The following is a 142,817-nucleotide window of genomic DNA, read 5'->3' on the forward strand; positions in this document are numbered from 1 at the left end:
GAATGAGCTTAGATAATCAGTATTCTACTAAACATACAATTACTAATTACAGATCTCTTTGTTTTTGTCATCAAATATTTTAACATGATAGATATGACTATACCTGTTATATTTAGATATAAAAGGTAATGTTATGTACATCTAAATGATAGGTATAATATAGTAGTATCTATATTATAATACAGCTATATCACATATTGTAATTATATATTATATAATACATTCAACTATTAGATATTTTAAATAGATACTATTATCTATTAACATTATATAATGTTAATAGATAATGCTATATCTATATTATATTTAGATGTGAATATTGAATTATATTATATTTAAATTGGTTTCAGAAGGTTAATATAACAAAGGCACAAGCACTAGCACTTGAACATAAATAAAATGAAAGAAATTAGTTTGACGTTCAATCGTTCCAAAAAGGAATTTGAATTCGCTGTAGTTCATAATGGTGAATATGCAATAGCCTACTTTTATGCCAAATATATTAAATATATATATATTTTTAATACTCACTTAAGTCGCAGTTTTAACTCAAGCTATGCACGTTAGTAAAATTTATACATGACCATAAGTAGACGAAATAAAGACACAGCTCGGTAAATGTATTCCATAATGTGTTCAAAAATAGTTGTAAATATTTGTCTGTAGTTCCCAGTGACGGCCGATGGGGGCAGCAGAGTCAGTGTTTACAGAATTAGGAGAGTTTGCTGCACGAGCTGGCTGCTGGTAGCGTGGAGGTGAAATTAGACACTGAGAGGAGGTCGCTGTAGTAGGGTTTTTTTCTTCTCTCTAAAGTTATTAAAAGTCCCAAAGAACCAAACAAGGGCTTGTCGCGTTTATGGAAACTAACTACACACTCGGAAGAAACTGTTAAATGATATGAAACTGTTAAATATCGCGGGAAAAAGCTTCTGACTCGGGCTCGCTGGCTTCTGCATGGTCGCAGGCTAGCTAACAGTTAGCTGCAGCAGCTTCTTGGCTAGCGGGCTAGCGAGGTCCAGCCCAAATTTTGTTTGCCTCGAGTGGATGTGGTCACCTCCCGAGCTGTTCACGACTTTTCTCTTTGCAAGGAAAACAAGAACCAAGACTCCACACTGGCTTTGACACCGTGCGTTGTCAGGAAACCAGCAGGATGTCTACCGAGGTCGAGTGTAGCCAGGTTGACTCGGGTTTGACAGCGAGCAGCTCCAGCGGGGTGCAGGACAAAAACCAAAACAAGTCAGAGGGGGCTCACCTGCACAAAGAACAAGAAGAGCCGGGGCAGAGGGGCACGGAGAAGCAGCAAGCGGACGACCACAAGCAAGAGTCGACCAAGAGCCAAGCAGACACGCATAAGAAAAGCAAAGAAAACGATAAAGAAAACGAACAGAGCAGTAACGCTGACTCGGCTGTCGAGGCGGTGAAGAAGAAAGTTGTAGAAGCCCCTCCGCCGAAAGTCAACCCGTGGACTAAAAGAACAACGGGCAGAGTGCCGGTTAACAACATCAACTCCGGCTCCCAGGAGACAGGTAAGCTGCTCCCATGTTTTATACACGATGGGGGGGAAGTGAATAATGCGGTCCGCAGCAAATGTGTCACGTTGTCGAGGCATTTCTGAACGCTTCACTCCGGAGAAACCCACCGCGAGATGAACTGTCAGCTCATCTCACGGTGGCTCTAGTCAAATGTAATTAAACAATTAGGATGTCAGCTAAGTGTTAGCAACACATTTGCCCCATCCCCCCCTGTGCTCGGGTTGCTCATGAGCACCACGTGTTGATTGCTGACAACTGCTACTTCTTTTAGCTACCACCAGCTAGCTGTTGTGTTGCTCCGATATCTCCACAGGGATATCGGTGGCAGTGGGATGGGAGTATTTTGTTGTTTTTTTGGGGGGAGATAGTAGCTCAAAAGCTGCTTGATTTGAGCTAAAATCGACCCTTCAGCTTCGAGCAGCTAGCTCGTCTGGCTGGCTGAGGCTAAAGCCAACAGGCTAGCAGCCTCTGCTGCTGTAAAGGCACGTTTCGCATGTCCAATGGCCTGGCAGCCTGCCGTTCCTCCCACCGGGTCGCTGTCACTAGTGAGAGTAACACGTATGTGAACAAGGTGCTTTAACAGATGGATCTGCTGGAAGTCGAATATATTAAATACACGAATATTTAAAAAAAAATATTGATATTTGTTGAATATCTACTTTTAATTTTGTGGAATCGGAGAAAATGATTTAGACTTAAAATAGATGAATAGGTAGAAAGACAAATTAGAACTTAAGGTTGAATAATACTTTTTGTTGCGTTTCGATCATTTTAATAGATATTCTATGAGAGGATCTCCATTTTGTTGTTGTTGTTTATTTTTTTTGGGGGGGAGGGGTTTAAACACTTTTTCACAAAAAATATCTAAAACAATCAGCTGCACTTAAAACATATGTTAAAAATGCCCAACAGCTGGTAAAACAGATTCAGGTTTCCACATTACTGCATACACAGTTTATCTTTAATTTCCACAAAACGACTTTTGGATAACCTAGAAAATAAATTGCGGCTTTTGGTATTGTTAATAAATGTGACTTTTGTAATGTTTAACAAAAATAAACTTTGTAAGATAATTGTGAACAAGGAGCTTGTTGAGATGTTAAGATGAAATAGGGCTTTTAAATAAACATCAATCTGACTGTATACTGATCGAATCTGCACAGTAGAAGTTGATTTTGGTCTCAGTAGGTTTTAGTTTCATCCTAGCTAATCTGGGTTTAACTTGCATCCAGCAAATATTCACGTTGCATCACTTTTTCCACATTTAAAAATGGAATAAATTAATAAAAAAAAAACTACAATTTCTTCAAACCTTTGTTTTTTTGCAAATATATTAACGACAAACTGTGAAATCACATGTACGTAAGTATTCCCAGCCTTTTCTCATTATTTTAATGCATCTTTGCCAGAAACTTCCTGCATATGCTGCTGCTCGTGTTCTCACTAAAACCAGGAAGATAGAGCACATAACACCAGTTTTAAAGTCCCTCCACTGGCTCCCTGTAGCTCAAAGAATAGACTTTAAAATACTGTTGTTAGTTTATAAATCACTGAATGGTTTAGCACCACAATACATTAAAGATCTGCTGCTGTTGTATCAACCTTCCAGAACTCTCAGGTCTTCTGGTTCTGGTCTGCTCTGCATCCCCAGAACCAGACCCAAATGAGGAGAAGCGGCATTTAGCATCTATGCACCAAAAATCTGGAACAAACTTCCAGAAAACTGTAAAACAGCTGAAACACTGACTTCCTTTAAATCTCAACTAAAAACCCACTTGTTTAGAGTTGTATTCAAAACGTAATCAATTGCAAATTTATTGACGGAATCTGACTATGTTGTGTTTTTATTGTTGATTCTATGTTGCATTGTATTTTTGTGTTTGATTTGATGTGAAGCACTTTGAAATGCCTTGCTGCTGAAATGTGCTATACAAATAAAGTTTGATTTGATTTGATATGGCATGACCAGCTGACAGAGCTTTTCTTGGTCAGTTTCCTGTTTGCCAAACGTCTCCAGCTCCATCACAGACGTCTGTCAACCATTTTCTGATCTCTCCTGAGATGTACAGTCAAACCCCAGCCTGGACTCTGGCCTGGCCGACGCAGGGCCTGCACAGAGAGGTTCTGGACCTACTGCTTTCACCCAGCTTGATGCTGCCACTGCCGTGCTTCCCCATGGGGATGAGCCATGCCTGGTTTTCCTCCTAACAGGTTATCTGGTCTTCAAGCCAGAGAGTCCAGTCTTTGTCTCACCAGACCAGAGAGTCTTGTTCCTCACAGTCTTGAGACTTTCAGGGCCCTTCCAGCCAGCTCCAGACGGGCCGCCATGTTGCTTTTCTAAAGAGTGGACTCTCTTTAGAGCTGAAGGTCCTTCTGGAAGGTTCTCCGCTCTCCACAGAGGAACGATGGAGTTCAGATAGAAGGACTTTCAGGTTCTGACTGAGATTCTGAATCCTGCTGGTTCATGCTCACTGTGACGTTGAGAGCAGCAGATACAGGATCCACCTGAGTTCACGTTAAAACTTCATAGCAAAGACTGAATACACAAGTAAACATGAGTCCTTTAGTTTGTTTAAGCCTGTCGCAATAAGAAATTAATCAGTTATCACAATAATTACTAGGACTATTTACCCTACAGCAATTTTCTGTTTAATAAAATTGTAAAAAAAAAAAAAGTATGGTATTGACATAAAAATATAATCAATTTAGGAATAAAGTTGTAACATAAAATGTGGAACTAGTGAAGCTCTGAATTCTTTCTGGATGTAGAGTTTGCTAAATAAAGAGAATGTTTAATATTAAAAATGGAAAAAGATTGAGTTTCCAGACTTGGATGGGTCTTCTGAAAGGTAAAAAACATTGTCATATTTTTTTTTACATGGATTTATTTTTAGATGAAGGCTTTAGTTAGTTTCTCACAACATTTAATTTTGTTCATATCCATTATTTAAATTCTTTTACTATGGTAGTTTAAAAATCAAAAGTCATTTGACTGCTTTTATTTCTCCTCTAGATTCTTTAAATTTTACAATGAGGGACAGTAATATTTTTCCAAGTGTGATAATACTAATCCCACCCCCCAGCCCTCCTAAAAATAGTGAATTATTTCTGACACCTTTTGTTTGTCACACACAGAAACACATCTATCAGCCGTCACAGTGAGCTCCGCCACCCATTTGTTGAGACCAGGATGATATGAAGTAAATTTTACGGTTCGTCCGTAAAGCTACACTTACGTTAATTATGTAATGCGCAGCTGCCCGCAGTGTTCAGTCTATCGGCTCCGCTGTATAAATACACCTGCAGCGCTCTGAACACCGTCCACCAGGCAGCAGCTCCGGGAGGAGAAAAGCTGCCGTACTCCAGGCATCGCGCCAGTCATTTTAAGGATGCTTATTGGTCCCCCGAAAAATGACAAAGACCTGGACTTGAAAACTGGACGTTTTGCTGCTAACAGTTGGCTTTCTCAACAACTCAGGCGGAAGGGAGAGCTCCGCGCAACGCAAGTAACCCGGCCAGAACACGGTGCATTAAATAATAAAATATAACTTAACGGAGCTTCGAGGCAGATCAGTTTTCCTCGAGGAATTTTAATAATTGAGGTACTTGAATCACTCGAGGAATCGTTTCAGCCCTAACTGGAATGGTTTGTTACTGTATATTTTATACATTTATCAACATTTTGCATGACTGGTAGTCAATTTTTATTGATGTGTATGCTAAAGCTGTCATGTATTTGACTGATTACTATTACATGATGTGTATTTTTAATGATGGACATAAATAAGCTATAGCATTGTAGAAACTGGGTACACAAATGTTCACAGTCTCACAAGAACAAGAAAAAAGTCGACAAAAAGTTAAAAGTAGACATTTTGCAGGGACTTGACCTTTCACCAGTGTTGCCTAAAGTGCTGTAGCCTTCACCAGGTCAGAGATGATTCAAGAAGGTAAAAGTGCTACATAAACAACCTTTTTGCACATAGGACTACAAGAGTTCAACATATAATTAACAGACACATTGTCTTCAGGAAGCGTCTCTGAACAATGGTTCTGTTTGTGTCCAAGATTTTCTTAAGACTGGATCCAGACGTTTTTACTTGCATGTGGTTAATAGAGTGGATGGTGCACACCTGCAGAAAACACCATGGTGGAAGAGTATCTTAAAGCTGCAGAATGTAACTTTTATAAAAAAAATAAAATCATGTTGGTTTTTTATGGTATCTTTTATTATTTTATTTAATATTTTTATATTAATATATATACCATATATTACACCGTCACCATTTTGTGAGTGTAAAATGAGACAGATAATCAGTGATAACATCCATCTCCTCTCTGAGCTGCTCTGACAAAATGCACGGCACCCAATCAAAACCAATCATTCAGAGCCTGCAGAAGGGGTTTAGAGCTGTCAATTATTCTTGTGAACACGCTGCTAAATGTACTAATGATGGAGAAACAACGTCAACGTCATCAGTGGCCACGCTAACTAGCCATAGCATTCTCTAAGTTACAGTGTAGCAGTTGTCAAAGGGAATGGATGGGGTGATTGACGGCGCTAAGACGCGCTTCCTGGCTGTGATTGGTTGTTCCTAGTTAGCACTGGGAGAAGGCATGGGAGCTTGTTTTTTTTTTTGTTTGTTTGTTTTTTTTCCCCACACATTATCTGTCCCATACTGCTATGCCATAGTGACAGTTTCAACAAATATGTCAAAAAGATATATTTCATAAAAGTTACACACTGCAGCTTTAAAGAGCCAGTCTGAGAAAGTCAGTATCCAGATTTTCAATCTCCCAAACTAAAAATGTATCAAATTTGAAGCCGAGTTTCTTGGAATTTCAACTTTGAATTGGCTACTTTCTCCTGTTTGCTTCAACAACGAGCTCAACAATACTTTTCATTCTGATAGTTAACATTTGCCTTTGCAAATGTGTACGTTTTTTCTGCTACGCATTCTCCTGGTGAAAGCGGTGGTCTCGAACCCCACTCAGCTAAAATTGTGAATGTGTGTCAGAGCAGAGCGGAGAGCAACCGGGGGGGGAGCTAAATTTGAAGCAGCCTTCTCTGGCCTAGGCATCAATTTACAGGGTTACTGTACATCTAGCTCTGTGGGAGGACACACACACACACACACACAGACTCAGTCAGGCATACACCCATTCACATGAAAGCCTGTGTGTGTGTGTGTGCCCAGTGTGTCTTATCAATCCACCCATCCTCTGCAGAGAGATATGAGCCACTCCCAGCCTGCAGAGATGCAGCCGCACGGCGAGCCACCGCTGTCTGCACTCTAATCACCCCCAACTTTGACTCCTTCTCTCCCTGCAGGGGTTAAATACTTAGTTCTTCCTAGCTCCCCAAACAGCACAGAAAGGCTGTGCAAGAGTCAATGACTTGACTTTTTAACCGCGGTGTTGAGTAACTGGTTTCTACACTCATTTCTCGTGGAGCTGTAGCTTCTGTCTGCTTTGGTCTGCTCCTCCCTGCCACATTTAATGATGTCTATTTCTATTATCCATCATCTGTGCACAGATCAACAAAACACTCTGAAAGTGGTCCGAGCCAGCAAGCCCAGAGTGAGAAAACCCAGCAAGGTAACGCTCTGTTTTTAATTTTGTTTTTAAGTTTTCACATTTTCTGCAATACTCTTCCAAATACTTTCACATAGGATCAACTTGACCATGTTTTCTAGATAAATATTGTTCCAGAAATATTCAGTAATTATCACATCATACCTCTTTTTTTTTTTTACGTTACTTTTAGATGAATAGCTGTTTTAACTTGCAAATAAATTAACATTTTGATTCTTCCAAGTCCTTATATCTACATTTCCATAATTCTGACTTCAGGTGCTAAAACACACAGAGAGTGAGAAATTACCATCTGCTGCCAAACGTTAACTGGTTCGAGCTGCTATCCTCTGGTTTTGTTTGCTTTTCCAACCTGCTTTTTCACTACAGAGCTCTAAGGATAATTACCAAAGCATAATGCCTAAATGTGGAGATTAAGTAGCTCTCAAATTGTCTGAATATATTTTACTAACCCTTTAGGGTAATTTTGGAGTCAATGTTGGACCTTTAATTTAATCTTTTGTTTAAATAGGCATGTTAGAAACCTTTAAGCATGGTTATAGGGGTTGCTGAATAAAACTGTTGACAAGGAATGCAACACGTGTTGTCAACCAGTGAAATGTTTATATTTTGTTATTTTTAAGTCTTCAGCCCTCAGTATCAACTACTACATAGAAGAGGGTTAGTATTGCGGCCTGGATGTTTTGTTTCCTACGACTACGCGCAGCCGATTTCTCGTTGGATGACTGATTCAGACCGTTTTATTAATTAAAATTAAACATGCTAAAAAGTATAATTGTGTTTTTCAGTTGAAAGCACAAATAATCGCCTTGCAATGATCATCAGTGCGTTTTAGTCACATAACTGGACTCTGTTGATCTCTAAAGCAACGTGAGCCCAACAAGATGGCGGCTTTAAAAGGACACCAGCTTTAGTCAACTGCAGCATCCAAATGGAAATGTGTTGGATTTTTCCACAGCAACAAAACTAAAATGACATGTTATTTATTTTTAAGTATTTTACATGTGTATGTTATACCTTTTGTTTTTATTGCTTAGCTTTGTATTTTATTTGTTTTTAACTTTTATTTTGGTTTTTATCTCCTTGTAATTGTTCAGCACTTTGTTTGAAAACACTTTATAAATATTATTATTATTATTGTTGTTGTTGTTATTATAATTAGGGCTGCAAGTAACAACTATTTTAGTGATCGATTATTGTATAAATTATTCTGAGGATTAATTGATTAATCAGATTAAAAGCAATTGTGTCTTCTGCAGAATTTTCATGTAACCACATAAACTTATTTCATGCATTAGGAACAATTTTTTCCAATAACAAAATACATATTTTATTGCCTAAAATGCAATAATTAAAACATTATTTTAGTGTTTACTTGATCATTTGTAGCATCTGCAGAACATTATCACAGAGAAGTCGGGGGTTTTTTAAAATCAAAATGCAAAATGTGTTTAATTTTGTACAAGTTTGCCTTAATTATTACTGCTGAGTCAGTTGTACTTTCAGTAAATGTCCTTTGTTTTATGGCCTGCATACCCCGGTAAACAATTTATAAATGACTAATTTGTTGATGTTTATTTTTAATAACTGATTAATCACGATTAATTTGTTATACACTGCAGTTGAAATTGTTTCAAACTCAGATATCACTAAAATCTCTGTTCTGCGAATGCTTTGGATTCGGCCTGGAATATTGAGCTGCATCAGTAACTATTGGTTGAAAGTCACAGAAACCTTGAGGAAATCTTTTCTTCATCTTCCTTTCCTCTCTATCCAGATCCACTGTACACGCCGACTGTCTTTTCAGATGCCGTGAGACTGAAGGATTTTTTTTTCTTCCTCTTTCCACATACAGTAAAGTCCAGCTGCACTCTGTGTTCGTTTAACCTTGATCTACTATCAGCTTGCCCAAATTGACAGGACCCACAGTGACTGGATGAGCTTCTGTCTGTTTGTCGTTGTCTCTACCTGGCCCAACACGCAGTGTTACATGTTAGAATAAATACCTCATCTAAACACTCATATTGTTTTTGTTTTCACAGTCCAGTGACTTCAGTGATATCACAAACTGGCCCACACCTGGAGAACTCGCTAAAGAGGTATGGCATATTGTGCGTGAAAGTGTGTTTTTAGGGTTCCTACACATTCTTCAAAAGTAGCAACTTCGGTTTAGTTGCTTCTCCAGGTTTGGATAAGTGTTAAAAAAACTCGGGATGTTCCAGGCTTTACTTCTTGTCCAGTTACTAAAAAAAGTGGAAGTGTTTTACATTAATTTATATTTAATTAGTTTAATCGTTTTAGTTTTTGAGATACAGAGACAGGTGCAAATCTTTGGCCCCATTAGCCTCTTGAATCATCATTGGGTTCCTCATTTGACATTTACAGAGTTTTCAGTAAGGAGTCAAAGATCCAAGCTTTATGGTCAGTAACTAATGAAAATATTATCCAATTTTTCTTTCTCTTTTAAGAAATATAAGAAAATGTAGAAAACCATTCAGATTGTTTTTTCTGGCTGTCCTCAAATGACTGGTCATGAATATTTAGATTAGGGGGCAAATGTGACGTCATACCATCTGTTTGGGGGAACAGCTGCTCTAATTCAAGGTTTTAATAAGTCAAAACGTGGCACAGTTATCACTTTAGTCAGTCATTAGCGATTAACACAATTAACGATGGTGTTAATTGCTAATTGTGTTATTTCAAACCACAGTTGTTGTTGTGTTCCCCAGAAAATGTTGCGTAACGTAGCATAGCATAACTTTAGCATAGCATAACTTTAGATTTCCAAAGATTTAAAACGCTGACATATTCCATGACTGAGCTTGAGAGCTTAAAAGGATAAGACATAACCCTGCTTATAACCTGCCTGTTATCTGCTGAAAGTTTAGCTCTCTCTCGCCTTTTCGCAAGATTAAAAAAAACTGCCAACATGTTTTGAAATGGTTTCATTTTAAATAGTTTCCTACAGTAAAATAATCCTACTGTGATTATTATCCCTAATTAGTGGTTGGAAGGGAGAACCTCATTTTTTAAAATCTGATTATTGTATCAAAAGTGAGTGAGAACAGACAATATGTAAAAGCGTAAATAAACGCATGTATGTCTGATTCAGCAGCAGCAAACTGTCCTCGGCAACAACGGGAAGAAGCCTTCTTCCCGCAGAGAAAGGGACAAGAGAAGAGAGCGACCGGACAGAAAATCAGAGAGCAGCCATGATGGAGGGGAGAGCAAGGAGAACCAGGAGAACCAGGAGGCTCATGTGGATCCAATGGAGGAACCGTCTGAAGAAGGAGAACCAAAACCAGGACAGGACTCAAAGAGCTCCAGCCTGAAGAAGAGAGGAGGTGAGGGTGAGTTTTTCTTTCTTTCTTTATCTTTGTGACGCATGCAAATGCTGCTGAAACATTGAGCTAAATAAGGCTGCTGACGGCTGTAAATGTATAAGTTTTACATTAAACGTATGAATTTGTTTAAATCGATATTCTGTTTATTATATTGTAGATGCTGTCAAGAGCCTTTAAGATTTAAAGATGCACGTTTGGTTTTATTTCTGACCATGGGGTTTTTTCCTGTATGAAAAGGCATGTTAATAACCGTAATGATCTCTGTTTGTAATTACTGATGGGTGCAGATTGGTGCATGCTCTGCTTTAATAATCATACCTTTTGGATTTCTTTTTACTCGTCTCTCATCTTTAGACGTCAAAGCAGAATTAATTAAAGGCGCTCGTCTTCTGACTGTAATGCCACCTACTTTTAATGTATCTAAAACGAGAACAGAACATGATCTATGTTGATGGAAGTGCATTAGATTTGTGAATATCCAAACAACTAGGAAGACACTTAAGGATCTTTTACTATGAAAGATTATTATGTTTACAAAATTGTGTAGTTAATTTAAAGAAATTTCTGGCATCCAAATAGTCAGATTTCTACAACAACATATTATGATCATTGTAGATAAAATTCTCAAACTTTGAGATTAATCTAAGAAAATTTCTATAAAAAAACCTTAATATTTTCTGAGCTGCCAATTTTTGGAGCAAAGAAATTTTCTTTTTGCTTTTTTTTTTTTTTTTTTTTTTTTTTACAAAAAATATCAGAGCTTTTTGGCTGAACTCCTTTTTTTTGTATCTAAATGGCCCCAATATAAATCCATTTCAATAATTTAAAAAAGTAAATTGAGAGTATTTACATTTATTTTGCATTTGATGAAGTCTCCAGTCATTTTGAGTTATTAACCAATTAATTGGATAAAAAATTAGCACATACTGCAGATTTTTCATTTAGCCACTTTACAATATTAGAAATACATGTGAGCGACTGTGGCTCTGTGGTAGAGTAGTCGTCTTCCAATCAGAAGGTTGGAGATTCGATTCCAGCTTCCTCCTGCCACATGTCGATGTGCCTCTGGGCAAGGCACTTAACCCCAAATTGCCTACCGATCTGCGTATCGGTGTATGAATGGGTGAATGTGACTCTAGTGTAAAGCACTTTGAGTGGTCAAAATGACTGGAAAAGTGCTATATAGGTTCAGTCCATTTACCATTTACATAAAAAGATGAAAGAATCGACTAATTTCATTCATTGTCTAAAATTCAATAACGACACTTCTTTTGTGAAAGTTAGTCTACAATTATTTCATTAATCGATTCATTACAATTAATTGTTTTAGCCCTAATAGTACCGCAATAAACGCACAATCAAATCCCCCATTATGAATAACTTTGTCACTTTCATATTATGCAAGTAGATCTGTCTAGAAAACCCAGTGTGTTTACACAGCGTAATGTTGAACTGAAGGGGCGTGGCTTAGAGACGGGCAGCGTTGTGGAGGATGTCTGCAGTAGAGGATCTGTGACTCCTGCTTCTGTCTTTGCTTTGTATCATACAACTGTAACCCAAGACTCATTAAATATATCAGGATATCATTCTCTGTGAGGCTGCGCTGCTGTTGCGGGGCTCAAAATAATGTCATGTAGATTCATATTTCACCGTGGAGGAACAAACATTTTTTTTAAATACATTTATTAGGGAAGCTGCTTGAACAGGTTTTTTCCCCGTGACCCATAAAATCTGCAGTATGTAACTTTTACATATTTTACATATTTGTTCAAATTATCATTATGTCATGACGATATTATATAAGACGGATAATCTGTGAAAAAAATGTAGTTCCTCTACCTTCTCCTCGTTGGTAGCATAGCAGCTATGCTACAGCTACTTCACCACAACATAGCCTCGCATAAATGCTAAAGCTAGTTAGCATGTCTACCCTTGACAATTTTCCGGGAACGGTGAGTTGTTTTTCCACGTTTGGAATATTTAGTAGCATATACTAGGTTGATTCGCAGCACCAAGACCCTCCTCCAGGCTTTGATTTGTTGTTTTTGACTGGAAGAGGTTCATTTCTTCAGACTGCAATAGTAGGTCAGGGAGAAGATAGATTTTCTTTTTTTTGACACAGATTTTCGGTCTTATATTAAACTGTCACAACATGGTGACAGTTTTAACAAATATAAAAAAAATAAAAGTTAAAAAGTTACTCACTGCAGCTTTAATTTCCCTAATTTCATGAATGTTTATATTCCACCCTTTCTATAGAGAAAGTGCAGACATCTGGTACTTTGTCTTAGAACTCAGTAGAATTGTTTTTTTCTTTCTATCCCGTTCGGCCACAACTCTTGAAGCTCTTGTTTCCGGTATGCAATCACGGCTAGGTAACAAACGTAAGTGGGTTTCTCTGCCGCTGGAGGAAGTTTCCCAGGACGATGCCGACAAGACATCCGGCGGGTTCCCAGCCCAGTCGGACACTTCGCCCATCAGCGACTCGTCCAACCCCACGTCGCCCAATCAAAGGGTTCATGATAACAGAGCGCATTATGACAGCCGGAGTAAGTGGCCAGGAACTCATTTCTCCTTTTTTTTTTCGTTTCCCCTGCCTCTGTTTGCTTCTTCACTGTGCAGCTTTCTGCTCTTTACCCTCTGACACAGACTGTGTGTTTACTCCCCCCCCCTTTTTCCCAACCGCTGCTTGTTTTTACACCGATCTCTTTTCCATAACGCATGGCTGAATGAAAGCATGACCGCCGAGTTATTTCATTTTTGCATGTGTTTTTATTTTTTCATTCAATAAAGTAAAAATGTAAGTTGTGAGAATTGAAAGTTTTGTAGAATGGAGTTTTTTTTGTGCAAGTTTTAAATTAAATAGGCAATTGGTTGTGAACAAAGGATTTTACCATGAGAAGATACATCTTTGACAAGCTGCAGTAGTTTAACAGTGCCTCAAGAAAGTATTCACACCCCTTGTTTTTTTTTATTTTATATTTTATTATGTTAAGACGGCAGATTACAGTGCGTTTAATTAGGGTTTTATGTGTCAGACCAACACAAAGTACAGTATAACTAAATCATTGATAACTACTGGAGGCAATAGTTCTGCACTCTACAAATGCAGCTTTATTTAACTGTTTCTTTCTTGGAGCAATTTTATTTTGTATTTTTCTTTTTCCAACACGACACATTTCAACAACAAATGACCTCCAAAAATCCAAAGTAAATAAAAACATGGCAAGTAACTAAATAAAACAAACTAAACTTGTGTAAATAAATATAATGATTTTCTCCTTTTCAAGCTTGTAAGAAACAGATCTAACATCTGGATGAAGGTGATCTGGTCAGATAGTTTTTTAACTTTCTGGCCCATTTTACAAAATTCTGTGGTGGATAAACACCACACACTGAACAGACCATCTTCACAGTGGCCCAGTCAAAGTCCAGACCTAAATTCTTTGGTGAATCTTGGCAGGATTTCAAAACTGATGTTTGTAGACACTCTCCATCTTATCTGACAGACTTTGAACTGAAGAAGAATGGGCAAAAGTTTCCGTCTATAGATGTCCAAAGCTGTTAGGCTGCGTTCACAATCCAAAGCCGATTTTTATTACATTTTTTTGTTCATATTCGTTCTCTTCACAGCAGTCTGAACGGCCCAATTCTAATCTTTTCACCCCTTAAAACTCCAATTTGTGCCTCTTTCACATGTGGCACTAACTCGCATGCGCAGCCGATAGTTTTCTAAGTGTTTGCAGTCGGAACGATCGTGAAGAAATTTTTGCATCTCAGTTTTTTTTTCCTGTCAAGATGAGTTGCTGAGTTCATGAGAAATAATATGAACTTTTTTTAATTTTAGTAAATGGCTGCAATAAAACAAAGAGTGAAAAGTTTGAAACGGTCTGAATACTTTCCACCCCCACTGTATCCTCAAAGCCCAGCAGCTACAAATGCACGCCATACTTTTCACATTATTCGTAAACAATTTTGAAAACCGTACATCATTTGGGCCTGTTTATGTATGAATGGTCCTAATTACATGAATCTTTTCACCGTTAGAAGTACACTCCGGTTTGTGTTGGTCTGACCCATAAAATCCCAGTCACTGACATTTCTAGCGGCAATAATTGTAGGAGTATGAAGACTTTCACAAAATGTTTATTTCTGACTTTTTATTAGGGCTGCACAATATATCACAACACTACTATGTTAATACTGCCAACGTCTTCAGCAGATGCTGGTGTCCAGGGAGTGTTGGAAGCAGTAAATGAGGCAGTATGTGGATTTATGCCAATTAAAACCGCCACCATTTCAAGATGTCCTAATATTTGCAGCCCTGAGTTTTTACCTTGGTGTTGATCTATGAAGTTTATTCGGTTGGCTGAGGAACCTGTATGAAACAAAGTCAGGAGAACGTGCGTCGTCTTAAACAGGTTGGAGAGCCGAGCCGCGGGACCACGGAGACGACACCGGCAGCATTCGGAGCGACGGCGGGACTGGGCGCGGAGGAATACGAGGCAGGGGGAAAGGTCGCGGGCGTGGCAGAGGTCGCGGACGAGGTGGGCATTACTCTTCACGCTGTTTGTGCACTGATTACAGTTTTCTGGCCGATCACCGGTCTTTAAAAAACTGATCTGTCTAAGAGCCTGTCGAATTTTTTTTTTCTTTCTGTCTGACAAGTTGATAAGCTGACGATAGTGTCGCGACCATTGTTAACTGTGCAAGTCCAGACGTTGATCAAGATTTCCAGTCTCCCGAAATTGAGGCTGATTCCACCAGGCCTGTCATGATAACAAATTTTGCTGGACGATAAATTGTCCCAGAACATATTGCTACAAATGAAAATATTGTAATTTCGAGACCATTATCCAGCAATATAATGTTAAAGGCATAATAATACAAAGAAGCACTCAAAGATCAATAAACTTTAAATTCTAATAAAAATTTAACACTGGAACTGGAAAACACTTTAAATATCCTGTTCTGGGTAGAAAGAGAGAAAGAAAAGAGAAAAACAAAAAATGACACAAATGGAAATTATTGAGCTCGTTTTAATTTGTCATGCGATTAATTGATTCATTGCTAATTGCATCAGGCCTACTAACAGGCTGATTTATCGGTCCACCTCTCCTTCATACCTAAGAATCCTGGTTTAGTTGACCTCATTATTTTCAGTCTGAAATGTAGGAAATCACTTGCTGAAGTTTCTCTTTTCAAACGTCTCGTCTTTCCTTTGTGAACGCGGTTCTGAGTGGCTTATTTGCACTTTCCTTGCTTCCTCAGGTCGGTACGAATACTCTCTGAACTACAGAGACGCTCGCTCATCTGACGGCTCCGGTCAGGTGCCCACAGAGTTCGGTACCAACATGGTTTACTACTACGACGACGGCAGCAAGGTCCAAATGTATACAGTGGATGAAAAGCTCCTCAAAGAATACATCAAGCGGCAAATGTAAGTGTTTTACAGCTTTTCCGAGACCTGAAAATTTAGGATGTACAATAATGAATAACACAAAGTTATGCATTATTGTAAAGTAGAAGGAAAAAGGCACCAACATAAATCCTGCAGATATGCAGCAGAATCTTTTGAGAGGACCAGTGTTAGTCATATGCAGGACAAAGATGACCTTTATGGAAGAGTGGGGGGGGAAAGAAAGACATTCTTAATAGAAAGCTCTAAGAGAACCATGGAGGGAACACCACAGACATGTGGATGTGGAAGGTCGTCTGGTCACATGAGAACAAAAGTTGTCAACGCTTTGTGCGGAAGAAAGCCAAGAAAGTGTGGCAGTAATGGAGTCAGCTAAAACACAGAAGACAGTGATTCCTGAAGACTTGGCTGGTTGAGACCAGCTCATATCCATGTGTTAAAACGTCCCAGTTCAAGTCCAGACCTAAAGTCAATTGTGAAACAGTGCCAAGGCTTAAAATTGGAGGTTCAAAGAAGTTCTGATCTGTCAGAGTTTGAGCTGTTTTAGGAAAAAAAAGGGATCAACAATGCTTGGTAGAACTTGTAGACATCAAAGGACTTGCAGCTGGAATTTCAATAGAAAGGAGCTTCAGCAGTTTATACGTACAAACCCACAGCAAATGTGTCAGAGTTTTAATTTAAAAAAGGAAATAATCCTTTTTTTTTCATTTACGTCCTTTGTGTTGCTGTAGGATATAAATAAAATAAATCCTCAAAGGTTGTTTTGTTGAAAGATGTCATAACTTGATTTTTTTTGTGTCATTCAATAAATTAGAATATTACTGTGGGATTTATTTATTTCAGTAATGCAGTTCTGAATTCAAGTGAATCACAGAACATAGAATAATACATGCAGGCTGTTTTACAGCCTTCATTTTGTTAATTATAATGGTTTTGTTGATGATTTTGTTATTAAATGTTGTGAAAGCACAACATTTAATAGAATATTACATCAGACCAATAAAAAATATTTTTAATACAAAAATTATGTTGAAAGGTCATTTAATCTGACAAACGAGCCTCACCGTAACGCATCTAATCATTTATTGCATATGACTTTATATTATATTGCTCATATTGTTAAAGGGCCTTCAGACATGCAAGAGTTCAACTTGCAGTCATTAGATTTGTTGCCAGGCTCTGTAGAACTGAAACTGAATAACTATGAAATGCCTCTGAGAACGAGATGATCTGCTCTTATTTGAGTTTGTCCTGCAGGGGGCACTGTGCTCCTGGTGTCTGCTTGACAGCCCTGGCCTCTTTAAAGACCAGACTCTGGCCAGTGGAGGTTGAGGGTGAGCCGAGCTCCTAAAAATAGACAGAGTGCTTCTAAAGGGACAGGCGAGGAATTACATGCAGGCCTGAGAGCTGAACTGTAAGGAGGAGGAGGAGGGAGAGAAAGCCAGGGAGGGAGGGGGAGACAATAGTGAGAGGGGACGTTCCTGTCCGCTCTCCTCATCTCCCTGCAGTTCAGCCGTTTTTCTTCATGCTTCCTTACTGCCTCAGGCTGAGCTCCACAAAAATAATATCTGTGTGTCAGAAGGTGTGACATGAAGTGGTGTGACAAGCAAGAGAGAGAGAGAGGTCTACATTTGGTGCTGAAGTCACAATATTCATCACTACAAAATCATTTTAAAGTCCTAGAAATGTTTCTTCTTGTCTTTTGAATCTTATGTTGTGTCATCTTTAACCGGTTCTTTGTTAATCCCAAAAATAAAACACTTCAATGAAAGTATTACAAATTAGAAACAATATTATTTTTCTTCTTCTGACGCAAGACTTTCATATTCAGACTTTAAAAGAACACTAACCCATAGTTATATCAATCTTAATTTATAATGGACACTAGTTCTTAAGTTGGAAGTAAAGGATAGTTTTTTACATTATTAATCTGAAAAGTGTGTCATGCGTTTGTATTCAGCCCCCTTTCCTCTGGTACGCCTAAATAAAATCCAGATTAACCAGTGGGATGGGCGATATAATAATTATTATTATACATTTTATTTGCATAGTGCTTTTGGAAACACTCAAAAATACTTTACAGGAATCTTTTTCTATTTTAAGAAAGTACGAACTGCTTATTTCTGTAATACTCAAACCATAATGTGATCTCTGTAATTAACTTTCATTTAAAAAGTAAAACAATCTGGTGATCTCTGTTTGGGCGTTGACATTTTGAAACATCATGACACATTTCAACAGTTTGAATTCTCCTATTATTTGGAACAAAGAGTCGGACCTGAAGAAGATACAGTTGAGATGATCTAATCAAAGGGAAATGTCAAAAACAAATGGTGGTCATTCGTCGTCCTCCACTTCCTCCTCCAGTGAATACTACTTCAGCAGCCACAACCTGGAGCGGGATTTCTTCCTGAGGAGAAAAATGGACGCGCAGGGCTTCCTCCCCATTTCACTCATTGCAAGCTTCCACAGAGTGCAGGCTCTTACCACTGACGTCAACCTCATCATGGAGGTAATGCACCACAGGTCAAACCCGAGATATTTCAGAAATCGTTTCAACTCCTGGATTTTCTGAAACCTCCGCATGCGTTTCCCTCCCCCTCTCTCCCCCCTGCAGGCTCTAAAAAGCAGCACTGAAGTGGAGCTGGTGGATGAGAGGATACGCTGTAAAACGGAGCCGGAGCGCTGGCCCATCCCCACACCACCCGTCGTGGGTTCCCCCCACACCGACTTCTCCCAGCTCATCAACTGCCCTGAGTTTGTTCCTCGACAGAACCTGAACACCGTCAGTGCTGGTCAGTATTCAGTTACCTTTTTACGTCCAAATGAATGTTCAGAGAGGCACCCGTCTGACATTTTCTTAAAGAAAGTTAGCAAAAGTATGAACGTCTAACACTAATTTCTAGCCATTTGTTAAAACTGAACCACCACATATTAAAATAAAACTGATTCAGAAAAAAGACCCCAAGTTACTGAGCTGTTTGTCAGCAAATTTAGAAGTAGAGTAAAATCCTCAACTAAAAAGAAATGCTGCATATCTCCTGTGTGCAGGATATATGCATTTTAAGAAGACAGGTACTTCTTAAAATATGAGAGGATTGTTGCATCATTTCTTCTGTATAAACCATCTTGAAGCAGCAAAACGGACACCTCAGTTTATTCTGACTTTCTCTGCCATATGCTGCTGCCCTGAATATCCACTGGAGCAGAAAATGTGGATTAATTGAAGCTGGGAATCGTCGCCATCTGATGAACTTTTTACAGCAGCCACATCTGAGCTTTCCTCAAATAAAAACAGAATTTAAAGAACAAAACAGACACTCGTAAGATTATTAAAGAAGCTCTTTACACATATAAGGCACATTTAAATACATTTCTCGAACTGTTCATCAGGTTCCCCACTAAACAAACCCCAGAATTAACTCATCTGGTCCTCATGTCATTACAATTTGTAAAGCAGTGAATATTTCCTGTAGTGCTCTCTGTTGGCATCTCTCTGGATTTCAAGTTTTTGTTAGGGGAGAGTTGATCAGTTATGTTTTCTTATTTTGATCCATAATTTAATATTAATGTGTTTCACGTTTTGAACTAAAAACATTTCCAGTGTTTTCAGTGTATAAATGGATGTTATAAAGCCGATTGTTGGGTGAATTTCAGCTACGCTGCCCTTGAAGGAGCCTCTGATTGGCCTGGCTGATCCCAGCTCGTCCAATCAGGACTCTCTCCCGGCCGCAGACGACTCCAAAGACGGTCCTGCATCCGAGGCCAAGCCCGACCCCAACCCGGACGCCTGGATCCAGGTGGAGAAACGCCACCGTCAGACCTCCGGAAAATCAAAGGCAGGTGACGGCAGAGACAAAGTCAGAAAAATCCAGCTGTAGGTCAATAAACCAACAGAGACGGGAGAAAATGAGACCAGTCTTTTTCTGGTTAATAGTATTTTATTTTTTAACCTAAGTGAGAGAAAAATACATCAATTAATCGCAGGATGAATTATAATGTGCTCAATCATTTCCATTCTGATTGATATTTTTTAAAGGGACATTTTGTTTAGAGATTTAATAATCCATATTACTTATGGTTTCAGTTGTGAATAGTTTTTATTTCCATTTTATTTATTTTTCTATTTATTTAAAATATCTTCCCGTTTCAGGGTGGAGTGTTCAAAAATGTAACTTTAATTGTTTTTTGGTAGAACAAAGCTGCATTATTATGCCATTATCAGTATAATTCTTGGCAATGGTCTCAAAACAACAATATTATCATCATTAATTTATGGGACAATTTATCATCTTGCAAAATTGATCACGGCAGGCCAATGTTTCAGTTTCTTGGTTTTGCTGGATGAACAGGATCAAATAATCCAATTTTTCAGTTCTTGACCAAGACTAACATCCATCTCCAACATTCATCTCTCTTCCCTTTTCTGCCTCTCATCTCGTTTTTCCATGTTTTTCTTTCTCTCTCTCCTGTGATCACATGCATTCTCCTTTTTATTCTTTTTTTTGTTTGTTTTGGGCCGGCAGCATGACAGCGATGATGTGTGTGCTGCTGGCCCATCTCCTCCCTTAGAGCCCGAACCCGACCTCCTCTCCTCTGCAGTTGAGTTCCTCCTTCCTCCAGACTTTCACTCATCCCAGTTTGTCCTCTTTCCTTTAACATCTCATTCACTGCATGTCTTGTTTTCATTCACTCAAACATTCTTCCACTGCTTCATTTATTTTTGCCTGAATGTAATTTTTAGATCTAAAAACCAGAAAAAGCTTGAAAAGTATTCATACAGTTTTTGATATTTTCTGTATCGGATTAGAAAAAGCAAGTGCATGCTACATTTTCCAGAATTTATTTGTGGAAAAGTTTGAAAAATCCCAATAGTTTATCATTGGAACTAGATAAAATGTAAAGTTTGAAGAGTATGAACAGGGCCGAATCTACAAGGATTTGGGCCCCTGAGCTGGAAATCATTTTGGTGCCCTATCCACTAAATAAAAATTCTGTACATTAATCTGTAGTTTTATACACAGTTAGATATGAACCAATGATGGCCGGTTTATCAAGCTCCTTGGCCAGTAACTCCATGTTGCCTCCTGCTCCCCTCCTCAAAAAGTTACTATAACTTCATAGTTTTCAAAAACGTTTATATTCATAAAAATTCCAAAATATTATTACAACTCATCTGATATGAACATATGATTCTTATATTAAGTACAATGTCTACAAGACATAAATTCATTAAAAAATCAAAAATCTGTGGGGCTCCCAAAAATTTGGCGCCCTGGGCTACTGCCCCAGTACACCCTTCCTAAAGTCTGGCTCAGAACATGGATACTTTGGCAGGATACTCTACTCAGGTTTTGGTCTTCCCACCTTAACCGGATATTTTCTCAAACCTTCTCCTGCCCTCCAGGGGGATCCCAAGACCCCTCCTGCTCCAAGCAGCCAGCCGCCTTCCCGGGCCGAACTGGACCAGGAGGAGCTGGACTTCATGTTCGACGAGGAGATGGAGCAGATGGCACCCAGGAAGAACAAATTCACCGACTGGTCGGATGAGGATGAATCGGACTACGAGCTTGACGACCAAGACGTCAACAAGATCCTCATCGTCACCCAGACCCCGCCGTACCTCCGCAAACACCCCGGCGGCGATCGCACAGGAAACCACGAGTCCCGGGCCAAGATCACTGCCGACCTGGCCAAGGCCATCAACGACGGGCTGTACTACTACGAACAGGACCTTTGGAAGGGAGAGGAGCAGATCGACTGCAGCAAGGTGAGACAGCGGTAGCCTAACCGCTTTATTTAAATCTTGTGTTAAATTTTTTTTTAAATACTTCTCATATGCAGAAAATGCATCGTCACATAAATGTAGAGACAGGAAAGTTGGACATGTACACTTGGAGGCGGTACTCCGTGTAAAAACATCTCTATGTTTGAGCCAGTCATCATCTTTCACTTACAGCTCCCTCCACTCTTATTAGTGCTAGGCCTGTCGCAATGAATCAGTTAATGGCATAATAAATTAAAACAAGCTGAATTATTTCCATTTGCATGATTTTATTGTTTTTCTTTTTCTACCAAAATCTGGATGAGAAAAGTCTGCGTTCATAAAGAAAAAAAAAGTATTTGACGCCCCAAAACTTGGCACCCTGGGCTACTGCTCATGTAAGCCCTTTCTAAAGTCTGACCCAGATTATCAGCAGGAAGTCTTGCTTTCTCGCAGCCATCAGAAACTTAACTGTGGTAGAAAATAATTTAATTTGTAATTTAAATCTATAACTCCTAAGAATTATTTTTGAGAGCTGAAAATTGTGCAAATAAATTTATTGATAGTTGCGCTTATGTTTGGAATCCTGCAAAAACATTTAGGTACAGTCATTATTTTTTGGTTGTGATTGATAGCTATTGGTAAAGTCTTTTCCATCCTCCTACAAGCATTTCTTTGTTTCTGAGTGTGTCACACAGCATCTTAAGCATCCATCTTTCCCCTCTCTTCCCAATAAGTTAAACTCAATAAACAATGCAACAACTTTGTAGAAATAAATAACAGCATTCATACAGTTGTAAGCAGAACCCAGTTTCTCTGCCACCCTGAGCACGGTGACATACTGTAAAGTTTTTCTTTGGCAGTGCGGTTGCTTCATGATGTGCGCAGAGGGACTAAAATAACCTTTCCTTCTGCACAAGCCTTTCACGTATCAGACAGCTGCTTCCAGAGCCGAGTGACCGGCTTTTAGGAAAGCTGCTGCGTCTGCAGAAAGCGTGCACTTGAGATCATTAGATCTACGTTACACAGCGTGATGCAACGTAATTTATGGGCAGGAGCAGTAAATTTATGGGATAAAACCAGCATGCAATCGTTCACAACACTTGTAGTAAAGTATTATCTATTGAAAAACTATAATTACTTGAAAGATTATTACTTAAACTATGTTAGCACCATAAAACCTTCTGATTTCAAGCATTTGAATAAAGCAATTAATTTTTTTAAAGGGGGGGATCTGATTGGACAAGTTCCACTACTTTGCTCTTGTGCAGCCAGTATAACATATAGTAATATCATTACCTTGCTGAAATGGATCAGCTGTAGCCCCACCACACACACACACACACACACACACACACACATCCCCCCACATCCTGCTATCTATTTAGCTGAAAATACTTTGCAGATCTTCTGCAGCTCTTCCAGAAGCATGATGAGTTGCATGAGGAGGGGAAGTGTTGAGGAAGAGATAAGCAGAAGAGAAATAAAAGCGAGAGCCATTGGCTGATCTGTGATAGGCACCAGTTACTGCATAAATTGATAGATCTGGAACTCCTATCAAAATTTGAAAAAGCAGTTGCAAGTTTAAAACATTGGATAGTAAGTTCTTAAAGCTACAAATGCACTATTTTCTTGTAGGTCCGACCTGCTGGCTCAAATTGTAATCGCAAGATTACCCAGATGGATAATCATAAAACTGTTCCCAGCCCTTTTCTGATCAGACTTCGGACTGTTTCATCACTTGAATTTTTAGTTGTTTGTATGTTGGAGTCGTTATTTTTCTTTGTTCTGCAGATTTTAACTACAAGAAACAAAACGCTCATCTCTGTAATAATAAACCGCAGTAAATAAAACGTGTCGTGTTTGTAGAAACACAACATGTCTTCTAAAGTAGGTTTGAAATCGTCCTACTCATGCGTATCGGGAGTTTTTTTTGGGGGGTTTTTTTAGCAACATCGGCTCGTTTTGGGCTCAAAGGTTGTCAATAAAGTGGGAAATCCTCCACCTGAACACACACACCAAGGCCAGCTGCAGTTTTTGTTTTTCCACTATCGTACATCTGATGCAGGCGTGTAAAGGTCGTAGTCCACGCCACATCTGTTGTGTGTCACACCAGCCCACATGGCTGCAGCCGCTGGCATTATCAGCTGCTTGTTGTTCTGTTGTCAGCCCAAACTGAGAGCTCAATTACAACTAAAGGAAGGAGTAAACTAGAGTGGCTGTAGTTTTTCTTAAGAAATCTACTTTCTTACTCTTACGGTCTAATTTTTTTACTCTAATTTTCAAAGGGTAGTGTGATGTAAAGTCGACTCTTAAGCTTGTCATCATGTTATAATGTTACTCCCTCATCAAAAACAAACCTGGAGTGTTGCCTTGATCCTTTCATTCATGTTTGAGAAATCCTTTAATCTCCATGGCAACCATTCAGCTTTGCAAAAACGCCTGGGTGGACCTAGCGCCGCCCTCAAGGACGCAGCTCCTCCTTACAGCTACAGTTTCTTAAAGAGACAGAGACCCAATTTCAAGGCGTTAAATTACAAAGTCAAATTTTTATTTATATATATATATATATATATATATATATAAAATATTGCATTTTTTTAACAACTGAAAGTCTGATTGTTACTTGATTACGGTATAAAATGGTGCTATGTGCCTGAATAACACAATACGGCCCCTTCAAACCAGTGTCACCAACTTTAATACAGGCATATGGATCCTGCATGCATGCTACCTAAATAATTAGGTGACCTTTAGTACAGTATTTTTGACATATTTTGCATTTAAAGATGCGAGTTGAACTCGATTTGTCCTCTCCAGCAGGACGTGGAGAACTTCAAGAAGTTAAACGTCATCAGTAAAGACGAGTTTGACACCCTCACTCCCAAAGTTCCCATCGACCCGAACCAGGAAGTCCCTCCTCCTCCCATGACAGGTGAGTTTGTGGCGCTGCACTGTAAATCATTATTGCACTAATCTATTATCATGTCGATTATTCTGACAATCTATCAGGTGAAAGGTTTTTCCCTTCTGTAGTAACTTCTTAATCTAGTGAAAGAAATATACAAAAGAGAAAATGCCCTTCCTTTAATAAGAAAACATTTTATTGCTCAAAATAAGATTCAAATAGCACTTTCAGTTTCAAGTGTGTACGTGCAGAAACGGATGACAAATAGAACATTTCACAATAACTTAAAAATTAAAAAGCACACAATACACTTTACTTTCAGTCTCAAGTTTGAAGTATGAAAAGTTTTTTTATAAATTTTTATTTTCTAACGCATTTTTTAATAAGTTTGCCATTTATCACACTTTTTGATGAGCAAATGCAATAAGCAAGAAAACGGAGCTGGAAGATGCTAAAAAACAGAAGCTAAAAATTTGGAAAGTTACACTATCATGCCTATAAATAGTAAAACATAATTCAACAAAGCCTGGAGGCAGAAAATTTGCCTCTATGATTTTTAATAATCAAGGTCCTCAAGTCATTTGATGAATCGTTAGAGCCGTACTGTATATTGTTTCATAACTGTAAGCATTGCAGTCTGCATTATAGCACAAGGATTTAGCCACAAAGATGGAAAGTTACTCAAATATATTAAGTTATATTCAATAATTCTCTCTGTGTACCAGAATATCAGTGTTGATCTTAACCCACCAAGGCACAGCATGTAATTCTGGGACAAGAATTACATGCTATGCGTATGAAACTGTAACATTTTACACGCTATGTGTATGAAACTGTAACATTTTATACACTATGCGTATGAAACTGTAACATTTTACACGCTATGCGTATGAAACTGTAACATTTTACACCCTACCCTAACACGCACACTTGTCCGTGTGTGCTGTGTTAACAGTGGAGAGCGGATCGGATCTGGCTCGCTCTCTCCCTACTACTGTCCCAGAATCCCCCAGCACTTCTCAACCCCGGACCCCCAGAACGCCTCGCACGCCTGGACGCCAGGACCACAACAAAACCCCACGATTCTACCCCGTTATGAAGGAGAGCGGTGCCGTTGATGGACAGGTCAGCAGCATTCACTGATTCTGATTCCTAAGCTTTACAGAGTCTCCTTAATATCACTTAACTTGTTTTTAGAGAATCAAGTTTGTTTAGGTAAAAGTTTCCAGAAAAAGAAGAGATACTGGTTATAGGAAGAAAGCATGACCAAATAACAGCCACACACACACACACACACACACACACACACACGCAATGAATGACCTTTTACTGCAGCTACAGTTGCAAATATGTTGCGCATTCTCTTCCTTTTCCCCCTAAATACAGTTTAAATCAGATACCCACGTACACTGAATAAAAAGACACAAACACTTTTTTTTCCTCATTGTCTGAAGTTAAATCTGACCAAACTTCTTTTATCTTAGGTCAATTAGAATTATTATTTCTATTTCATAAATACCAGAAAATATTTTTTTGTGACTTTTCTAGAATTCAAAGTATTGCACAGATTTGGTCAGTGTCAGGGATAACTGCATTTTGACATGTAAGGGTTTGGTCTGATTCAATGTCAGACAAAGAAAAAATGTGTTTGTCTTTATGTTCAGTGTATGTAGATATCTAGTTTCAGGTGTAGGTCAAAGTAAATCTCATTGTTCAAACTATCTCAAGATCAATATCCAAGTTTTGCTACAGATTCTGTCGGATTTCTGTCTGGACTTTACTGAAACATTCTGCTTTCATCTAAAACAGGGGGTCTGCTACCTTTGCAATACAAAGAGCCATTTTGCCCTCAGTCCAGCCAAATAAAGCTTTAGAGATGCAAATGTCACATCACCTGTTAAGAAAATGAAAACCAATCTTTAAAAATAAAAACTACAGGGAATGTGTTTATCTTCAAAAAAGTGCTAAAAAAAATCCAAAAACACTGATAAATGTGAATGTCTGGTTTCTGTTCCAGATGCCAAGAAAGAAGAAGACCCGCCACAGCTCAAACCCTCCACAGGAGGCCCACATTGGTTGGGTGATGGACTCCCGTGAGCACCGGCCGCGCTCTGCATCCATCAGGTCAGACCGCGCTGCTTCACTAGCTGTAATAATGATGAGAACGACGCCTTTAAGGGGCTTGTTATCAGCTCCAGCCAATAGAAGAAAAAAACAAGGAACATTTCTTCCCTTCACAAAACCAGATTTCACATTCATTAACCCTTTGTTCTTGTATTTTTTTGCCTTGTATAATATTCTTAAAACTGGAGTGATTTCTGTACCGTCTGATAACATGAGTTGTACTCAGATCAGAGAACACTTAACACTGACGTTTCACTAGGGCTGGACGATATGGCTGAAAAACGTATCACGATATAAGCATTTCATAACAATTAATAATAATTATTGATTAGTTTTTTGTTTTAAATATGTGAAATTCTACCCAACTAGTGGCGTGACCTTTACAGGTTGTCCACAGTTTCCACTAAGTCATTGTTTTTTATTTTTAAGCAGTTATGAGGCACGGTGATGAAACTTGAAACTGCTGCTGCGCAAGTTACTCAGCAGGTTGTTGCTAGGTAACCAAAGAATTAGGGGGTTAATTGAGGCCACCAACTTTTCTTGGTTAGCCTGACAGGCTGAGCAACGAAACTCTTCCCTCTGCCTACATCCACCAGAAGGCTGTGCGGTTCTGGATGGGAGTTCAGTTAATATCCTACATATTGAATATCCTAACAGACATATTATCTATTGATATTGATATTGATCACATGTCTATCATAATATATATGATTTCTTTATTCTCCAGCCCTATGTTTCAACAAGTTTCTGTTGTATTTTCAAAAAGAGATTGAAAACAAAAAAAAAATCTTACATTTTATGTCATTATTAATTCAAGATTTTTTTAGGTTCTTTTTAAAATTTGCACAATCAGCAATTACTACAATCACAGAAAGCAACATGTTCCAATAAAAAATAGCTCTATACAAATATTTTTGAGGCAACCGTAATATAAAAGTAGCATTAAAGGCACGTTGTCTACGGTTACATGAATGTTTTCTGCTGGCGGGCCCACAGCAGCTCCAACGCTTCTCCATCAGAAGGCGCTCCGCTGTCGGGAAGCTACGGCTGCACTCCCCAGTCTCTGCCCAAGTTCTGGCATCCATCCCACGAGCTGCTGAGAGACAACGGCTTCACCCAGCAGGGATACCACAAGTACCGCCGAAGGTGCCTTAACGGTAAAGAGACACGCGCGTTTTGTTTCACGCAGCAGCTCTGCTTTTAGCATCACACGCTAACCACCGCCTGCTGTTGTGTTTTTGTTTTTCTTCTCCAAAGAGAGGAAACGGTTGGGGGTCGGCCAGTCTCAGGAGATGAACACTCTGTTCAGGTTTTGGTCCTTCTTTCTCAGGGACAACTTCAACAGAAAGATGTACGAGGAGTTCAAACAGTTTGCACTTGAAGATGCCAAAGAAAATTACAGGTGAGACGGACATGAAACGGTTAAATCCTCAACTCCATACCGATGGCCGTGTTTTGTTTCTCACAACACATTCTGAGGTGGAAATGAGACCAAGCAGACAGAATAAACAGAAATGCAAAAATTTCCAGAAAGAGTATCAAAATTCAGATCTTTTTCCAATCAGCTAACGCACCATAGCAGAGTGCTATCAGGTTCCTCTCAAAACGCTGAATATTACTGAAGCTGTTTTCAGTATTAGAGCTGCATTCAAAACTGAGGTCAGAGGAAGCACAGAGATGTGAGAAGTCATTGTATTTCGAGGTGTTTCCTGTTTATTCGGGACATTCAGCAGGTAAAAGAGAAGCAACACGGGTCTGTTTTATCAGTTTGAGCTTTCAGCCACTACCATAAAACGTTTGGGAACCTCTGCAGCTTTTTGGAAACCCCAGTTGATACTGCATTCCATTTGTAGTCGAAACTCTGAAATTCTGACTTCTCAGTCAGAAAAAAAAAAAAGTCAAATGAAATGCTTGAAAGGTCTGACTTTTCCAGTTCTGACTTTGCGTTTCAATATGGCCGCTCCTTGCATCAACAGTAGAAAGCTGTGGTGGAAATATGCTTATTGTACATGATGCACTTTTAGGAGTGCGTCTGAAATCAGTGTTGCATGATTCAGCCTGCATCTCTACACTGAACAAATGAAAAACGGTTCTTGCTTATGGAAAGTGCAACTCAGAAAAGATGTTTGTAAGAGATGCTGCGAACAACGTCTACGGGCGTCGCCGTGTTGAAAAAAACTGTTGACTGGATCTCTATTGGTTGAGCTTGTGTCGTCGCGTGACCTCCAACCTTTCGACAGCACAGGGTTAAGCTGCTTTCTGCTGGATCTGCCAGAGGCGCCTCCTCACACTTGCCAAACTCACATTCTTGGCTGAATGAGTGACTGGCTCAGCTCCGCGCAGTCTGAGGGAAGAGCAAACCCATCTAGTAGTAGAGACGGCTCGCATCTCCTTCATCACACAGAAATCAGCGGATTCATTCGTCTGCTTCTCCTGGCTGTTCGTTTTAAGGCTCATCACCAGAAAGTACACAGGATTCACTACATCCAATTCAAAGTGCTCCCTTTAAAGTTTCCAAACATTGTTTTAAAAGAATCTTTATTTGGTGTAGAAATACTCCATATAGGTCTGATCCGCCTTTAGCATTTTAGATTTTGAAATAAAGCATGATAAAATGCAACCCAGAGTCCCTGAACTGTTTAGCTCTAAAGTAGAATTAGACTTGGAATTGCTTTATTATTACACAAAGACACAAGAGTGAATTTGATAACAAAATGCTTGGCGACCGGAACATAAATACTGAACTTTTGGTCATTTTCAGTCTTTTCAGGTTTATCCAGAACCCCCAGTATCAACTTTCATGCCATTCAAGGCAAAACGATTCAAAATGCCTTCAAGGATTTTCTTGCATTTCCTTCGACTATGACATAATGCGGTTTTAATGATGCGTTATGACATTTTAAAACACGATTTTTATCACATAATGCAACGTTACACTGCCACTTGATTTCTGTGTAGAACATATTCACAGACAAACTTTTTTAAAATTTAAATCTTAAATACAAAACGGAGATATTTTTGTACAGTTTTGGTTTCATTACTACTCAGAAAATTGCCTTTTTTTTGTCCTAATACTCCAGTTAACAATTAATCGATTACTAAATTAGTTGACGATTATTTTAATAATCGGATGAATCCTTTCAGCTTCGCTAACATCGGTTCTCCTCCTCCAGGTATGGATTGGAATGCCTCTTCAGATACTACAGCTACGGTTTGGAGAAGAGATTCAGGTTAGATCTCTTCAAAGACTTCCAAGAGGAGACCTTGAAAGACTTTGAGAAAGGTAACTAGCTAAAAAACGCTAGCTGAGTTTCGCCAGAATCTGATTGGTTGCACAAATCTGTTGGATGCACTCAACCACATAGTAACACTAAAAAAAAAGAAGTGTTTTGCATAAACCTTTAACTGCTTTAAAGCCAAAGAGTGCTGTTGGGATTTATTAGACGCTGTGGTTTTACCCAACACTAAACGCTTTGTTTTTGCAACTTCAAATACTGGGAAAAAGAAGAAGAATTCTTTGGATTTTTCCGCTGGCATACGCCCTTCACTGCAGGATAAGTCATGAACGTTTTCATTTGTTTTCCAGGAAATGAAAGGCTCTGCTCATATGCTGTTAGAGCCCTAAAGGGGACTGATAGAGAGTGAGGGGGAGGCTTCAGCCTGGTTTGGTACACAGAAGCAGTAGAGAAGTTAATGTGGAATCTGTTTAGAAAAGAGCATCTTCCCCTCCCTGTGTAAATGTGGCTGTTTAAAAGAACAGCCTGGTTTTAGACGTTCCCTCTGAACCTGTTTCAGCTGAGTGAAACTGAACAGGAAAGGCTTTAACTGTTTATTTCCTGTTCACCATGGTTTATTGTTCTCTTTGTAAGTTTCCCTGTAGAGTTTCTGCCTCAGTTTTTTTTATTTTATTTTGAAAAGGAACTATACTGCATTCCTTACTGAAGATGAGAATGTTTTCCATGGGGTGTGTATGAATCTATCAGTCGGATGCTTCTTGAAAATGTACAGTCATCTGCCATTAAATATCCAACAGTGCTGTGTGACAAAGCTGATAAAAATGCTGTTGACAGTCTTCCCTCTGCATGTAAGTACTTGTAGCTGCATATTATAAAGGCTTTATGGAGTCAGATCAGTGATCTCCAAAAAATTCATCCTAGTTTTTTTTTTTTTTTTTTTTCACTAGTCTGTTACAATTAATTGCAGTATCTTAACCAAATAGTTTACGTATTTGAATGAAATTGATATTTTAAGCTCACTTTCAGTTAAGTGAGGTGAAATATGCTTATCCCAGTTTATCTGCTGCTTTGTTTCTTGTTCTCATAGTGGTTATTTAGCTGATTAGACATTTAATCTGTTACCAGTGGGTCCTGTGGGTCGTCCTTTCATCAGACAGCTGACCTCTCCAAGATGTCTGCTTCACATGTGAAGGAAAGCATCAATACATTGACTCCAAACATATTCCTTCTACTAAAGCTTACCCACATTTTTATTCCATTACAAGCAAAGACTTTGATGTGATGCAGAAAAACAGCTGAATTTACTTAAAACATTTTTTTAAACATAAATGTACTGAATTACAAATGGATCTGCTAATTCTGCACCAGAACAGCTCACTGAAATACACCAAGAGCTCCACTAGCTTGGTCAAACATGTATAAACAACTTTCATTTCTCCAGTCAATAAGGAGTAGAACAGCTAATGGAAAATGAATAATAAACTGATAAAAACAGTAGGTTGACTACTTTGGTCAAATATGTAAATACTAAACTGTAACAAACCTTCTTTCAAATGGTTCATAAAGTGCAATTAGGAATTCTAAATGTAATGTAAAATGAATAAAGGATTATGTCAAGCAGAGCACAAAGCATAGAATTAGACTGAATAGATCTGCCCTTATAGACCGGGATCATTGTCACCGATACCCGATCTAGAATCTTTTTCAATATCAGGACCGATCCTTATGCTAATATGAGATCACTGCATCTCTGATAAAAACTACATCTTGTTGCTGAGGTTGTGCATCAGAACTGTCCAAATCTTTTAAAGGGGCAGTATTGTGTAAAATCAACTTTATTGAGCTTTACATTGTGTTATGTTGTTATTCCCTCATCAAAAACATGCCTGGAGTGTTGCTTTGATTATTTCATGCATGTTTGAGAAATCCTTTAATCTCCATGGCAACCATTCAGCTGTGCAAAACGCCTGCTTAGACCCATCACCGCCTTAAAGCTTCCGAGCTCCCGCCTCACAGAGCAGCTTTTTCCACTCAGCTCCTTCAGACTAGCCAACGGCAATTAGCAAACACCTGGTGGGCCTGCCTGTCTGCTGAGCTCAATATAGGAGCTTCTTCTCAATGCAACACTGGTAAAAACATTGTTAAAGGGTTAATAGAGGAGCCATGTTGTGATCCCTTCCTGAAGGCACAGTTTCAGAAAGCAAGAGCTTCTTAACCTTCCTGTTATCCTCGGGTCAAAATGACCCGCCACTGTGTTAAAACTTCCCAAAGACCCACTAACATTTAGTGGATCTTTGGGAAGTTTCACTAAAAGATCCACTAAATGTTATTTTAGGACAACAGGAGGGTTAAAGAGACAGAGGCCCAATTTAAAGGCATTAAATTAAGGAGTCAAATCTCTAAGTCATACTTATTGCATTTTTATAACAACTCAGGTTAACATAGTCACTTGATTGTGCTTCAAAATGGCACCATGTCCCTGAAAATGCATAATACTGGCCCTTTAAAGCTAAATGTTCTTTTCCCTGTAGGTCAGCTGTATGGACTGGAAAAGTTCTGGGCCTTCCTGAAGTATTCCAGGATAAAGAACCAGCCCATTGACCCGAAGCTGCAGGAGCACCTCTCAAAGTTCCGGAACCTGGAGGACTTCCGGGTGGTGGTGAGTGTTTGAGACCTCTTCCTTCTGATTGGAGTTTCATTTCCTGTCAGTAATAGATAGCCGTCGCAGATTTTAAGCTGTGATCCTCACCCGCAGCCTCCGATGGGAGAAGAGGGCGGCAGGAGGAGATATCCGTCATCCTCGGCCGGGGATGAAGGAAGGCGTCGAAGACACCCTTCCAACTCTACCTCAAAACCCGCGCAGGCCTCCAAATCCTCCAACGTGCCCCCCCAGCCAACCGCCGCCTCGTCCTCCGCCTCCACACAGAGCTCAGCCAAAGACAGCACCCAGAAATCGACAGCGCCGTCCAACCACGGCAAAAGGCCCGACAGCAGAGTGGCGAAGAAAGACGGAGTTTCCCCCAACAAATGAAGCTCCTGGCCAGCGGAGAGAAGCAGCAGCCGCTCTCGGGTCACAGCGAACCGCATGGACGTGAAGCGGCCGAGCGAGCTCGATTTTAATTTAATTGTTTTTATCGGCGCATTTCAATTTTAAAAGGAAGCAAACGTAGGCAGTTAGCTTGAATTTGTTTGCCCTGCAACAGCTCATAACGTTTACAAAACAAACAAAAAAAATGCATTCCCCGCATTTTGCCTTTTTTCTCTTTCTCTTTCTCTCAGATGCCAAACTCCTTCGAGTACATTGATCGCTGTAAACCGCTCTGATCTTTTGAAGAGCTGTTCAACTGTGATTGTAGGTTGCCAAGATAAGAGATACCGCGGATAGTCTTGTGTGCCTTAAATCTGATCCATCATGATGTCAAGAGTGTATTAGATTCTCTTTTTATTTTTAAAGGTCTTCCTTATTGGTCGGGGTTGGAAGGACTCTAAAAGCAACTCTACTTTACAAGTTCACCAGTCCCGACATCTACAGTTTCCATGGTGACAATCAGTCATGAATTTGAGAATTACTGACCCCGAGGCTTACAGATGTTTCTCAGCCTGACTGCTACATATCACAACTAATCTAAACTGTGTTTTTTGTTGGGGTTTTTTTATTATTAAAAAGCTGCAGAAATCATCCGATTATTTTTCTGGGAACATTTAAGTCCCATTTTACACCCAGAGGTAGCTTAATTTATTGTTTTATTTTTGTTTTTGTTTTTTTTCCCATTGACTTGATTGAATTAATAGTCTTAGGCGATCATTGCAGTTTTTACTTGCTTGTGCATTGAATATAATACAAAACATAAAAAAATGTTTCTGCTGGAATTATGGGTGTGAGCTAGTGTCATAAAACTACAGTATATTTTTAGCTTAAAGTTTACTTCATATTATGTTTGAGGCTTGGTGCTTTAGAGCACTTTAAATGTTAACTTTCTTTTACTTCATTGGACATAAAAGGTTTGAGTTGAATTTAAAAAAAAAAATGTAAATACTATAAAAAATCATTTACTATTCCATTATTCATTTGATTCAAAGAAGTGATTTGTTACCAGTAGTGTGTTTTGAGTGTTTCAGAATAAAGTGTTGCATGTTCTTGACTTGTAAAATGCAAAAAAAATATTAAATAAGTCTGATTGTACGAACTCGTTCCGTGTGGTCTGTCCTGCGTTGCTTTTTTCGAGGTTGTTGAGCCTGATAGACAACTTTTTCTTCCCAGCAACACCTCAGTGACGTCGGTTGAGTCTGATTGTCTGGACTCACTGTTTGTTCTTTAAATGAACACATGAACCAAGGTGAGATGTTATACCATGTAAGTGGATGATAGGCAAACATTAAAAAAAAGACTACTGAAACTTTTAGACATTTAAATGTATAGAGAAATCTCTGTTGGAATGAAAGAAAAATTCACATTTCCTTCCTTTGCATACATGAAAACGCCAAAATATTTTCATTTGGATTAGTTTTGGGGGTTTTTTTTACTGAGAAACGGAAAAAAAATTCTAGCTTTCTAATTCTCGGTTTATAAAACTGTCCTTTTACATGTTGTCATTCAAACTATTACGTTTGAACATGTGCCAAATAACTAAATGGAGAAATAATTGCAAACAAAATGACTAAATGAGATGTTACATGTAATTGCGTCAGTGAATATGTGATCTCCAGATAGCGGTCTACTACGTGTCAGTTAATACATGATTGTATTTTGGCTATTTATTTATTTATTTTTAAACATACTAGTAAGCTAACTTAGCATGATTGTGCTGTCTTTAGGTATTTGTTTTTGTATATGAGGACAAAACGCAGCAGCTCATTTTTAGCAAGCTAACTGGTAGACTGTATTCCCGACTATGGTGGGTAGCATCAAATGGCAAAACAGTAACAATTTAACCCTCTCACGTCATAGGAAGCGACACAAGGTGCGCGGCAGATATCACGGTGGATAGCTTGCAGACAACACATACTCAAAACAAGCAGAATCATTAAAACAAGTTTTTATCTACTCAATTCTTTCTGAAGGGGAATTTATCCATTTGAGGGAGCCTAAATTGCATATTTTTTTTCCATTAACCATTCAGTTAGAAATTGAAGTATCTTATTGCTAAAAGACTCAAACTATTAGTGACCACGCCACACCAATATAAGTAACAGTGGTAAAATGCAACAACTTAAACAATTTTGTACTAGAAAATTTCTGAGATCAATTTAAAAGTTTCTGATTTTTTTCTGTTCCAAGCAAATTTTTGACTTCAGGAGTTCAGAAATTTACTTGGTTTATCCAGAAAAGTTCTGAGATTTTTGACAGAAATGTACTCCTTTTGTTTATATACCTTCTTTTACAATTACAAGAGGCCATGTGGAATTTATTTATTTCCATATCAACATTTGTGTTGTCTTCAAGCAGACAGAGTGATGGGCAGACTGTACAGATAAGTCTTCATCCAAAATTCATGGGCAGAGCCAGAGTGGATCGATAGTCATCAGATCTCCCTCTAGTCTTGTGTGCCTTCTTTCTCTGTTTGCCTCTAATCTCCTCTTCATCACTTTTCCCTTATTGACTGAGGATCTCAACCCACACAAACAAGTCAGAGAAGAAATTTGAAATACTTAGATATATGTTATCATGGCCAAGCCAGAAAATTGTTGTTTTTGTAACAGAGATATCGCAAAATGTTTTCAAAAATTGATCAACACATCTCTGCTGTCAGTACACTTATATCAAACGCACATTTGGTGGATGCAGAAGAGGATTTAGTTCAATCAAATATCATCAGAGGGCATTTTTCACCAGTCTTGGTCAGAATAACGTTGTGTTTACATCTGCGGGTGAATAAATATGTTTAAGGTCAGTTTTTGTGCATTTCACAAACCCTCCACACAACACATTTTGACTTGGTAATGTTCACTAACTTTACCCTGTAAATGTCCTCAATTGTTTAGTTTTTCTGTCAAATTTGCATAAAAGCTCGGACTCACTTTAATGCTGAAAGTGAGACCAAAATCATTTTCAGGATTCACACCTCATGGTCTTGGTTTAAAACTCACTGGTCTTAAACCAGTGAGTTTTATGTAGAACCGTAGTTCCAACTGAAAAAACCCCCACATCCTCACATGATGATACTGCCACCGCCATGTTTCACTGTAGATAAGGTCTTCTTTCGGTCATTTGTTTATGCCACTACTGACAAGCTATAAGCATGTTTTCACTTGTATTTTCCAGAATAATTTATGACGATCTTCAAGTCTTTTGAGATTGAAAAGCCTCTATCAGAATCTAATCTCGACCCTAGCTGGGACACTCCAAAACAGTAATGTTACTTTCAGTTAGAAAAAAACATGCAGGTAAAAATTGATTCAACTGTAAAATTGGGCTACTTTTAAATAAGGACGATCAATTAGAAAAAAAAAAGTCTCACACTATCTTAGGCAAATTCGTCACTAATTCACTGTTCTCATTATTATGGTCACTTGTATGGAATGGTCCGCTGTATACTTTCAAATCTTATATGTTTCATTAGGTATGTTTATTTTTTATCGACTGTGTTTTTTATGTTTTAGTTGACATGTTTTTGTTTCGTTTGATTGTTATTGCTTACATTTTTCGAAATTCGTGCCAATTTGAGCTGAAAATTTGGAATTTCTGTTACCACTCTGTCCCTTTCAATGTCTACTCGTTCTTTTTTGTGTGTGTCGCCATTCGCATCGTTTATTTCCTTTTGCTATGTTTCTAGGAGAAGATTCCCGCCGTTTCTGTCTAGAAGAATGCCGCGCGCTTAACTGTTCCTGGTGGTCTCTAGTCCCGGGTCATCAGTTTTCGACACTGAACACTTGCTCAACTAGTGGTTCTGGAATTCCCGACGGCACCTGAACGCCTCGTCTTGCCAGGGGCGGGTAGGCGCAAACTGGGCAGCATGGCGGACGATGGACTCAGTTGGAGCGGACTAGGTGGCACAAACGACGGGCAGGGGGCGACGGACTGGTTAGACACGCTCGGCTTGGGCGGAATGTTGCTGAATATCAGCATTTTGGTTCTGGTAGTGGCGGTTTGTGTAGTAGTATACCGGCGGTGGGGCAGGCGGCTTGTATCCGACGGGGCCGAGGACGGCGAGGCCCCGATGCTTACCAAGATGAGGAGACGGGACTTCACTTTGGAGCAGCTGCAGGAGTACGACGGTGTCCAGAACCCCCGCATCCTCATGGCCGTGAACATGAAAGTTTTTGACGTGACCAGCGGCAGAAAGTTTTACGGAAAAGGTGAAGGGGTTGCGGACGTTGGCTCTAAAACAGCGGAGTTGGTTGACACGTTGCCGTCTCTAGTGAGGCTTTCTGGTCCAAAAATTGGGCGCAAACCGCTCTAGCTTAGCTCCTTGGCTTTGTGTGTTTTGAATGGGATCACAACCGTTAGCTTGTTAGCGTAGCTTTTGAGTTCGTGACTTGTAACAATAACAATTCCCTCAAGTTTGCATGTATTGTCAGTTAAGCTGTGACATTTTACAGTGGCAGTTACATGTTAGGACCTGAATGTTATTAGTAATAATTTATTAAGCTAATGTTAGCCAGCTAGCCTGTTGACATGCTTGTAGATACGGAGCAGTTAGGCTGTGTAGTCAGCCTCCCCGCTTGGTATAGTGACTAAAACTACAAATAGTGTACATTAATGTTTCTTTATCAGCCTGGATGAGGGGTAGATTTGTGTAGGAAATGTTGAATTTAGCTCCTCTGTACAGAATGAAGTAAAAATGTGATTTGGTTGGTTGTTCCTGCTAAAAAGGCCAGTTTGTTGTGCTACACATCAGATCGTCACTTTTTTTTTTTATCAGGACTACTCTGAAATCAGCACCGGACTTACAGGTTTAGAATCTCAATTTAACTGCAGGCTGCTCCGAAATCTTCATATTCATTACATATGAAGCGACAGACAGTTTTTGATTTTTATTTTTTCTGTGTTGTGAAAACTCGAAAGAGTAAAAGAAAAGGGTTGAAGTGTTTTGAAATAATCTTAAATGAAGCTTAGTTCGAAAACGAATACAAGTCAAAGCTGGACATAATTATTCTACAGTATTAGCAGACTGTAAAATGAGCTTTTTGATTCCTGAAAGCTTTATTCAGTTTGTGGAAACAGGGCTGAATTTGATGAGTTTACAGTCCAGGTTTAACCATTCAATGTGATTTAGATTTTGATCTACGTCAGATCAAAGGCTGTCCCGTTTAGGCTTTTCCGGTCATCTTGTATTGAACCGTCCAGATACGATTCCAGCAGTTTCGCATGTTTAGGTTTGTTTGTTAGTCCAGCAGACCTGAATCACTAAAGCACAGAAAAACCTAAAGGGCCAGAGCGTCTCTCTGTGACAGTCAGGTGATGATTGTGGAAGACGATAAAAGTTTCAGCAATGACTTACAAGAGAAACATCTAGTCACAAGCAATATGTATTTGCTAGTTTTCAAATGGCAAGATTTCTCAGTGTACTTGCATAGAAAAGTCCTGGTTTGAATGTTTGTTGCTGCAGCCTGTGCGTGTTTATCACAGCTCTCCTTTCAGAGCTGCGTTTACAGATGGGCTTTTCGGGGGTGTGGTGAGCCACTCCCACCTCCACCCATCTGGCTGTGGTGCAGGACTGGTTGGAGACTTGCCCTGCAGTTTTGAAACAGTCAGAAATTTAAAGTAGACCTCAAATTCTTTCCGATAGTGATTGCAGTGGAAAAAAAAAACGAAAAAAAAAAACTATGATATATACTCTCCTAGCAGCGCACGTCACACTGACAGGGTTAACCCTTAAAGGTGTATGTCGGATTTTTATTTTTTTTTTTTAAAGTGATGTTCTGTTATGAAGGTTTTGCGTTTTCTTGATTATCTGTGTATAACTAACATGGGCTAAAACTCCACAGAGCAGATTCTGTATGTTTATGTCAGAATATGTCAGACCTGTCATATTCTGACATAATTATTCTACAGTATTGGCTTTTTGATTTCTGAAAGCTTTATTCGGTTTGTGGAAACCCGGCTGAATTTGATGAGTTTACGGTAATCTAGTTCAAGTTTAACCATTCAGTGTGATTTAGATTTTGATCTACGTCAGATCAAACGTAGTGCGAAATCTTTAAATTCAGTAGCGTAAGCGTTTAGGCAAGTGGCAAAATGAATACCGACTACGATGTCATCTTGTCGGGTCTGCATTGAACCGTACAGATATGATTCCAGCAGTTTTTTTGTTAGTTTGCTGTTTGTATGAATTTGACATACATGTCATATTCTGACATATTTAACATTTCTGGAATAAGCATTCACTTAAGTAGAAGTTTCTAAGTGAATATTCTTATTACATTGTTTTTATTAATATACGTTTCTCCCACCCCTCAATTAGATTTAGAACAATGGGAGTAAAATGTGCTAATATTAGCTAGTTGTTAGCCTGCTGCTCTATGGACATACAACTGTCGTTTTAAAGGGGCAGTATTGTGTAAAATAACATTTTTTAGCTTTATGTTATGTTACGATGTTATCCCCTCAAAATCCTACCTGAAGTGTTGCTTTGATTCTTTCATTTATGTTTGAGAAATCCTTTAATCTCCATGGCTACCATTCAGCTGTGCAAAACGCCTGATTGGACCTAGCTCCGCCTTAAAGGCACAGCTCCTCCTCAGAGCTGCAGTTTCCATGCTTCAGAGCTTCCGCCTCACAGAGCACTCGGCTCCTTCAGACTAGCCAGCACCAATTGGCAAACAGCCGGTGGACCTACATATTTGTTGAGCTCATTATAGGAGCTGCTTCTCAGAGCAATACTGGTAAAAACGTTAAAGGTTTTATAGAGGAGCCATGTTGTGATGACTTTCTGAAGGCGGAGTTTCAGAAAGAACAGGAGCTTCTTAAAGAGACAGATATATTCTTTACCAGGAATGTAAAAAGGTCACACATATTTATTTTGAATTTATGGCTGAATTGTAAAAAAAAAAAAGTTCAGTCATGGTTCTCTCTCTTTTTCTAAGATAACGTCACCTTTTGGCATCTGAAAAGCTGGTCAGTGTCACTTTGTGGTTTTTACTCCTTTAATTTCCACACCACAACGTCACAAGCAGCTTTAAGCAAGAAACTTGTGTATGAGTGACAAGCGATGCAGCACACACACACACCCACCCACACACACACACACGTGAGGGAAGTGAACGAATGTTTAACACACTGGAATATTTCCTCCTGTGTTTATTTTCTATAGACAGCTTTAAATTTGGTTTTAATCGAATCTATTAATGTTTAACTGGGTCTAAAATGACAAAGTGATCACTAAAAACACTATGGATATTCACAAATGAAATGAGTATAGCTTTGAAAAACTACTATTATTTTTCTAGATATATTAACTTCCTTGTTTTTACTGAGCAGTGAAATGCTCCTTTAACAGCAAAGTTGCATTATTCTAAAACTCGCAGGTTGGACTCAAGTTTTACTGAAGCAGGTTTAAAGTTAATATTTGTGTCGGGCTGCAACTAAAGATTATTTAATAGCAAAAGTGCTTGATTTAAAAAAAATTATTATTATTTTTATCAGAATTTGAACCAGGTGAAGTTAAAACTGCCATTTGAGGAATTCTGGGTAAAACATATTTACAAAAAAGGTTTGAATAGATACAAGTGATTTTATAGGAAAGTAAACTATAATAAAATTAAGTCTGTTGTGGCAGCATTGTGGAAAATTTATTTATTTATTTTGTTTTGAAAAAGTCTGTGATTAGGTCTGTGACAATAATACATTTAATTTAATAATAAATCTGTAATGTAATAAATGGTAATGTTGTTTTGAGGCCATTTCCAAGTAATATATTAATAATGTCATAATAGTGCAAGTTTGACTTCTCCAAAACTGACAGACTTTAATTTTGTGAAGAACACTGTACTCTGGAACTGGAAGATAAATATCCAAAATAAAACTTGACAAAACAGAAATAAAAACTACTTGGAAACAAAACCATGAATAAAATATATTAGTCTTTGTGAGCGAAATTGCCCTTTAAAAAATGTGAATCATCAGAATGGAAATTGTGCTCATTTTAATTTATCATGCAATTTACTTTTCTTTTCTTTTCTTTTTTTGCAACAGCATTATCTCTAACAGCTCAGTTCTCCTTATTAGGGTATTAGAGGCTAAAACCTTCCTGAAATTGTCCATTTTAATGGTTATTAAATGGAAAGCATGAAGTGTTCTTCACAGTGGCCGTTGTGTTTCGGTTCCCGCAGACGGCCCTTACGGTATCTTCGCCGGCCGAGACGCTTCGAGGGGCCTGGCCACCTTCTGCTCAGAGAAGGACGCCCTGAGGGATGAGTACGACGACCTGTCAGACCTCACCGCCGTACAGATGGAGAGCGTGAGGGAGTGGGAGATGCAGTTCCGGGGTACGTTCACGTGGACGTTGCAGAAACATTAGATTGGTGAAACGAGCAACGGGCAGAAATATCTCGTCCTCGACAACGTCCATTTTGTTCCGAAGCCTAAACGGGTTTCAAACAGGAATCCTTATTTCTGTGTTGACATTTATTTGTTGTTAGAAATAATAAATTTCCTATCTGTTGTGGATAGGAAAAAAATAAAGTACATTTGTGGCAAAAAAAAAAAATAAATCTGCAGGAAAAGACTTGCAAATTTCTAAGTTTGAAAAAGTTCAGTTTGCTAGAAAAAACTCAGAAATTTTGCATTTGAAAAGTGGAAAATTTAAAACTTTTGAAACACAGAACATTTACAAAAGTCTAAACTGTTCCACTTTTCAAACTGAGAAATGTTTTTCTGTAAAATTTCCTAGTTTTTTTTGTTTGTTTTTTTGTTGTTTTTTTAAAACTATTGAGATAATGATTGGTGATCACAGAATAATATTGAACAGAGAGACATTTGAGCTTTTTAAACCACTGCTTTGACGTCCCGTTGAGAGTCAAGCAAGCTTTTATTTATTTAGGAAGAAGTGAAAACTGTAAAGGCTCCTTTGGTTGAAAATATTCAACCCAGTCGTTTGACTTCCTAAACATTTGCCTTGAAAAAGTTCTGGTGGCGTTCAGTCGGTAATCGTCTCTCTGGGTGCTTTCAGAAAAATACGACTATGTCGGGAGGTTGCTGAAGCCCGGAGAGGAGCCGTCAGAGTACACAGACGAGGAGGACATCAAGGACCACCTGAAGCACGACTGAGCAGTCCCCATCCCACGTACCAAAGCCAGAAGCCCCCAAACAGCTGTATCTGACCGCCCCGGAGCACCAGAGCCCCTCCACGCATCGTCCCAGCCCCCGTCCATCCAACGGTCACTCCTCTTTCTAGTCCCTGTCTGTGTACAGAAACTGAATCCGTCTGGTGCTGCAGCTGTTTTGGAAGGGGAAGGAGTAAAGTCTCGACAACCAGACCCCCTCTCTCTCTCTCTTTCTCTCTCTCACTCTCTCTCACCCGCGTCATCCTACCAAGATGAGCGGCAACAGAAAGCCTTTGAGGAGCTTTTGCGTTATTCTTTTTTTTAATTATTATTTTAATTAGACAGCTACGACGTCTCTGGGGGGCCGTTAGACGTTAGTCCAAAACCGACTCGTTTGGAGGTTAGTCGGGAATTGTCTGGTCTGGGATAATCGGCGGGGCGGGGTGGGGGGAGGAAACACTTCTCTCTCTCTTTCTCTTTTAATCTTTGGTTCAGCCGCATAGCAAACGAAACCGCTTCAGCTTTGGGAGAAGCTCATCAATCAATCACACAACTCCATTTCTGTTCAGACCATCTTCCTGCCTGGATGAGAGGGCAGATCTCTGGCCTAACCAAGGGCAGTCTGGCAGGCTTTGTGTTTATCTGTTGTGTTTGTAGTGTATGCACTACTAGTTTTCTTCGTTTGTCACCATGTGATTGTATTTGTTAAGTAGCATATAGAGGGGACAGTGTTCCAGCAGCATTATTGTTTTGTTTTTCTTTTCATATTTCATTGCCGGGGCGTGGGTCAAAGGTCTTCGCTACACGAAGCTTGTTTTAAATCTCTTCAGATGGACTAAATCACTGATTTTGGGGAGGGAGGGGGGCAAAGGGAAGGTGATAAGGCAGTCCTAATCAATTGACAAATTGTTTACATGCCTCACAAGCCAGCTGCAAGTCTGTAGATTTCCCCTGAAAATGGTCCAAGAATTAATCGTGCCTTATTTTGTTTGTTGCGTCAGCGCCGACGGGTCTAACAGAAGGTAAGCGGAAGGATGGAGGTGTCCGTTTCTTTTCCCCCTAGACTCAGTCCAACCTCCCCTCAGACATTCAAGGCATTTGTTGCGTCAGTCGTCCATGCAGAGACTGTAATATTTCCCCTCTTCACAAACTTTGTACATAGACCCAATAAATTACTCAGTGTTACTGCCATATTTATGTAGTGGATGAACTCCATATACATATAATGCTATGTCGTATTGGCCAAAACCCCCCCCCATTTACTTTTTTCCCCCCCTGTAGTTCATTTTGAATGTGGGTGAATTTTTTTTCCCAAAAATAAGTCGAGTGATTCTAAAGGTGTTGCAGAAATGCTACAGGATTGGACCGGGAGCTGTTCTTGCAGTTTTGTTCGTAGACATTGCTTATCCTGTAAATATATCGTATCGTTTATTAAAAGCATGTGCAACATCAAAGTCAGCTATGCCGAGGTTTCACCACATGTATTAAAATGTCAGGCGCGCGAGAGTGTGTGTGTGTGTGTGTGTGTTTGTGTCCGTGTGAAAGAAGCAGGAAGCGATTTGTTCATGCATAATAAATCAATTTGGTTAATAATGGAAAATTTCTGCTCCTTATTTGTTACTTGGGGAGGATGTCGCCCCGTCCTTTAAAAGGTTTTAAATTCAATACGGGGCAAGAAAGTAAGTTAGCCTTAAATGTGTTAATCAGAGCCTCACATGTCTTAATTTTTATGGTGATGGTACTATTTTGTCTCGAATATTCTATGTAATTCATTTTTCTCGCGGGACATTTCTGTCAGGTGAAGGTTTGAGTCACGTGCTTCTTCATTGTGACTCCGGCCGACGTTTGCCGCATGTCTTCCCCCCCCTTCCTGTCAGCCTGTTTTCGAATAGTGGACACTAGAGCCCCCAAAAGAAAAAAGAAAAAAACTAGCTCCTTGTTAGCTAGCTAGCTTTTTGGCATCTATCGTGGGTAAGTAATTTTATCGCCTGTTGTCTGGACAACGTTGCTATTCGTTCATTTCTGCTGCCAACCCATACAATGCTACATTCATTCTGTGCAAAAAAAAAAAAATTGCCATTGGTATTTTATAAAATATACCATTTTCTTTTGTACTTTTCTGTCATGATACAGGTCTGAAATTTGATTTATAAACCATTAGACACTTGAGTTGGTGAAACCTACATAAACCCTTTTAGGGTTGAAAATGTTTTAGCGGCCTTGCCACCTGGTGTACACTCGGTTGATAAACTTTTTTAAACCTTGTAGACAATATAATTGTGTTTTAGGAGAAATTACAAATACATTTGAAATAAAAACGCAAAGGGAAATAGACAAGGTTAAAATGACTATTAAATTCAGTTTTCAGTAATCTTGAAGAATGATTAGGGGCAGGGCTCCAGTCAATGTTTTCTTTTAAGTACCACTGTTTTATTTCTATTTTTAGGTTTTGAAATAAAGAAAAAGGTCAAACCTTTGCACAAAGAGGATGGAAATATTTTCTTTTATGGGATGTTAACATTTGTTTGAAGGGGAAAAAAAATCCACTAGTTTTCAATAGAATAACAAGAGAAAAAAAACGATCTAAAGTATCTCCAGGGAAAAAACAAGTTACTTTATGGGATAAAATGTTTAATAAAATGTGATTATTTTTTTTTACCCTAAGTTTAAAAAGAAGAAAGAAAACCAGATTAAACAATCAATTATTCATAATGGGAAGCGGTGATGAACCTTTGACCTCATTTCCAGTAAACCAGTGGGTGGTAGAGCTGGACTGGTTGCTGATTAATCAGGCAGAAAGACTAATAATACAAAAATATTCAACATGTCTGAGGTTCAACAGAGACGCTTCAGAAAAAGTTATCAGAAAAATGCACGCTGCTTTAGTTGCATCAGTATGCATTAGTATATCTGACAAAATAGAAAATTCCTAAAAGTGCAATATTTCTTGCCAGTCATCTCAGAAAGCAAAACTTGTGTATTAGAATCATCACAGAGTTTTCTTCCTTGTTATTTTTGATAATAAATGGCTTACAGATAATGAAAGCTCTAAATTCAAAGTCTCAGAAAATTAGAATATAATACTGAAATCATCAATGGAAAGTCGCAGTGTGACACCATAATTAAAAAATTAACTCAAAACACCTGCAAAGGTTTCCTGACCCTTTAGACCAGGGGTGTTAAACTCCAGTCCTCAAGGGTCGCTGTCCTGCAGTTTTTAGATGTCCCACAGGTACAAAAACACTGGAATGAAATGGCTTAATGACCCCCTCCTCATGTAGATCAGTTCTCCAGAGCCTTAATGACCTTATTATTATTATTATTATTATTCTGTTCAGGTGTAGTTCAGCAGAGGCACATCTAAAAGTTGCAGGACACTGGCCCTTGAGGACTGGAGTTTGACACCTGTGCTTTAGACGGTCTCTCGCTATGGGTCAGTCAGCTACACGATCATGGAGAAGACTGCTGATTGGACGGACTTCATTGACACCCTTCACAAGGAGGGGGAGCTGCAAAAGGTCATTGCTGAAGAAGCTGGTTGTTCACAGAGTTCTGCATCAAAGCATATTAACATAAAATTGAGTGGAAGGAAGAAAAGGTGCACCAGCACCTAGTCTAATGTGATATTTTAGTTCCCTGAGACACAGAATTTTTGGTTTTCTTTTACCCACAAGCCATTATTGTTAAAATTGCAAAAAAGGTGGCTTCTTGTCTAAAGTGACATGCTTAAAATGTAGCTCTTAGATTAAAATAGGAAACAAACTAAATTCATATGTTTCTAATAACAATAGTAGTATATCAGGACAGTTGTTATACTGACTATTGGTTATTGATGCCTGATCATTTCTATTTGACTTCTCTTTTTTATTGCAAATAAAGGACACAAGTTCATTTGTCTAGTAAACATTTAATTTAAATACACAAATAAAGCCAAATGAGCTGGGTAACATTACAATTCATACACTACTAAGAAAAAAAAACCAAACAAATTTTTATGAAGTTCTGTTCAAATAAAGTGGGGCATGTAGATTAAGTTGCATTCTCCACTTTTGAGTGTGTAGAAACTATGACATGATGATCAAAGTATTTTAATGTGTAAATAATATCAGCAACATGTAAATAATATGGCACAGACTATCAGGATCTTGTTATTGGATATTGACGATTCTTATTATGACCATATTCTGTTCTATTGTTCCCAATTAGATTGTAAGAGAAACTAACCTGCAGAGTCTTGAACATTAGTAAACATCGGTACATGATGTTTAAGGTAGCCAGCGTTTCAAGTCAAGTTGCCCTTTTTTTCCACTTGAGCACCTTCAAGATAGCCTTGCTGTTAATTGCTAACAGAAAACGCTAACTGCTGTTTCCGTTTAGCTGCTTAGGATGACATATTTGGTTTTCAGCAGAATAAATTACACTTTTAAGGATTAAAATTCTTTGAAAGCTAAACTACAACATGGGAAAGCCAGATCACGATAGCAATGATCCTGTGAAGTAACTTGCGCCACAACAAATAGCCATTATCTAAAAGACAGGGTTACTCAGTCTACTTTTCTGAATGTTTCACAAAATGGGAATATATGTAGGTCCATTTGTTTTAGTCTCAGTGTTATCTGTCATTAATCACTTCATTAGTTGGACAGTTATGTTAGTTATTTACTCTGTTGCATTGGGCTGCTAATAGGTTTTACAACCTATTAGAGAGGAATGCACCGATATGAAAATTTGGACAGATAACCGGTATTTGCCAATGTCATACAGATTCTATCATTTCTCTTACACTTTCAGTTTTGTTCCAAACAGTAAAATTGTTGCTCAGAAACAAAAGGAGACGAAGATAAAAGATGCAGAGATGTTTGGCTCGCTCTACAGACCAAGAGTTCTCCGCAGACAAGTGGAGCGAGTGGAGCAGGGATTATCTGTCATTCTACTCCAGCCTCATCGTGGGTCTTTTAGGCGAAATCATCGCCATCTGGTTGCCATGGTGCTTTCAACAGAGCCAAAAGCAAAAGGTGATTTTTCTGCAGAACAAGTTGAGCAAAATTCTGAAGAATCTCCCCAACAAAATCTTTTTAAGCTTTCACCTAATACTACAACTCCTAGAGGAGGGTTGTGAAACCAAATAGATTGAATTTGTAGCTAAAGAAATGAAAATAATGTGTATAAGTATAACACTAAAAGTTTCAGGAAAATATTAAATATTCATGCTTCTATTTTTAATGTGTGTGGGGTTTATTTTTTCAAATTCTAGGTAGAAAAGGTCTGTATTTATGTATTTATTATCATACTGGGAAAAAGTGAAAAATTACTAGGTGTTTCCAAAAAATGTTTCTGGCTTTTTAAAAGCATCAGCAACATTTTTATTTTTTGTCAGAGTAGATAGTACAATTCTAGAAATTGTGAATATTCAATACATGTTTTTTTTCATCTGTTTGCTGTTTAAATGTTAACATTTATTTTGTATGTAAATATTATTAATTTAGTTACTTATTTATTTGGCTCTTTGGGAACTCCATACACTGACTCGTCCTTTCTCAGTACTCGACAAAAAGAAGTAGTTCTGAGAGGTTGGAGCTTAATCACCAACCACAGCTCCACAGCGCCCTCCCCCTGCTCCGGTTAAACACGGCACTGCACTGACTATGGGAGTCTGTGTTCGACATCTCTAGTCATTTACTCGCCACCTGTTTCCTCCCGGCTGCCGCACCAGCTCCGACATCTTGCCCGTTTTCAGCCAAACTACGCGACTTGATATTATTCTAGGATAACGGCGGCTACAATTTTCCCCTCAAAATAACGACAGCTTGGGAAATTTTCTTGGTAAGTAATAAATAATAATGATTGTTGTGGTTTGTTTTGTGTATATATGTGTGTGTGTTTTGTTTTTGTTTCTCCTGCTTTCCTCTGGGCAGACAGACAGTCTTTGTGTGTCTCCTTCATCAGGGCAGCAATGGCAGAACATCTCTCTCAGAGTGAACTGGACTACCCATTTAAACTTCTGGAGTATTTCAACGGCTTCAGAGTGTCAAAGGTGAAATCACAGCTTGATGGGTAAACATATTAGCGTTCGATGTGCTGCAATCAGAGCACTCAGACATTTTCAGACACTTTATTTACAGTGCATGATATTTGACGTTTTTGTTCCACTGGGGAAATATTAGCATGAAGAACCGGAAAGTTAAATTAATAAAGACCATGCATATGGCACCTGACGCTGGTAAAGGTTCCAGTATCTTCAGAGAAACATTCTGTGTGATTGGACCAAACAGCCACTCAGTAAGGAAGAAGCCATAAAAACATTAATAAAATAAAATAAATAAAAAGTCACATTGCAGATTCCAAACTCCTTTTAGGGGCAAACATGTTAATTTTGGAGTCATGCGCTGTGGTGTGACCTAATTGCTACATTTGGAGAAAACATTAGACAGGATCAATGGCAGTTTCTGATATGGGCGACTGCCCAGGGCAGCATCTGGAGGGGGGGCTGCATCCTGTTTGGAGGGATGCTGTAACTTCCTCTGGCCAGGATGTTAAAGTTTGTGCGTAAATGGGTCTACTGACTGGTCAATGACCCTAGCCCAGGGGTCGGCAACCCGTGACTAGAGCCGCATGCGGCTCTTTAGCGCTGCCCTAATGGCCCTCTGGAGTTTTTAAAAAAATGTTTGAGACTGGAAAAAGATGAGGTGGGAAATGTATGTTTTATTTTAATATGGTTTCTGTAGGAGGGCAAACACGACACAATCATCCTTAACGTTTTCCGACGCTATAAAAATGTGTTGAATGACTATTAAATTTCAACGTTTCTGTCAACAAAGATTTGCATCAAAGCCTGTGACACACGTTTCTTCCAGCTGTGTGGGGGGGCAAGTAAACCCTGGTTACCCTTCAGGCTCATAACACACAAACAGAAATCCTGATTTATATTTAGAAATAATATTGCAGGTATTCTTTTATAAACAATTTTTCTGAAAAACACAAATGGTGAGTATTTTTAATCCATCTTTATTGGAAAGTCATCAGCTATTTTTCCCACAACGTTGCTAAACCTCGACCCACTTTAGTAATGATATTGCTGATTTCTTTAAACCATAATGTCCCATCTGTGGCACTGCCTAGGAGCTTTACTTCTATCGGATGACCTTTTTTTTTTTTTAATCTGATGTTTTTGATCCACTTTGCTGTGTGACTCAGTTCCACCAGGTCTGAAAACCACTGTTTAAAAAAAAAACGCTTCTATGAACGAGCAAAGACTGAATCTGAAGGACGCCATGAATAGAAAGATTAACTGGCAGAGAGGAAAGGTAAATACCTGGTGGTATTCCTGAACTCAAAGCAGCTCTGTATAATGACGAAACGAAAAGGCGAGGTGAGCTCTACGTACGTCTGTGTCCTCAGATAATATTCTCAGCCTGTGAGCTCGGCGTCTTCGACCTCCTGCTGAAGTCCCAGGACGCCCTGAGTGCTCAACACGTGGCGCACGAACTGGGCACCAGCGTGGACGGGATGGAGCGGCTGCTGGACGCCCTGGTGGGCATCGAGATCCTGGAGGTGGAGAAGGCCGAAGGGACAGGTGAGGAACGAAAAGACCTCCAATAACCGCTAACTTTATTTTAATGTCCCTATAGTTATTATTAGAGCTGTTGTTGCTGTTTCTTACTAAACAGTTTCTTCATCTGTTTTGAAGATGATCATAACTCTGTTGCCTTAGTCAACAAAAGTGCGTAAGATGAGAGATAAAAACAGGCAAATATCAGATCCTAATGGATACCTGATGTACGTCGGAGTATTAGGGTCAGACTAAGACAGGGGTGTCAAAGTCAAATGGACGGAGGGCCAAATAAAAAATTTAGCTACAAGCCGAGGGCCGGACTGATCGAATGTTCATTGAAATTTTTTTAAATGACGCATATAGTCTAGTGAACCTAATTGAACCTACTGAAAACCTAACAAATATATTCCAATATGATCAGATAAATAAAGCAATATTTTCTTATGGCTCTGTCAGTAATCTTTAATTTTCAACAGACACAACTGAAATATTTTTAAAATATAATTGGATTGAAAAATAACCAGGTCTGCAAAACCACTATTAATCAAAAACAACGCTTTCATCAAGGAGAAGTAACATGCAGTGAAAACAAATATTAAACTCAGTGTCCACCTTCCTTTTGCCATTTTTGATGGGTATCTGAAAGTTAATTTTACACTCGGCGCTCGACCTCCTGCTGAAGTCCCAGGCCCTGAGTGCTCAACACGTGGCGCAGGAACTGGGCACCAGCGTGGACGGGATGGAGCGGGTTGCTGCTGGAATAACCTTGGTGGATATTGAAAGTTCCGGTTGTTATGGATACATGGGTAAGTACATCGTCTCACAGAACATTTAAAGAACTACTTACAGTTCAAATAAGGAAGATATTTTTTTCAGTGCGTCTGCGGGCCGGTTCTAATAATAAATCAAGATCATCCCAGGGGCCGTAGAAAATCTTCCCGCGGGCCGGATGTGGCCCGCGGGCCTTGACTCTGACATATGTGGACTAAGAGATGTTGGTTTTTTTTCTTTGAAATGATGAGAATAAACTTAAAATATTCTCACAATAAATCACAACATTAGCAGAATAAAGATGCAGTGTTATGGGAAGAAAGTCGCATAATTACGAGAAAAAAAAAGTAGCTTTAATGAAAGAAGGCTTTGATAATTCTTTCTCTAAAATAGACAGTCATTTGCGTAATCGTTTCAAAGTCCTGCCACTGAAAATAATTTGATGCCGATATGTTAAAAGATGACACATTTCCTTATTTGTAAAACCCAAACCAAAGTAAAACTTCACAAGATCCTGAACATTCCTCATTTAATTTCTTTTTTCTGGAGAAATTCTCATGAAATTACTGCATCATGCTTCTAATAAGTAATATTATAACTTTATTTTGGTAATATTATGTCCTCGTTTTCATTTTATCATAACTTTATTCCAGTTTATACAATGATTCTTATTTCTCCTAATATTATGGTTTCATCCTCAAAGTGAAAAACAAAAATTTAGCCTGATTTAAACACGGTGAGCTTTAGCTTCACCCTCTGTCTGAGTTCGGTTCTGTTCAGCAGCAGGTCTGGACCTTTCCGTGTGACTCTGTGTGTTAACCCAGCTCTGTACAGCAGCACAGACGTGGCTAACCTTTACCTGGCCAAAGGCAGCGCCAAATCTCTTCACGACATGATCATCTACCGCTCCCAAACCGTCTACCCGCTGTGGAACAACCTGGCGGACGCCATCAGGTCAGTGGGCCGCTGCTACGTCACATAAACACCTGTGACAGCAGGAGAGGGGAAAACCAGGCAGGTCCCTGCAAAAGGATTCCTGTCGCATCCAGTTTTCATATATATATATATATATATATATATATATATATATATATATATATATATATCTGTCTTCCAGCTCCAAAGCTGTTTTTTTTTTTTTTTTTTTTTTTTTTTTTAATTAAAATGTATTGCTCTTTGAAAGGGCAAACTTACAATAATATGGCATTATCGAAATATTACTTAAAAGTGGTCTCAAAATAATATCATTGCCTATCGCAATAATTGAAAGGAAAATATATTGTCCAGTAAAATTTGTTATCATGACAAATTGGTTATTTAATAAATCAAAAATCTAGGGCAACTGATTTCATAGATACCAGGATAAAACAGGAAAACCAAGAAAACCTCATGTGTACAATAACCTCGTTAACAGCTAATCTATTATTTTATATATTTGTACCCAATGTTTAATGCTAAATCTACTTGACGATATATTTTATCTAGTTGCAAAAACCAAATCGAAGAAGAGCCCACACTTGTTGAGTTTTGACCCCCACTGGGTTCCCAACCTTTATTTTGGGAAGCATTGGGTTTGAATTAAAGCATGTGGTTGTGGCGTGACAAAATATGAAAATGTTCATGGGGTGTGAATATTTTTGCGAGTCAGAGAGAACGAAACCCAGTCAAGCTTCATGTCCTGCAGGGAGGGGAGGAACCAGTACGAAAAGACTTTCGGTCTTCCATCTGCCCACTTTTTCCAAGCTATTTACAGGTTGGTGCTCATCTGATTGCTTAAAGTGCTTCACTGGTTGACCTCCAGTTTGTTGGTGACGGTAGAACGACCCCCTCCCCAGGTCTGAGGAGGAGATGCTGAAATTCATGGGGATCATGAGCTGTCACTGGGTTCTGGACGGACACGATGTTGTGACGGCGTTCGACCTCTCCCGCTTCCAGAAGGTCGTCGATCTGGGAGGTGAGGACCCGCCGCCCGTCCACTCTCACCACCTGCTGCGTTGTCGGTGGCTGTAAAAATCTGTGCTGCGTCTTCAAAATCTCCCAGGTTGCACTGGTGCTCTGGCCAATGAAATGGCGAGAGCGTATCCCGCCTCGTCCGTCACCGTGTTTGACCTCCCGGAGGTGGTGGAAGCGGCTCAGAAACATTTCAAACAGGACAGTGGCGTTACATTTCAATCAGGTAAACCAGAATATTGATCATTATTGAACTCCTCCTACTTTAACACTCTCTGGTATGAACTGTTCAGTTTTCTTTTTCTTTTTTTATTTACTATATATATATATATATATATATATATATATATATATATATATATATATATAAATTTTTATTTTTTTGTTTTTTTTAAACAAAACATATAATATGTCAACATAAGCAACAAACAAATCTAAATAAAAGTTTCCCAAGACATGAATAGGAATGTGTGGCAGACAAAAACATCTTGGAAGCTAAATAATATTTAAAATAGCACTCTATAAAATACATTTTGAAATTGAGAAAGACTGCTAAAGTAAATGCCACACTAATCCAAACACCAGTTTGGAAAATTCTAGATCCATCCTAGCTAGCTAGTTAAAAGTTAGCTTGCTAGCTAGGACAGATTTTCTATCCTAAGCTAAACACAACTTAGCTAGCTAGCTAACTTCTGCTTACTTTAATGGCAAAGATATGCTTTACTGTACTGCTGTGTCACAGCACAAGACTTTAACTCAAGACTAAATAAACTTTAATAATTGTATTACAGCAACTTATTACTGTTACCTGGCGAAGCTGAGAATGTTCTAGAAGATGCAGCCTCCATCTTTGTCTTTTTCTCTTTTGTTCTTAAAGCTGGAAAAACACCTGAGCAACACAAACTAGCAGAAAACATGTGGAAAAATATGCAACACATTCAACGTGTTGAAATGTTCACATGTTCTGGATGGTTTTTTTTTATAGTATGTCCAGTCAGAAATATCAAGTAATTTGGTGACAGAATGTATTTTGTGTAACTGTACAAGAAATGTTAAAGTAAGGAAGGAAGAGAAGAGAAGAACTAAAAATTCCTTCTGCTTTGATCTGTTCCCTCCTCTGCATGCAGGAGATTTCTTCAGCGGTGAAATTCCCGGTGCAGACTTGTATGTGTTGGCCAGAGTCATTCACGACTGGCCTGAGGAGAAGTGCCTGGAGCTGCTGAAGAAGATCTATGAGACTTGTAAGCCAGGTGAGTTACCCCGTAACCAAGGGCATCCCGATACATTGGCTGGCCGATAAGTCGTCTCTGATTTTCTTTAATTTTAGGAGATTGGTCGATATTTGACACTGCTGCACATGTGTGGGTAACAATGTTGCCAATTTAGAGACTTTAGTGCTATATTTAGCGACTTTTCAGATAAAAAAAAACTGATTTCTGCTTGAATCGGAGTCGGCAGATCAGGGCTTTTAAAGATCGATGATCGGCCAAAAAACTGCAATCAGTTCACCATATCAGTAACATAAAGTATATAAATCTGGTGTCATTTAAGCGGAACAGTTGTGGTCAGCTCAGTGCGTTTTGTTGTCCTCCCGCCAGGTGGGGGCGTCCTGCTGGTGGAAGCGCTGCTGTTTGAAAACAGACGAGGGCCCATCATGGCGCAGATCTTCTCCCTCAACATGCTGGTGCAGACGCAGGGCAGGGAGCGCACCCCGTCCGAATACACTCACATGCTCAACAAGTCGGGCTTCCGCAACGTCCTGGTCTGCCGGACCGGGAAGTCCTACGATGCCATTTTGGCCGTCAGATGAGCACGGAAACACTCTACGTGTCCCGACAGGGAAATGATGAGAGCACTGGTTTAAAATCTTGATTTAAAATAATGAGATGATGTGTTTGGGGTTAGGAGACGTAAACGTAAAACTTGAACCTTTGTCTAAAGAAATCTTGTTCACTCAGCTCTTGGATTTGGGTCATAGTTCAACCTTCTCACATACTGTGAGCCACTTCCTGTTCACTGTGATGCTGCCTGGCTCCTTCTTAATCTGCACATTAATCAAGTTCCTCATATAGACAGTTCTTTGTTCAGAAAATAATTTCCGATTATTCATCACTGTGACACTGTTTACCAGCCTCTTGGAGGTGCTTTTATGGTTCTACCCTTCATCCTGGTGCTACTTTGTAAAACTTGGTGCAAATCCTTATATACCTGAACAAACTTACCTACATTTAAAGACTGTTTACAGCGTCTCGGCTTCAAAATAGCTGCAGATGGGTGTTCATGTTGAGTAGAAGGTTATAAAACATTTCAGGAGTGGAGGCGAATTCTGTTTGTGTATCAATAGTTCGAGTCTGTATTAGAAAAATCAACAGATGAGCCACAAATATCGTCCTTTCTACATCAGCATATTGTACTCCAAGACTGTTTCTGTGTCCTCCAGCTGCTCCTCTAGAAAAGAAAGCTGTGATATACATTGTAAATTTTCCTTTATAATTTTGGTTTAATAAAAAAAAAGAAAGTTAACACTTTTTTGTGGTGACTGACTATGTATTCTGTCTTAGTTTTCTATATTATGGTTCTCAAAAACATTGTTTTATTTTCAATTTCTTCTTAGTTTAGTAATTTAAGTGCTTATAATTTGGTCTAATTATTTGAATCGGTAATGGACCTCATTTCACAGTTTATAGCTGTCGTATTAAGTTTCTGTAGTGAAATTAGTCAATTCTTCCATGTTTTGCCTGTTCATCTTTAACAATAACTTATTAGTTCAGTTCAGCCAGCTTGAAACGAACCAGTCCATGTTCATAGTTCACCATGAAATCATTTGGAACTGACATGAATTACTTCTAGTTCTGGAAGTGAGCTGAAAATCTTCAATCATGTGAACTAAAATTAACATCTGTTTTGTTACTCTGGCTGTGTGAGAGGTTTACTTATTTTTGATTTGTGGTCTCTCCCTTTAATTGAGATGCTAACCATATAAGGATAGATCTGCGTTCCGCAAAAAATAAGTGTCTTACACACATATAAAAGAATAATGTTGAAATTAAGTGTATCTACACTTAATTGTTGCACATGGTGAATCCGGGGTTCAAATTGAAGGAGTTGAGTACCTGAGTTAATCATCAAATTTGATGGATAACTAATGAGAGTGGTTCAAGGGATTCTGCTGCCATCCTGCGGTCAACATGCGCTCCTGCAGCCCGTGCCGGGTAACCTCCTCCCCGGGCGCCGCTGCTCTGTGTTTGTGTATGTGGAATGCGGGTCAAGCGGAACTCAAGGCAAAAACTGCGCTTCACATCAAACTCAAACACCGGCTTGCATCCCTCGGACGTGTTCTGTATGTACCGTGCTATTTTTGTAAACTATATCAACCTGCGTGCATTTGTTAAACATGTTTATATCGGGGCATTTAGCAGAGTTTATATTTCTGTTATGGTCGCATGAGCAGTCCGCTAGGAAAACGCGACGTCGTCATTTAAAATGGCGCCAAAGATTAACCTCAGCCAGTTCATCTTCGATAAACACACCTTACTGTAACTCGCTTTTATAGCCACACAAATAACGAAACCCTGGCTTTACTTTAACGAATACCCATAAATCATATACACATTTTAACTTTAGAGAAACATGTTTGAGAGCAAGTTTGACCCCTAACCTTTGACGGATAGGATGCTGTTTCTGTTTTTTAATGAGGGGCACAGTGGAAGCTATGCTAGTGGCAGTGGCTTGCTGCTAACAGCGTTGGAACTGACGTTTGTTAGCCTTCTGCTAACGAGCTAGCTTCGGTTGCTAACACGCAGCACCAAATGAATTTTATTTTCGCTCTTGATAACGTTCATAATTAGAAGTGGTTTGTTGTATGTCATATGTAGATTGTGATACAGTTTAACTCACTGTTTATGCACTTAAGTAGAAAAACATAGCAAGATATTTCCACTTGATGCACCGGGTGTGGGTGGGCCCTTAGGTTGCATAACGGTATAGGAAAAAGCAACCAAGCTGGTATTCGACAGTATTTATTTTCCGTTTAAAACTAACAAATGTGGATGGCGTAAAAGTAACCCCAATAATAGCATTAATGTTCACAAATGTTCTCTTCGCATGCCAGATGAAGTTATACCAAGTAGAACGCAGATGTTTACTACATGTAGCTGCCAGTTACGTTGGCACCATTACAATACTGAAGCTGGCATCCGAATCGCATCTTCATATTCTGCACTTTATTAAAGGATTATTCTGATGGGTTTATTCAAGACACACCGGAGTGCCTGAAATACTCAGAATAGTTAATGTTCAAACTCTTATAACCTTTATTCAATTTGTGAAAACAAAGAATTAGTCATTTTTGGAGTGCTTTTTGTTTCTATTTTCTCCTAGACCTCCTGGATAGTTATTCTATACCAATGCTGGTAATGACAGATGCTCTAAAATATTCTTGGTTTCAATGTTAGTCAATGGCTGAGCTGAGATGTCTTAAAATCACACCTTTTCTGTTTACCCGAATTGAATAATAAAAACACAAATCACAGCCACTACTTTAGAGAATCAATTAAATTAATTATTATTAATTGAATTTTAAGCAGGACCCAAACAAAGGTGGTTAAAATATTGAAAAACTTTTGTTAGGGTTCCATTTTTTAAATAAAGGTTGCTCAAAAATTTTATTTTATTTTTTTCTTAATTTTTATAGAATAATAAATAGCATAGTGTTACAGATGAGCCTGTGAAACCACAGAAAAACGGCTATTAATTTTTTTTTATACATTTTGACAAATTAAAATGTGACTTCATAAATTCCCCAAGATATTTAATTGAATCTGTAAATTGTGTGGATTATTTCTCTGTCCTGTTTAAATGTTTACAGTGTAATTCAGATGAAGCCATTCCAAAGTGTTATCAAGCAAACAAATAAACGACAAGAGCCTTTTTTAAATTTTGCACATTAAATGAAGATTTGAAAGATCACAAGCTGTATTTTATGGAGCGTGGCAGAATTTAGAATAATTCTGCTCCGGTTTGGTGTTTGTAAGTAGTGTAGTTTTCCACTGCAAATTCAAAAATATTTCATTGATCCCAAAGGGAAACTAATTGTTGTTGTAACTCAAATTTATTCAAGATTCTTCAAGGAGATACAGATGGTGATGGCTGTGGGCAGGGAGAATCTCCTGAGGCGGTTTGTGGCTGAGATGGATCCTCCGTTTTCAGATTTCACAAATTGTAATTTTTAGATCATGTAATGATAGTTGACATTTGATCATCCTAGGTGTTTTAGATTCTGAACTGTGTCGAATCAGATTTTAATCTAGAGGTTTTAAATGAAGCGGTTTAGACCCGTCAGTCAAGACCAGCGTCTCCGAATCGGAGGCCAACTTCAGTATCGGTTGGGCTGCCTGCGTCCAGGACGAAGGGGCGTAACACAAACCGGAGCTAGCTTCGGTGTCCTAGCCTAGCATGCTAATTTAGGGTTAGCACCTTCCCTCGCTGGGCAACCCCCCTGGTATTTTTCCACCTTTCGGGGCATATGAGTCAATGCTGATTTTTTTATTTTTATTTTTTTACCGACTATGTGACGTTACGTTGGGTTCATAAGCCAGTGCGGCGCTGCGCTGTTTATGTCACGCGGGGAAACGTGTGGAAAGTTACCTTGGTGTGTAAACATTCGTGACGCCGTATAATCTCCAAGGAAACATGTGATGCTTGTTTTTAGTGTCGCCCCACTTTACGTTCCCGTGTTAAAATGTCTACCTCCAGTAAGTAGAAGTGTGATTGTATGCCGAGGGGTGGCGTTAGCGCTGCTGGAACTCCTCTGCGAGGCTTCTGGAAGCATCCTGTTGTTGACATTTTGATGCCTTGCAATGTTGCATAATCTCACTTACTATCCATTGAAAACTAACGTAGACGTGGATCCTTGTTGACCGATTGCATGCTAACAGTCCGCAGGTCCCTTTTGCATTGCTAATATTTGTTCTTTAATTGTGTTAATTTAAATATTTGCTGCTTTTCTAGATATTTTATTTTTCAGGTTTTTGTCTTTTCAGATTTTGAAAGTGTTATTTAGTGTCCTCTGTGTTGTTGTTGTAGCTTTACGTGGTGGGTTTTGTGTGCAGAGTCCTGATGCCGGAGCTCCACAGACAGAAGACCATGAAGAGAAGCAGACACCCCAGCAGTAGTGATGACTCAGATAATGGAAGTAAGCAAACCTGCCTCCTCTGAATCACCTGAACAGAGCTGCTACAGTTCTGCTGTCTTTTGCACATCAGTGTCAGCTGTTCATTCAAAAGTACATTTGTGCAAATATTCTTTTATTTATTTAGTACTTTCCAGTTATTCCTTCTCCTGTAAGTGAAAATAGCATGTTTACAACAGTAAAACACTTGCATAGCAAGAATTGGAGTCTTAAAAATCTTTAAAACTTTACCTCTTATCAAGCTCAGTTTAAGGCATAGAATATTAAGAGTTGCGTTACATTTAATTATGTGTTCAATCCGAATGTTTGCTAATTTATTCCTGGTTTAATTAGCTTATCTTTTGCATTAAATACATTTCTGCTATCACAATGAAAATGATCTTAACGTTCTCCATGACTACCTTATAAGGCGGTCTGTGTTTTATAGTGTTTTGCTTTTAAACAGAACTTTAAATAGTTAGAAAACTTACTATGTTTTTTTTGAACCCTTCCACAATTGGATAAATCTGTAAAAGAAAAAATAAATATTTTAACCGTACTTCATGTTTTAGCTGATGCTGAGTTTAAATTTGTCTCACTATTTAAAGTGCAGCTTCATCTTTGGTTTTCAATTATCTTGAAGCTGAAATATTAGTCCAGGAAACTGTGACTGTTATCCAGGCCGGTCGCAATAACAAATTTAGCTGGACGATAAATTGTTCCAGAAATTATTGTGATGAGGAATAATATTGTTGTTTTGAGTAATATAATGATACAATGATGCACGTTAGCTCTCTCAAAGATTGATCAACTTTAATTTAGAGCTGCAGTCATTCCGAATCTGTTAGCTGGTGCATGTTTTCCTCTGCTCAAGTTTTCAGAAATGGCGTAAGTATCCTTTACATTGTTGCTCTTGGACCCACTTTACTGGTTTGCATGTGTCTGTCAGAGTAAGTCTGTACTCATTATTCAGGACGTAAGAAAAGAAAGAGAAAGAGGGGCAATAAATGGACACGGGTAAAAAGAAAGCGAAGGGACGACGTCCACGTGAGACGCAGGAGACAGACTAGGAACAGGAAACGTGTTTGGACCTTTAAAGACATGCTGACAGGTCAGGCAGGCAGCCAGGCTCCAGTTAGACCTCAGTGAATTAGTTCTACAACACCTTGTGCTTTTTTTTTTTTTTGGCTATTATTATTCTATTGTTAGCTGTGTTAGGGCATCCGATTTTTCTCTGTTATCTGAGAATACAGAATAATTTGAAACAGTTTGCAACCGATCAGAGCGCTTTCTGTGCTCTCATGTCTTTTAAACTCAGACTTAGAGACCAGCGTTGTTAAGCTCAAATGGAGAACAGAGCTATCAGTTGAAGTGTTTTGGCTGCTCAAACAGACGCTAAGGCTCATCTTCGATCCGCCCTGGAGGAAATCCAGACGCTTCCCAAGCAGAAAAACCTCCAACCCATAAACCCTTGTTATGTTTCAGGTAATTCTACCTGCTGGTCTCAGCACTCATCGCAGCACCGGAGGGGAACCGGGCAGAAACCCTCAGAGGTAAGACGGCTTGGTCGTGTTACAGCAAACCAATAGGGACTTTTCACATACAACAAAAATAATGCATAAGTGCTTGAAAGCTACAGAAAAAGTGGAAAAAAATCTTTCCAAAGAAACCATTGTTGAAGTCGTGTTTGCACAACAAACGTGGAAGACGTTGTTTTGCTCAGACGAAAGCAAAATAGAAATTTAATTCACAAACACTTGGACTGCTTATCCCCCATGAATGCACCATCCACACAGTGACAAGTGGTAGTGGCAGCATCATGCTATACAGGAAGCTGGTTGGAGTCGATGACGAGGTGCATTTGGAGTGTGGTTTAAAATAGAGCAGGGTTTTTCAAAGTTCCAGCAGGGGAGGATTCAGAAAGCTGAGAGAAGGAAATGTCAGGAATCATTTTTTCAAAAAGTAATTTGTTATGATAAATCTAATCTACTTTTAAATCCTGATTCTAAATGTTATTTATAATAATGCTCATCTTTCTGATCGGCTGCCAGTCAGATTCATCAAGCTGCTTCGCTTTTCAACTGCAAAATGAAGAAGTTTCTGACAAACAGACTGCTGTGGAGGAACTCTGCCGCAAAAATATCTACAAACTCACAGCCAGCTAAAATCAGAACATACACTATTCACTAATAATTACTGAATGCTGAATAAAAGTGAGGAAGAGCCATTCTAAAAAGTTGCTGTTTCTTTACATATTGTCTAACGTTGTCTGTTTTCAAAGAGGTTCCCCACTGGAGGTGGGCGATATGGACTTAGTATTTTATCCTGCTGATAATGATAACAATGAAATTAATGATAAACTATTTCTTACTTCTTTTTTTAGCTAACTGTGTTTTAAATCAGGCTCATTTAGGACGCCTGTTACTTAAAAAAATTGTCATTTGTATCACAGTAAACCTTTTAAAATTATATTATCAAGTTGAATAATTTTTTTATTTTTTTTTTATTTTTTTTAAGCTTTCATAGAACAAAATAGCGAAATGTAACACTTCTGGTTAAATTTTTTTTTATCATTAATTGGAATTTATCAAGACAGAAATAAATGAAAATTCTTAACATGAGAAATTTATCACAATAATTGATGAACAATACAATAAATGCTCCGCCCAAAAGCTAATGCTGTTAGCATAAAAAAGTTTGGGAACCCCTGCATTTCACTGTGTTAGAGTGACACATAATCCTGTGACTTAAATCCTATTGAGTCATTGTTAACGCTTTTAAAAAATTCACTCTAGATTCTCTAAAGCCGATGTGACTGAACTTCAAAGTATTTAGCAAGCAGAATGAACAAATAGCTACCAGACAGACACAATGCAGTTGAAAGGCACCCAATATATTTTATAACCTGGCTGATCTGCTGACCTATACTAGTAAAAAAAACCTAAAAAAAACACTTGAATAATTTATTACTGTAATTCTATCATAAGGTCCAGAATAATCCACAGATATGTGGTTGTAAGTTGACAAAATGGGAGAGTTTGATAATGCCATTTATAGAAACGTCAGTAAAATGGGACTCTGTTGTGTTCCACTGGTTTTAATGGTCAAATACCAGGACTCACTATCTACAACCCACAGCAGATGACGGGTCCCACTCATGGAAATATTTCTCCTGTTATCTGCTCTACAGTCTGTAGTGTTAGTTCCCTGCAAGCCACAGCCAATTAGATCAAAGCACAGCAACGGCTCCTCCCATTGCAGCGTTCTGGTTGGTTAATCCACAAAGCAGAGGATTCAAACACTTTGGCTTTAGTTTTTAACCGTTTTGAGGCTTTAGGTTTGCTCAGAGTGGTACTGGGAGACACGAACAAGTTTTAAATACTATAATCAGCTCACCTAGTCACACCTCAGAGGACTATAGACACGTGGCATGTTATTGTTTACATCTGGAAATTTCATGCACTCATTTATTTTCCATCTAGAACAAATCTATTAACAAAATGAAACCTGGGCATTTAGGTGTGGTTAATTTAGTGCAGTACGCCACCATAAATGTAAAATAACGCCGATAAACCACTTGTATTCTACATACTGATGCGTTTCCATAGAAACTGACTGTAACTAATTGTAATGCGTCTATGGGCGGAAACCAGGGCTGGATAAAACTGTTTTTAAAATGCAAGGAGAAAACTCTCCTTCTGTCTGGCAGGTTTTTAGGACAGACTTCATCACAGCCATGAAATTACACGACTCGTACCAGCTGAACCCAGAGGATTACTATGTCCTGGCTGATCCGTGGAGGCAGGAGTGGGAGAAGGGTGTCCAGGTCCCTGTGAGCCCCCAGTCCATCCCCCAGCCTGTCACCAGGTAGGCAAACTGTTGATGGGCGTCTCTGTTTATCTGTCATCTTCCATCTATCTGGGCGATCAATCGATTTTAGCAGTTTACCAAAGTTTTGGTTTTTGAAGATTTAATTTTAGGAAAATCTGGATTTTTTTTTTTTTTTTTTTTCCGCACTTATGCTCTCCTTAGGTTTCCATATTTAAAAGTGACGTCAGCACGGCCAGGGCCACCATCTTGTTTGACAAGCGTGTTTTACAGCTTCTGGTTATTTGGACTTTGAGTTGAGGCCAGGTTAAGAGTTTTGTTTTTTTAATTACGAGAGTAAAGTTATAACATCAGGAGAACGGAGCAGTAACTTTCTGAGAACCACAACGAGAAAAGCAACAAACAGTTAAAATGAGGAATGTTGAGCATCTTATACTTTTGTATAAGTTTTACAGCCAATAATCAATAGAAGTACTTCATCTTTTAACACATCAGCATCAAATTATTATGAGTAGCAGAACTTTAAAACACTTTTGTAAACAACTGAGCCTCTTTCAAAGAACCACAAACTGAGTTGGTAACATCTGATCCTGATAACTTTCCAAGCTCTTCTCATTAAAAATTACTTTTTCTTGTAATTTTGCAAAGTTGTTTTTTTTTTTTAACAACTATTTTCTTGAAATTGAGCAAAAGTTCTGGTAGCTTGGCGCTAATACTCCGCTGTACAACTCACTGAAGGGAGTGAAAGCAATTATTTGATCGTATTTTCTGTCATTTATGATTTCTTTTTCTTTTTTTGTTTAACATTTACTATATTATGGGTGTTATGTAGCTTTTCCACACTTTTCCACTTTGGTAGATAACTTGTTGTTTGTTGCTCAGAGTTCTGGCGGAGAAGGGGAAGGAGGTGATGTTCATCAGACCTAAGAAGCTGATCCGAACGTCGGGCACGGAGGCGCTGGGCTACGTGGACATCCGGACGCTGGCGGAGGGGATGTGCCGCTACGACCTGAACGAGGAAGACGTGGCCTGGCTGCAAATCATCAACGAGGAGTTTGCACAGATGGGTGAGCTGCGGACTCCACGGAACAGTCCAGAAACCGATATGATCAATAACACGAAAAGCAAAAAAAAAAAAAAAAAAGCTACTCCAAGATGTCCAAAACCGATCCAACTGACCGATTCACTTTCGAGCAAACAGTAAAGCTGATGCATCTGTAACAGAGCAAACCTCCCACATGACGCCAGCTAGTTAAACGTTAGCTTCAGAGACAGTCTGAGCTCCCCTGTCGAGATGCGCTTCCCCTCGGTGACGTCCTGAACCAGGCAGCGCTCCGCTCTGCCGCCGCAGCGATTATCACAGGAACATGTCAGCCGACAACAAAATAAACCTCCATTACATCTCCGTCTGTCTGTGCAGAAAGTGGAGGCTGATGCAGCTGAAAGATAACCCTGGTTTTCACTGCGCCACATCCAGACTTGACTGAAAACGATTCATTTTAGTCCACATTGAGTTTTTATTTGTCCCTTATGAGTAAAATTACAAGTAAAAATAGTAAATTAACTAATGGAAACATGCTGGAGATAAGTAGGTATAATAAAATTACTGAGGCGTGGATCAAAAATACACACTTCCATAAATGATACACATATTTTTATTAAGTGTTATCTTGTCGACTGTTTTTAAACATATCTTTAAAACATATTTTTCCAAACAAGGGTTGACTTGAAAATGTTGTCATATTACATAATTAATCGTATTTTTGCTCATAATATAAAGAACCCTGTTCCTTCAAAAAAATGTTTCCACCGCATCAAAATTGGTATTGGATGTTATTAATTTCGGTATTAGCAGCAGATTTCAGTATGGTGTGGATCCTGATCTGTAGCTGCTCACTTTTATTTTCTGCATTCTAAAAGAACTTCATTATATTTGCATTTTGTTTTTCTGCTGTGAGAACTTCTGAATGTTTCCACAGAAATGATCCATTTTATGCTGTGATTTAAATATGGTTTTCGTCACCTACAGACTTTTTGGCAAAGTCGATAAATTACAGAGAAACAAACATGAACGTGTGCACACGCAGCACTTTTATGGGGATTAGTGAACAGACATAACCTAGGTTATCGTCGAATGGGTGATGATGGTTTGTTTATAGTCCAGACTGTCCAATAATGGATGGTGAACCTGGTTCCCGTCCTTCAGCTGGAAACTCACCGTCTGCTAGACGGGTTTCCGTTTCTTTCGCGACAGCCAATAAAACCAAGATGCACACGAGCCGATTATCACCAGCGTGTGGCGCTGTTTGCAGCGATGCCGCCGCTGGACGAGAACACCATGGAGAGAGTCATGGAGGAGTTTGAGCACTGCTGCCACGAAAACATGACGCACGCCATGGAGACGGAGGAAGGGCTGGGCATCGAGTACGACGAGGACGTGGTGTGTGACGTTTGTCAGTCGCCGGACGGAGAGGACAACAACGAGATGGTGTTCTGCGACAAGTGTAACATCTGCGTTCACCAGGTCAGAGGTCAACACTGGAACCACTGAAAGCAGAGTCCAACCTCGAGGTTTATATTGGGGTTGGACAATAAATTATTAATAATGTATATTGGAATAGACACATGATCAATATCAATAGATAGAGTAATCAATATATAGAATAGTCACTGAACTCTGATCCAGTATCGCACAGCATTCTGGGAGACGTAGGCAGAGGAAAGGCTTTAGCCTCTCAATCTCTAGGCCAGCTAAGCAAGGTCAGCCACCTCACTCTGTGGTTACCTAGCAACAACCTGCCATCGTTCCTCATAACTGCTTAAAAATAAAAAAAAACAACAGCGAGGATGAAACAGGAAACGTCACGCCTCTAGTTTGGCTTCATGTCCAGATGTATTTAAATGTTGGTACATTTATTTGTTAACAGGCTTTTTATGTTTCCAAGAAATCTGGATATATTTGTTGTGTTTAGAAAAGAAAGCAGAATCTGAAATACGACCTCAGCACTAAAGGAATTTGTGGTCAAAACTTCACATTTTTAGCACCATTGGAGAAATTATTTAATCACACAGAGGAGCTTTTATTTCAGATTTGGTGAACATTACAGTAAAGTCAAATCTTCTGCCTCTTACTTTGATTTAATGGTGTGTGTGTGTGTGTGTGTGTTTTGAATTCCTCCCTGTTTTCCGGTTGGTGTTTCTGACCAGGCATGCTACGGCATCCAGAAAGTCCCAAAAGGCAGCTGGCTGTGTCGGATCTGTGCGCTCGGCATCCTCCCAAAGTGCCAGGTCTGTCCTAAGAAGGGCGGAGCCATGAAGCCGACCCGCAGCGGAACCAAGTGGGTTCATGTCAGCTGTGCTTTATGGATCCCAGAGGTGAAAACTCCCAACCAATTCTACTCACTCTGTTCATCTTCTGGGACGTTTTTTTTCTTTTCTTTTTTTACTTTTTGTAATTAGTACTTTTTTTTTTTTATTTATGCAAACTTGTGCTCTATCTGTGTGTTCCAGGTGAGTATTGGGAATCCAGAGAAGATGGAGCCGATCACCAATGTGTCCCACATTCCCAGCAACAGATGGGCTCTGATCTGCTGCCTGTGTAAGGAGAAGACCGGAGCCTGCATCCAGGTAGGCCTCTCCTCCCCAACACACACCCAACCAGCCTGACCGCAGTTTTTATTCATACTGTGTAATGTTCTTATTCTCTCATCAGCTGAATTTTTGCGTACTCATTATCTGTGAACCATAATCATATAATGACAAGAACTAAAGCTTTGAATTAGGGACGATTATTTTAGTAATCGATTGTTTTGACGATTATTCTGACGATTAATCGAACAAAAACATCGTGGCGTTCGGCAGATTTTTCAGTTTAGCTTTTTTTTTTAAATACAATATTAGAAATACATTAAAGAACCCAATAAACAAATTAGTTTTTTAAGTAAGGAAATAAACACAAATGTTGTCTAAAATTGCAATTTGTTTTTTCTTTAGCAAACTCTTGATCATCTGCAGCTAAAAAAAAAAACCACCTCTGGCCTTTCTGCTTGACATGAAATCAGTAGAGTGTGTAGCTGATCTATGAATTATTTTTTGGATTAACCGATTAATAACTGAATAGCAAAAGAATCTTAGTGTGAGATTTTGTATTTTACAGAATTTGAACCAGATGAAGCTAAAACTGCTACTACAGGAGCTCTGTGTAGAACATATATACAGACAAATGTTTTGATTTTAAGAATATATATATATATATATATATAAATATATATGTATATATAGTATAGTTTTAAATTAGTTACTGCTCTGACTGTGATATTCTTTCAGCAAATAGCCTTTCTTTTGAGTCTGTGCTCCAGTTTACTATCAATTCCTAAATTAGTTGACAATTATTTCAATAACGATTAATCATGATTCATCCGATTAATCGTTTCATCCGTACCCTGAAATATTTCACTGTTTTGAATCTGTTCAATATTCAATCTATATAGTGAGCAAATGGTTTTAATGCAGAATGAATGTAGTTTCCGGCATCAATCCGTTTCGTTGTAATTTGCTGTCCAGTGCTCCGCGAAAAACTGCAGGACCGCCTTCCACGTGACCTGCGGCCTCCACGCCAACCTGGAAATGAACACCATCCTCACGGAGGACGACGAGGTGAAGTTCAAGTCGTACTGCCCCAAGCACTCCGGTTTCCAGGGCGACCCGGCGGAGGACGAGGGGAGGGAGGGCGCGCGAGACCGCAAGGGCCGGGCGAACAGCAACCAGGAGAAGAGGGTCAACCTCCGCAAGCTGAAGCTGCAGGAGATGGAGGAGGAGTTCTACCAGTTCGTGGTCGTGGAGGAGGTGGCCAAGAGCCTGAAGCTGGCGCCGGAGGTGGTGGACTTTGTCTACCAGTACTGGAAGCTGAAACGCAAAGCCAACTTCAACCAGCAGCTGCTCACCCCCAAGAAGGACGAGGAGGAGAGCCTGGCCCGGCGGGAGCAGGAGGTGCTGCTGCGGCGCCTGCAGCTCTTCACACACCTCAGGCAGGACCTGGAGAGGGTAGGTCTCCACTTGCTCCTGATGAAGACTCACAGGGCGGCCGGCAGCAGAGGCGGGGTTATAAACAGAAACATCTGAAAATAAATCAGAATAAATCAAGCTTTTCAGCACGTGTTCCTTGTGAGTTCTAAACCAGATTGAAGAGGGACAGCAGCACCAGAGCAGGAAGAGAGAGGAGAAAAACTGCTTTGTCAAATATTCTGTTTGACAGAATATTTACACCAGACAGGAAGCAGTCAGATTTCAGCATTCACAATGTTTCTGGCCAACCTTCCTGCAGTTAGCTGCCATTCATAACACTGGATTACAAAAGAAATGTTTTGAATTGGTCTGTTTTTTCAACTGAATTAAGACTATTTTTGTGCTGCAGGATCCAAAAATGACATCCATTTTTCTCAATCAGGTTTTTATTCTAAATTCATTTAGAGAAATCTGATCTTCTGGCTAAATTCAATTTTTGTGACATTATCAGCTCATTTCTGTTAATATTTCTCAACCAAAAAGGGTTTTAGGACAAAAAAATTGTTTCCTAACTGAGTGTATTAATTAATGCCACAAACTTGGATTCCTATAAATTGAATAATTAACACTAATCAGTGTAAGACGCCTTCATTGTGTAAAATTCTCCGTCTCTTTTCTGTCCTGATGGAATCTCTCCTCCTGCTCATCACTCATTGATCCAGATGTCAGAACAAGTCGTGCATTTTGATGCTCATGTTGCTCCGTAGTTCAGAAAGTTGACCTGATTGAGAAAAACCAATGAGATTTTTGGATTCAGCTCATCAACACGACCCTAAAACAGATGAAAAACCCCTGACAGTGTTTTGGCTGTTGATCAGTGTAATTTATAGTGGGATCAGGGGCGACGTTACACAGTGTGAGTTGGAGTCTCTAACATCTTATATCAGTATGGTTAGCATTAGCATATTTATTAACTTGGAAATAGCTAGATCCATGATGGTCCACATGGATCTTGGCCTATAAACTCTAAAAGCTCATGTTGGGTTTAACATTATTTTGATTCTACCAAGAATATCATTTCTGAAAGAAAATGAGTCGGGGATCTCAAAAGATGATGAAAGGCGAGTCTTAACGCTGTCAATCAAGCCTGTGTACGCTGTGCTAACTGTTCTGATGTCCAGGATAACTGTTTATCTGCTACCATCTGTGGCCATGCTAATTCACCTTAGCATTTTTTGTGTGGAAAAAGCTTGTACATGATCTTGATTGACAGCGCTAAGACCTTCCTCCTTGCTCTGATTGGTTGTTTTTTGTCCAGAGCCGTTCATTTCTCCAGATGGCAATAGTAGCACTGGGACTGGCTAGACTTTTTTTAAAACAAATGTGTAAAAACAAACAAACAAAAAAAAAACTTTTTTTCTTTTTTTTAAATAAAAGCTACATTCTACATTGTGCTAGCCTGACTGTACTGTCCGTTCAGAAGAGGGAGTGTGTGCTGTGGAAATGCTGACTGTTGCTGCTCCCCCTGTAGGTGCGTAACCTGACCTACATGGTGACCCGGAGGGAGAAGATGAAGCGCTCGCTGTGTAAAGTCCAGGAGCAGATATTCCAGCAGCAGGTCCGCCTGCTGGACCACGAGCTGCTCAACGGTGAGTCCTCTCCACGAGAGTCTGCACAGAGGACTGCTGGTCAGCTGGACGTGTGTGGAATTCATTTTGTGTGCTTCCCATTCAGCTAAAACTAAACAATATTTAACTAATAAAAGCTGGCAGTCTCACTGAAGCTGGGCATGGTTCTGTATTCCAGGTGACCCCTCTGCAAAGGACCTGGAGAGGCTCTTCTCTCTGGGTTCCTTCTCCTCTGACGGCAGCCAGTCCGGCTCTTCCTGGAGCAACTCTGGTCTGAAGAGCAAGCGAAGTTCACTAAAGCAGGAAAGGAGCAAAAGCCTGTCGGACTCGCCAAGCGGTCACAGGAAGGACGATGCGTGCAGCCTGCTGGACATTAAAGATAGCAAAAGCTCCCAAATCCAAGAGGCTGCGGCCTCAGAGTCCAAAAGCGATGCCAAAGTCCACCAGCTTGAAATGAGCAAGGAGAAGCCTTTCCTAAAGCTCCAGAAAGTAAATCAGGAACACGCCTCAGTCAAGTTGCACAAGCCCGAGAGCAGGAAGGGCCCCAGAAGAGAAACCCCGGGACCAGAGTATGAAGTACTGGGGAGCCACAAGCAAGATCCAGAGCCAGAGGAACGAGGGAGGAGGAGGAGGAGCGACGTTTCCGAGAGCTTCCCCTGCCAGCTGAAGAACAAGTTCAGCTCCAAGCATCTGGATAAAACCGTCTCCATCCGGCTGGTCGACATCAGAAACTCTGACTCCGAGGAGTATTTATTTGACGACACCACGACCAGAAGGAGCGGCGCTTCGCCAGACGCGGCCCCCAACACTAAGTTTAAACCCAGCTCGCTTTCAGACGCCTCCAAAGCCAACAGCTGGCTCAGAAAACCCGCCAACGGCAGCTCCCACGCCCCTAACGGCTCCGCGTCCGGACACCTGAAAGGCTGGGGGAAGTTCCGGATCCCGAAGCGGGCCGACAAGCCTCTGAGCGCCACGCTGAGGGAGCGGGAAGAGCTGGAGCCGAGCAACCCGCTGCTCAGACCGCTCACCAGCGCGCCGGAGTCGGCATACCCCAGAACACGGCTCCGTTCGGGTCCGGAGGCCGACGGCTACAGCTCCGACTCCAAGGCGGCCGACGGCGAGCTGGAGCCCTGCCTCAAGCGGTGCCACTCCCACGAGCTGCGGGGCGACTCGTCGCTGGGGCGTCGCTACGGCTCTGACATTATCCGCCGCGGCGTGCTAGCATCCTGATGGAGCGCATGAGCTACACTGCGCTAATCAGAAACGAATGACAGTCACTCTTTGTACCTTTATTTTGTCTAGAAATCATAAAATGGCTAGATGGAGGAAGAAAAAGAAAAAAATAAAAATGAACAGAGCTGATATTTATTTTTTATTTGTACCATAATGTAAAACTGGGAAATATTTGACTTTATTTTGAGCTAGTTAGTTTATTTTTTTTTTTAGGTAGAAACTTGTAAAGTTGCCACTTAAATCGCTTGCTCAGCTATATACAAGCAAACGCATCAACTAGGAAGATGTTGTGATTGTTGCTTGGGACCATAAGCTTGCAATGTCATTTGTGTTTAACATAGTATTATTAAAGTCCACTGAGTCGCTTGTTGGTCCAGCTCCAACATATAATCCTGATCCTGTCAGCCAGTAGAACTCTTCTGATTTTTTTTTTCTTCTTTTAGCCAGGAATCATCAAATCTTCACAGCCAAAACCAGATAGTCCAGCCGCCCCTTTTCTTAATATTTAGTCTCACCAGACTGCAGGCGTATGAACTGGGAACCTCCAGAGGAAATCAAAGAATGATGTTTTACACGTCATCAGCACTTAAGTGTAATTGAACTGCGATCGTATCCATCATGTGCCTAACTTTTATTTGAAGCGTTTGCACTACGAGAGGATGGCACAGGTGGGGGAGGCACGAGAAGAGATATTTTTACACTGAAAAATAATGACAGAAGCATTTTGTACCCTCGGCCGCTGCTGTACTACTGTTATGCAAAAGGAGTTCTTGTGAGGGGGCTTGTTTTGAAGAGAAATAAAAAAAAAAATACTCTTAAAAAAAACAAATGTGTGTGATGAATGTTTAAAGATTGAGATGGTCATCAGAATTTTGAGACAACTTCATGACGTAGTGCACCAACTACAATTTGGTGTATATATATATATATATAATTATATGTTATATAAGCTTAAGTGCTTAAGTACATATAATATAATTAGATCTTACATGGTTTTAGTCTGACCTGTTTGACTAAAACCAAAAGTCTGGAGTTATAACCAAACTCCTGGATGAAAGGCATCAAATAAACCAGGCAGAAGATGAACGGTTCCATCACTTTATTGCATGACTAACAGATCCTGCACAAGTGTTTCAGCACTGCATAAAAAAAAAAAATAAAAAAAAGGGTCAAGAAATTGCATGATATTTACAATAGATGAATCACTATTACCACTTATACATTATGTACATATTAGTCTCTGGTTTGCTATGACAGTAGTTATAGTATGAAACGTCTACACACGACACTTCAGCTCTACAGGGAATTACAGTGCTTACAAAAAAAAATATAATAATAATAATAATAGAGGGGAAAAAAAATAGAAAAACAACGGCCTGGACTACATTCAGTCAAGACAAGGTTAGGATGGAAGATGGAACCGAGAAGAAACAGACGCGTTCGCCTCATTGGGTGAAAAATAAATTAAAAGACAAAATAGGCGCAGCTAATTCAAAAAGGCATCCTTTTAAATCTGGGAAGCACTGTGTGTGTAAAAAAAATAAAAAACATAATGATCTGAAACTGGTCTGAAGGCTCCAACCCACTCTGGGGGAAAAAAAAAAAAAAGTTAGAATCCTCTCCAATGTGCTTCCCTTTCAAACCAACACAGGAAACTTTCAGACGCTCCGACCTGCGGCGGCGCGTTGGGATCATTATAGACAGGAGAGAAAAAAAAAAAAAGTCACATTTCTGCCAAAACTCTAATTTTCAAGAAAAATAAAAAAAAAATTCTTAGTTTGAAGAGACAAAAATTTGCCAGATAAAAACTCTAATTTCTACATTAATCTCAGGAATTTGAGGGGGGGGAAAAAAAGAGACTTTTACATTTTAGAAGTTGAAGACTTTCAACTTTAGAAAGTCAGAAAGTTTCCAAAAAACAAAAAGATTTGACTTTCAAACTCAAATGTCCAAGTTTTTTCTCTAAAATTTACTGAGATAAATTTGAAAATCTTTTGAGATTGTTTTTTTCTTCCTAGTAAACATTTGACTTTTCAAGCTCAGAAATTCCTCCTTTTCCCCCCCAAAAAGGGATTAACATTGAAATGTTTTTGTTTTTTTCCCCCTGCCCATCTACAACGGGCCCAATACGCCGTTGCATTTACGGTCCGCAACAATCCGCCACGGCCAGAGTTTCAGATTGACGAGCAACAGAAGGCAACAAGGAGTGAGACAGAAAGGCTCAGAGCACCAACTGGATAGGAATTCCAGGAATACCGAGACTCGGTCCGTTACCGGGAAATATGTCCGATTTAATACAGTAAAAAATTCCCAGCAGATCTAATCTTGTGGTCCAAACCTGAAGAGTTTCGCTTTAACCTCTGAAAACGTCTACATGTAATTCATCTTCAGGTTTGAAAAAAAAAAATCAGTTTAAAAATATGTCTTGCAGGATCTGGATGAAAAATGTGAAAAACGCAGAAAGTTGTGCTGAAGGACGACGCACGGGAACAGGAACTCTCAATGCAAAGTCGGGACGAGACGCCACAGAACAGTTAACAGCTTTGCTTTTACAATTCTGATTAGTGAATCAAGAAATTGTTCTTTTTTTTAAAATTCATAAACCACGAGGGGCCGCTGTTTCAGTATTAACAGTAGTCAGAAAGAACGTAGGACTTAAAAACCTCCTGAGGAATAATTAAAGAAAAACAAACAAACAAAGAGGTCTGACAAAAATCTTTACATCATCAGCAGAAATCTCAGCAGACGTCAACAACGCCCTCAGCTTCAGGATGTGAGATAATGATGATGATGATGGTCAAAGGGAGTTTTGTCTGCAGACAGTGAAGCAGGATGAGTTAAAGCACCGTGGGTCGTCGCCATGACACTGTGGTTCTGGTTCTGCTCTCGTTCCTTCATTGAGCTCCCTGTAGTGTTTCCCTCTCTCACCAGTTCAACAGGTTTTCTTCTGGTTCTCTTTATTTTGTTCCATAATCTCTGCTCTTCAGGGAAGGATCTTTTCTCTCTCTCTCTCTTTATTATTTCCAGTGCTGCTATTAAAAACAAAATCTAAATAAAAGAAGTGAGCTAAAACAAAACAACAGGTTGTAAAATTAAAACTTGTCTACAGTTACATGATCTATGGCTACGAAGACGACCAGAGGCCCATCCATAGTGTCCTGCTGCTCCATCTCCCATCTGGCACATTTGTAGATCTACAAAAAAAAAATAAAGACTATCCACCTGCATCCTGTCTGACCTCTTACTGCTATTACAGCATTCATCGTTTATATAAACATAGATGTATAACGAATAGAGCTCTGCTGTTGGTGGTAATGAATGGACTGAGATTCTGGTTGTGGCCACACTAATCAGAAGTGAGCGATTAAGTCCGGCGGCGGCGGCGTTTCCGGATCCGATTTTGTGCTCTACCACAGACGTTCACCTCAGTGCAGACTAGTACAAGAAAACCTGAAAATGTTCAAAAGTAAAAAAAAAAAAAGAAAAAAAAAAAAAGGAGGAGGCTAAAGGTCAATGCTGAGCGTGTGAGAGGTCAGCACCGTTCCCTGATGATGAATACGTACGGTGCCTCTGTTTGTGTGGCGGCGTACTGTTGCTGTGGAGGAGGGCCCCTCTTCGGGTCGGCTCAGGCTTCCGGTGTTTTCCTCTTAGAGCCTTTGGTTCTGCTCTCTGCTCCGTCCGCCTTCCTGCAGCCTTTGGGGCGGCCGGCGGCGGCGCTGCCGGACTCCGAGCTGGCGGTCCGGGCCTGGCCGGCTCCTCCCTCCGTGTCGTCGTGCTCGCCGCAGCAGAGCTCTCCAGCCGCGGCCCCGGGGCGCAGCGCCCCCTCCTGGTGGGCCCTGCAGAAGGAGTTGGGGCAGAGCTGGCAGAAGGCCTCCGAGTTTTTCCCGCAGACGTCACAGTGATGCCAGGGGCAGTCCCAGCGGCCTGCAGGGGGCGCAGGAGAGGAGAAGACAGAGCCTCAATATTCCACATGTTCTTGTTCATACGTCATAAATCTCTTCAGATTCTGTCATGTTACAGATGAATTCTTTAATTCATTTCAGGGGGATTTGATGTAATAAACCAACACAAAGTCGAGTTGAACCGGGTCTTCCTGCTCTTTCTGAAAGAATCAGAGCAACGCTCCAGGTTGGTTTTTCCATGAGGGAATAAAATCAGAACGTGACGGAAAGATGAAAAGTTGATTTTACACAATACTGCGCCTTTAAAAAGACTCGGTTCACAATAACAGATTTTTGTTTCCCTGACTGAAACACTCGAGATCACACACTTCTCTGAAACTAAATCAGTCCAACTAAAGTTAACTGAGCACAGCAAACATGCCACCAGATGGCAGTAATGTTCCCAAAATACCCACAGACTGAGCAACTGCCCCATTCTTTTAGTTAGTTTTTAATCCTTAATAGTTCATAGTTTCTCATGCCCACTGTTATTTTGCCTTTATGTGTAAAATGTTAAGAGTATATAAATGCCACTCTAATCTGTTTTCTGCTCACCAAATGGTCGTTTGCTGAGGTTCAGGCAGGACAGGTGGTAAGCTTTGGTGCAGTTCTTCTTGTCGCAGAGCACCAGCTGCCCTCCGTCTCCACAGCGGAAACACTCGTCTTCGGACTTCTTCTTTCCCTCGCTTTTCCTCCTCCTGTACTTCCTCTTAAAGCGCTTTCCCTTTGGCTCCGTGTGGCCGTTTGAGTTCTGGGGGGAGAGCAGAGGGATTGAGGCGGGTTCACCTCATGAACAGGCTTTCCTCTACACGCCGCAAACCGAGGCTCACCTTGGGCCGATCCCCGAGGAAGCCGCTGCAGTTGGGAGCGCCGCAGCGGCAGATGGTTTTCTCGTTGCCGAGGCAGTCCAGGTTGTAGTTAAAGGTCAGCTCTGTTCCTGCGTTGGGGGAAACGTTCAGGCTAAGCAACGAGAGGAGGAAAACAAAAAGGTACGTTCTACATTTACTGTGAACTCGTCTGACCTGCCGGTACGTCGCAGACCGCGAACAGGCCAACGCGGGTGTCTCCGTTCACTGTCCACTTCTGAGTCTCGCAGTTAGGCTGGCAGCTGTGGTTCATGAAGCGGGAGTAGTTTCCTTTTGGACCTGCGTCGATGATTCGGTCCTTTAAGAAGCCCAAACCGAGGGGAAAAAGTGAAGATAAAATCACAAGTTGCATTCCTGTTCTCGTTAGCTCAGACGTAGCCACCAGGTTTAGTCATCAACAGTTTGTCGTATCGACTACTGTAACGTTACGGTCTGCCAAGCAACACTCCCAATGCAATACAGTTTCTGTAGCTCCCAACAGAGGGGGGGCGCTGCTGCGCAGGAACAGCACCCTGGTTCACTGCAGAGCAGAACGAGTCTGGGCTGGGCTCACCGAGCCTCCAGAACCAGAACCAGGCGGTTCCCACTAATCACCTTGTCGATGGTGAGCATGTAGAAGTCGGTGATGTTGTTTTCGTGGGCGTACTTGATCCTGGCCCTGCACTCCTCCTCATCGATCAGCTCCCCGATGTACTCGTTCACAAACTCACCCTGTCGGGGAAACATACCCACGCTTTTATTTCGGAGAGACCGGATTGAGTTTGGTTTCTTCTTTCTTTTAGTTCATTGCAAACAAAATTGAGAAGTTGAAAGAAAGAGCTAAAAAAAAAAGAGAAGAAGAAAAAAGAGAAGAAGAAAAAAGAAGTGATCTATGTTAGGCACGTTTAACCACCACCTGCCGATTCTGAAATGTTGGGAATCGCTGATCCACTATTTACAAATTTTGCAAGAACTTGCAATTTTCAGCAGCCATCACAACTTTTCTACAAATTTGACCAATCACCTCAACGTTTCCTGTGTTTTCTTCTTTTCTGACCAATCACTGCATCTTGGCTCAATTTTTAACCAATCCCTTTGGCCTCCTTTTAATTGAACTATGATTTTAAACATTTATTTGAAACTTTCTCGGGAAAATGGAGCGTCTTCAGTCAGAGGCTTCTTCAAATTCGCTGTAACACAGACCACTACAAACAATCTTTCCTGCCAACAGCCATGACTATCTACAATAACTCTGAAGAAGTTGAAGGTGAGTTGGAACATGAAGTTTCCTTTTGGGATCAATAAAGTAGTTTTGTCTCACAATGTCTCTTAAAAGCTGGAACCTTCAAGATGAAAACTGTGTGACGCCAAACAGTAATTCAAAAAAAAAAAAAACAAACAAAAAAAAAAAAGCAAATGAGGAGAATTTATGCTCTTCTCAGGTAAGGAGGGATTAGATAGGAAAAAGGAGACAGGAGGGGAAGTTCATGTGCAGCAATTTCTATTTTTTTTGTAAGACCACGTTATGGCAAAAATAAAGCTTAAACAAAATTAGCTACTGTTTGAAAAAGACGCCGCAAAAAATTGTAATTTTAGACCGGAGAAATTACAAAAGAAAAAACAAACAGAAAACATGGCAACATCCTGAAGGGACTGATAAGTTGGAAACAGAGGAGCGCCTGTTAACTGCCTGGTGGGCGGGTCAGTCAGTCAGGATTTTTAAAGAGGCGGATCAGAACGATGGATAAGATCAGTCTCACATTCAGGTACTGGCAGAATGATCTCAGAATGATCTCAGAATGATCTCAGACTGATCTCAGAATGATCTCAGACTGATCTCAGAATGATCTCCTCACCTTCTTGATGTCTCTCAGGGCGATCAGCCCCCAGCCCTTGCCTGGGGTCTTGATGATCTTGGTGTCGGGGTAAAGGCGCTTGGTGAGTCTCTGGTTGCATCTCAGACTGGGACACACCTGGGGTGACAGAATGATCTCAGCATGCGGTTCAGGCACTGATCTCAGAATGATCTCACTCAGAATGATCTCAGACTTGCAGTTGCACTTCAGAATGATCTCGGAGATGATCTCAGACCTGGACTTTGCCGAAAGGTTTGTTGACCTGCGGGCAGAAACGCAGGAAGATGTCCAAACCGAATGCAGCAACGCAGCCGCGCCCTGAGGGGACGGCGAGAACGGAGCTCAGAAACACAGAGGGGTCTGGAGCGGCTCCCACCTTGATGAATTTGTACGGAGGCGGCTTCCGGCTGTTTTCCTGAGCTTCCTTGGCTTCCCGTTTTATCTTGATCTCCTTAAATCGAGCCTCGGCCTCCAACAGAGCTGGAGACCAAACAGCACACACACTTTCAGCTTCACTCTGAGTTAATCTACGGAGTCTTTAGGAACAAGACTTTAAAAAAAGGTTGTTTATTTTTTGAGATTTAAAAGGGAACAAAAATCCTAGAGATGCACCAAGTGGATATTATCATTTGTATCTGTCACAATATTGATACAATCCTAAATCATGTATATGTGACAATGTTCCTGATCTATTCAGTCTAATTCTATGCTTGAGCAACGTCCTGTTTTACTGTTTTCTTTATTTTTAGAACTCCTAATTGATCTTTCTGAACTATTTGAAGGTTTGTTGCAGTTTATTTTACATGTTTGATCAAGATAAACTGTTGTTTTTGTCAGTTTAACTACAATACTTATTTTTCCATTGGGTGTTCTAGTCCTAACTACACAAATTGAACAAATTAAAGTTGTGTATACATGCTGTCGGTGTATTTCAATGAGCTGTACTTGTGTAGTTAGTAAATAATTGTAATTTATGTCTGTTTAAAAAAAGAGAAACGTTTTAATCCAGCTGTTTTCGGTATCGGGTCGGTACCTGCTGATACTGAGCTTCAGATATCCGTATCGGAAGCATCTCTAAAAAACAAACATCACAAACCGAGCTTCAGATATCCGTATCGGAAGCATCTCTAAAAAACAAACATCACAAACTAACTAAAGAGCAGGTTTTTACCGTTCTTAAAGACTTTGCCTATCCCGTTCTTCTGGTACTTGCTGCCTCTGTCTCCTTCCATGTAGGGAAACACTCGGCCCTGGTGAGTCCAGAAGTAATCCTTGGAGCCGAAGAAGAAGACCGGGAACTCTCCGATCTCGTGCCGGAGGTGCTGGATGTTTGTGGGAACGTTTTTGGGGTGGTGGATCTCTGCTGGCCACCACCTAGACGGGAACCAGGAGCAGTTAACGTCTTTACGCCGTACACAGCGGAGCAGGAAGCGTTCAGCCGTTCCTCCCACCTGTACGTCCCCAGCTTGACCCAGATGATGTCTCTGTACTTTGGTTTCTTGCCGGCTCGGCAGTCGTTGCAGAACCAGCTCCCGTCGGGCATGGCGATGTTGAGGCAGTCGGGGTGGAACGCTGCAGGGCACGACTCGCAGCACAGCAGCTGACCGCCTGCCGGACATGGAGACGCAGTTAGAGCAGAACTAAAACTCAACGCGTTATCCAGCGCTTCTCAATTCCAGTCCTCAGGCCTTCCTGCTCTGCATGTTTTAGATGTGCCTCTATTCCAGAGCAGCTGATTCAAATGATTGCATCACCATCAAGAGCTGCAGAAGCCTGTTAATCACCCACATATTCAATCCAGGTGTGTGGCAGAAGGGAAACACGTAAAACATGCAGGGCAGGGGGATGTGAGAAACACTGCCATACGTCGACTAGTCCTTAAAGATGACGCCTTCGCCAAAACAATAACCCAAATTGTAGTGCTTTTAAAACATACAGCGCCCTTCAGAAATACTCCTACAATTTTATTACACTTTATTCTGTTACAAACACTTGAATAGATTTTATGCCAGACATCTCGTCTTCAGAATGAAATTTATTTTCAAAGGCAAACGAAGAGGAGCAACAATCACAAAGTCACAACTTAGAGGCTCAGACTTAAACCTCAGGTGAGAACATTTATTAGTTATGGAGTCCAAACATCTGGGTTTAATGGAAGAGCCGCTAACGTTTTCCACAAGACATGCAGGGAAAACGGAGGAAATTTAGAAGGCCAGCGAGTTTCATGAAGCAGAACAAACTATTTATTTAAGCTTTAGGAGGGTTTCATGTAACACATGATTTCATGTTCAACTTAAACATTTTTAAAGGGGAGATTTTCTGTAATGCCAAAAATGTAATGTTTGAGTTATTTAAGAAAAAGAAAGAAAGCAAAATGAGGGGGAAAGACTTTTTAATGCCTCATGAAACTATTTGATGTTCAGTTGGTGAAGGAAATGTTGACCTCTGGCTTTGGCTGGGCCAGAAATCGATTTTCAAAATCAAACTTTTGCTTTTTGAAGATTTAAATTTAGGAAAATGCACTCCTTGTGTTTCCACAGTTCAGAGTGACGTCCGCACAGAGAGCCGCCATCTTGTTTCGCAGAATCTATTCTACCATAGAATATAAAACGAGAATAAACTATATTACAAGAATAAAGTCATAATATTAGGAGATTTTATGAGAACTTATGAGAAAAATGATCCAACATTTTTTCTTATTAAAAAAGCTTTTTTTCCCTCATAATTTTATGATGTTTCTTTCTGGTAAAATCACATCTTTGTTGTGCTAATATTATATTTATATTATCAGAATTAAACTAAAACTCTCATAGGCTGGAACAGAAGGGATTATTGAAGTAAAAAAAACAACAACACTTTCTTAACATATTTTCTGTAAATCCAAATTTCTTTTTCAGAAAAAAAAGTGAGGAAAACAAAAAAGATTAAAATTGGAAATCAAATCTGGTACAAAATGTTTTGAATATTTATCTCTCCTAGTGTTTCTGTGGTTACTGATTTGTTCCCACCATAATTACATACTTTATGAGGCAATAAACATGATTAGAATGGATTTCATGAAGACCCTCGCTGACCTTTGGAGCAAACGAAGCACCAGCTGACGTTGACGTGGCTGTGGTGGCTGTAGCCCTTCTTGGCGTTAAAGTGGTTGGTGCAAATGATGGCCGTGTTTGTGATCGTCTCGCTCCCGGCGGCGACGCACAGGTCGCCCACGTGGTACGCCACGGGGCAGCGCAGGCAGCGCATCAGCCGTCCTGCAGCACACAGAGCGCCGCGTGCGGCAGGTTAGAGCAGCGGCTGCCGAAAACCTGAAAACCAACCGGATCGACGGGCCTGACCTTTGGTAGCCTTCTGCTTGGTGCGGCAGCCGTAGTGGCAGCTGAGGCAGGTGTGGAGCGGGCAGCGGAAGCCCTTGTTGTCGAACACGGTGAGCGGGTTGAGGCGGACGCAGCCCTCGTGGTAAAACTTGCCGCAGTGGGGGACGTGGCAGCGCCGCACCTCGGCCTCAGACTGCTTGCAGATGAAACACGAGTGGAGACCTGAGGAGGGAAGAGGCGGGATCAATGGCTACGAGGAGGGAGGACCACGGTTGCTGCAGCAACAGGCAAACTATTTGGGTTCCTGCAGATTCCAGGCCAAAATTCCACTTTAACACATTTTCAAGGACATAAAGGAAAAAGTCTGGAACAGCAATTTATTTTGCTTTGCTATCCACACTTAAAAGGACAGTATCATGTGTTTTTCAGGCACAAAGTGACTTCTTATAGCATAATTATGTAACTATGTCAATTGTTATAAAAATTCTACATATATATATATATATATATACCATAATTTCCGGACTATAAGCCGCGACTTTTGTCTCACACTTTCGACCCTGCGGCTTATACAACGATGCGGCTTATTTATGAATTTTTTTCTAGCGGCCAGTAGGGGCGCTGGAGCAGAAAAGGTAAGCGTGAGACATCTGGAATATATCTGTAGAGGAAGACTAATGTAACGTCGTGCTTTGTGCATGAATAAAATTAGCTTGAACAGACCCTCATCATGGAGAATGCAAGAAGAAATGCATATGATGCAGTTTTCAAGTTAAAAGCAATCGAGCCGATAAAGAAGGAAACAGACACTGAGGAAGAAGACTTCCATGGTTTCAGTGCACAGGAGGAAGAGGATGACGGCTCTCCGTGACTTTTAACCGTATGTTATTTAAACCAACCCTGTTAGTGTTGTTTTGCTATATTGCTGCTGTTCAGAAAGAAAAGCTGCGTCATATTATTAAAACTTTAAAAACACTTTCTGTGTACCGTCTTTCTTTGTAAATATCCCATGTTTCAATGTAGATGTGGATTATACTCCGCTGCGGCTTATGTATGTACAAAATGTGTTTTTTTTTTTAAATGTAGGGGGTGCAGCTTATAATCAGGTGCGCTCTATAACCCCTTGATCTCCAAAGAACTGCTGCTCTAACTCCACCTGGTGGGGACGTTTCCAATGAAACGTCAGACTAAAGGATTGTGGTTTTGTGGCGTTTTCTCTTCATACCCATGCTGCACTCTCGACATAGCAGCTTGTCGTCGGGTTTCAGGGTTCCACCCAGACAGTGCAGGTGGAACATGCCGCAGCACTGGCCTTCACACGCCACCAGGTCCTCACCGGCCACTTCACACACCTGGAGAAAACACACAGCGTATCCAGCGATTGGATGGAGGGGAAAAAATATTCATAGGCGTGAAGACAAATTCACTAAAACAAAGAGTGGATAAATCGCTAAAGCACTACCTGACAGACAAACTCTTTCTTCCTTTCGCCTTTCTTTGTCCCGTCTAGGCTGTCGCTTGGAGAATCGGGACGTTCTTCACTTGCAGAACCCTGAAACACCATGCAGAAAACCAATGAAATGAGGCTCAGCATGAGTCATTTCCTATGACACTAATTTTTTAAAGTACCAAATAAACTTTTTAGTCCAAATATATTTTCTCTGTTTCTGTTAATTTGGACACTTGTGTGTAAATTTGATTAGTTTTGCCTGATTTAGCCTAAAACCATCTCAGTGCTGCCCTCCTTAGGTAGAACAGTGCTTATGCAGTTCAATATTTCTATTGGTTGCAGCGTGTCCCTTGGCTCCACCCACTTTGGTGGATTTTTGCATCACAGGGAGGTGAGTTACACCAACAACCAAAATCTTTGCTTTATAACAAATTAGGTGAACATTTACAAAGATTTCCCATCAGATTGTCAACTTTATACATATGATTTAAAAGATGTTTCATGTGTAAACACAAGCTGTATGTAAAAGATTTATTACATGAAAAATATCTAAGCAAACCAAACATTAAATGCAGCTATGTCGCAAAAGAATTTTAATTATGAAAAAATTCAATGTTTTTGGTCCCTCACTTCAGAAAGTGAAACTTATATAGATTAAATACATTTTATTAAAAAGTTTTAAGTAATTCATTTCACCAAGTTAATTCCAAACATCCTGATCTTTCCAACCTTTTATTTGTGTCAATGATTATTTTTCTGCTGTCTGCCAATCAAATCATTTAAGATCACACTATTGCATCAAACCAATAATAAATACATTTTTTATCAGAAATGTGAATTTAATTAAATGTTTTTTAAGGTTATTTTCAAAAGGTATTTGTAATCTGACAAATGAGTCCCATTGGAACTCATTCAAGTTCATTGAATATGACAGCAGATTCATTTCACAAATATTAAAAGTTTGCGGACGTCTTATGTGAAGACGTCTCCACTCAGGTGTGTGTGTGTGTGTGTGTGTGTGTCTGACCTCAGTGTCAGGACAGGGAGAGGAGCGTCTCTTCTTTGGCGCCTTGGAGGCGCCGGCCTGGTTCTCTCCATCCTGCCTTCTTTTCCTCCGCCGCTTTGGCTTCTCCACATTCTGCTCATCTGTTTCAGGTCACAAGTTTGGTCAGGATTAGTTCAAAGCGCACAAAAAATCTCGATCAGTAACCGATATTTAAGATGGGGGTAGAAAAAAAAACCTAATTTATTTTAGGTGATCAAATCCCCTCTGTGGTGAATCAGACCTTTTGACTTCTTTGTTTGCTTTCTTGGTTCTTTTAGATCTTTGATGTTGGTTTTCTTCTTTCTTCTCCACTTTTTGTTTATCTCCTCTGAAACCGAGGCCTGAGAAAGTAAACTTTGCGTGAGTGTGACTGTGTTAAACACCAGATATCTTAACTAAATTGTCAGCAACAAAGAGTCAACTACGAAAGCGTGATGCTGTGTGTTTACCTGCTTTTCTTCCTTCTTGCCAGTTCTCCGTCTCTTTCTGGGCTGCTGATCCTCGTCTGCTGCAGCGTCTGCTAGCGACCTTTTACGCCTCTTCTTTTGCTCTCTCCTCCCTAAAACCAGAATGATTTAAAATATTTAGTTTGAGCACAATAAATGATAAATCCATTATTGCAGTTTTAGTTTAATTTCCTTCAATTTCAAACAAACAAGATTAGAGCTGCAACTAGTGATTATTTTAGTAGATAATAATTCTGACGATTAATCGAGAGGGGGAAAAAAAAAAAGTCACATTCTGCTAATTTTTTATTTAACCGCTTAAGCTTATTTTGTACAACATTAAAAACACAATGGAAAAATGCTAATAAATAATTTCCTTTTTTAAAATAAGAAAATAAACATTTTATTACTTAAGATGCAGTAGCAGGCAATGGCCTTTTTTTGTCTTTATACTCCAATAAACGATTAATCAATTACTGAATTAGCTGACAATCTTTCCTCTAATTGATCACAATGAACCATTTCAGTCCTTAACAAGATTTCTTTTTCAAACAACAGTTTCTGGAAAAAGTATTAACTTTTTATGAATCTTAATTAAATCAAGGTTTGTCAAAAAAAAATTTTTTTTTTAAATAGTGCAACTACATATTCTTTTCATACCACTTCTCAAATGAGCATTAATTTTAGTTTAATCTACCATATAAAAGTGATGCGTGATTGTAATGTGATCAAATGTGAAAACATTCAAGAGGATTCCATAGTTTTGCAGATTTGTTATTCACTGAGGGATGCAGACTGCTGTAGTATGTATAAAATAAAATAAAATAAAATAAAAAGACCATTTATTTTCATCTAACCTAGAATAGCAATCTGAGGCAAGGCGTCCGCTGGGTCATCAGAGGTCGTGACCGGCTTAGCTTTCCTTCTCCTCTTGGGGACAACAACACCGTTGACTGAAGACGCTTTCTTTTGCCTCACTAGCTTGGCGGGACGCTGAGCCACTTTGGGCCGTCTCTTTTTCTTCTGAGACTCAGAAGGGGGGGTTTGAGTTTGTGCATCTGGAGGAAAAGCTTCAGAATTCTACAAAGAGAATAAAACATGAACTGAATCACATTAAAACGTTTTTAAGTCTCACATTAAACCCAATTCAATTTCCAACTGTTCTTAGCATGTTCTGCATTAGTTTCAACCCCTCAAGAAAAGGCTTTTTGGAGTCAACAGAAATAAACTTGCCGGCAGGGAGGGGACGTCCGGACCCAGCCTGGGTTCCGTCTCTCGGTGCGTCTCGTCAGTGGGATCTATGTTCAGCTTTTCCAAGATGAGAGGGTTCAGATGGGGCCCATCCCCGTCGTAAGTAAACCCAAAGCTGTCGATGCGCTGGTCCGGTGCCATGCCGACAGCCTCTTTGGCCTGAATGATGCCCATGTTCCACTGAGCCTGGAGGTTACGGGGAACCGAGGGAGCCATCTGCAAACCAGACAAGACATGAACTCTGCAGCATGTGACGCTTTGAGATTTGTTTTTTTTGCTTCAAATATTAAGTCTCTCTAAAGTATTTAAAACTCTTGAACTTACTCAGATTTTGTCACAACCACAAAACTGAACATTTTACTGAGATAGAACAGTAAAGTCGCAAAACAATGAAGCAACGGGAGAAAAGGGTGTTACATATTCCCAATATGGCGAAGCAACAAGTGGCCAAAATTATTTTAAGCTGCATCTTTCACACGCAAACATAACTTCATCCATTCAGTTTAGAGTTGAGCTTTGTGTGATACTAGATGAACTCTTACATGTGTATCTTGTAAAATGAACACGTTTCCACGACCGCTCACTACCGTTGGTAGCACCAGGACACTTTTGAGGTGTGGAGGGCAGGCGAACGAACGAACAGATGTAAGATGGGGGTGGAGAGGAGGAAATAGACCAGTTGACAGCTGAACGTAAGACGACCGGGAGACCAGGGGACGAAAGTGAGAACGGGGGAGGGGGGGGAGCAATACGGGAAATTTACGGCTCCTTCGTTCATCACACTCAGAAACTCATCTACCAGCCATGAACTGCCACAATGCTCTCCGCCACCCGTTTGTTCAGACCAGGATGATATGAAATTTATTGTGTGGTTCGTCCGTAAAGCTACACTGACACTGTAAGCATCAACTACTCACCCGCAGTGTTCAGTCTGTCCGCTCACCTGTATAAATACTCCTGCAGCTCTTCTCACCGTTCACTTTCAACCAGCAGCTCCCGGAGGAGAAAGGCTGCCGTACCACAGGCATCGCGCCAGTAAATTTTAAGGCATTATCATCAATCAATAAAATTCCCACGAGCCGAACTTGAAAATTGGAAGTTATGTTGCCAACACCTAGCTTTCGTCAACAACTCAGAGGCAGAAGTGAGGGCTCTGCGCAACACAAATAATATTCCGGCCGGACACGGTGCGCGAAATAATTAAAACTTAAATTAACGAAGCTTCAAGGCAGCTAAATTATCCTCAAGGAATTTTAATAATCAAGGTACTCGAATCATTCGAGGAATCGTTTCAGCCCTAGTAGAAAATTTTAATTTTTCAATAATAATTTTGCTCTAATTATAGAAAAGAAGGTCCCTCTGCATCAATCCTTGGTTGTGGCTGTTTGATAAAAATATTTTGATAAAGTGGAGTGTTTAGTTGCTGCAGAAAATATATAAAAAAAGAAAACTCAAGTAGTAACGAAGGTCCTCCTGTTCATAAAGAAAATGAAAAAGGTAACTGACCTTTCTATGGGCAGCGCTGGAGGCTGGAGGTTTGTTTCTCTGGCTGAGCTCCACATACTGCTCCTCCCCAGTGAAGGACACCATGTTCTTCTCAAAGACGAAGCCTCTCTCTGGAGCATCACCAAAATACTGGATATGGTAAAGGAGGCCTAACCTGCTGTTGGAGGCTACAGATGACACAAAAAGATGGACATTACAGCAAAATATACCAACGCCATTATTTCTCCGATTAATAAAGCTCCGGTGTTTACGGTCGTCACCTTTCTGTTTCTGTTTGAAGTGACTGTTGAGTTCTGGGTCTGTGGTCACCATGCAGGGCCACCATGGGTACCCCGACACCTTGGTCCAAACCAGATCCCCCACACAGAACCGCGTAGGTACAGGGCCCTCTGCTGTTATTGGCTCCGGCTGTTCGGACACGGCCGCGGGCTGAGGAGAAAAAACAAAAGCATATTTACTGCTGGCTGACCTTACTGACGCCCATTATCGTCCATTAGATGCTTCTCTGCTTCTGTTCTGCCCAGATGTTACAGACAGAACAGCCTGCTGCTCTGCTCAGTCACGAAAATAAGCATAATCTCATCTCTGCTCTTTGGGTTTGATTAGCTGTTCTTCAGTGCAGCGTCATGGCAACGCCTCCAGCTTGGCAGACATTGGCACCAGCCGGAATAAAGACATTAACTTTCTGATGCGTAAATGTGAAGCTGTAGCTAGCAAATATATGTATACAAACAAATATACATATAATACTATATATTTGTTCATTTCCATCCCCTCTTGATTTTTTAAATTAAACAACTAAATGGATTTTTAAAAATATGTAAATTCTGCAGATTTTGCTTATGTACCAGGTTTAACTAAAACTACCACTCGAGTTTTGTGTACATCGTATTTACAGACCAAGGTTTTTTTTAATCTTAATTGCAAAATGTATATACCTTTTGTAGAGTTTTGACTTAATTTCTACTCTGAGTGTATTCTTTCAGTAAAGAAAGAATACTGGAGTCTGTATAGTCCAGTTAATTATTAATCAATTACTATTTAAAAAAATCAATTCATTTTGTTAAATTTTCACAGAAAAAATTTTTTTAAGAACAATAATAATATTCTTGTACATTACATTTGAAAACTGTAGAATATCTCAGTATCAACGGCTAAACCAGCAACATAAAACACTTCATAGAGATATTTTCCTTTTGGCCTTCTACCTCATTTGCCGCTTCCGCCTCTTCGATAACCTCCGTGTGGTCAGGCGTCTCCATAGCGATGACAGAGCTGCAGTTCAGAATAAGTTTGGGTTTATTGGGTCTCCCCCTCCTTTTCTTCACTTCCTGTCCCAACTCAGGTCCAGGTGAAGCGCTCTCTGTGGCTGTGACCAAACCGGTCCCGTCTGCACAGGAAGGCTCCAGCGGGGGCTGCTCCGCCGCCTGCGGTACGGTCGCTTTCAGCTCGGCCTCGGCATGAGGTGTGCGGTTGTGCTGGTGGGCGTCGTTGGTGGCGGGCGCCTCGTCGCCTTTTAGCATGGGCGGCTCTGGGGTGCAGAGCTTGGGCAGAGCGTCCTGGTCGCCGTTCAGCACCAGGGAGGTGAGGTCCTTCAACCTTTCGTGACTGTGGTTGCTGTGGTTGTGGCCGGACATCTTCTGGAGGACGCCGTCCTGGAGCGTGGCGGCAAGCTGCGCGGCAGCTTTGTCCATTAGCAGAGCCGGGTCGCTGCCCATGTCCGCCCGGCCCTTCAGGGTGCTCAGGGACTCGGGCGGCTGCTTCATGCTGATCGGATTGGATGGTTCAGGCATTGCAGGCAGGGAGCTACCGATGCCGTCCATCCCATCTGACCCGTCCACGCTCACCAAACTGCAGCAGGAACACACACACACACACCAGTTAAAGGGCCAGAATCATGTATTTTCCAGCCACATTGAATCATTACATAGTACAACCTTGTAACTATGTTAACTTCAGTCGTTTTAAAAATATATTAAATATGAATTAAAAGTAATTTTATATACATTAACGACTTGAAATTGGGCCTCTGTCTCTAAGAATTCCTGCTCTTTATGAAACTTTGTCTTCATGAAGTAATCACAACATGGCTCCTCTATTAACCCTTTAATAATGTTTTACCAGCGTTGCACTGAGAAGTAGCTCCAATAATGAGCTCAACAGATGTGTAGTTCCACCAGGTGTTTGCTAATTGCTCCTGGCTAGTCTGAAGGAGCAGAGCGGAAGAGTCACAGGGGGAGGACTGCTCTGTCAGGCCAAAGCGTGGAAGTTTGGAAACTGCAGCATCGAGGAGGAGCTTTGTCCTTAAAGGCAGAGCTAGGTCCAGCTGAATGGTTGCCATGGGAGATTAAAGGATTTCTCAAACAAGCATGAAAGAATCCAAGTAAACATTCCAGGCATGTTTTTGATGAGGGAATAACATTATAACTTAATGTAAAGCTCAAAAACGTAGATTTTTCATAATACTGGCCCTTTAAAACACAACAGGCTAATTCTTCTTTGATCAGACATGATGCCTGATTGCCACATCTTCTTTAAAATGGCAGATTTTTTTAAGGTGAAACTGTAAACATAATCAAAACAAAGAAGCCTGAAACATTCCCTGCACAACAAGTGAGCAATTCCCTCTCTTTTTTTTTAAGACTGCGCTGCACCACAACTGTAATAATAAACCATCGTCTCCAACACACTCTGTAACCTTTTGCATCATTTATGTCAGGTGTGAGGATATTTTTACCTAAAGCTGAAACACGACAAACAGGCATCGTCTTATTTGCATGCAAGGTGTGTATTCACAACCACCAGACATAACATTGAAAATTGAATTCCAAACATTTTTTGAGTGCTACGCAGCTACCTAAATGGGGAAAAAAAAACACACACACACTCAAAATTAACGTTTGTTTTTTCTTTTCATTTTCAGATTTGCTTTTCCACCATCCAGAACATCTAAATTGCCAGATGTGGCCCAGAAGCTGCCTGCATTATCCAATTTAATACATTACTGGCTCTTTAGTTAAACTGTAGACACGTTGTAAAGTTCAGAACAGGAAAATGATCAACCATGGACAATATAAAAAGGGAGTTAAGTGGCGTTGTGCTGCCTGGAGGGCTTAACTGCGTGTGTGGGCCCCAAAATTCTATATTATTTAGGGCCCCTCTCAGCATAGGGTCGCCCTGAGAGTTCACTGCAACAGTAAATCCATCTCTAAGCAACTGCGTTTTGGAAATTGTACAATAAACTGACATGGTTTTACACATAAATGTACGGAAACAGCATATTTAGAAGGTTAAAACCTACATTATTAACATAAAAAATATGTGGAAAAAGCTCCAATTTATGTTCAGCATATCCATTTTAAACATCAAATAAGGACACTGAGTAGCCGGAAATTCTCTCACCACGACATTACCGAGTTCCCTTGGAAGAAGAGCGGCTATGGTGCTAGCTGCAGACCGGGGCCAAGCAGGGTGAAGGCTCCCCCGTATTCGGCAAAAGCCCCAGTGAGTGGGTGGTGAAAACTGCCACTAACAATCGTTGCAAAAGCCGCGGAAACTGAAGCAGCTGACAATCAGGAGCGAAGCGAACCGGAGGCCGAATAATTGCTGAAAGTCAACGCGTTTCAGTTAAGACTTAATAATGGAAGTAATATTGGCGTATAATGGGGGTAACATTACCAGTAGCAGCACAAGAAGACGGCTAAAAGACTATACTCCGCGTTGAAACACCCGCTTTTTACCGGCTAGCAAGAAACAGGAACTTTAGCTATCATGTCATGCAAGAAAGGCTCCGACTATAACCTGGAGAGAAAGGAGCGACGATGGAAATCTCATGGATTCAAGTAACCGAGAAATTCCCTGTTGAGCCGCATCTCTTGTCATCAGTAGTCAGCCATTACACCAGACTCCAGCAAATAGACAAAGCCGCCTCCAAAATGCTAAATGGAAAACTTATTAGCAAAAGGGCTCAAACAACTCCTTGACAAATAATGAAAGTAGTAACGGCGAGAAGGTTAATGTGTTTAAGTTGCATAGCCATTATTTCAAAGTCATTCTTAAATTGAAGGCGCCATGACAGCTTGTTGCAAGAAAGCTAACCGTGGCTAACTTGAGCGTACCATAGAAGCCAAGCCAAAATGCTAGCTAAACGTTAGCATAGTTGTCGGCTTGCTAAAATGGAAGCCCGGCCTGAACAAATGTCCGCTAAAAAACCTCATCCTGGCAAACAGCTTCGGACTGACACTGTCATAGAGGACCGCTTCTCTGTGTTTACCTGTCAAATATCCTCTTGTGTGGTTAAAGGGAAAAATTGCTCATATTCATCCTGGAAAGCGAATCATTTCATTCAAGTCAAATAAAAAAGCTTGCGGGAAACTCAAACTCCGGGGCCGACCAGCGGGAAAAAAGCTCACTTCCGATTGGTCGCGAGCAGAGCCGCGAGTATCCAACCGGTTCTTTCAAAAAAAATCCAACCGTAGAAAGGAGCTGACCTCGGTGTCCCCTCTCTGCTTTCACACTACTTTTTTTCCTCTTTTAATTTTACAAATATGCACAAAATTAAACGCATTTAAATACAATAAAGATATGACCGAAAATCAAAACTTGTAATCAAAACTCACCTGCATAAGTGAATTATATTCAAATATAGTTGCTTTTCTAAATATGAAAGTTTTGCGTTAGACTTTGCTCATTTGTTGGATTACTTTAACCAGCTTTTGTTGATCTGTCTGAGTCAATTATAATTTCGGGTGAAAACGTTGTTTTGCAGTCTACTGCTAGCTTTATTAGTGGCATAGTTCAAATCAAAATGCTTTGTTAATTCCAACGGGAAATGAAACGTTCTTGTAACTCATATTATCTAAGAATCTTCTGAAAGGTTGTAAATGCTAATTGGCAGGAAGAATCTCCTGTAGCAGTGTGTGTTACAGCAACCCTGAAGAAGCCTCTGACTGAAGACTCTATTATTGTATGATAGTCTCATGACGAGGATGTTCAGAAATATTTACGTTGTACGAATAATTCCTCCGTGCACAGAGCTGTATTTACTGTTGCATCTCCAATCTAGACTGTTGTCCAGGTGAACAGCGAGGTACACATACTCCTCCCTCCACTTCTTCTCCCAGTTTGACCTCACCCTGTTCTGTGGACTGTCTCTCTGTCTTCTGGCTCTTATTTAAAGGCTGGATTTAAGGGTATATGGGCCCCTTGCCCTAGAGTCGTAATAAAACGGCCTACTTACACAAGTTTCTTTCTTTTATATACATATTGAAATGGACTGGATATGTTCAACATTTTAGGCCAAACTCTAAAAATGTATTTGTCTTTTTTGAAAAATTCCTTGTAAATAATGGAATCATTTCTATAAATGTCTCCATCCATAGAAAAAAAACTCTCACACACACACACACACACACAAAAACAACTATACTACGCTATACTAGGCTTGCATGATGTAATAATGACACTGATATAAAAAAGGGACACATGGAACATGTACTCATAACTTGCTGTTGTTGCACAAAAATCAAACTAAATGCATAAAGAAATAGGACAATAAGTTTTCTTTTAGAACTTCTTGTGGAAATCCATAAGTCTGGCTCAAGTTTCCAAATGCCTGAAGTTGCCTCATTCATCAGTCAAAATGACTGTATGCAAACACCATTGAAATGTCATCATACGTAGTCAATATGTAGTCATAATGTCGAGATGAACATTTTTGGATGGGGAACATGTACAGCAACTCTGAGACAAAACCAAAAGACTTTGTGAAGATCCCCAGTCAAGCTGGTAAATGAGTCAAATCCTCAGTGGAACAAGTTCAGTACTGACATAGGCTAAAAGGCCACTCGTAGAAGAAGACTCCATTATTCCCAAAACAACATGCAAAGCCAAATTACAGTTAGCTAATGCACTCAGGAACAAAACCCTTATTTTCAGAAATACATTGAAACTTGAAGTGTTTGGCCATAATGATCATTTGAAGGAATGCATCATCCCGGCTGTTAAATATTTTGGTGGTGTCGTCACACTGTGTGGAAATTTTGCTGCCAGAGGAAATAGTGCATTTCATAAAATACACGATGAGGAAATATTAAGATAATTTAAAGTCTTTGAAATGGGCAATAACCTTAAGCAGATCACCAACTTACTTGCAAAGTGGCTCAGTGACAACAAAGTTAATGTTTTGGAGTGGCCATCACAAATCCCTAATCTAAGAATGGGCCATTTAAAAGTCTAGGTCAAGTTAAACAATTGAAATGTAAAATAAACTCAATATTTTGAAAGTGCGGGTATAGCGTCACCTTGTGGTTTGGCAGTTTTCTCCGTGGCACGTGTACACTGTTGGTCTGAGTCAAAGGATTCTGTTTAAGTTTGTCCAGAATTTGAAATGTTTGAGTTTCACATTGGAAAAACTTAAGTTCAGTTGATTTCAATTCAGTTCATATATATAGCGCTGACAGTGAGTGTTTCCTCAGGCCATTCTACAAAACAACAACAACAACAACAAATAAACAAATAAACAGTAGATGTACAGAACATATTTAGTTTAATCATAAAGACACATTAAAAGTCAATCACACTAAATTTTATTGTAGCAATACAACCACGCAGTGAGTCAGGTTCAGTTCAGTTAAAGTTGGTGAAATGTTTTTTATCTGAGGAAACCGAGCAGATTGCGTCAAGCAACTGAATTTTCAGCAATCCCTCCTTGTTTGTAGAGAGGAGAACTCCCCTTTAGCAGAAAGAAACATCCAGCAGAACCAGAACCTGGCTCACTGTGACTGTGCTACTGAAATTGACTTTTTTTCTTTTAATGTTTTTTCCTTTTTTACATGAAAATGTATACATAGTAGAGGCAGAAGTTCCTTCGGCTTCTGAGTCTGGAAACCGAAGAGAGAGGCTTAAACACAAAAAGACAAGTCAAGTGTATCTTCTACAAAAAGACAACAGGAAATTATTGCAACAAATTAGTGGATAAAAACACCCCCTTCTGGTGCTTCGATCCTGCTGTTATACATAAAATTAATGGTGAGGCTTTGTTTTCGTATTACCGTCCTCACATTTGGAACACCGTAAAGACTTGAGGGCCTCATGCTGAAAGCAAATTGTCTTTTAGGCTGGCAACTGTTCGGGAATTTTATTTATCTAAACTATGGTTTCTGACTTATTATTTTATCTGAATATTTATTTTACTACTTCTAATTAAATAGCATTTTATATTAAATCACTTTTTGTGTAAACAATCTGACTTTTATCGGCGAATAAAAAGCTTTTATTTTTAAACTTAACCGGAAGCATGTGCTAAACGTAGGGTCTGACGTCATTCAGAAGCTACCCCCGGCTGCCTTCTGTCATGCGCGTGAAAGGAAAGGAAGGACATGACATGGGGTTATATTTTCCACTGACTACATAAACGACCTCCTGACGCTGTTTAAGTCGTCAAATAGTTTGGGTTTCTATGTTTCGCTTTAGTAGGACGTTTAATTAACATCTAGTAGAAGCTGAGGCTAGCGAGTCAAGCAGCTAGCTTTTTAACTCGCTGTTTAAAAGGAGCAACTTTAGCCCAAGGAGCATGGCGTTAATCCTGTTTACGAGGTCCCGGACACCCTTAATGAAAACGTCCCGGTCGTTAAAGAACGAATTCCGGAAAGGTAAAGGTAAGGTTTTCGGTCTTTCGTTCTTTCACTAGCTAACATGGGCTTTATTATCATTGCAGTGCATTGAAGCTAACAGTTAGCTTAGACATGTTAGCATCCGGAAGGGTCCTGTGTTTTCAGGTGCAACTCGTTCTGTTTGAGTTTTTAGGTGGACTGAATGTGACAGTAGCAGATATCAACACACTGCACATTTTAATTACGATTTTGTTAATTGTGACAATGAGAAATTTAGTGATTCATGAATCATTAAGTAAAACCTATGTCAACTGGGGTGATGGGGGAACACATGATCAAGTATTCAGGTTATCTGAGGGCATTGATCTGAAAGCGCCCGTTTGCAGTCCGAGGTGATGCTCTTGTTGCCATGGACAACAGGTGCTCCTCTGTTTACAAAAGCTATATTAGGGAAGAAAGATAAAAAAATGTAAAAAAACAATATTTACCATGCAATAAACATTCATTAAGTAAAGCAAAACCAATGACTCAAATTCACAATCTGTTTTGATCAATTTAGGGTTTTGAGTTTTCTGTCTGATTTATATATATATATATATATATATATATATATATATATATATATATATATATATATATATATATATATATATATATATACACACACTTTATGTCAGTCAAATAACTTACAGCACATTTCCACACCGCCTTCTGAAAATTTGTAATTAGCAGGTAAGACTTCAAGGAATGAATATCATTCCAGGCCTTGAAAAATCTGTCCACTTTGTCTGAGATGAAGCACAAGTTATCTAAGGTTTCCTCTTAGTTTATCTTAGCGTTGCTCAACATGTCATGACTTTGAAGTATTGTGTAAGAGGAATTATGATGTTTCAATTGTGTCGGAACTTGATAGCTTTCCAGTCTGTACTATAGTAAGGTGTTATTTTTGATTCACTGACTGGTTTTGATCTGTATTAGATCAGTGCGGCTTGATGTAATTTTAATGAGCCTGTCCAGTAAGCTGATGAATTTCCACGGTGGGAATCAAGATGAAGTGTCCGGCTGCACTTTGGTTATGTAATTTCTAAGTGGATCACAGTGAGGTCAGTGAAGGACTTTGATGGCATTAGTAAATGTTGAGATAAAACGATTTGCAGTGTTTAAAATGTGTGCTTGAAAAGTTAATAAAGAGTTTTTGTCTGTCTACGTTGCCTATCCCTGTGCTTTTGGCTGCGGGCCCAAATTACCAGTCAGATAGCACAGCTTCCACGAATAAAGGTCAACGCCTTTTATATCTCCACTTGAGGCTGAGGGAGCTCAGTTTTTCTGTTTTGGTTTTAAAGTTCTCGTTGCCCAGCACTGTGTTGTGCCCTCTTGTTGAACCCTATTCTATAAACATGCACTTGCTGCAGTTTAACATTAAGATCTAATGTTACATTTTTACAACCTTATATCTAATTTTCTCAGTTTTAAGTGTTCATTTGTTTTCATTACAGGTATATTTAATTTATTACTAAAAGATTCAGTTCTGGGTAAAGGATTTAATCTATTGACATCATTTTTATATGCAATGATGATGTTTTCTTCCTCACTGTCTGACCAGACTTGAAGTTTTCTCATTGAGGTCAGATAAGATTCCTAACAAAGAAAGAAAACTGACCTCAGTCTCCCTCTGTGTTCACATACTGACCATACCATGTTACCACTGTGCTTCCAACCATTCCAACAAAGAAACTCTTTAACCCATCTTTGCTATCACCGTTATTGGTGTATAAAAAATTGGTGGGGATTCAAGTAAAGTCTGGAGGCCCTCCAGGCTTATAATACACTGAGGGAAAACCCTGCTTCCAGTGTGTTTATATATCTTCTCTGTTTTGAGAAATTAAGTGCAGCTGGAATATAAGATTCAGCTGTTTTTTGCTCTGGACAAAATCTAGTATAACCTCACACTAACATAACTAGATGACAAAAAAGCCTACTTTCAGTGTTTTATTTAAGAGCATGTAAATGAATGGTGATAATGATGACGGAGTGCAGGTTCCAGTTTGATCTTCTTACAGCCATTCAGCAGTGGCTGGGAGTCACTAAATAGCAGAAGAGTCAGAAAGGCCAGAACGACACAAACAAGAGTTGCAGCGTTGTGTAATCTGCTCTACTGTACTTCCAGGCTTTTCTGATTGTTACAGTAGGTGGGCGCTCGGCTGCAGAGTGCCAGTAATCTCTGTGTCCTCCTAGCTATCATGTTTAACCAGACGTTGCTGGATCTGCTCCAGCCGGCCATGTGAGAAGCAGAGAACGGGTGTGGTCGAGTTCACCGCCCTCACGCTATTGGCTGGAAGAGACCCAGAACCCCACCTTTGCTCTCAGTGCATGTCACTGGAGTTGGTGAGCCCGGCTGTTGGCCTCCGGGTGTGAATAATCTGTTTAACAGAATAATGATAATGTTTCATGAATTTGGCACAGATTTTAGAGTTCTAAACTATATTTAGTAATTAAATGCTCATCATGCAGCCGGACTATTGGGTGGCGTCGGGGCGAGTCTGCTCTTGATTTTAAAGTCACTTGTTTTGATATTACAGCAGCTGTGGTGACCTGCTAACGCCTCCAGCAAAGTGAGAAAGTTCAGCAAGTTTCTGTCAGGTGTTCATTGATAACTGGTTGCGTAAGACATGGGCTGTGACTTACTGTTCTCTTATTTGTTAACCGGTGGGGATGAGCACTTCTATCATTTCCTCAATGAATTCAGAAAGTTCAGTACAGTGTCTTTGGAAATTATTAATTTCTTCTTAAACTTATGCACATTTTGTTCTGTTACATCTGTAAAATTGATTTGGATTTTATGTGATGCAGATAAAAGTAAAAAGCGGGTAAACTGTTACATGCATATGAATTCAACCACCTCGAAGTTGCACATGCATTTTCCACAGCTTTTACAGTTGCAAAAACTGAAAAGTCCATGCATTTCAGGAACTTCATCCCCAACAGAAATACATGATACAGATTAATTAAACACAGATGGATGTTTGAAAGCATTTATTTGTATTAATTATGATGATTTTCTGCTTGTAGGTAATAAAAACAAGACATTTAAAATTAAAAAAAAACCTGAGACTGCTGCTGCGCATGAGGGAGTGAGTCAGTCAATGCCACTCACCATTCCTAGCTAGCCGTAAGAGGTTGGGTGGCTAAAGCTTTTCCTTTGGAATGCTATGGGATTCTGGAATCGGGAGTTCAGTGAAATTATTGAACCTTCTGTCTGACCTTTTTTCTACTGATATTGATAAAGTCTTTCACGATCGATATCGTTTTTGATTTATTTTCAAAAGCTGCTTTTAATTTGACAAACGAGCCTCATCGGAATACATATTCCAATTTATTGAATATGACTATACACATACATCAGACCTTGAAAAGATTGCTTGTGACGGATTTGCCAATCAGAATCATGAGTTGAATTCTTGTTAACTGTTAAGTGTTCGTTGTGTTTTTTTTCATATATATTTTGCTGGCCAAATTCTCATAGTATTTTGTTTCAGGTAAACTACAGGATGGTTCCTGTTTCAACTGCACAACTCTCAGACTCACCAGTCAAAAGTAAGCCAATCCAATCGCTCTCTTATGAAATTAAACTACCTGACACAACCTTTCTCTGTCATGCAGACGAAGATTTAAAATATGTTTGTATCTTTTTGTACTGACAGGCTTGACGTGCTCCAGCTCGGCAGCTTGGCCCGTGTCTTCTCCGTCAGCCCATCCTCCCCCCTGTCCGATGAATACATGGCAACCTGTCAGAATCAGGACCCGCAGCGACCGTACTGTGCATTTGCCGTGGCTTCCTCCAGTCCGGCCTGGCGTACGACAGGCTCGCCTCAGTACTTCCCGGGCGTCAGGTGGATACACACCTCAAGGAGACGATGGGACGACTCAAAGCTGGAGAAATCCCTAAAATGCTTAAAAGACAAGAAAATGAAGCTAGAGGAAGGCGGGCCAGTGTACAGCCCCACGCTGGACGCTGAACCCGTCAGACGGACGATCCGGCAGCGGGTCATTGACGAAATCAAGCACTACTACCACGGCTTCAGGCTGCTGTGGATCGACACCACCATCGCGGGGCGCATGTTCTGGAAGATCCTGAATGGGAATCCTCTGTCTCGCCGGGAAAGGAGACAAGTAAGAATGGACGCGCTTTTACGTCTGAGCCAGTAACTTTACTTAAAAACAGCAATGTTTGTTACTCAATTTTCATAGAGACAACAGGGCTGTTGTTAGTGTTGTTGTCCTGTTGGGAGGATGGGACAAGCTTTTATTTATCTCCATTCATCGACTAGCTTTTTTGATTTCATCCCCATAACATGATGATGCCGCCACCATGTTTCACTGTAGGATGCTGTATTCACAGTGATGTGTATCATTATTTTTATGTTAGACACAACATTTCTGACCACTGCACCTTCTGCCTTTGTCTTTCTGTGGTTGCTGGCTTTCTTTATGCATAGAGACGAGGTTTTTGGAGCGCAAACTCCTTCAGAGTTCCCAACATCCTCTGGGTTGCACCTCCAACTAACGCTCCCATTCCCCGATAGGTCGCTGTATGTCTTGTGCAAGTTGTCCAAAGGCCATGAGTTCAGAGGTAATTAGGTGAGGAGTCGACCCCAGCAGCTGAGACTTCTTGTTCCGTACAGTTTAATCCAGAGCTTTTCACGCTTAATGGGATCAATTACAGGAAATAACCACAAGCTGGGTATTTACTCACCAGTGGCTCAGCAGTATTCGGTTGCTTTATTAAAACCCTTTAGGGACGAGGTTTACATGTAGAAACAGAGATCTGAGACTTTGACTTTAGTTCATAACCTCCCAGAGTTTATCATGTCTACGACTTCCACAACTTCAACATCAGAAGAAGAGACAATGAGAGGAAACTCCCAGCCTAAAACAATCTGAAAGAAGGCAAATGATTCAATTTATTCTGTAGTTTGTACTCTTGTTGTAATAACTACTATTCACTTAGTTTTGTGTTGACTGAAATAATCTGAAGGTCTGGTTGAGGAAAGCAGAGCAGATCAGCAGAGGTCAGATTTACTGCGGCAGCGTTGATTCATCAGTTTGGATGGAACAGATTAAAGTGATGTGATTGGCTGATTGCCACTGCTCCGTCCACAATGTATACTAGACTTACTGCTGGAGTTTAGTGAAGCTCTAGGGTTTGCATTGGTGTCTTGTGGTATACTAGCAACTAGGGCAATGTTCCAGCGCTGTGTGAGAGAAATAAATAACTTCTTACCAAAATAAGCTAACTTTGAGTCTCCTTCATTCAGTAACACTGTCCACACTGAAGAAGTAGGACTTAGCAGGCGCAACATCTGAGTTTGGATTTACAAAGGGTTTCTCACCAGTCAGGACAAGATTTAGTCAAAATTCTCCACCATTCCATCACAACCTGTACATTCCTAATTATATTCAACGCAAACAGATATTAGCTCAAGCAGCTAAGAAGACATTTTAAACACTTTCATCTAGTTACCAGAGGAAACAAGGCTTTGTGTTGATGTTAAAAGCGGTTGGTCAGACCTTTCACTGACCACTGCTTCCCCTCTATTTAAGCAACACCACCCCCCTCTGCCACTTTTCAAATGCAGGAGTCTTTCTCTTGTGCGCATGCTCCAAGCCCATCTTACCATCCATTCATCTAACCTGGAATGGCATTGCCTCCTTAATCTTCTCCTTTCAGATTCACCTACAATCCTCGGCCCTCCGCTTAGGGGCTCTTTCTGTTTCAACGTGTCACCCCATTCCTTCTGCTTTGATGCCTAAACTCCAGCGGATGATATACATGTCAATGGGCCAGCAGACAAAGGCCTTTTCACTCAAGATGGCCTAAATCCTCCATCGCACTGCCCCCCTGAAATGCAGGTGGAGAGGACAGAAAAAGGCAGACTCGTGTTTTCTGGCATTCTCTTGCCTCGGGACTGGTTTGTGTAGGTTGCGTCTCGGAGCAGTCAGAAAGCCACAGTTGGACAGCTGTACAATGACACAGAACAGGGCTGGCTTGGTGCTTGGATTGTTCCTCTCTGTGCTCAACTAAAGTGCTTCCTGTTGAATGAAGGAGAGCTTTTTGAGCACTGTGGTGTAGAATGCCCATTTTGGCCTATAGCTCCTTGCAAAGAAAGCAGCAGGAATCATGTATGTGCACTAAGTGCGTGTGGGAGTGGTTTATACACATTCTAAGTGTGGCGCTTCTGTCTACTAACAAGAAAACCGAAAAGCATGCCAAAGATGCACCGTACTTGTTTCTGGTTGAGATTGGGGGCAAAACGTCGCCCTCTGCTGGATTCTTATGTAAACTGCAGCACAGTTCAACTAAAAATCATTTGAAAGGTGCAGACCCAAGTCTGCACCTTTCAAATGTCTGCGCCGGTCACTGTAACAAATTGTGCTGAGAGATAAATTGTCCCAGAAGTTATTGCAATACAAGATAATATTGTTGTCGTGAGACCATTTTCAAGTAATATAATGCTAATGGCATAATAATGCAAGAACACATCCTCGAAGATCAATACAGTGGAACTGGAAGACATTTTAAATACTGAAAATAAATAAATAAACCAAGAGAAACTGCAAGCAAAATGACTTATAAAGTCTCTTTAAACAAAATTGTCTTTTAACCAAAAGGACTAGTTGAGACCAAAAAACCAAACTGAAGACTTTTGTCAACCAGTTTTTGGTAGAGAGAGCGAGAAAAACGAAAAAAATTTTGTTTCATGCAAATGAACATTTTTTAGCTCGTTTTAACCTATCATGCAATTAATTAGTTTATTGTTGATTGCGACCAGTCTAGTCACAATAAACCAATTAATTGAATGATAAATTAAAATGAGCTTGATTATCACTAAAGTCCCAACTGGCATATTTGCCTGTTTTTAACAATTCATATTTTTTGAAGGGCAAGTTTGTTTACAGAGCCTTTATAATCAATTATACTCATGGTTTTGGTTGTGTTTGTTTATTGTTTTTGATTATTTTGTTATTGGATATTATAAATATATTCCAGTTCCAGTATTAAATGTTCTTTAGAGATTAAAGGGGTGAACTTACATTATTATGGCATTATCGTCATGCCCCTTGAAAATGGTCTCAAACCAACAATATTATCATTTATCACAGTAACTTCTGGGACTTTGTCATTCAGTTTGTAATTGTGTCAGACCCATACATTAAATTATAACATTATAATGTCATTATAGTATTATAATAAAGTCCATTTATTTCAGGAGCTTTATGACTTGGTGAAACACCTTATACAGATTATTAATTCCTCACAGATGGATATTTGAAAGCCTTTATTTCTGTTAAATATATTTATCTTTTACAGTTAATGAAAACATGACAATTAAAATTAGAACACCATATCAAACCAGTAGAACAATATTTTTTAAATATTTTGTGCTTTATGTGTGTATGTTATTTTCAAAACGTACTTTTAATCTGACAAAAGAGCCTCATTGGGACGTATGTTCCCATTTACTGAATGTGACTGTAGTCTCCTGAGCTAGTGAGAGCTTGTTAAAGCATCATCTTTTGTTTTTTGGAATCATCGTCCTCAGACTTTGTGCTCATTATTCTCTGAAAACTTCTCCTCAGTTCCTCAGAACGTGTGCAGACGTTTTCAGGCTGCTGCCTTTCCTGGTGTTCATCATCGTCCCGTTCATGGAGTTCCTCCTTCCTGTGGCGTTGAAGCTGTTCCCCAACATGCTGCCTTCCACCTTTGAAACCCAGTCGAAGAAGGTAACCAGAGCTGTAGCCTACACTGGTTCTTCTGAAGCCATTTCAGCATTGGCCATTGTAGAGTCTCTGGAGGAAATCAAACCTTCAGATAGTTTTCCAGTTGGGTTTTAAACGTTCAGTCAATATTTTTTGATAGCAAAATGTAGCGGCTGATGTAAGGTGGTTGCATGCATTCACCACATGCATCTTCAGTCATTTAGTGTTTCTTTGCTGAAAGGGAAAAAGATGTAAGTAAAAGTAAGGTGAATCTTTTCTTGTGTTTTTAGGAGGAGAGGTTGAAGAAGGAGCTCAGAGTCAAACTGGAGATGGCCAAGTTCTTACAGGACACCATCGAGGAGATTGCACTGAGGAACAAGGCTGCCCTGGGCAACGTGACCGAGGAGTTCTCCACCTTCTTCCAAAAGGTTGGTGTTGGTGGGAAATGACCAGAAGGCTCCAGGTGCCTCTCTTCTGGTTGAAACAACATATTGTCCGTGTATATCTAGACGTGTTAACGCCACCTGACCGTTATTCCACATTAAGTCTGCAGAATTCTGTGCGTAATGTGACTCTTTCTGCAGATCCGGGACTCTGGAGAACGTCCCAGTAACGAGCAGATCATGAAGTTCTCCAAACTGTTTGAGGACGAACTGACTCTGGACAACCTGACCCGACCTCAGCTGGTGGCTCTCTGCCACCTCCTGGAGCTCCAGTCCATTGGAACCAACAACTTCCTGCGCTTTCAGCTCATCATGAAGCTGAGGGCCATCCATGCTGATGACAAGGTATGAAAGGTTCAGCTCCACTTGATGTGTGATGTCCTCCCATTGGGGGCGATGCTCTTATGACCCGTGTACCTCTATTCTCCAGCTTATAGCAGAAGAAGGAATAGAGAGTATGAGCGTGACCGAAGTGCAGGCAGCCTGTCGCGTTAGAGGCATGAGATCTCTTGGAGTCACAGAGGAACGACTGAGGGAGCAACTCAGCCAGGTAACAGAAATGACAAGTTAACTTTTCTACTTTTGTCTTGGCTCAGACTGAATTAGTGAAGGAGCAGGTTTATGGAGTTCTAGGAGCACTGAAGCAGAGGGGTCCACACGTTTTGTCAGGTGGCCAAAATAGTGAAGTCAAAATACTAATTTGTAATTTCTAAAGCAACAAGAAACACACACATTTTTTATACTTATAATTCTAATTAGACAAGTCAAGAAGTCTTTTTTTTTTTGTTGGAAAACGAACTTTAAATCTTTAAAAAATTAAGAAACCAACAACAGTTTGTAAATTCCTTTGGGTTGAGATGAAAAAAACCCCAAAGAAAAACAGTCTACCTAACAATTTACTATTAACAGTTTACTATTATTTATTTATTTTTAAATTTTTATTTCTTTTGTCCACTACCAAACCAGATACCTAAAGGACTACACTTTACTTTTTTCTTTTTTCGCACATTTTGTTTTGTTTCTGCGTCTGAATCTTAACGCTTGTATTTGATATCACAATAATTAAAAAAAGGAGATAATAAGATAAGAATGCTTGTATCGGTATCTAGAAAAGAGAATTGGTTCGAGCCCACAGACTTGTGGGGCTTCACAAGTAACCTTTTTCTTCAAGCTAGATGAGGAAGTGGGTCAGCTTCTTCTGCTTGTTTTTTTTTGCAGTGGTTGGACCTGCATCTGAACCAGCAGATCCCCACGTCTCTGCTGCTGCTGTCCCGAGCCATGTTCCTCCCGGACACTCTGTCTCCAGCGGACCAGCTCAAAACGACGCTCCAAACCCTTCCTGAGATGGTGGTACGTTCGCCGGAATGAACAGTGCAAAAGAACAGACTCTGAAAAGTATCTCCACCCAGTTTAGCCGTGGATAAAGGCCTAGCAAGTTTAGTCGACTTCATTTGCTCCAAGTTAGGTTAACCAAGCACGTTTATTTATTTTTTTTTCTTTTAGACCAAAGAGGCCCAGGTGAAGGTGGCTGAAATCGAGCTCTCCAAAGTGGACAATAAGACCAAACTGGAGACGATGCTGCAGGAGGAGGCAGCAATACGCCAAGACACCAAAGATCGGGAGATGGAGAGGCTGGCTGATGCTGCAGAGAAGGCTGCTAGGGTATGTGTGTGTTTGCATGTGCGCTCGTGTGTGTGTGTAAACCCAAAACATCAACATTTGATGTGACTTAAATCATACAGTTCAAAGTCAATGCTACCAAATACTGAGTGATTAAATGCAGAACTGGGATTTGGAGACACTAGTAAATAAATCTCTGACATTTTCTCTTATTACTGTGGCATTAAGCAAATAGAAATAATTTTAGTTATTCTAAATGACCTAAAACAAGAGAAGTGTGGTCCCATTTAAAAAAACAATAAACAAAAAAAACCCCTAATACAGACAGTTTGGGTGATTTTTGAACTTCATTAATTGGGATTTATCATGACAATCATAAATCAGAATTCCTATCATGACAAGAAATTTATCACAATAAATAAAATACAATAAATGATAGGCTCTGTCCAAGGCAAACTCGCATTTCACTTCAGGTTTTGGAGTTGCTATAACACAGGTGTCAAACTGAAGGCCTGGGACCAAATCTGGCCCGCCATCGTTTTTTATGTGGCCACATCACTGCGACATTACATCAGTAAGTCTACAAATATTCACACAATAGCAACAAATTTGCATATTTTTTTCTAATTTTACTGCAAATTTTCTCAAAATTGGTTGAAAACATTGGATTCAAGCCAATGCTGCCTCAGCCTTCAAGTTATCGTCCGTCACTGACATGGGGAGTAATAAGAAGTCACATTGAACATCACATATTAGCGCAAATATTGTAGAAATTCTAGACAAAATCTCAAATTTTGATTGCAAAAAAAAACAAAAAAACAACACTAAAATAAATCAGAAAATGCTGGAGGAACAACTTTTTATTGATATTTTAACAGCTTAATTGGTTTTGTCAATATACTTTGGCACAACCGGCACTTTACGAACATTCAGGTTTGATATGAGCCAAGACGAAAATGACTTTGACACTCCTGTGCTACAGCATTAAAGATCATAGGAACTATTGAGAAATCCACTCTTAATAAAAAAAAAATCTATCATCCTATTCCTGTGGTTTATTTACATAAGAGCGATTATTATAAATGATCAAAAAATCATTTCATTGTGCTTCCACTGGACTAATCTGTTTATCTTTCACATGGATGTGGACGATTGGGCTCTTTTGTAAGTTTGACGGTTTACTTCTGTGCTGCAGGAGGATGAGTTGGAGCTGGAAGTCGACGGTGCGAAACACAGCGATGCAGAGCCTGCCTTGCTACAAGCTACCAGAGCAGCTCAGTCAGAGACTCTGAGGGACACAGCTCCTGTTATAGAGGCAAACAAGGTAATATCATGAAACAGGAAATTGGCTGCGTTTCCATTACAAAGGCACACACATTTTTAACGATATTCTGCTAATGTAAAAAAAAAAAAAAAAGTAAAATTTCCTCATTGTGGTGTTTGCATTAAACAAACCCCACAGTAAGAAATGACATTAGTCACACATGAATTGGCTTGTTGACACAATAAGTCATTAAAAATCATGGCAGAGACAAATGTAAACAGTTACATGAGATATATTCCTAATTCAGTTATGGTGCTGGCGCTCATCGTCTATCAGCCAATCAGAGGAGTCTCATTCAGGCTTCGGAGCAACAGGCCCCGCCTGTATCAGTGACACATAATGCTGTGATGCTGTGAGAGCTCTGGTGGAGCCAGCTGTACATCGTCAGAAAAAAAGCAGAAACAAACCATCCTCCTCCAACTACTTCCTGTCATCTTCTTTATCGTTTGCATCAGTAGAAACATCTGGCTGTCGATCACGTGACTCATTTGATGCAGTAAAAGTGTTTCCTTTGCAGTTTTGCAAACTCAATCTATTTCTGTACAGCTGAAAATCTACCTCATCCTAATGCAAAAACTTTATCTCGAAAAACGTTAATCATTTTTCAAATTTGCTGTGTTTTCATTTATTTGCATAATTTCAATTTGTGCAATTCTATAGTTCATGTAAAAGCAGCTTGTTTGCTTATACTCATTACTTCTGTACTTACTTGGATACCGATAAAGATAAAACACTGATACTTGTCCCAGATAAATTGGCCCTCAGTATTAGTGGTGTAGACTTTATTTAATTCTGACCCTCTCTGTTCAGATGGACGGCTTTTATCTCTTACTTGTGATCTTTTTGTTTCCTCCCACCAGTATGAGCACTGGCACACGTTTCTACGTATTCAGGTTGGGTTCAATGTTGCTCCCCTACAGCTGATGGATGTAGTGTTTTAGTTTCCTTAATGAAATATTCAACTTTATTTGTTGTTCCGTTAAGCACTCGTGTATTTGAGCCCTCCCTGTCTTTTCTTGTTAGAAAGGAAATCCTAACCCTCTTGTTGTGATCTTCCAGCTTTCATCTATATATTTTCTTCCCTCATGTGAGAATGTATAGACCCAGAGTCTCCCCTTACTTCCTCCTGTTGGTTGATCTCTTTTGGCTTCACAGTAAATGTTATTTTAATAGATTGTACTTGTACAGTGACTGTGGACCTTTTCACATGTTGTCAGATTACAGCCATTTCCCCCCCCTGTAAGTACAGCCACAAATCCTTTAAGGCAATAGTTTTCCACTGGTCAAAGTTCAGGATCCATCTTTTTTTTTTCTTTCTCATTCTCAAAGTACTTAAGTCAGTCTTTTCAATTCACTTATCCAAGCATTAATTAATCAGAAGACTGATCTAACAATTAGAGTAATCACTTTAAAATATTTTTAACACACTGTTTTCATGCTAGGTTTTAAAAAATCTCGTATTATGAAGCTAAAGCTACGACCAAAAATTGCACAAACAGGCTCTTTTCTTCATACAATCACATTATTGAAATAGACATCAATCATATCTGTGAAATATGACAGAAACAGGCTGCAATTATTATTTCTAAAGCAGATCTTAAGTTTTAATGACATCCACTTGCAGAATTTAATTTCTTTTGCCGTTCTTTGATTGTTTCTTCTCGTCCCAGGATGAGGAGATAACCAAAGAAGAGATCGACCTTCTGAGTGACGCCTGCTCTAAGCTGAAGGAGCAGAAGAAGCTGCTGACTCTGGAGAAAGAGGAACTGGAGGAGCTGAAGGATGACGTCCAGGAGTACAACGAGGTGCTTTTATACTCAGACTTCAGTCGTTTCACTTTTAAAAAAAAAAAGAAAAAGAAAAAAAAAAATCTGATTTCTGTTGATGCATAAATGCACAGAATCATTTTAATTGCTCTGTGCGTCTCCAGGATCTGGAGGAGATCAAAAAGGAATTTTCCAAGAAAGGTCAGGAGAAGGCCTTGGAAGAATCGAAGGCCAGCAAGCGTTTGTCTAAGAGAGTCACCCGCATGATCGGTCGCATTGATAAGATCATTGGGGAGCTGGAGAAGGACAAAGTCATGCTGGACGGACAGGCGGAAAGCGGAACCAATCTACCTGTTGGGTAAGAGTCACATTTACTCCACATCCTTTTTCTTTTACCCACATTTTTTCACAGCTTTCTCATTAATCACTAATTAATCTCTTCATTATCATCAGCCTCCACATTAAGGTGCTTTTTGACTGCAGGAATCATGGTAGTTTTCAGGGACCATTATAGGTACCAAAAACTACAACCTTAACAACTGGATGGAGGTTGCTAAGCATTTTGTACGGGTCACAGATTCCCAGCATCCCCTCCTCACATAAAAGAAGAACTTTGGATTTTTGCTTACAAACACAAAACTTAAACCCAGTCGTTCATATTGAAAATTTCAGCCTTTTACAGTGAATACATTCAAATATGTGATTAGAATTACTTAACCTTCCTGGAAATATTAGGAAAAACAAATTAAGTGACTTAATTTCAGCTATCTTGAGTAAATAAATGGTTGTGTTTAAAGTAATTGCAGGTATTTAAACCAGTAGTGTTGAATTATTTTACATTTAACACTTGTAGATTGTAGTTTTCTAGCCAATCACAGAGCTTGAAAAAGCTGATTCCAATTTGGGCTGAAATTTATTTATTTGTTTGTTTGTCTGAAAAGTCAATAGGTAGCGACGTTGTGTGTATTTAATGCTCCTGTTAGAATTATGGAAAGAATTATTTTTTTAAAAATGTGAATTTTACTAATTTCTTTTAAAATTTGTCAAGTGTCTAAACGGTATTTGTTTAGAAACACCAGGTAGGACCAGAACTCAGGAAGTGTGACAAGTAATATTTTCTTCCCTGTGAGGATCAGCAAAAATAATTGGAAAGTCATTGCAATATTTCTGAAGTATTTATAGTGATTTCTTTTGCTTTTAAACAACAGCCATCATGTATGTGAAATAATCTGAGATGAATGCTGACTCATTTGGCGGCTGTGATCTCTGCTCCTCAGATCAGTAAGGCTGCTTTTAACGACCAAGTTTTGAAGTTTGTGTGTTGTAAACAATAAGAGCGATTCATACGTTGTCAGTGGCCATAATTCACATAAACAGCCTGTTTCCAGAACCCACAGTCAAAAGGCACCTTCTCATATCAGTACATTTCTTGTAAAATGATGGTGGAGATAACAACATATAAAATCAATCAATTAATGAATCGAATCGAAATGAACCGATCGAAACACCAAATCCAGACCTAATTGATTGCAATTTGATTTGGCAGATTATTCTTCACTAAGTATAGCGATGCCGTGGGGTAAGATGAACGGTGTCAAACCATTACTGCATGTCAGACTCTGATGTTGCATCATGGTTTTCCTCATGCTGAAATAGTTGTGCAGGGAGTCCGTCTTCAGTCCTGTTCCTAACCTCAGAACTGCAACAGAATTCTGCCGGCAGGTTGCTGTGTTCGGAGTAGGCTTAACAGCTCTGGTCTGTTGATTAATACTTTCAGACTTGATGCTTGATTTGTAAAATTTAAAAGTCAAAAATGTTTGTCCAAAAAGCATGAAAGTTTCTGCATATTGTAGTTCCTTTATGCAGCGAGGCTATGCTAACATCTGACCGAAACCATTAAAGCAGCACATCAGGCTAAAAAGAATATTTCAAGCAGCATGTTGTGCATTTTATTTCAGCATGGGTTCAATTACTTACCCAATGTGTTTGCGTCATCAACAAAACCCCTGAATCAGTTGGATCGGCGTGATCTGGGAGACCAGAACGAATGCAGCCTGTTGATTTGGGAGCTCTCCACCACATTTTACACCGTGCCAAAGCCGGTAACCGTTTCCTGTATGCAGTCTGTTCTACACCTTCAGGGAGAACCTGATCGGCATCGACGAGCTCATCAACGTCATGCGGCAGATCCAGAACATTCCAGAGGACAAGCTGCAGAGGATCGCAAAAGCCCTGGACGACAACAAGGACGGAAAGATCGACATCGACGATGTCATCAAAGTACTTTGAACACTACATCTTTAACACAGCACATAGTGTAAAAATGTTCCTGCCCCATACTAATTCTGACACGTTACAGCCACAAACTATTTTGCATGTTACTGGGATTTTATGTGACAGACTCCCACCAACTCTGAGCTCATGTGGAAGGAAATTAAATATGTTTTTCCCTTTTTTTTCTCTTCTTTTTTTTTTCCAAAAGAAAAAAAAGATTTTTATTCATTTGTTTTCACCGCATTTACAGCCAGTGGTGTGCACACTTCCGCTATTTAACTACAGTGCTAATAGCAGAGCTAATGTTTTAACTTTGAAAACATTTAGCTCACTTATCCTCTCCTAAATTAATATTTTGAGATGAATTCTAAAGCGCTTATTTAGCGCCTGTTGTGAAAACTGTCAGTTGAAATAAGTTAGACACCTGTGTTGAAATTTCTTTATTTAATCATTGAGGAATTTAGATGTTGATGTACATGCCCTTATTTTGAAGTGGGTGACGTTTACAGGGTCTCTTCACATTCTCATTGAAAAGAAGAAACATACGGGAACAAAAAACACAGGCAGTAAAGAAAAAGATATTGACACGACTGCAATATTTAAGGACATTATATAAATTATAATATCAAAAGCTAATGCACAAAGCCCTTAAAGGGAAGATATATTTTGAATATCTATTGCTGTAGCAGAACTAATGATTATGATTAGTGGTTTAGGGTTAGGACAACTAACCTTTTAGTTAGCGGTGCCAAATACTTCATTATTTTATCTCATCAGCTCACTTGGTTTCTCCTAAGCTAATTTTCTTACTTTGTAAACTTTAAATTGAATAAAGTTCAACATCTGGGTTCAAATATTCTTCAAAATTCTTCAAGAAGTTAGATGCTTATATTCATGGTCTTATTTTGAAGTAGGTGAAGCCCGTTGACCCACCAGTTCAAAATTAAATTGGTGCCGGAAATTTGTAGTCTTTCAAGGACAGATGTAATTTGAATTGAAGTTAGCACTTTAGTATTAGCGTCTGCTAAATGCTGTATTGGTAGAGCTCTTTAGTGGCTGCAGAGCCAACATTTATGATTAGTGTTTCAGGGTTAGTTTTTTTGTGTGTTTCAGCACTCAAAAAAAACCTAAACAGCAAATTTCTTTATCTAACCGATGTTCTTCCGGGCCGTGTTATTTTCAGATGGTGGAACTGATCGACAAGGAAGACATCGACATCTCTACTTCGCAGCTGGCTGACATCATGGTCATGCTGCAGAAGGAAGAGAAGCTGATGGAGAAGGAGAAGGCCAAAGACAAAGCTGAGAAGGAGCAGGCAGCCAAACTCAACAGCTAACTCATCTTCCCTCAAAAACACAGAGAGCATATGTTTAAAAAAAAAAAAAAAAAGACCACATATTAGCTTAGTCTGCTACCGGCTCTCGGAATACTTCGGACATCAAGTCATTGAGAATTACAAGGTAACAGTACAAGGTAACAGCTGCCATGTGGAAATAACTGCTTAACAAAAAAAAAAAGTCAATAAAAAGGCCTCCTTCATCTTCAGTGCACAGAATTAATTTGAAAGCTATTATGTAAAATCTTTTGGAGTGATCTTATGTATTATGTGGATACTTGAGTTTATGAAATTTTAGCTAATTTATTGATACAGGGAACAGGGTGGCATGGAACCATGGTTGCTTTACGAACTAAAAGCTTTGAGGAGATATTTGATCATGTGATATTTAGAGCTTGGGGTGAAACATCTTGCCTTTCATTTCAATCATGTCATTTCACACAAATGACATCCATTCTGGACTTGCACAGTAAACACTATAGTCATTATTGTCATTCCACTAAGTTTTTTTTTTCTTCTTTATTTTCACCCACCATTCAATGTCATATACTTCCTTTCTCTTTTTCTCATTTGTGTTTGTTCTGGTTGGCTGGTACTGTTAGTGGCTGCTACCAAAGACGTTATTAGACACAAAGCTCACATTGTGAATGTGAAACTAGCATAATTGCATTTTAAAAGTGCTTTACATTAGTTTATTCTGGAAATGGAAGCAGATTTAGATTCATTCCAGTTAATATGGTATCAGTTACTTACTGCGGTATACATAAATGTGTTGCAACATTTATACCTCTAGCAGCTCTAACTTGCTTTAGGACATTGATTCTTTGGGCGTCTCCTCAGGGGTCTTGTGCTGTAACATTGAATGCTAGCGGATCTGACCGTTTCTTGTGCATTCTGTCGAAGCACTGTTGGATTCAGACTGCAGTTTGTAGGCAGGGTTGATGCTTTACACTCTCTGTCTAGGCATGGGTCAGTTACTGTGCATCAAAGTATTCTGATGTTGGAAAAAGTGCCGACTTGAACACCAAAACAACACAAAACATCCTATTGTTTCTGTGCTCTAAAGCTCTCATAAAGGGGCAGTATTATGTAAAATTGACCTTTGTTAATCTTTCCACAATGTTATAGTGCAGTTTTCTCATCACAAACATACCTGTAGTGTAGCTTTGATTCTTTTATGCGTGTTGGAGAAATGCTTAAATCTCCACGGTAACCATTCAACTGTGCAAAACACCTGGGTGGACTTAGCCCCGCCTTGAAGGCGCAGCTCCTCCTCAGAGCTGCAGTTCCCAAACTTCTGCCTCACAGAGCAGCTCTCTCCCACCAAGTTCCTTCAGACTAGCCAGCAGCAATTAGCAAACACCTGGTGGAACTTAGGATCTGCTGAGCTCATTATAGGAGCTACTTCTCAGAGCAACATTGGTAAAAACATTGTTAAAGGGTTTATAGAGGAGCCATGTTGTGATCACTTTCTGGAAGCGGAGTTTCAGAAAGAGCAGAAGTTTCTTAAAGAGACGGAGACCCAATTTCTAGGCGTTAAATTACAAAGATAAATTTCTTTGAAGTTGTATTTCTTATATTGAGCATTTTTATAACAACTGGAGGTAACAGGGCTGCTTAATCATGCTATTAAATTAATCTATATGTTTGAAAAGCACATAATATTGCCCCTTTTAATAAGACGCCAGAGGATTCCCCTCACCCACCCACTGCTACACACTGCCTGTGTAGCAAAAAGAAAGCAGCTGCATTTTTCTCTCACTTACTGGAGAGGTAAACTGGACCGAAAATGTTCGAACCATAGAAAGGGGTCTAATTGCAACTGTTGAGTCTATGATTAGCTCGTCTGTTCAGCAGCAGACTGCAGGCCAGCTACCCGAGCGGAGAGCCTGACTAATTAACATGCTAACATCAGCTTATTATGCTTGAAACTTGAAACTTAATTATTCTACATTCTAGCTTCACTGAATCAAAATGGAAATAACTGAATGCTAGACCACCAGAAAAAATCAGTACTTGGAAATGTTTGTTTCAATAAAAGTAACTAGATCGTATTTTACGTCTTTGTTTAAAATTTAGTTGTAAATTGTGTTTTTATTCAATGTTATGAGAATGTCGCACTGGCCCATGCCTAGCTGCCAGACGTTTAAGGACGACTTGACTCTTGGCTTAGAGAAGTCTGTCACATTGAGGATCAGATTTTTATTTTATCTTTTCAAAGCAATACCCATAAGAGCGCTACTTAATGTCTGCAAGCAAAGCACAGCTCTGCAACAGCACTATCAGTTTCATTTAATGGTTGTGGCTGGTTTTTATATGTAGCCTCACCTCCTTGTAAAGTGCCCAAGTTACACTGTAGTGCTCAACACCAAATCCTGGTTACTGCTAAGAAAACCCGGACAAACAGAACCAGTATACGACAAACATCTGTCCTAGCTGGTTTTATGAAACTGGAGGATTTTAAATTTGTTTATGAAGAGGGTAAACTCGAAGCTTGAATGATTCATATTTGCTCCACATTTGCTCTGTTAGAATGCTGGTAGAATTGGCCTTTATAGGATAAATACAAAGTGGCCTTCTCTTGATGCATGAACTACTAATGGTTGATGTACTGTTTGTATATTTATTTATACATTTCTTTAGACCTTTAAGGAGATTATAATATATTTTTGGTTATTATGAATATGAGTGTAGAACAGATTATTTAGAATTTTACCCTCAGACCAGTTTCAAAGTAATATCACACTGCAGCTATGAATGCGTTAGTTTTAAACAAGGATATTTCTGTTTTCTTTTTTTTTTTTACAGAAAAATTATAATATCATGTACAGAGAGAAAAATATTCAAACGTCCACATAGTAAAATCCACGTTTTGTCACCGTACAAACAAACTTCTTTTTTATTTTTTATTGGGGTTTTTGGGACAGAACCAAAGTGGTTCATTCTTATGAAGTTTAAAGTTTCATGTCTGACTTGTAGCATTCACCATCTTCCCTGTCGATGCTGAGAAGGGGCATTCCCGCAGCATGATGCCACCACCCCTGTGTTTCACTGCAGAAGGATGTCTTCAGAATAGGCATTCGCCACTAAATTGGTCGGCCTTGATTTCCTTAATGTCTGCAGTAAACAATAGTCGCCCCACCGTTGCTCACTTTGTGACTTTGTCATTATATTTGGAGGTTTTAAGACAAAAAAACCCCGTATCAGCCAGAATCAGAATTGCCATTTCAAGATCGGCCTAGAAACTGCAATCGCTACACCCCTACTGCGGCGTGATGTGCAGTGGTAGTTTTTGGCCAAAATGTGACAATTTTCTCCCGTTTTTAGATGATGAATTGAAAAAAAAAATGCTTTGGATGTTGTTTTATCCTTGTTTCTTTCTCCTCATCAAGATATTTGTCACATAAAATCCTAATAGAACGCATGAAAGTCTGAGACAGTATCAAGTCGAAATGTGGAAAAGTTTAACAGTACAGTTAAACTTTACTGTTAAACTTTTAACTGCCAATAACTGCCAATATCTTAATATTGGCAGTTAAATATGTCAATATGTAGTTTAATCAGATCTCCAAGTAAATGTTACTCTGATTAAACAATGTTCTCATTTTAGAAAAAGTGTTTAAAAAAATTTTCTTTGTTTTTTCAATCTGCAACATAAAATGGTGTGAAATGCAATATGATGTGTTCAAGTGTAATAAGTCAAATGTTTAGCTATTTGGCTAGTTTAGTCACCTGAATTAAATATTCCAGACAATATATTTACTGCAGTTATCAGGCTAAACATGCAGCAACGATTTTAATTTGAGTTGTTTTCTACACCTGATTTTTGTCATTTTCAGAGTTTTATGATCGTGAAAAATGTCTTTAAAGATGATCATTTTCTGGCTGCGACTGCTGAACGTCCTCACTCCCCCAGGAAAAGGTTTGAGTCTCTGCTAAGTTGAGCTAATGTTGGATAGTCTGTGCTCACTGGTATTCCTCGTTGGGCTTCCTCGGCAGTATTCTGTAAAGGTGCCTGGCACAGTTGGACATGACAGAGAGGTTCTTTAGGTAGCACCGAGTCGATGACGCTCACTTTAATCTGTTCCCGGAGTCCGTTGATGATCAGAAGCTTGTTTGTCCTCTGTGTTCAGATGGAGTCTGAACCCAGATGTTTAGGTCAGGCGTGTTCGTCTGCAGCCTTAGTCAGCAGCCGGTGTAAACGTGAAGAAGAGTGCATACTTGGATCAAATGTTTGATTCTTTACCAGTCGATGGATAAACTCACTTATCAGCTGTAACATATCTATGGAAGGCTAGGATTTTACATTCACACGAGAAAAATTTTTTCCCAAACTCTCAATATTTGGAAGCTAAGCCCTCAGAAATGTCATATTGTTTTATATTCTGTCAGCAAGTCACTAATTAGATCACAATGTTTGCAGATGCACCCAGTGGAGGTGAGTGGGTGATTTCAGTGATGCTTTTACTTGCCACTACCAGTTTTGCATTATTCGGATTTCTGCTTAAGAACTGTAACATAAGAATGTTATGTGTCATAAAAAATCAACTATAAAACAGGCTTTAAGTATTTTAAAACCATTTTCTCTTATAAGAACTCATCACCGCTACAGATATAACATCTCTATTCCTTGAGAGTGTTGAGCTTCAGTCTAACTCACAGGACTCGGCTTTTCCAAATCCGATGTGCTCCATGATTGACAGCAGGATAAATCCAGAACAGCTCTGGAGCGCAGGGGTAAAGCATGCAGCCCAGATACAGAGGCCTTAGTCCTCGACGCGGCCGTCACGTCTTTGAGTTGACCCGATGACCGTTGTCTCTCCTCTTACTCATAACATTCTTTCCTGTCTGTCCACTCTCAAATGAAGGCCACTACAGCGGATAAAGCATAAAAAAGAGCCACTTTGCCACACTCCATTTAGTCTCTTATCTGTTGAAAGTCTTGCTTTCTTTCGCTCTCTCGCAGCATTAATGAACCGCAAACTTGTTTCAACATGTCATGGAAAATATAGTATCTCTTTACATAGATTTTACTAGGAGGATGTATTAGGACATTTTGTGAATAGAGAAAAAAAAGAAGAGTAAGTTTATGCAAAAAAAAAAAAATCTAATTGTGAGAATAATCTTTTTTAGAAAACATTGGAAATTTCAGAATTTGAAAAGTCACAAATGTTCAACTTTTGAATCTTGGAAAAGGTTTTTATTTCTAGAAATTTTTGACTTTTCAAACAGGAATTTCCAAGTATTTGCTGGAAAGGTTCTGAGATCAATCTAAAAAATGTTTTAACTTTTTGGCAGAAACATACTCCCTTACTTTATCTCCAATGGCCCTAATGCTCTGTTGTATCTTACATCTCTACCTTCTTCGATTTCAAATGAAGCACCTCGATGATAGCAAAAACCAAGCTGACGTTGAGTCGTCTTACTGCTGCAACAACATCTGCACAGAAGAGTGTTCCTGTCGGGCCAACCTGGAAGCATTTTTAAGGTGCATTCATTGATCAAAACCCAACCAGGCAGCCACAGATCAGGACAGATCGAGTTGAAATCTTCAGATTCTGCTCACCAGCTATCTTATGGTGCATTTCTAGTTTATATTATTAACACACATTTTCTTTATATGCTAATTTGTTTATGAGGAGTGGATGAAAACCTGTCCAACCAAGCACGAAGAGCCTTTCTGCATGCAGTTTGGCAGAAGTCCTCAGACATTTTGTGGTTGACAGAGAATAAAAAATAAAAAAACGCCCAAAAAAACAGAAAAAACTCCAAAAGGAGAAAAAAAAGACGTTTCCAGGCTATGTAATCTAGGTTATGGTTATGTAATCTAGGTACAGCTGAGAGAGAACTCTTCCTTCCAGTTACTTACTGTTTATGGAGAGGAAGACAAAAGCTGCAGTTATGGAAACTGACTGCAGAGTCTAACCTCGGTTGAAACGCACCGTTCAGGTCGGTAGCTTTGTCTGAAACCATCTCAGGGTGTAAATCTTCAGTCCGACGGGATGAAGGATCAGCGTTAGGGAGACTGAATCTAAGCCACAAACCGTCCTTTAAGATCCCTGCTTAGTTTGCCAGACTGAAATCATTTTTATGATTCTTCTAAATTATAAAAATTTAGAAGAATCAAGAAGGGTGGGCACAAAAGACAATAATCTTAAGAAAACATCATCTCAACTTGAACAAGCAGTTTCAATGCATCTTAGAAGCAAGAGAGAAACGGCAAAAAGAAGAGATTTTCCATTAGGTTCTGACCGAATCCACCAGACATTTTGCTCCCGCTGCCGTGTGAGGAAACGGTTTCAAGATCAGCCGGGGTGTGTTTAAGAGCAGGAGCTCTGTGTTTAAGAGCAGGAGCTCTGTGTTTAAGAGCAGGAGCTCTGTGTTTAAGAGCAGGAGCTCTGTGTTTAAGAGCAGGAGCTCTGTGTTTAAGAGCAGGAGCTCTGTGTTTAAGAGCAGGAGCTCTGTGTTTAAGAGCAGGAGCTCTGTGTTTAGCAGGAGCTCTGTGTTTAAGAGCAGGAGCTCTGTGTTTAAGAGCAGGAGCTCTGTGTTTAAGAGCAGGAGCTCTGTGTTTAAGAGCAGGAGCTCTGTGTTTAAGAGCAGGAGCTCTGTGTTTAAGAGCAGGAGCTCTGTGTTCCTGAATGGAAAACAAAATTTGATTACCTAAATGAGACTGAAATTGGGAAAACGTATCACTGATCGTGGAAGCTGAGGCCGCGGTAGCAGTAATATCAGGTTACATTCAGTGAGAAAGTTTAGGACTTGATGTTAGAACATGCTTTATAAATCAACTTGAATCTCATCTAAAAAGCTAATTTTATTATTATTATTATTATTTTTTGCTAATGTGCATCTAGAAAATATTCAGCGTTTCACTTTTCCTGCTTTTTACATTACAGCTTGTTCCCAAATTAATTAGCTATTTAAACGTTGTCTTGAGTTTCTGTAAAGGATCATGAGCAAAGTGTACCAAACGTTGTTTAATAAACTGTAAAGGTTCTTGTATTTTTCACTTGTTTAATTTGTTTGTCATGTTCTTTGTCCTCTGTCTACTTTTTTTTTTGTGTGTTTTTGTTTGTTTTTTTGTCACTAAGCACATCCACAGCACAACTGTATGCTGCCTGTCATTTTCTAACACATTCATGAGGACATTGTCATTTTTCATCCTAAATCCCAATTTTGACCAGCCTCTCCCATCTGATGTCACTTCCGGAGGCTCCGCCCCTACCATGGCATTTTAGGGCCATTATTTATGTCTCCCCGCCTAAAAAAAACCCCCCAAAAAACCTGAGATTTTCTAGAAAAAAACATGGAAATTGTTGAATTTTTTGACTTTTAACTTTAAATTTATAAAAGTCGAAGATTTTTGACTTTTGAAACTAGGAAATTTTCCAAAAAAGTTTTTTGATATAAGTCTCAGAAGTTCAGAGGGTTTTTGTTTTTTTCCTAGCAAATTTTCCATTTCAGAAACTTCCCTTGTTCCATCCATCCATCCATCCATCCATCCATCCATCCATCCATCCATCCATCCATCTTCTTCCGCTTATCCGGGGTCGGGTCGCGGGGGTAGCAGCTTCAGAAGGGAGGCCCAGACTTCCCTCTTCCCAGCCACTTCCACCAGCTCCTCCGGAGGAATCCCAAGGCGTTCCCAGGCCAGCCGAGAGACATAGTCCCTCCAGCGTGTCCTGGGTCTTCCTCGGGGCCTGAACTAAACTTCCCTTGTTTAGTCCAGAAAATTTCTGAGATTAATCAGAAAATTTCAAATTTTTTTTGGTGGAAATTTTCTCCTTTTTTTTCCATCTACAGTGGCCCTAATATGCCGTCGTCCCATCCAGAACAATGTTGGTGCCAATGTGTTAAGTGGTTAGTTTAACAGACAAAAAAGTAGACATTCTCAAAAATAATAGAAAGGGAAGTCATTCCAATAAGAAAGCATGGTGGTGTGGTGTGGTGATGTGGGGCTGTTTTGCTGCCTCAGGACCTAGAAGACGGACTGTGGTAAATGGAGCCAGCTGAACATCCTGAAAGAGAACGTCTGGCCATTTTGGTTGGTGACCAAAAGCTGAAGTAAATCTTTGGTTTTGCGGCAGGACAATGATCCAAAAAAAAAAAAAACACCAGAAAGTTCACTTCTGAATTTGAACAAGTCAAAGTCTTGACCTGAATCTGAAGGAAATGCTGTGACTCGACCTTACAAGGGAATTTCATGTTTAAAAACTCTCCAGTGTGTTTTTGATTGGACAAATCCGCTGGTTCTTCATCTACTGTCGCAAAAATAGAAGAAAAGACTGTTTGAACAATACATAAAATACACTGTTAAAATTTATTTTAACAATTCATCACAGGCTTGATCTAGCTGTACTGTGAACCTAGGCACGCCACACAAATATCTTCAGAAACTTTCAATGGTTTGTTTTCAGAAAACTCTGTAAAGTGTTCTAGGTTTAAAGTCAATAATCAGAAACTCTCAGTTGAAACTCCAAAGGAAGCTTAAGGTTAAGTGACTGTTTTTGCTCATTGTCTAGTTTGTCCAAATGCTAATGTTGCATGTTATTTCATCGCATAGGTTATATTATCCACTACTGAAAACGGTGTTCGACTGAACCAAACTGGTTCCAAAATTAGTTTACCAAATATTATTTCAATATGCTTTGAAACTTTTCTGAAAGTCAGCTTTACCGTCTGGACTGTTGCTGTGTTTCCCTGTCACACTGCACAACAAAACAACTTTACAATGTCACGAATGTTCACAGACTGTAAGACGTTTCTAAATATCCTACAATGCAGATGAACATTTTCACAAAGTGTTCCCTGGTATCTGCAGCTGTGTAAAGCACAAGGTGCCGTCTGAAGCAGAGCTTGATGCCTGGATTGATCCAACGTATCGCTTCAAACACACAATAAATCTTTCAGCACGGCTTCCCTCAGAGTTTCTTGTCTTTTCATTAATATAAACTGGTTCCACTATGATGCCACATTGTATTTATCAACTCTAAATAAGGGTTTTCAGTTCTATTTTCAAAGTAAATCCCTTCAGAAATATTCCTGGGTAACTTTCTTTGGGATTTACTTGTTAGTTTGTGGATTAAACTCTTAAAGGTTTTTATATATGTGTGTGTTTTTGTGAAATATATAAAATACAGAGCATTTTTATAAAGTCGATGACGCTCCTGCTGTTTGCATCCAGACCGCTAGGTGGCAGCCTGCAACAGGGTTTCGGTGAAGCAGAGCAGCAGCGAGAGCAGAGCGACAGCTTCCCTCTCTGTTCGGGATATCGTCTTAAGTGTCTTCTTTCTAGCTGTTGTGTTAAAAATAACTTCCGGGTATCTTTTACTCAACACTTTATCACTAAGTGAGACACATTATATAGATTAGTTACGCACAGATGGATGTTTGAAAGTCCTTATCTCTGTTAATTCTGATTATCTTCAATTTACCTGCTAATAAAAACATCACAATGTCACATCAGACCAATAAAACAAACAAAAACATTTTCAATTTAGAAATGTGGCCTTAATGAAAAGTATTTTTGTTCACTTTTACGATGATCACATTCTCAGAAAATTGGAAAATTTCATAAGACTAAAAATGGTTTGTCTCATGGAATTATGGAAATGCGTTTATGTTAAATGTGTCCATGTGTACAGTTTATGTAACTGAGACTGGGGAGTTATGGTGGATTTATTTATTAATGTCTTAAAAATCAGAGTTTTACATAAAGAATGATTAATTTACTATCTCCTTGAAGAACGAGGAAACGCTCCGGTGATGATGTCATGGATTTAGAAAGTTTTGATAGGTTGACCGGCACATTTAAGTTAACTGGAGGTATGGAATTACAAGAAAAGCGTTCCAGGTAATTCCATACCTGGAAGGCACCGACTTCTAGTTTGCCACAACGGGAAAGTCAAAAGAAATCAAACACATGTCAGGAAAAGAATGGTGGAGTCTCACAGGTCTGGCTCATCCTTAGGATCAACTCCCAGCTGCTTGAAGGTTCATCTGTTCAAACAGTGATAGACACGATGGGAAAGCCCAATCATCACAGCACTCAAGACGTAAACTTGGTCCAAAATGAACAAACTGAGTCCAGAACAAAAGCCAAGATGATGCTGTACCTGGTAAGACAGTTATTATTATTCATAGTCAAACTGTCCTGAGAGGCCAATCAGTGAGGAAGAAGCAAAGTCTCCAAAATAAAAGGTAGATTAATATATAAAGATAAAGCAGATTAATAGTTTGCAAATGCACACTGAGACAAAGACCTTCATTTGTGGAGAGTCAGGAAGTTGAAGCTCAGGTCCAAATGGGTCTGTCTAGGGCACAATGACTCTGGCAGTAATGACAAAAGGCATTTAGCAAATAGAACAAATTTTGGTAATTGTAGCCGAAGAGAGGTTTAGCCAGATTTGACGTCAGACAGTGAGAGAAAAGCGTAACAGTCTTTTAAATCATTGTATGTAACGCCTTGGTTTCAGCTGTGTGGTCAGATCCTGCTGCACGGTGAAATGAACGTGGCCTTTAGGCTCCGGGACGCACCAAGTGTTGGAATAAAAGCCCATATGGAATGTTTCTCTTGATCAGGAGTTACTTCAAAGATTTATCACACATTTTTCCTTTCCCTTAACCTTTGCAGTGATTGTCAATTACTGTCAGCAGTCTTCCCCATGATATTTTAGGTCACATCACCCCAATGACATTCATCACATGCATTTCTGACACACAATTTAGGGTTTTCATTAAGTATAAAAATACTAATTTTCTCTCAAAAATAAAATCCTCATTTGTAAACTGCAGTTTGTATTCACTCTGGTTATATCTATCGGATACTTAAAATCGTTCCATGATTTGAAACTTTAGTGACGAACAAAACTGTTGCCGTGGTAACTTGTCTGGTAAAGAAAAAAGGGGTCTGTCACATCTCCATTACAGCTTCTGCCACTGAAGCCAACTTGAGTCAAGATGGAGCGATTTTAAAGAAATCGAACCCGTGTAAAACTAAGCGACAGACAAACCTCTGATTTAAAGGTGTTCCGTCATTTTGTGCTCTCCTCTTTGTGTGGGTCCCTCTCCCAACTATATTTGTGCATTAGTGGCTGAGCCGCAGTGAGCGCTCCAGGCCTGTCTGCCTTCCAGACCAAACACACATCCATCTCTGTCTCCCCGGCTGCTTGTGACCCCTGCGTTCTGGCGTCGAGTTAACCTTCACTCTGGCGTCCATAAACAGCCCGGCTCCTCACCGAAGGCCACCCAGCCTCTGTGGTCACTCGCTGAGATCAGCATTAGTGGGAGCTGATGGACGCCCTTGAACCGACGGGCCTCACCAGTCACCAAGAGTACAAACAGAAACGATTTTAAAAGCGTAATAAAACTGCCCGAAGCTCCCTCTGCCGTGCCGCTTCTCTCCTCCGCTTGTGCTTTCATTATGTTTTACGCGCTGTGGGGGATTTTGCTCGAGAGCTACTCAGAGTTAATATAGTTGAAATGTTGACCAGCAGGACAGCTTGTTCTTCTTTTATGGTTTTCGTTCCACACGCCGGTTTTCTGTTTGAATGTATTTCAGTGTTTTGCACCATGAATAACGAGGCTGGACATTTTTTAAGTTTCTGTAGGCCGTGCTTTTACTTTATCTTTGGCTCCTTTTTGTGCTGTAGCCAAGGATTCGGTAGAGTATGGAAGGATAGTGGCTACTGCTGAAACTCCTTTTTTCACATTTGGTAACATTACAACCACAAACATCAAATTAACTCAGAGCAGCAGTCTTTCACTTCAATATGTACATATTTTTAAGTTTTACATAAAACATTTTAATCAATATTTAAGAATTATCGACTTAAAACAAGTGGCAGGCATGCTTTGGCTAATGTGCTAGCAGTGGCGCTAACTTAAGCGCGTTGGTGTTTTTGCTAACTTATGAAGACTTTATTGCATGTAGCTTCTCCTAAATTAATATTTCCAGACAAATTCTAAAACGCTAATTTACTTAGCTACTTTGTAAACGTTCAGTTGGATAAAGTTCAACATTTGTGTTGAGGTTTTAGTTATCAACCGATTAAGAAATCATCAAGTAGGCTAGTTCATATTTAGGTTATCATTTTGAAGTCTATTTACAGAGTAGCTACGTTTCCTCTTCTTTCGTTTTTTTTATTATCTACATCATCATTATCAACAACTTTATTAAAGACACAAGTAGGTCCATATGGAAAAAAGGGTTTCTGAAAAGTAGGACACTTCTTTTTTTGTTGGCGGGGGGGTAGAATCGGCGGACACACATGTGCTACCGATTTCTTTGCCATACAAAGAAACCTGGAATGGAGTAATGGAACGGAGTGGCAATGTAATCACAATGCACTGTAAACTATGTAATGTGTTTTGAGGCAGTTGACCAAAATCCCGGACAATTTTGAAATTCCCCCCGGACATTTTTTTAGGTCTGAAAAGTAGGACATGTCCGGGAAAAAGAGGACGTCTGGTCACCCTAAGTTGTGCCAGCCACTGCTTAACACTAGCTCACATCTTGCTAGAAAGTTACTTGTAAGCTAGTTTTGTGTTATTTTAATTACCATATAAAATACTATTTTACAAACTATATCTATACACTTGGTAAGTTTTTCGTTTTTGCAGTGTGTTCCTGCTAAGCTATAGCATTCTCACAGAACGATGCTGCCACCACCACGTTTCTCGGTCGATTCCAGTTTTGATGTTCATGAGCAGAGTTAGCTTACTGTGTTTTTCATGTAGATGAAAAGTAAACCAACCACATCAGCCTTCACAGAAGGTCGCATTATGGTGCAAAAGGGGCTAAAAGTACGTGCATGCCACACTTTTCCTCGGTTTCTTCATAAAGAATATTAAAAAGCCGGGCATCGTTTTTCATCCACTTCCCAACGGTTTGTAACTTTGTGTTGGTTCTACATTCACAGTAAAAAATGAATGGTGGTTGTCAAGTTACAAAAACAAATGCAAGTGGTTGTAAAATTCTGTGACAAAAGCAGCTTTAGGTTGTGACAGATTGAGAGAACAGTCAGTGTTCATGTTTGCAAAAGTGTAAGTAATTCAAAGGAGTACATCAAACGTGAAATGGGTTGGAATTCCACCAGTTATTACCAACTCTGCAGTTTTCCCGGCTTTCCGGAGCTTTTCAGCCGATTTTACATATTTTACTTATATGGACTGCAACAGCCCTGCTAGAGCTGTTCTTGTTACCGGCAGCAGCTGCAGGGAAAGTGATTTATGACCTTTAATAGACCCTCTCTGGCAACTTCCGTGCTTGAAATACTCCTCAAGTCATAACTCAGCTTGCGAATGATCATTATCCACAATAAACACGTCACACGGCTGACAGCAAATAAAGATTTGAAAAGTCACTGGTTCTTATTTGGACAGGGAAGCAAAGGATGGATGAGGCAGCTTCCTCAAACATTTTTACTTCAATTTATTTGGAGAGAGACACACAATTGTCTTCAATTAATGTTATGTTTTCAGACGTCCTGCCATGTCTGTTTTACTGCCAGTATTTTTCACGGTGAATGTTGCACTGCGTAGTGAAATGGCAGCAATTCGGGCGTTTTTGACAGATCCATCAGAGTGAATTGAGTTGTCTTGAAACTGGTGACTTTACTAACACCAACCCACAACAAGAAAAACGTTCAAATTTAACCGTGCACACAGGAGGTAACATTTCCCACACAGGGAACAGAACATTCACTTTGATGAATGTTTTAATGTTTAATGTTGCGGTGATTAATAAGTGATCATCTGAACTCGGCTGTGGTTCATTAGTTACTTTAAAGACCTGCTTTGCTGTTGATCTGTCAGGGTTGGCGTGAATCGACTTTTTTGAAACTGAACTGAAACGCACTGAATTCCGCAGCACGTCTACATCTAAAGGTTGTCAAAGTCAAGCTAGCCTAACTGAGCCTCACTATTTTTTAAATTAAAACTTTCTCCTGAACTCTGACATGTGATATCTTTGGACCTTGTTAACTAGTTGTCGGAGAGTTGATAATTAGCCGCAAAGTGCTGCATCTCTTTTTCTCCTTTATAGCACAAGTGCATTTGAGATTTAGCGCGTTATGCTAACAACTTGGCAGCAAAAACTAATGGTAGTCATCGTGGGCAAGACGTTTTCTAGGATCTTGTGTGCATAACATCACGTTTATAGCAGTAGTCTATAAGTTATAAAGGACGAATCAAAACACGCATTCTATCGAAAATAAAGAAGTCTTTGGGACCTCCCCAACAAATTGACGCCCTGGGCTACTGCCCCTCTAAGCCCGTTCTAAAGCCACTGGCCGGCCCATCCGTCCAACTTTAGCATGCTGGTCCCAAACCCTGGCGAAGTAATGCCCAGTGGGCGGCAGCAGCAAACAAAATCCCTGCGACTGCAACGTGTTTACCCACCAACATGCAAATCCACTGAATTAAACAACCTGAGCCTTGAGAGCTAGTCAGGAAAGTAAGGTGTGCATTTAAATGCAGATGGCGTTCGGGGGTGACTGCAGGCCAAGTGATTGGACGGCTGCTCAGGCTCCCAGTTCAGTTCAGTGCAGTGAGACGCAGAGAAGCTGCAGGTGGTAGGAGCTGACGCAGACTGGGAGTGTGGTCCTCCCTGGGAAGGAAGCAGGCTAGCATCAGCAATAAAACCAGGGATGCTGGACAGCAACTCATTAAACGCTTCACTGGGTCCTGATGTCTGGAACTCAACTGGCAATTCTAGAAACAAAAAAAAAAAAAAGGAAGAAGAAGCCAGTTTGAGAAACTTTCTAATGAGCAATAAGCAGAAGTTTATTTGGGATAAAGTTAGGGTGTAATTCTGAATGTAACATATTTCATCTATGTTTAGAATACACTTATTAGTGACCTATTAGGATGTTGCCATGAATTTTATGTGCAATTGAAACTATTTTATTTATAAATGACCTCATGATGTAATTACTATTGATTGAGATAAACAGGATGTTGTGTTTTTTCCAGTTTTCTTTATTTCAAACCTTTATTTTTTTATTTTTTTTTATTTTTTATCATTTTGACAAATTGATATTAGTGGTTCAGTTCAGTTTCTTCAAAAAGAACCAGAAGACTTTTCTGAAGCTACAGACTAGAGCTGGGAAACGTTCACCGTCACAGTCCTCTATCATGACTCGGATGTTTACGACAGCATATTGGGACCATTGTAGATAGAAAAAAGAGAGGAGAAATTCCTGTCAAAAAACTTGGAAATTTGGAGATTAATGTTAGAAATTTTCCAGACGAAAAAATTTGTCATTTTAAGTTTTAAAAGTTCCTCTCGCAAAAAATTGCGAGAGGAAAAAACATATATATTCTTTTTGATCTCAGGAATTTTCCAGGGAAAAAAATTGAACATTTCTGAGTTTGAAAAGTTTAAAATTTGCAAGGAAAAGAAGTTACATTTTGAGTTTAATCTAAGGAATTTTCCAGAAATAAAATTAGGAAAATTCAAAAGAGTTTCAAAATAAAAAAAATAAAAAAAAGACTTCTGGAACTCCAAGTTTTTTTCGAAAACATTTCTGAGCTCAGTCTTAAAATCTTGAGTTTTCTGATTTTCAAAAGTCAAAATTGTTCCACTTTTGAAGCTCAGAAATGTTCTTGTTTCTTCCAGGAAATCTTTGACATTTCTGAGTTTTTTCTCCTCTTTTTTTTTTATTTCTTTCTATCCACAATTGACCTGACATTAAGTCGTGAGCTGTTTGCAGGTGGGAATGATTTTCAGCACCAGTAGACAAACTTCACCTGTAATCCAGCAGAGTCCAGAATATTCTTCAGCACTTATTCAGCTTCCCTCCATCCCCTTTCATCTTTATGCAGAATGTCTCACAGCGTTGCCCAAAAGGCCACGTCCGGGCGATTTGCAACAGTTTCCCGGCGCGATGAGATAGCCTACTTTACTTTTTTTTTTTTCCCAGAAGCACTTCCATCATCTCAGAGAAAAAGAAAGAGAGAATCTGAACTTTAGAGCATCCCCTCTCCCGCAGCTCTCAGGGCAGATGTGATGGGTTTCACTCTGTGAGCCAGATCCCCAGCACACCTTCCACCTCTCTCCTCCAGCTGCCTCTTTTCGAGGCGCGCCACAGATGTGGTGAGCGTGTAGGAGTGGAATTTCACCAGCTAACTGTGACCGCTGGAGTGGGGCGACGCTCTGGCAAAACTACATTTCCATCTTTCATGAAAGAGTTTCTGTCCAATGGAAAACAAATGTGTAATTGGCGTGTTTGACGACGATAGATGCTGGAGAAGCCGAGGCGTTTCCGCCCTCCGTCGCCAAACGGCGCCTTTGAAATTAGAGGCCGGCGAAGAGGAGCGCGAGAGGGAAAAGTTGAGCGGAGAAACAGCGGGATGCTCCGGCGCTGATGCGGAAGTGGCCCGGATTTTCCTCTGACGCCTGTCATCAAAAACGCACGAGACGCAAATAAAAGGTGTGCAACTGAGACAAGGATGATTTAATTAATGCACTTGAAATAAACATGCCGTAAATCCCTCCGAGAGAACTGCAAACCGAAGGATTTGCGGAGCTAATAACGCCGCTGCCGTCTGACTCAACGCATAAGGACGACAGCTTTAATGCATTTTCTGCTAGTGATCATCTTTGGAGTGAAACCGTTTTTCCGCCTTTTCTAAGAGTTCGTTCACACCAGTTCTGTTCTGTCCAATTTAATAGAACCAAAGAGGAAGTCCGGTTCGCTTATGAAGGTGTGAATGTGTAATCGGACTCTGATTCGGACTTAAAAGAAGCAAAACGTGGTCCGCCTACAGACCCTGAAGTGAAGTGCGATGCTGTTTCAATGCGTCAGAGAGCCGCTCCAAAAGCAGGAAGTGGACCACAGCACAGGGCATTCTGGGTAAATACAAGCTAAACAAATGCAGCACCATGTTGCTGTGAAGGTAACGTTCTCCATGTTGACTTCATCAGTTTTGCAGATATACATCGATTTGTATATCTGCAAAGTGATGTCATAGTTTAGTGTTTTTCTCATCTCTTTGTTGGGAAGCATGTTTGAATTAAAGCCAAAACTGGCAACGTCTGATCTGTTAATTAAAGGGGCGTTATTATGGAAAATCAACATTTTTGAGCATTACATCATGTTATGATGTTATCCCCTCGTCAAAAACAAACCTGGAGTGTTGCCTTGAGTCTTTCATAAATGTTTGAGAAATCCTTTAATCTCCATGGCAACCATTCATCTGTGCAGAAACACCTCGGTGAACCTAGCCCCGCCTTCGAGGTGAAGCTCCTCCTCAGAGCTGAGGTTAACGAGCTGCCGCCTCACAGAGCAGCTCCTCCACTCAGCTCCTTCAGACTAGCCAGCGGCAATCAGCAAACACCTGGTGGACCTGCGCATCAGCTGAGCTCAAAAACATTAACGGTTTAATAGAGGAGCCATGTTGTGATGACTTCCTGGAGGCGGAGTTTCAGAAAGAGGAGAAGTTTTTATAGATACAGAGACTCAATTTTAAAGAGTTAAACTTCAAAGTCAAATTTATTTGATAATTTTTCTAACAACTGAAGGTAAGATAGTTAAGTGATTGTGCTATAAAATAATTTGATGTGCCTGGAAAACACATAATCATGCCCCCTTTTTTAAAAAAAAAAAAAAAAAAGCTAAGCAAGACAAACTAGATAAAAAGTTTGTTGAGGATCTGATCGCTAGTTGTACATCCCTGCAATGAGCCAGGAAGGTGGGAACGATGGTATCCTTCATCATCTAGGTCAACATAGTCCTGAGTGTCGGCACAGAGGGAAGAATCAGTCCGTCTGTCTTTCATCTCATCATTGAGGAGATTAGAGTCGGAGCTAGCGAAGGGGAAACCCCCTCTGTCCTCCTCAGCAGGTTAGAGGACTGGTGGAGCTGCTTCCTCCTTCTGTCTTTCTGTCAAACTCTCTTTTTCTTTGTTGTGGGAGCTTGAAGGGCACACACACACACACACACACACACACACACACACACACACACACACACACACACACACACACACACACAAAACACACAACACACACACCTGTGGTGTATGTGTATGAGGTATGTGGTGGGAAGCTGTCAAGCTGCTGCTGCTCTTGATGAGAACTAGAAAGAAGACTTTCTAGTGAGTGATGCGGTCTGGATCCAGCTCTCATCCCCACCTCCACCTCCACCAGCAGCCGTCCTGCTCCTTGTTTACTCCCTTCAGCTCACCGAAGAACAAAAACAAATCCAGTTTCAATTTAATCCTGCGAAGGCCGGGTGAAAAGGGAGAAATGAAAAGCACGCGGTTAGGAGGACAGCAGGAACAATAACAAAGAGTCTTATGGATGTGTCTGTGTGTTTGGAAAGACTGAGAGGTTCTGCATCTTGTTCAGCCTGGTGTTGTTTTTCTGTCTTCTTCCTCTATGATCAAAGCTCTTATTCAAAGTGAGTTTTATTGTTGGTAAAAGTCAAAAAGTGGTGGAATGAAAGTGGTTTCGAGAATTTGAAACCCACTTTCAACCTGATCGAAATGAACTTTAATAGCAGGTTCACAAACGAACTTGGGCGTTATTATTTTGTATTTAATATTTGCTTTCGTATGTTGATGTCTAAACTGTAGACGTACTTTAAAACCAATCTAATGGGATTAATTGTGATGAATTATTAAAATATTTGTTAACTACATTAGTAATCGTGTTTCCACTCTGAAAAGGGCAGTTTACTGAGGAAAACACCATCAGAGCAGATATGAAGCAAAAACTGTACAAAACACTTCTTTGTAAATATAGATATATATGGAATACATCAACATATATAGGGGCTGCACAGAGGTGCAGTTGGTAGAGCTGTTGCCTTGCAGCAAGAAGGTCCTGGGTTCGATTCCCGGCCCGGGGTCTTTCTGCATGGAGTTTGCATGTTCTCCCTGTGCATGGTGGGTTCTCTTCAGGTTCTCCAGCTTCCTCCCACAGTCCAAAAACATGACTGTCTGGTTAATTGGTCTCTCTAAATTCTCCCTAGGTGTGAGTGTGTGTGTGAATGGTTGTGTGTCCTGTCTGTTCGCCCGGAACCTTAGCTGGAGATAAACACCAGCTCCTCCTGACCCCACTAAGTGACAAGGGTGTAAGAAAATGGATGGATATACATATATAGAGATATATATCGTAAGCATTATTAATGAACTTCAGTGATCCAAATTGTGCAAACATTCTTTCTTTTTATGTTGCTGCAGTTTCACTTTCAACGCAGTGAGATGGATTGTAAATGGATTTATTTGCTTCTTGTCTACGTGACAAAATGTTCCTTTAGAAAATGCAGCTGTTTTGCTATTCAGTGTTACTTCCTGCATGCTGACCATTTTATTAAAAATTAAAAACTTAAAAAAAAAAATGTTTTTTTTTGTTGTTGTTTTCTTTAACATGTTTTGAAAGCGGACAGGGAAGCCAGCAGAGAGAAGGAGACGTAACAAGGAAATTGGTCAAATCTCCTTTTTCAAGTAAAAATATCTTAGTACATTTGAAATAAGACTAAACTAACTTACAAGTAACTTTTCAGCAACATGTAGGCGCTTGCTTTAAGTTTAAATTCATTTCATGTAGCCGGAGCAACAGAGGCATGGTTTAGTCTAGATCAGCGGTTTTCAAAGTATGAAAGGGTGAGCCCCCCTTCAAGGAGCACAATGCCTGCTGCGCCCCCCCCACCCCCCTGTGGAGGTGGGTGGATTTGTAAAAACTCCACCTTCAGCCCCGCTCTGGCCAAAACCAGTGATGGCATAGTTACTTTGAAAAAGTAACTTTAATCGGACTACTAATTACTCCTTGAAAAAGTAACTTAGTTAGATTAAAAGTAACTTTTTAGTTACTTTCACCAGCTGCTAACAACAACGCTCTGCCTCCTGTGAAAATCACATTGAGCTTTGCCAAAAGTTAATTGTAAGTTATTTTATAATGGTAACATCAACAATGTGTCTCCACTGATAAGGTTGAACTGAAGAGGAGATTGTACAAAAAACAGTACAAAAAATAAAAAACATGAGTAATTTGTGTGGTCCACTGTTGTCTGGAAAACTCTAAGAAGGATTTAAAGCCCCCCTCCCCCCAGCCTCCAGATTCTGCGTTACGCCCCTAAGTTTGATGTCGCAGCGCACAGAGCTCCTCCGCAGCTCCACAGCTCAGATGGCTGCGACACTTGCTGTAATATTAATAATTATAACGGTGCTAACTTGCCATTATAACTATTGCCAACTACGGACACGTTTATTCGTGGCTGTTTTCACGTTTATTGCGCTGTTCATATTGGTCTCGATGTTTGCAGTTTTCTGGAGCGCAACGTGAAGTTCGATGTCATTGAGAGGTAATAAATTAAGTTGACATTAACAAAGACACAGCGGGACGGATCATCCGGGAAATGATGAACAGGGAGAGACTGAGTAAGACTCCCTTAATGACGGACAAATTCTGGGATTTATTATGAGTCTCTGCTTATTTCCAAGCCCAAATGAGCAACTTCACGTTCAAAAACGAGCCCAAAAAGGCGCAACCCGCCACTCATTAAATTTGCAAGCGACTTTTAAAAAATGAAGCCCAAAGCCGCTTATAATAATCGGACTTGGCGACAGAAACTCAAAATAGTTCCAGTTTTTCCACCAACAAAATGCGCATCTCCCTCCATTGTTTACATTTCTGTCTCATAGAGACGTCAGTCACTCGACAAGACGAGTAGAGGAAATACGATTCAATAACAAAAGAAGATAGTAACGCAAAAATGATTTTGATAAGTAACTGTAGTCTGACTACTGGATTTGAAATAGCAACGCGTTAGATTACTCGTTACAGAAAAAAGTGGTCCGACGTCAGTAACGTTACTGACATCACTGGCCAAAACATCCTCGGGAAACATTTCCACTGATCCCCGCTCCACACGCGCACTCCACTACCAACATTTTCCTCAATCCACGGAGTTGATCGTAATGCGTAAAAGACGTTTCTCTCACATCAGTAGACAGCAAGCAGATAGCTTTTCCGGTTTACTTTTTCCCTCGCACCGCGCCTCCCCTAAAGTACTCTGGCGCCCCCCAGGGTAGGCGCGCCTCACACTTTGAAAACCGCCGGTCTAGATCATACTTTTGCATTAGAATGGCTCAGTCAAAGTCTCAGACCAGAATAGAGTGAGGAATCTTGATTGAGTCTGACTGAGCTGGAGCTCTTTCTCTCTCTCTCTCTCTCTTTTTTTTTTTTAAAGAAAATAGGCAAAAATTTCAGCCTGTAAATGTTCAAAGCTGGTAGAGATCAGAAATGACTTTCACCTCCAAATGAGAAACGTGTCGTTCAGAGAAGTCTGGATAGAAATTAAAGGGCCAGGATTATGTATTCTCCAGGCATATAGAGCAAATTTATAGTACCATCAAGTAACTATGTTAACTTGAGTTGTTATAAAAATGCCAAATGTGTGAAGCATGGCTTAAAATAAATTTTACTTTGTAATTTAACACCTAGAAATTGGGCCTCTGTTTCTTTAAGAGGCTCCTGCTTTTTTCTGAAACGCCACCTTCAGGAAGTCATCACAACATGGCTCCTCTATTAACCCTTTATCAAAGTTTTTTTTTTTTTTACCAACTTCACTCTGAGAAGTAGCTCTTATAAAGAGCTCACCAGGTGTTTGCTAATTGCTGCTGACTAGTCTGAAGGAGCTGAATGGGAGGAAGGCTGATCTGTGAGGCGGAAGATTGGAAACCGCAGCTCTATCATCAAAGGCGGATGTGTTTCTGATCAAGGAATAGCATAACATGATGTAAAGCTAAAAAAAATATATAATTCTCCATAACACTGCCCCTTTAATTTCTCAAATTTCATTTGGACAGAATGTTGCGTTGAACGACACGTAAAGAGGATCAGGTTTGTGGCTGTGTTGAAGAAAACAACAGGACAGATCTTTTGTGCTAATTCTTGCACGGAAGATCTGTGAAGGATCTCTTCTCTCGTGCCTTTCTTCATCTCTGTCTCCTGAACGATGCAGAAAAATATGCAGCTGTAAATATGTTTTCCTGAATTGACTTATCGGCTAACTGTGTTCAGGGACTCATGTCTGATCTGAAGGTGTGACTTCAAGGACAGTTTGGAGGTGTGGAGATGTGCTGTTTATCAGAAGGGGACGGATGAGGCTGCAGCCAGCCCATCGGCGGCGGCGTTTCTGGGCCATTTGTTTTCATTACACAGCCAGAGCGAAGCCACTGCCTGGCCGCGGTGCTCACACACAACATGGAGGGTCATTTGGCAAAGAAAAAAAAAAAAAACCCCGGAGAAAAACAATGTGACCGCTGGAGTTCTGTCCACATTTTTTGTTCCTTTTTTTTGTCCTGATTCATGTGAACACAATGCCTGAGAGATTTAGTCCTAAATCACTTGTTTGTATGCTCAAACGTAGAAGAAGAAGAATGAATGACAGATCTCCCGGCCCGCTCCACTCACAGACAGTCGAGCTTAAAGCAGCTTTTTAATTTCCCAGCTGTCAAGTTTTCTTCAGTTTCTCTAAGACATCTCGAAGTTAGCAGTGAGCCGCCGTCTCTCACCTTGGAGAAATGCAGTTTTTCCCTCTGTGGACAGGCTGCACAATGCTCTTACTCTCATGGGGTGGGATTCTTTTTCTTATCCTGAGGCTGAGAACAAAAAAAAACAACAAAAAGAAACACATGCTCCATATAAAATGATCCTATTTTTGAAACCCTTTTCACTGAGTTGTATAGGAAGATGTTTTGTTTTATATTTTTGATCCGTAGGGAGGAGTTCATGGATTTAAATGGTGAGTGTGACATACTTTTTCTCCTGTCTGCTCCAAAACACGCCTGGCGTGAGATTAAATGCTGAGACTTCTCGTCAAAGTCAAGTCGGTCTCACATTTCGGACTATGTTACCTTCAGTTATAAAATGCTGCATAAATATGTGTCAAATATGAATTAAAATAAATTTTACTTCCAGAGACCTTGAAATTGGGCCTCTGTCTCCTAAAAACTCCTGTTCCTTCTGAAACTCCGCCTTCAGGAAGTCATCACACCACTCCTGTATTAACCCTTTAGCAACAATCTTAAGCGGCGTAAACTGAGAAGTTTCACCAGGTGTTTGCTAACTGCTGCTGGCTAGTGTGAAGGAGCTGAGTGGGGGAGTTGCTGCTCCGTGAGGACGATGCTCAGAGGAGGAGCTTCGCCCTTGAAGGCGGAGCTAGGTCCACCCAGGCATTTTGAACAGCAGAATGGTTGCCATAGAGACTGAAGGATTTCTCAAACATTCATGAAAGAATTAAAGCATCACTGCAGGTTTGTTTTTGTGGAGGGAATAACATTTTTAACATGATGTAAAGCTCAAAAAGTCAACCTCACAAAATACTGCCCCTTTAATTAAATGAGTCCCAATGACATTTAATTTCCTTTGGGATCAATAAAGTATTTTTTGAACTGAACTGACCACACCCTCATTTGAAAAATTTTAATTTTCACCTTCAATGAATCCATCTGAAGTAACAGCTCAGTCGTCCAGTAGAGTAGATTTATTCCCTTGATACACTTGACCCACATCCTCACAAGGACTCACGAGAATCTTAATATTATCACGACTGGAATAAGAATTAAAGCCGGAGGCTTAACTTGTCGGCCATGCCGTTACGCAGAACCACTGCTGCGGTAGATGTGACTGATCGACTCGGGCTTACCCTTTCAAGTGTCTGAGTGCTTGTGAATCTCCAATCTTGCTTGATTTCATGGATAACCATTGCTCTGGCTCCACGTCACACTCACTCCTCTCTTCCTCTTGAGTTGTGCTAGCGCAGCGCCAAAGAACCTCAAGGAGCTGTTGACGAAATTTGATGAAAGAGCAACAAAGAGTTAGTCACACTGCTCTGCATGGGACATGTGGGAAAGTTGATGTGTTCCTCACCCTCGCCACTCCCTTCACCTCATGCTGTTGGCGTGTGTGTGTGTGTGTATGTGTGAGTGAGAGAGAGAGAGAGAGAGAGCGCGACCCCCCAGATGTCTCATTAGCTATATCATTAGGGAGACAGCTGTAAGGGGGCAGAGACAGCTGACATGGGCCTGTAGTGGCAGGATTAACCACGACTTTAGGACGGCTGAGTGTTTGGGGTCCAGATCCCATGTCCAGTCTTTAAGCGTCCAGATCAGGGGTGCCCAAAGTGGGTCTTGGAGGGCCGGCATCCTGCACGTTTTAGTTCTCTCCCTGGTGGCACCAACAACCTTCTCAGCAGGTCAATGTTCTTCTTAGGCCTCTAATGAGCCACCATTGGATCCAGGTGCGTTAAACCAGGGAGAGAATCAAAACATGCAGGATGTCGAGGACCGACTTTGGTCTAGAGTCACCACAAAACTTTTAATCCAACATGGTTGTTGGACCTTTTGGTTCTTTAAGCGCCAGACATGGCGCATAAGAACGTTTTCAGGTAGCATACACATCTCTTCAGAATGGCTCCATGTCACTTTACCACACTGTCATCTAGTCCCCGCATTCTTCCACTTTGTACCCTTATACTATTTCTTTCTTTCTTTCTTTCTTTCTTTAGTTTCAGTCATTTTTAACCTTTTCATACACACGTAAGTCTAAAAAAACACACACTATGCTCAGCCCCTCCATTATTAAAGGCTGGAGCAGAAATAAATAAATATTTAAATTCCTGTTCAAGTGTAGACCGAGAAAAGTGTAGGTAGAAGCACTTGCTTATTATACCTTCACTCTTTTTATACATACAGCATCAGCAAAATCAACACAGAACAATATTTCCTGTGTATTTTTATACACAAACCAGTACACTACCAGTTTATTTCTGCTTTAAGTGTTTCCATAAATTATCAACACAACTGGTCATAATAACATTTAGACATAATTGAACTTAGTATTTTTTTTCTAAAACTGTATATCACAACTCGCCTGGCCATTCCACTTGATTCTCATCTCCCTTCTGTCTGGGATTTCTCCCATTGAGCTGGATTTCACCGGCTGAATTTCATCTTGGCCAATCAGTGAACAGAAGGAGGAATTGTGAACGATGATGTTGATTTTCTGCCTGTAGTTTCAGCAATGGCAGCGGAGGAAGTAGACGAAGGCGTTCAGTCCAAGTTGGACACATTTCTAAATGTTGAGCAATTAAAGTTGGAGGAAGAATAACATTGAGGACATTTTATTGCTAGCAAAGATGTTGTAGACCTATTCCTCGTAGGATTATTTACACAACTGCCAGTAAGCTTTATCAAACTTTCAGAATATGTCATGGCCAAACATTAGCAATTGGGTAAAATCAGATCCAAATTATTTCAAACTTCAACAGAGGCCACACCTCCAGGAAGCAACTGTTTCCTAATATCCAAGGGTCCAGACCCTCTGGATGAAGCAGATCTTATAAAACATGGCAGACTAAGACTCCTGATGAAACCAAAATGAATGTGGGCCGTTGTTCTTTCCTCATTATGTAATCTGTATTGTAAAGTGCACCAGTCCCTCCTGCAGCACCCACATCATGATGCAGCCTCACCCTTTACCCTCCAACATGTAAATCAGGGGTCTCAAACTCCAGTCCTCGAGGGCCGCAGTCCTGCAACATTTAGATGTGCCTCTGCTGCACCACCTGAATAGAATAATGAAGGCTCTGGAGAACTGATCTACACAAGGTGGAGGTAATTAAGCCATTTCATTCCAGTGTTTTGTACCTGTGGCACATCTAAAAACTGCAGGACTGCGGCCCTTGAGGACTGGAGTTTGAGACCCCTGATATAAAGCCTTTGGGTGCATTGACAAACTGTAGTCTTGTGTTTGTGTTGCTTTTGGACCGACGGCTTTCAGCCAGTGTAAGTGCAGAAACTGTGTTGCTGTATATAATGACAGTTTCTTATCAGATTGAGTCAAGCCTTTACAAGGTCTTTCGCTTCAGTTCAGGGGTTTGTACACACACTTTGAGCTGAAACACATCCATCACTGGGACGCAGTCCGGCTCATTCCAGAGCGCAGTAATCACTGGACATTCCCATGATTTCTGTAAATTGCTCGAACATTTGAGCAGCTTCCAACTTCTGCAGATCGGCTGTTTAATATCAGGCAGTGAGACAAAAGGAATTACCTTTTCTTATTTTACATAAAACAGAAATATTTAATTATTTCTTGCGGCCCGGTACCAATTGGTCCATGGACCGGTACCGGTCTGCGGCCCGGGGTTGGGGACCACTGCTCTAGGAGACACGTTTAATGATGGCTCTGTATGAGTGGGGTGAGGGGGGTTGCATCTTGCTTTTACTCACGTCCCCCCCAACTCACTCCCCTCCATCGCCGGCGATGTTGTGCCCCATCGGGGGCCGCAACCCGTAGCGACCGCGCGGCTGACAGCTGCCACACTGGAAAAACAACGGCTGCCATTTTACTCCATGTGAACTCGTGGAGTAATTCCAGGAATGGCTGTGATTCAACCGTGGCCCTATAATGTTACATAATGAGTGCGCTTCATAAACATAATCTCTGCTTCCCTTTTCCTTCCTCTTCCCCTCAGTGTCACCTTCTCATCTTCAGCCCGGTGTCAGGCCCGCTCCCCGGCCGAGCCGGATCCGTTTCCCACCCCTCTCTAGTCTTTTACATATTTCACGTTATGCATTTAGAAGCACGCAGCTGCGCTTCCCACAGCTGTTGCTTAATTGGAGTGGAGTTTTACGTCTGCACACTGCGCTGACATTTTGTTTTATTCCAACCTCGTTGCACTAGCAAATAAATAAATTCCACAGGACTAGACAGAAGTTTACATCCACTCTACCAAACTTTTTTTTTTATTGCATAATTTATCCATTATCCATTTAGTCTCACTTTATAATACAATGAAGTCACAATATTTCCATCAGTTGTTGAAAAAAAAAAAAAAATGCTGCATATATCAGAAACGTCTTAAAAGAAATTGGACTTTTCATCACAGTTGTATCTGACTCCTTAAAATGAAAAATTCTCTTTAAGAAGCTCCTAACCTTTCTGACGCTCAACCTTCCCAGGAGATTCGATTTCTCAAACATGCATGAAAGAATCAAAGCAATACTCCAGGTATGATTTTGATGAGAGAATCACATAATGGGATATAAAGCTAACAAAAAAGAAGTTAATTTTGTGTAATGCCCCTCTCCCCCCTTTTAAAGGACTTTATGTAAGTTACCGATTTGCTCACTTGTCTAACTGGCAGTTTCTTAGCCAGGCGTGTTTTATTCTCTGTCAAGTCCATTTTGATCTTTAAAGAACTTCCAGGTTGTCCAACTTCATCATTGCTCTTGCGTGGTGCCGTTGCCAAACGGTTCAACCTTTCGTCCGACAGTAAAGCTTCGCTGCAGAAGCATGTGGCTTGTCCATGTAGGCAGCTGCAAATTTCTCGCATGCTTGAAGGTGTTGACTTTGGAGCGGTGACTTACTTCTTGGTTAGTATCCACTGAGCTTGAGTTTCAGAGACTGGGTCGCTCATCGTCACGTTGGCCAGTCTTGTTTCATTGAAGGTGACAGTTTGGGTATTTGGACACAGTTGAATGTTTCAACATGATAATGACTTAAACTCATGTCAGAACATTTTGAATTTGAGGATTACACTGCTTATTTTATGAAATCAGTTTGCAACACTATTGCAGCCTGTTTAGTCCACTTTAATCAACCTATAGTTTCTGTGTCTAGAAAGTCCGTTGTGCTTAGGGGAGGTGTGAACTCATACTCTGAAGCAGACCAAAAAAAGCAAACACTGGTCAGTCTACAAACTAGATCTTGGTTTGGTTGAAGTGAAGTTCAAACGAATGTGTGAAAGCAAGCGGACCAGAGACCGCTTCAAAAGCAGGAAGTGGTCTATTGTGCACAGAATTCTGGGTAAATACGACCAAAACACATGGTCTTTAGCCAGAGTTGAAGGAGAAATCCTACAACTGCTAAAATCTGACATCTTCTTGGGAGCAAACCACAAAGAAGAAGACAACAGGAAGTAGTTGAAGGATGATGTTGCTCTATTTTTGTTTACATTTTGTGAAGAAGGAAGTCGCGCTCTGTGTCTCCTTCAAAAGTTTTCATATTGTTTCCTTCAGTGGTTCTTGGTGCAGCGCCACCACAGGTAGAGGGGAGAAACAGGTTGCTTAAAAGGTTTCATTTGTTTGAGACGGTGCAGTGTGAAAGCGAACTGAAGCAGCTCAAAATGTAAAAGTAGTTGCGTTTCCATTGACCACACAGTTGCACAATTTGACATTGAGACAAAGCAATTTTGAAAAAATTCTTGTTTTTCAATAAAAGGTTTGAGCTTTAGGATGAGGTGGTTTTTTTGTGGCTGTATCAAACCAGTCACACCAGTCACATGATCAACAACGGGATGTGGCCACGGGCACAAACCACAAAGAACAAGACAACCGGAAGTAGTTGGAGTACGATGGCGTGGCGTGTGTTTTATTGTCTCGTGAACAAACCTATTCACGTGTGATTTTAATTGGAGACATCACAAATGTGAAATTGTGTTTTTTTTTTTTCTTCCAACATTAGCAGAATGCTGACAGTTGCAACATTTGTAATGGAAATGCAAATGTTGCAACTTTGGTCTCCTATCGAACCGAGTCTACCGGACTACCAAGTGTGAAAACATGCTTACTTTAAAACAACAAGTACCTAACCGGAGGAACTAGCTGTACAAACGTCTTCCAGAAAAGAGAGAAGTACAGTCTGTGGAAGCACATCAGCTTCCACATGCCGGGTTGTGTTTACAGTGCACCTGTACTTATCTTTGGCAGGTTCCTTTCCACTGTCTTTGTTTTTTGGGCAGCTGTGCTTCTCGTCAGCTGCGCCCACTCGGCCCCCCCGACTGTCCACCTCACAGCGGAAACGTGTGAAACGGCACCAGCGTCTACTGTACATCTCCGACTAAAAGAGTTTTTCAGTCCTCTCAGGGTGATGTAAGAGTCGGTGAATCCGTGTGAGGCAGCTTGAACTCCTAAAAATACACTTTGACAACTTCAGACTGCTGCTAAGAAATTCCCAAGTAGTCTGAGTGTGATGTAATCTGTGATGAATGTTAATCAGCGGATCAAAAAAAAAAAAAAAGCTGCCTTCCACATCAGACAGATTAACCACAATTTAATCCCTCCCTGACTTTCTCACCCTGGATGCATTTTGTCACTCGTCCCGCTTTACCCTTGACATCCCCCCCCACCATTCCCACCTTCTTTCTTCAGGCTGGAGCAGCAGATGAAAGGAAGTCAGAGCGAGCATTAAAGGCCGTGTCTTGGCAGTCAAGTTGACCTCCAGGCTTCGCTCCTCTGCTGCATTTTAATCCACCTGCTCCGACTACTTACCTGTAAAATCCTCCATGTCTGCTCAACCCGCCGGGTGGAACAGAACAACTTTAAAGGAAGTGTCATCATTCCCTTTTTTGCTGCTCAATACAAACCTTCTATTGTTTTTCTTATATATATATATATATTTAGACATTTTACTTTAAATCTTTTATTATTCTCAATTCTGTGCTTTGTGTTCGGTGGCAGTAGCTGATTTCTTTAGCACCGGTGCATGAAAAGGTCAGGGAACGGTAGCTGGAAGGTCGGAGGCTTTTCGGGCTTCACTTGGCTTCAAAAGACAGAATGCTGTGTTTCTGTTAACCGTAACACTGCACAAATTGAAATTACAAAAATAAATTTGCTTAACAGAACCATATCAATTTAAAAGAAAAAACAACAAAAAAACTCGATAGGTTTTTGTGCAATATTCAGGTGTTTTTTTTCCACAGCATTGAAATAGATGTACTTTGTAAAAGATTTTACAAAGGGAAACAAAAGTAGATTTTTTTCAAAGTGCTGCTGGATCCACCAGAGCTCTTCACACAGTTAATTAAAAGTTGTGTCATTCCAGCATGTTGAATCCACAGCTCTTCTGTGAAATGATAGACTAGAATTTCCCCAAAAGTCTGCATAGCTAGCCGCTCACAATTAGCCGTAGCTACTGAATTAGACGCCGACATTTCCTCTGATGGCTGGTAGATAATAAACGCAAGCGCTCATCATCTACCTCATCTACCATTTACATGAAAAAAATTATGAATTTCTCATGTAACTATTTACATATGTCGCTGCCATGATTTTTAATGATTTATTCCCGTAGACAAGCTTATTCATTTGATTTTAATTCATTTCTTATTTAATGGACAGATAATCGTGAAATGGTGGGTTTTTTGTTGTTGTTGTTTTTAACATTACAGAGTTTTGCGTACATTTGTAACGAAAAAGCCGCTAACGTGAAAGCAGCTTAATTAAAAATTTAACAAAGTCTTTTCAGAGATGAAATCCAGGAGCTCCGTAATTCCTCAGAGATTCCTCTGTTACCATCTTTGTTACCGCTTCGTTTGTACCTTCAGACCTGGCTCCTTCAACCTCACCTGCTGCTAATCTCAAAACGTGTGTGTTATCGCGTTAATTCGCCGTCAGCGCGAGGAGGTTAGTGGTAAATGCATGTTTGCTATTTGTCTCCCGGCCAAGAAGTGCAGACAGGTTTCAGGAGTGGAACAAAGATGTCGCTGTTCGAGAGCAGCAGATGCCCTTACATGTGTCGAACAGAAGAAGAACAAGAACAACTGGATGAACTCAACGTCTCTTCAAAGCACCTGTCGGGCCCCGCTGGTTGCTAGGCAACAGCGCCCCCCCCCCTCCTTCATCCCACTTCATTCTCGCAGTTCGTCTTTTTGCTCCTGCTTTGTACCGAGCTAAACCCGGCTTTCTGCTTAGTGGAGAGGTTCTTCTTGCCCTCGGGGAGGGCATCATTTCATCACGGTTCGTCTGCTGTTGAGGTGTGGACAGCTTCTGCGCCGGGGCTAACTAGGTGAACTACGTCTGTTTTTTTTTTTGCCCCCACCCCTCGGTTTTTCTCCCTCCTTTCGTAATGAACAGCGAGGCGCTAACAGCCGTAAGAATTCAGGCATGGAATTATTCAAAAAGCAATTTAGTCCCAGCAGAGGGAAAGAAATGGAGCCGGTGTTTGACTGAAGTGGGACGCCGGTGGAAAACACTCACAAGGGCCATTTTGCTTCACCCGGAGAAAGAGTTAAACGCTGAACAACAGTCTTGAAAAGTCGGCTTTTTACTTCACAGCGAAATAACTTGGAGACAGATGCCTCTATACAAGAAAGACGGAGGCAGATTTATTTTAACAAACCTCAGTGATTTTTTTTTTTGTCTTCAGTTCAGATCACACTATTACTGAGTTTACATAAATAAATCAAAATTAAACATACTGAAGGTTATTTTAGTTACTTCTGCTTTTACTTTGTGTCTTGACGGTAGTTTTCTGGGCTGCTCTGCTGGAATGTCACATTTTTGAGAATTTTTTGCTTGTGTTAATGTTTAATTCAATCAATAAAGTTTATTTGGAAAGCACTTTTCATCAACAAGGCAGATCAAAGGGCTTTAATCGCATCATAAAAAATACAAAGCTGCACAACAAAACAGAAATTGTGGTACTATCACTTTTGTCCGGGCTTGTTTAATTAGTTCCGTTTTTTAAATGAGTCTGTTGAACAATATATCACAACCAATGTCTGACTTTCATTGGTTAATTTTTAGTCAATGTTTATTGATTATTACTTTTGTCAGTTTCAGGTTGTTTGAGGGATTATTTGGGGCTGTTTGGTCATTAACAGAGTGGTAGCAACAACTTTGTCCATCAGTCCAGGTCCCTCACAGAACTTGTGAGAAACTAAACTTCTTATGACTTTCTTTAAATCGTGACTTTCTACTTCCTACTCTTTCATAAAGAATTATGAAAGCATTTGCATGGTGCATGAATAATAATAGTCTTGTCAACAGATTCTCCCACCTAGGCTGAGGATATCTGCAGAAGCTCCAGATTTGATTGTTGCTCTTTGTGCCCAGCTTGTCGGGTGTTTTATAACTCCCCCCACAGCTTTATTCTGGACTGAAATGTTGACTAAAATGAGACCTTTTTACAAATTGGTTGTGCCAAAACCAAATATCCAACTTTTTCTGTTGTCAGCTGCCTGTTTGTAAAATTCTCGCATGTTTTGCTGTCTGCTTTAACCAAGAACCAATCAGTATTGAAGTCATTTTTACGACACGTTGCACACAGAGGCACGTTCTTTCACTAGCAACAGAGGATGATGGGACACAGGAAAATAACCGTTAAGCAGTTCTCGGTCTTGCTAAATTAGCTGAGGGTAAGCAGTGGGAAGAAAAGAAAACTCCCGGTGGATGTTAGAGATTATTACGCAGAGTGTTCCGGCTCCGTGTTGAAGCTCCAGATGCTCAGTTGACGCTGACCCGGCCGTCTCCGGTCAGCTGAGGGGTTGAGCAGGTGGGGAGTGCTTGTTGATGCAGGAGCGACAAAGTCGGGAAGAATGTTCCACTTGCGAAAATTGGTCACAGTCGCACGAGGAGGGGCGGGAGATGGTAAGGGAGACAAAAATAAAATAAAAAGATCAGAAAGGAAACCATAGAATATTCTCTTCTGCGCTCACAGCAAAGACCAAGGGAGTTGAATTTTATTTGAAACAGGGATAGAATAGTGTGTGTGTATGTGTGTGTGTGGACGTGTGTGTGTTCCAGATAGTTACAACCCCCTCCAAATCATCAACATTCTCATCAGATTCTTCAGTCATTTATCCTCATTTTCCCTTTTATCTCCTGCAGAAACCTTAATAAAATACATCCATCCATCCATCCATCCATTTTCTTTACACCCTTCTTCCCTAAATGGGGTCGGGAGGGTTGCTGGTGCCTATCTCCAGCTGCGTTCCGGGCGAGAGGCGGGGTTCACCCTGGACAGGTCG

General features: G+C 40.1%; 6 protein-coding genes across 24 annotated transcripts; 5 read left to right on the forward strand and 1 right to left on the reverse strand.

Moving 5' to 3' along the window:
* The first annotated feature begins 685 nt into the window (after nucleotides 1-685).
* Nucleotides 686-34,105, forward strand: larp1b (La ribonucleoprotein 1B). Of its 8 annotated transcripts, none has more exons than XM_044142769.1 (20): nucleotides 686-1,526; nucleotides 7,069-7,130; nucleotides 9,170-9,226; nucleotides 10,240-10,477; nucleotides 12,847-13,020; nucleotides 14,893-15,018; nucleotides 15,743-15,911; nucleotides 18,258-18,402; nucleotides 18,508-18,685; nucleotides 19,548-19,729; nucleotides 20,417-20,491; nucleotides 21,298-21,660; nucleotides 24,475-24,589; nucleotides 25,518-25,687; nucleotides 26,580-26,686; nucleotides 27,683-27,843; nucleotides 27,944-28,088; nucleotides 29,860-29,969; nucleotides 32,454-32,581; nucleotides 32,678-34,105. In XM_044142769.1, exons 1-20 carry the CDS (start codon nucleotides 1,151-1,153, stop codon nucleotides 32,951-32,953), a joined length of 3,357 nt encoding a protein of 1,118 aa, XP_043998704.1. In that variant the 5' UTR covers nucleotides 686-1,150; the 3' UTR covers nucleotides 32,954-34,105. The 8 variants fall into 8 exon arrangements, with proteins under 8 accessions (XP_043998704.1, XP_043998701.1, XP_043998702.1 ...); XM_044142766.1 differs by having other exon boundaries at nucleotides 687-1,526; nucleotides 10,240-10,471; nucleotides 12,817-13,020; XM_044142767.1 differs by having other exon boundaries at nucleotides 687-1,526; nucleotides 10,240-10,471; nucleotides 12,817-13,020; nucleotides 24,478-24,589.
* A 2,621-nt stretch (nucleotides 34,106-36,726) lies between these two features.
* pgrmc2 (progesterone receptor membrane component 2) lies at nucleotides 36,727-42,339 on the forward strand. Its single transcript, XM_044142954.1, has 3 exons — nucleotides 36,727-37,218; nucleotides 41,194-41,349; nucleotides 42,033-42,339. Exons 1-3 carry the CDS (start codon nucleotides 36,876-36,878, stop codon nucleotides 42,128-42,130), a joined length of 597 nt encoding a protein of 198 aa, XP_043998889.1. The 5' UTR covers nucleotides 36,727-36,875; the 3' UTR covers nucleotides 42,131-42,339.
* Nucleotides 42,340-47,788: 5,449 nt separating this feature from the next.
* On the forward strand, nucleotides 47,789-54,928 carry asmt2 (acetylserotonin O-methyltransferase 2). The gene is made up of 9 exons (XM_044142926.1): nucleotides 47,789-47,949; nucleotides 48,073-48,160; nucleotides 49,525-49,699; nucleotides 51,274-51,403; nucleotides 52,134-52,202; nucleotides 52,285-52,403; nucleotides 52,491-52,625; nucleotides 53,527-53,649; nucleotides 53,998-54,928. The coding sequence occupies exons 2-9, from the start codon at nucleotides 48,080-48,082 to the stop codon at nucleotides 54,207-54,209; spliced, it is 1,044 nt and encodes a 347-aa protein (XP_043998861.1). The 5' UTR covers nucleotides 47,789-47,949; nucleotides 48,073-48,079; the 3' UTR covers nucleotides 54,210-54,928.
* Nucleotides 54,929-55,571: 643 nt separating this feature from the next.
* On the forward strand, nucleotides 55,572-70,390 carry jade1 (jade family PHD finger 1). 9 transcript variants are annotated; one of them, XM_044142779.1, is made up of 13 exons: nucleotides 57,410-57,427; nucleotides 57,519-57,619; nucleotides 58,510-58,592; nucleotides 59,542-59,679; nucleotides 60,054-60,121; nucleotides 62,278-62,435; nucleotides 63,279-63,463; nucleotides 64,709-64,920; nucleotides 65,604-65,771; nucleotides 65,907-66,023; nucleotides 66,960-67,439; nucleotides 68,932-69,049; nucleotides 69,207-70,390. In XM_044142779.1, the coding sequence occupies exons 3-13, from the start codon at nucleotides 58,517-58,519 to the stop codon at nucleotides 70,256-70,258; spliced, it is 2,772 nt and encodes a 923-aa protein (XP_043998714.1). In that variant the 5' UTR covers nucleotides 57,410-57,427; nucleotides 57,519-57,619; nucleotides 58,510-58,516; the 3' UTR covers nucleotides 70,259-70,390. The 9 variants fall into 9 exon arrangements, with proteins under 9 accessions (XP_043998711.1, XP_043998713.1, XP_043998717.1 ...); XM_044142776.1 differs by lacking the exons at nucleotides 57,410-57,427; nucleotides 57,519-57,619 and adding an exon at nucleotides 55,572-55,739; XM_044142782.1 differs by lacking the exon at nucleotides 57,519-57,619 and having other exon boundaries at nucleotides 57,409-57,427.
* Nucleotides 70,391-73,446: 3,056 nt separating this feature from the next.
* On the reverse strand, nucleotides 73,447-90,133 carry nsd2 (nuclear receptor binding SET domain protein 2). Its single transcript, XM_044142755.1, is given in 26 exon segments — nucleotides 73,447-73,711; nucleotides 73,825-74,185; nucleotides 74,758-74,953; nucleotides 75,033-75,139; nucleotides 75,225-75,366; nucleotides 75,663-75,779; nucleotides 76,904-77,022; nucleotides 77,025-77,074; nucleotides 77,076-77,135; nucleotides 77,137-77,165; nucleotides 77,280-77,383; nucleotides 78,075-78,277; nucleotides 78,355-78,511; nucleotides 79,978-80,157; nucleotides 80,242-80,442; nucleotides 81,446-81,572; nucleotides 81,683-81,772; nucleotides 82,698-82,816; nucleotides 82,957-83,056; nucleotides 83,165-83,274; nucleotides 84,019-84,241; nucleotides 84,395-84,628; nucleotides 85,919-86,085; nucleotides 86,179-86,347; nucleotides 87,127-87,769; nucleotides 89,321-90,133. Coding segments are annotated over 25 exon segments (3,954 nt in total). The 5' UTR covers nucleotides 89,329-90,133; the 3' UTR covers nucleotides 73,447-73,711; nucleotides 73,825-73,886.
* Nucleotides 90,134-93,219: 3,086 nt separating this feature from the next.
* On the forward strand, nucleotides 93,220-117,054 carry letm1 (leucine zipper-EF-hand containing transmembrane protein 1). Of its 4 annotated transcripts, none has more exons than XM_044142835.1 (14): nucleotides 93,220-93,576; nucleotides 97,068-97,125; nucleotides 97,233-97,701; nucleotides 101,170-101,313; nucleotides 101,580-101,717; nucleotides 101,874-102,077; nucleotides 102,163-102,282; nucleotides 102,951-103,082; nucleotides 103,236-103,394; nucleotides 104,548-104,676; nucleotides 106,347-106,481; nucleotides 106,607-106,800; nucleotides 108,566-108,722; nucleotides 109,900-117,054. In XM_044142835.1, the coding sequence occupies exons 1-14, from the start codon at nucleotides 93,492-93,494 to the stop codon at nucleotides 110,050-110,052; spliced, it is 2,277 nt and encodes a 758-aa protein (XP_043998770.1). In that variant the 5' UTR covers nucleotides 93,220-93,491; the 3' UTR covers nucleotides 110,053-117,054. The 4 variants fall into 4 exon arrangements, with proteins under 4 accessions (XP_043998770.1, XP_043998772.1, XP_043998771.1 ...); XM_044142837.1 differs by having other exon boundaries at nucleotides 108,584-108,722; nucleotides 109,900-111,391; XM_044142836.1 differs by having other exon boundaries at nucleotides 93,246-93,570.
* The last annotated feature ends 25,763 nt before the right edge of the window (nucleotides 117,055-142,817 follow it).

Source organism: Gambusia affinis, linkage group LG16 (assembly GCF_019740435.1).
Source record: "Gambusia affinis linkage group LG16, SWU_Gaff_1.0, whole genome shotgun sequence".
Taxonomy (NCBI): Eukaryota; Metazoa; Chordata; class Actinopteri; order Cyprinodontiformes; family Poeciliidae; genus Gambusia; species Gambusia affinis.

Excerpts from the sequence above, each read along its gene's own strand:
- larp1b (XM_044142766.1), top strand. The coding sequence starts at position 1,151 with ATGTCTACCGAGGTCGAGTGTAGCCAGGTTGACTCGGGTTTGACAGCG. Across the intron at positions 26,687-27,682 it reads CCGCGCTCTGCATCCATCAG|CAGCTCCAACGCTTCTCCAT; the intron begins GTCAGACCGCGC and ends GCGGGCCCACAG. Across the intron at positions 29,970-32,453 it reads CTTGAAAGACTTTGAGAAAG|GTCAGCTGTATGGACTGGAA; the intron begins GTAACTAGCTAA and ends TTTTCCCTGTAG.
- pgrmc2 (XM_044142954.1), top strand. The coding sequence starts at position 36,876 with ATGGCGGACGATGGACTCAGTTGGAGCGGACTAGGTGGCACAAACGAC. Across the intron at positions 37,219-41,193 it reads CAGAAAGTTTTACGGAAAAG|ACGGCCCTTACGGTATCTTC; the intron begins GTGAAGGGGTTG and ends CGGTTCCCGCAG. Across the intron at positions 41,350-42,032 it reads GTGGGAGATGCAGTTCCGGG|AAAAATACGACTATGTCGGG; the intron begins GTACGTTCACGT and ends GGGTGCTTTCAG.
- asmt2 (XM_044142926.1), top strand. The coding sequence starts at position 48,080 with ATGGCAGAACATCTCTCTCAGAGTGAACTGGACTACCCATTTAAACTT. Across the intron at positions 48,161-49,524 it reads ACGGCTTCAGAGTGTCAAAG|ATAATATTCTCAGCCTGTGA; the intron begins GTGAAATCACAG and ends CTGTGTCCTCAG. Across the intron at positions 51,404-52,133 it reads AACCTGGCGGACGCCATCAG|GGAGGGGAGGAACCAGTACG; the intron begins GTCAGTGGGCCG and ends CATGTCCTGCAG.
- jade1 (XM_044142776.1), top strand. The coding sequence starts at position 55,588 with ATGCGCTCCTGCAGCCCGTGCCGGGTAACCTCCTCCCCGGGCGCCGCT. Across the intron at positions 65,772-65,906 it reads GTGCTTTATGGATCCCAGAG|GTGAGTATTGGGAATCCAGA; the intron begins GTGAAAACTCCC and ends TGTGTGTTCCAG. Across the intron at positions 69,050-69,206 it reads GGACCACGAGCTGCTCAACG|GTGACCCCTCTGCAAAGGAC; the intron begins GTGAGTCCTCTC and ends TCTGTATTCCAG.
- letm1 (XM_044142835.1), top strand. The coding sequence starts at position 93,492 with ATGGCGTTAATCCTGTTTACGAGGTCCCGGACACCCTTAATGAAAACG. Across the intron at positions 101,718-101,873 it reads TCTCCACCTTCTTCCAAAAG|ATCCGGGACTCTGGAGAACG; the intron begins GTTGGTGTTGGT and ends CTCTTTCTGCAG. Across the intron at positions 106,801-108,565 it reads GGAACCAATCTACCTGTTGG|TCTGTTCTACACCTTCAGGG; the intron begins GTAAGAGTCACA and ends TCCTGTATGCAG.